We start from the raw sequence: 144,179 nt of genomic DNA, 5'->3' as shown, positions 1-144,179 counted from the left end.
TGGCCCTGAGACTGAATGAAAAAGGAGACATCATGCAGACCACCACTGTTCACTTCTGTTTTCTGACTCTATACAGTGTAGCCAGCTGCCTCAGCCTCCTACCACCATGCCTTCCCCAATACAAAGAAAGGGTAGCTCTGGGCTGTGAGCCAAAAGAAATTCCCCCTCCCTTAAACTGTTTCCGTCAGATATCTAGTCACCGTGATTTAAAAGTAATTAGCTGATGCTGAGATTTGGCATCAGAGGTCAGAGGGGCTCCAGACGGCAGTACAGCTGGAAGATTAAGCTCTGAGAGCCAGGAGCCAGCAGTGGGGATTGTTGGAACCAGCCTACCGCCATGATTCGGTGATCTAAGTGTTGGTGTAGCAGTAACTAAGAGAGATATATGAAATCCCAGCTAGATGGGGACAGATATGAAAAGCCTCAAGTGTAGCTGGGGGTGCTAACAGGCTTCGGTCCGAGACAAAGATCAAAGATCTGATTGTCTTATCAATAGCTGATGTTCTGCTATAGAAGTGGGCTATGAGAGTCTGAGGATCAGCTCAGGAGGAGATCATGGCACCAGCTCTGGGTACAAAGGTGATTGGAATGTCACCGCAGCAACCAGGCTCAGACTGTCCTGCAGAGCCTGTTGACAGCTGAGTAAATACCTCATTCCTTACCACCTCGGAGTTGGAAAGGGGAGACCAGCTGGTCTGACAGCAAGCTCTGCTTGCTGGCTCTCTCCCTCCAGGTTTGAGAGCTCTTTCCAGACCGGTCCCTTTTTATACCGCATTTGCATGCACACACGTTTGGTAATTAGAATCCACATGGCTCTGTGCAGAAGGGTGTGAAGGCTTTGCACAATGAGACTCCTTAGGTATATACCTCATCAAAGGAGGATGAGAAGACTGGTGGGAGTCAGACCCCTGAGCTTCTTCCATGCAAGGAGCTTACAGGAGCATTCATTACTGCAGCCTCCAAGGTTGCTCAATTTGTAACCTGTGATGGTTTATATATGCTTGGCCCAGGGAATGGCATTATTAGAAAGGGTAGCCCTTTGAGTGGGTGTGGCATTGTGGGTGGGGGCTTTAAGGAACTCATTCTAGCTGCCTGGAAGCCAGTATTCTGCTAGCAGCCTCCAGATGAAGGTACATGTCTACCTGGATGCTGCCATGCTCTCACCTTGATGATAATGAACTGAACTTCTGAACCTGTAAGCCAGCCCCAATTAAATATTGTCCTTATAAGAGTTGAATCGGTCATGGTGTCTGTTCACAGCAGAAAGACCCTAAGACACAACCAAAGGCAGGGGACTCATTCCTGGCTTAACCTCCTCCAAGACTCTACGTTCCTGTTACAGATAGGAATCCATTTCTATGTCTATTTCTTATTCTTCATGATCCACAGTCTTTAGAACTCATGCCTCCAGCCTTTGAGACCTGATGCTCTAGAGGTTTATAGGAATTGTTAACACTTAATGCCCCAAATACAGATGCAAGCTCTCAGCTAGCATCCTGTTACTACTAAGTTCAAATTTCTCACTGTTCTATTTGGCACTCCTGTGTGTGGTGACTTGCTTTCCCATGTAAACTGTTAATCCAAAGTTTAAGAAGGTTCTCCTTGTTATTTGCTCTTTATTGTCTGTTTACTTCGTTCTCGGAGAAAGCAAGACAAGAACTCTTGTTAGAGACAGTAAACCCACTGTCTTGTTGATGACCGAGAATTGCGTTCACTGGTGTGACTAAGTCTGACTATGTGGCTCTTGGGCCTTTGGAACTGGTTTATGGGAGGATTTTGGAAGAGTCTGGAGTTGTGACTCTGATGGAAGTTCAGAAGACCAGAAAAGAAGAGCAGACAGTGGAGGCCGTGTCTGCGAGATTTCAACGGGAAATGCCGACTCTCTTGGGAACTGGACTCCTTGATATTCATATCACATCCTGATAAGGATTCTGTCACATTTTGCTCATGTTCCGAGTGAGGGGGAAATCAGAAGCAATAGAATAATCACATTGTAGCACTACATCAGCAGTAAAATCACTAAGTTGGTGGAGGGGATTTCCAGATGACAACATTCTGGGTGCAGTAGGGTTGTTGCTGGCTGCTTCGAGGAAGGCTTACAGTGGGTATCAGGGAAAAGCAGTGTGGAAGGATTCAAACCCCTGCAGTTTTCAGGGACATAAGTGGAGTCAATGGAGATGTACTGATGAGGCAATGAGGGTATTAAAGGGTTAGTGTATTAAAGAAACACTGCCAATTCAAGCTCCCATTTCCACCATCTCAGAGCCAACAGCCATAGTGGCCTTTTATAGTGACCTGTAGCCTGTAAACTACAAACTGAGCTAAATCTTCCTTAAGTTGTTTCTGTGAGGTAAACTGAGGGCAGTAACCAATACTGTAGGAGTTAGGACCAGTTCTTCCTTCCAGCCCCATGCTCCCAGAAATAAGACCCAGACTCAAAATATTTTTCTCTTATTGGATCATAATTTTGATCATCCCATTTATTTTAACCTACATTCTGTCACATGGCTGTGCTCAGGCACCATGTGTCCATCTTGTCACATCTCTCCCAGAGTCCATTCTGTCCCTTTTTTTCTACCCTTTACTATAGGCGATAGGTTTCTAAATTGACGACTGATGCATCCATACAATACAGAAGATATTTTCTCTATATTGCACAGCAAGACTATTTAGGAAGCAAACCCAAACCCAACAAGAATATTGAGGACCTCTAGGAGTTTTTGTTTATTTAGGTTTACATACTAATATTGGCTTTATTCTAGTTTATATCTATCATCTTGAGGAGATTGAGGCAGAAGAATTGCCATGAGTTTGAGGGCAACCTAGGCTGACAGTATTTGTAGGAAGAACTGGACCTTCAGTTGAGACCCTGTCTCAACAATAAAGGAACAACAACAAACCAAAAGGGGCAAAACAGAAAAAGAAATTAAAACACAGAAGTCTTTAAAATGTTTATTAACTCATTAAAATAGGTCATCGCACCAATATAGCATTGTGGTCGTTTGCAACTGAGAATGGCCCCCTCATAGGCTCATATGCTTGGTCCATAGTTGGTGGAACTATTTGGGAAGGATTAAGAGGTGTGGCCTTGCTGGAGGAGGTGTGTCACTGGGAGTGGGATCTGAGGTCTCAAATGCCCACACAGTTCCAGGTCTCTCTCTGCCTCAGGCTTGTGGGTTAGATGTAAGTTATTTTCAGCTGTAGTGAGAATTTTGGTTTCTTCAAAAACCCACTTATGCTATGTGAATATGTTTTTGTTTTAATCCTAGGTGTGGGATACGGAGCTGCTTCAGATTGTCCACAGCTGCTGACTAGGATCGTCTCATGCTTTAGGAGGGATGTGATTTGTGTCAGCTGCAGATAGTTTATAATTGGGGTTCTGGGGAGTCTTTAGAGGGTACAAATTCGAGAGCCCCGAGAGGACCTGGGGCAGCTGCTGCTCCCCCTGCTGCTGCTTTTGCTATTGCTGCATTGCTGGTTTGCTCGTTTGCCGGATTGCTGACTGGAGATATCCTGACAACAGAGCTTGGACTTGCCCCAAGGAACTCTACATCACTAATCAGCAGGAAGTAGTCTCAAGAGGTTCAAGCCCCCTTTCTTCTCTAATCTTCTTTCTGTTCTACCTAGCGTTGGGGGTTGGAAGGTATTGGGGTGGAATAAGGGTTGGAAGGGTGGTAGATAATAGAATCCCTGAAAATAGCCCAAAAAATATGCCAACACTCAGCTGTTGTTCCAGTTCCACGTCTGCTCACCTGCTGCTGTGCCCCCATGATGGTCTTGCATTCACACTCTGGAACTGCAGGCTCGCCCTCAGTTAAGTGCTTTATTTAAAAATTATCCTAGACATATTGTCTCTTCACAGCAGTAGAAAAGTAACTAAGACAAGTTGATGTTATCAACTTCAATAATAAATTAAAAAAATAACTACTTTCCTAAACAACAATAACAACAATAAAAGAGTACAGACAAACATGGCTTTGCTTGACGTGTTTTTTTTTTTTCTGCAAATATCCTCTTTATTGTTTGGCTTCATGGAAAATATCTGCATTCTCATATTTGCATTTTCATTTAATATGTTGTTGTGATGTGTTGTTCTGAAACAAGAATAAAAAGAAATCCAGTCTTGTTGAGATACATAGTCAGAAAGGGACAGACATTTTTACAGTCTTTTCAGATGGTTGCGGACATTCTTCTTTGATACTGTACACAATGCACAAGGAGATATTTTTAGAGGTTAGTTACAATGTAAACAACCGAAGCATAGCATGGTTTTACATTCTGACTCACCACAATCAGTCTGTCTTAGGCTGGATATGGTGCCACATGCCTTTAACTTCAGCACTTGGGAGGCAGAAGCAGATGGATCTCTGTGTGTTTGAGGCCAGACTGGTCTATGTAGTGAGTTACAGGCCTGGAAAGCTCATAGTGAGACCATTAAAAACACCACCACCACCACCACCACCAAACAAAAAACGAAAAAACCAAAGCCGCAAATCAAACACTACCACCTAATAAAAAACAAAAAGAAAAATATCTGCCTTATGGAATAGAAGATTCAGAAATAAACCCTCATGGCTACACTACAGCCACCCAGGTTTTGCCAAATGGATCAAAATCTTACCCTGGAAAATGAGACAGCCTCTTTCATGTGTGGTGCTGGGTAAGTTGAACATCCATCTATCTGCACAAGAATGGCATGGAATCTGTATCTTTTGACCTGTATACAAACCACCTTGAAGGGCCAGGGAGATGGCTCAGTAGTTCAGAACACGTATTGCTCTTGCAGAGGACCCAGTTTGACTCCCAGCATCCACATAGTGGCTCACAGCCACTCAGAGTCCCAGTTCCATGGGAATCCAACAGGCACAGAGATGCTCCACATACACGTAAGCAGGAAAGACATTCATAAACACAAAAAGTAAAATAAATCAATCCAAAAATAATTTTAAAAAGAAGCTTGGAAAGATGGCTCAGCAGTTAAAAGCACTTATCCTTGCAATGGATCTGGGCCCGGAAATCTCATAGTGAGACCATTAAAAACACCACCACCACCACCAGCACCACCACCACCACCACCACCACCACCACCACCAGTTTCCAGCACCCACATGGTGTGGTTCACAGCCTTCCATATTTGAGGGGATCAGATGCCCTCTTCTGATCTTTGTGGGTACCAAACATGCACATGGTGGTCATTCATCCATCCATCCAGGCAAAATGTTCATATAAAAATAAAATGAATAGATCTAATAAAAATTGTAAATAAGTCAACTCAGAATGGATCAGGGACTTTAACACAAAGGCCCAAACACTGAAAGTGCTAGGGGGAAAGCATGCAGAAAACTCTTCAAGATATAGACATAGGAAAATCCTTTTTGCTAATAATTTTAGTAGTGTAGAACATAAACCAAAAAACTGACAAATGGGATTACATGAAACTGAAAGGCTCCTGCGTGCAAAGGAAACACTTGGCAGAGTGAAGAGAGAGAGAGAGCATACAGACTGGGAGGAAATATTTGCTAGCTGTACTTCAGACAAGGGGTTAATGGCTAGCATGTATAACGCAAAACCAAAAACATCCCCAAATCTTCCTATCAATAAACGAGAATAAACTGAACAGGTAATTTTCAAAAAGAAACTAAATGGTCAATAAATATTTAAAATGGTGTGTAATATCACTTGCAGTCAGGGAAACTCAATTTTAAACTACTCTGAGTCCATCTCAAGCCAGTGAGAATGGTAACATCAAAGGAGCAGGTGGCAACAAAGAATGCTGAGGACAGGAACTCTTGTTCATAGCGGGAGGGCATGCATTCTTGTATTCACTATAGAAATCAGAATGGAAGTTTCTCAAACAACAACTAACCAAAGCCTGAAACAACCACCACCACCATCACCAAACACATCTAAAAACAGAACTACTAGTTACTAGTGGTAACTAGTGGGCACAGACCCAAAGACTCTAGTTCTGTTGCTCTCCAATATCCATGGTCATTGCTCTGCAATTCACAAAGTAGGAATTGAGGCTAGCTTGAATATCAACTGATGGACGGGTTTAGAAAATATGGCATATATATGCAATGAAATTGTTAAAAAGCTTTACAAAATTTATTAGCACATGCACAGCACACAGGCAGAGGTCAGAGAACAGCTTTGGGGAGTTGAGTCCCTCCTTTCTCTGTAGGATCTGAGACTGATTTGAATGAGAATGGTCTCCGAAGGCTCACAAATTTGAATGTTTGGAAGACTGTTTAATAAGGATTAGGAGGTGTGGCTTTCCTGCAGTAGGTGTGGCCTTGTTGGAGGTGTGTCACTGGGGCTTTGAGATTTCAAAAGCTCTCACCAGACCCAGTCTCTGTCTCTATTTCTATCACCATCTTGTGGATCAGTTAGAAGCCCTCAGCTCCAGTGCCATGACTACCTGCCACCATGCTTCCTACCATGATGACCATGACCCCATTGGTAGGGGCTGGGGATGATGAGTGACAGAGTACTTCTCTAGCATCCTTGCTGAGCACATACACACCCACTGGTTTGGTTTGCACTCTGAATGGACCTTCACTCACAAATAATTCCTAACAATGTGCATCTTGCACTTAGAAAAAAAAAAAAAAAACTAGTGTGTTAATTTAAGCAGAACTTCCAAATTTTGCTCCATTCCATTACAAAACCTCCATGATTCCACAGCCTCTAAGGCATAGACTCTGGATTGTAATTTGGTACTAGGGAGAAGTTCCTGCATGATAGAGGTATAAACTATAAACTATACAACAAAGGAGCTGGAGCGATAGCTCAGCAGTAGAGAGCATTTGCTGTTCTTGCAGTAGGTCTGAGCTCATTTCCCAGGATCCTCATGGTGGTTTACTCCAGTTCCGGGTTGTCCAACACTGTCTTCTGCCCTCGCAGGCACCAAGCATGTACGTGGTACATGCACATACATGCAACTCAAACACCCAAACACCAAAAATAACATAAATAAATCTAAAAACTGGAAAATATACAAAATATAATTCAGGCCTGTTAGTTCTAACCCTATAGGAGAAGGAGGTGGGAAAATTAGAAGTTTAGAGCTAGTCTGTGTTACACAGAGATTTGTCCCAGAAAGAGGGGGCGAGAGGGGAGGGAGGAAGGGAAAGAAGAAGCAGGGGATTTATTCCTTTTAAAAATCTTTCACACTACCCAGAAAAGTTTCAAGGCACTATGCAACTGTTAAACTCACAACCTAAAGCATCCTAACTGACGAGTTTTAAAAATTTCTAGTGCTCCACTTGAAGTCTTGGATTTTTATCATTGGACACAATACTGTCAGCTGGCATCCTTGAAAGCGGTAGGCTCATTCTGTTCAATTTTTTGAGACACTTGCCTGCCAAAGACCTGCTCTGAAGTCTGTCAGTCACTCTTTAATGACAAATGCTGTTCCAAAAAGAAAAGAAAAGAAAAAAAAGCCATTTGGCTTGCAGCTCCGAGAACTGCACACTTGCTTTTCCTCAAGTTCCAGTTCTCTGTGTGAAACAGACTTGATTTACTAATTCTTCCTGTCTTATCACATATAAGGATAACATGCCCTGCTCTCCAGAGGCAAGGGGATTCTGAAGTGAGGTTGGCTCTGTGTCAGTGTCTGTGCGAAGCATGGCTTTGGAGATGATACCTGGTGACAGCAGGCCTTGAGTCTTGATGTCACCTTTGTTGATACTGGCCCAACTGTCAACTCAATAAAAAAAGAAAATCCCACTTCAGCATCATTCCAGAATTATTTCTTACTCTGAAGATTCCCTGAAAGGGTGTCAGGCACCCCAGTGGTCCACAGACCAAGCTTCTAGTGGATATCAGTCCTGGATACAGCCTAACTTGTGTCCAATAGCCCTTATATTAAAAAAAATCTATCTATCTATCTATTTATTTATTTAATTTATTGTATATGAGTACACTGTAGCTGACTCCAGACACAGCAGAATCTGGCATCAGATCCCATTACAGATGGTTGTGAGCCACCATGTGGTTGCTGGGAATTGAACTCAGGACCTCTGAAAGAGCAGTCAGTGCTCTTAACCTCTGAGCCATCTCTCCAGCCCCCAACCCTTGTTATTAAATCTGAAGTTTGCCATTGTTGCCATTTTGGGCCAAAATGCTTTAGGGACTGTAATATGGGGCAATCTGTACATGAGCCTTAGTTAATTAGGAAGAATGATAGACCTAAAGGTTTCACTTTACTAAAATAGTTTGACATTTATACTTTCTATAATCTTGGTGTTCTTTAAGCCGGTGTCAAATAATCACATCTACAGCTCAAAAATTGTGGCAAAAAGAGAGAATGCCAATATTATTTTTATTTATTTGTATGTTTGTGTGCCTGTTTCTCTGTCTGCATGTACCACCTGTGTGCAGTGCCTAGGGAGGCCATAGGAGGGCGCTGGATCACCTGAAACTAGAGTTAGTTTTGAGCCACCTGATGTGGGTTCTGGGAACTGGACCAAGGTCCTCTGCAGCTTCATTTCTTTAGCCCCCGTTTTACGGATGTTCTCAGTGGCCTTATTATGCTTGCAATTGTTTCCTTCTCTTTAGATATTCAAAACCTGGTATTCCCCAGTTAAACCCTTACTGGCCAAGGTCACTCAACCGTCAACTTCCATCCTGGTTGAGAGGCTTTAAGTTGGGAACACTTTCCCTCTACTCTACAGACTTTTCTCTAACTAACACATTTCAAGGCTGTGACATCTGAAGCTTGGGGAATTATGGACGTCACAGCTGGATCTTTAGGGAATTTTCTGTGTATATTCTGATACAAAAACAAGACTTCTCCATCAATGTAGTTCAGAGCTGGAATACTTTAACCATAGGATTTTTCTTTTCCTTTTTCTGCTTTTGGGTCTGGATCTTACCACACAGTTCTGGCTGTCTGGGAACTCACTATGTAGACCAGGAGGGCATCAGACTCATAGACATCTGTCTGCCTCTGCCTCCTCAGTGCTGGGATTAATGGTGTGCTCTGTCTAGCAGATGATCTTTCTCTCTCATCCCTGTAGCATGCTTGAAAACACTCGATACACAAAGTGCTTGGTGGGCAATGACTTCTGGGAATCTCAATATTGTTCACCCCACCCCCACTGTATATGGCAGACAGCTGTTAGGTGGCCCTGATGCTCCGGCTTCCTGTTATTTACGTCATTGTGACGCCTTCTTTCCTGAATTGTGAACAAAGAGTGGTGGTGTGCATCTAAGGAACAGATTCAGGAGAAGGTGTGGGGATGTCACATCTGTAAGTTTTACAGAACTGTCTTCTATCCTGCTCCCTGAATTTATTGCTAACTGGGCTTGAACACTTTGAAGATGCAAAACGCTCTGTTGGAAATTCTCACCGTTAGAACTTAGGGCAGCTTCTGACAGACAGAGATGGGGAATGGAGGTTCGGGTCTAGCAGTTTGTGAAGAGCTGAATCAGCCAGGGAAAGCCAGTTGAGCTCAGGGACAGATTAGCTCCCATGTGAACCTTTTAAGGAGATCTGGAGGGGGTGTTAGTTTGATCTTAAACTTAACAAGATACCTTAAAACAGGAGAACCCAGATAAGCTGGGTCTGAGATAACATATGGGGATTGTGGTGACCTACCAGGCTTTGGGATAATTTGTTATGGAAGCTTGGTTATGTAACTATAGACAATGAATGCATCGTTATATTTGTCTGTTTCTCTAGCAGGACCAGAAATGAGCTGATCAAAGTCTCTTGGTCCTTGTTCTATATGTTTGGATATTTACTGATCATTGGGGAGTGCCTTCCAGATCATCCAAGGGTCTGTAACTGTTGCTTCAGGAACCCACTCAACACTGTATCAATTCCTGGGCTCCCAAGAGAACGGTCTTTCCCCACCCCAACATTACTTAGTTTATATACCAGAGACAGAACCACAATAAATTACTCCTTGGAGTTTGAAACTTAAGTCTGGACTGGAGAACGAGAGATTACTTCCAAAGGTTCACCAGCTGAAGTGCAAAGCGCTTGCAAACTCTAGGTGGGAAATCTGGGTTCCTGTGAGCTGACTCCCTGCGTGCTAAATCAACAAACCAGGGCAAAAGAATACCTGTTTCCAGAGAGGGCTGCCATACTGAAAGAAATAAATCGCGTGAACAGTTCATCATACTGCCTGCCGGAGCAGAGTGAGCCAAGCAGTTAGGAGTCCTCCATGGGGTCTTAGGTCCTGATCGGGCTGGGCTACCCAGGGGCGGAGCGCAGCGGGGACCCAGCCGAGGTCTGCCCCGCCCACGCGGGGCCGAAGCCCGTCGAATGACTCTGTGCAACGTGTTGGTGGCTGCAGCGGCGGCGCGGGTTCTTCCGGGCTCTGCAGCTTCCTGCCGAGCATCGCGCAGCCGCCTCGGCCGCAGGAGACCCCGGCGCAGGCCTCCCGGGTGCCAGCCTCTGGGGCTCAGGCCTCCTGGGTGCAAGCCTCCGGGGCGCAGACCTCCGCACCGTGCGTGCGCTTAGCGCACCATGAGCGCCCTGCCACCCCCACCGCCGCCACCGCTGCTGCTGCTGCTGCTCGCGCTCCTGGCCGCGCCCGCCGTCCTCGCTCGCAGAGCCGAGTCCGCTTCGGCCTCCCAGCCCGAAGCAGAACACCAGCCTCCGCCCGGTCTTGGTAATGCTACCCAGCTGGGATCCGGCATGGCGGGCGGGGGAAGCTCCAACAGCAGCGTCGACGCGGTGGTGACTCGCATCTCCAGTCTGCTTCGCGACCTGCCTACCCTGAAGGCGACGGTGATCGTGGCGTGCGCCTTCAGTGCGTTGCTCATCGCCTGCCTGCTGCTGCGCGTCTTCAGGTGGGTCGCGTCGCCCAGCTCCTTGCCCTGTTGGCTCCATGGGCGGCGTCACCATGCTGCTGCTGCTGCTGCTGCTGCTGATGCCACCGCGCGCCCGCCCCACCTGCGCGCACAGGTGCTCGCTTTCGGCGCGCTCTGGCCCGGCGCGCGCCTTTCTGCTCTCCCTGCCAGGGTGGGATCCGGAGGGCGGGCGCGTGCATTTGGTTCTTCCAGGCGCACATCTCAGGAACCGTTTCCCCCTTTAAGGCTGTTTGGTGTGTTCCAAGTCCTAGATTCTATTGCTTTCCTCTACTCACGGTTAACACCAACTTTGAGTTCCGACCACCTTCCGTGGAATGTATTTTTATGCCCACTTCACAGACAAGGAAACATTCAAAGAGAGTTGACTTACACAGGTACTCAGCGCTTGAGGGACAATTTGGACTAGGGTTCTCCTATTAAGAACTTTGCCCCTTTCCCCCTTTGGCAGCTCTCCTCTGTTTTACCAGCTCTTCCCCTCTTTCACCTACAGAAAGCAGAAGCAGGGAGCGAGGGATGCCAGAGGAACCTGGGGACACTTGCTTCACACACCTGATGTTGGTTATAGGTTTCAGGAGGTTTGGTGCCCCATGATAGCTTTGGTGACGGCCCTCATTGTTCACTTGGAATCAGCGAACGCCCAGAACGACTCTGAGCTTGGAGGTTTGAAGCATTTAGCTCAAAATAGTCCCAGCCCACACAGCTGTGTACTTTTAAAAGAAGGCATTTGAACTATTTTGCCAGTCTGCTCCTTATTACCCAAGAGTGGGGGAGAAGACAAGGCATCATGTGGCCAGATGTGAGGGGACGAAGTAGGAGATGTGGCACTCAGGCCCGGAAGGGAGAGTCCTTGGCTTGGGTGTGGAAGGAAGGAGACCACTTAATGAGATAAACTGCTTCTGGGTATGATCTGTATCCTCTTCCTGGGAAGGCATGCTTGTTAGTTGAGTTTTTTAGGTAGACAGCTGCCAATCTAGATTCTGATTTAGATAGGATTTGGAGCACTTTCCAGCAGGGATTATCCCCCTAGCGTTCCTTTGTCCATGTTGAACACAAGTTAAGTATTGTTGGATTCTAGAACACCCCACAGTTCTATGTGGCTAAAGATGGGGCGGTGCGCCTTGAATCTGCTGCCTGGTGGTCTGTTTTGTGGCTGTTGTCCCTGGTCATGCCCCCCCCCCCCCCCCCTCCAGCTCCAGCACGTCTGGACTGCTGGCCAGGGGTTCTTTGTACCTGCTTGCTTTCCATCTTAGCTTGTAGGCTCCGAGTCCTAGTCATCCATCACCCAGAAATCCTAATGCCACTCCCTCCCTGCCTTCCTTTCCCTGGTACAGGCTTCCCTCCCAGCACCAGGTGAGATGAGGAAGGTGATGGGCTGCACCGATCTTATAAGGCCTCAGTTTCTCCTGTGCTCTCCAGTCTGCTAGCCATTAACCACATGGAGAACTGCAAACATAACTTTCTGAACTGGGAGGCACTGTAACCATAAACTTCACATGGAATCTATTAAGGGATATTTGACTCCTTTTCTTTTTTCTTTTGGCTAAATCTTTGAAGTAACATTATTTTTTTTCCGAATTTTGATGTATTGGGTTAAATATATTAAAATCAGGACTGCAGATGCCACAATTCCAGTTCCAATCTGAGACTAATAATGATTCAATTCTATTTTGATACAAGTTTGCTACGGATTCCCAATTCAAATCACTGACTGAAAAGGAATAAATAACTATGATCTCTCTCTGTCTCAGTCTCTCTGTCTCTGTCTCTCTGTCTCTCTCTGTGTCTCTCTCTCTCTCTGTCACACACACACACACACACACACACACACACACACACACACCACACACAGGGAAGCATGCAGAAATGCACACGTGCCTGACAGGTTTAACCGTGTCTTCAGGTCTCTGTTTCTTTTGTTGAGCCATCAGGCTGATCTAAAGAGCAAGCAATCCTCCTGTCTCAGCATTCCAAGTGCTGACATTATGGGCATGGGCCACCATGTTTAGCTCTAGGTTTTTATATCTTTATGAAGGCTCTGGTGTTGTGTGAACCACACCACAAACTCAGAAAGGCAGAGGGACTGATACCATGTTGGCTTTTTATGCTGCTGTAACAAAAGCCCCAATAAAAACAGGAACTAAGTGGGAAAGGCTGATCTGAACTCATGGTTTTGTAGGTTTCTGGGCCCTAGTGCTGTGGACCTGTGGCCAGGCAGGACATCATGGCCAGGGGGTTGGGTGGAGCAAAGCTGCTTACTTACTGGTCACTGGGAAGGAGAGATGGTACACACACATGCTGTTCCCCTGTGCCCCTTGCCTGGATTTCCCCAGGACACCAAGTCTACACAAGCAGCTCATTGTTGTCCTCTTTTGTGCTGATACCTTGGAAAGCACCCTGGTCAGCCCCTTCCTCCTCCAGTTCCCAATGCACACTTGAGTCTAGAATTTCCTGTCCCTCTGCATCTCCAGGTTGAGGGCTATGAAGGGCAGGGCTTCTCTGTCTCTCTAGCACCTAGTGTCATTCCAGGAATAGGCTGGCATTTAATAAAGATATTTTTAGCAAAAGAATGTTAAACTCCCGAGTATTTTACATTGTTGATGGCTCTCCAAGTGTCGCCTTTGACTAGATGCGTGGTCATTTCTGGATGCCTGTGGGGTGGGAACTTGGGTGGAACCTGTTCATTGTCTTAGAAATGCAGAAAAACTGGGAAGAGAGTGTGGTATTATTGCTTATACATTAACACTCCTGCCTGTTTGTTTTCCCTGAAGGAATCACCTTTCCAGACAACAGGATAAACAGGGACCTGAGGAAAGAGTTTAGAAAAGGAAAGATCCATATGTGAAAACCAGCGTCTCTTTATCAGTCAGCCACACCGCTAAGGTCCACGTCCCCCCCCCCCCCCCCCGTGATATTCTTTTTCTGATGTTAATGACTGGAAGAGGAGGATGAAATATATGCATGTTGGGATAGTCAGAGAATTCTATTTTCATAGTGAAAAAATTTAAATAACGTACATAGGACTGAGTGGGTGGCGGTGTATACCTGTAATCTCAAGATTGAGGAGGCAGAGGCAGGTGGATCATGAGTCGGAGGCTAGCTGCTACACAGTATGACCTTGGTAAAACAAAACAAAGAACAGATCCAGCCACTGATGCTGTCTAAAGATACGAAGGCCATCTGGCATGGGTTATACTGCTTGTCAGCTTGACAGGATCTAGAATGGTCTTGAGGGCGAGCCTCTAGGCATGTCTGTGAATGTGTTTCTAGATTGGGTTCTTGAGGTGAGAGGGTACACCTTAAATGTGGTCAGCACCGGTGGCAGGGGCTGGGGTCTCAGACAGAGTGCAAAGGGGAGAGTAAGCTGAGGGTTGGTCTTCACATCTCTTGTTTCCTGCCGCTGTGGCATCCCCGCCATGCTGGGTGGTACCTTCAAAATGTGAGCTGAAAGAAACTCTGCCTTCCCTAAGTTACTATTTCAGGTATTTTGTTAGAGCAACAAGAAAAGAAAAATACAGAACGTGGACTCTTTAAGAGCTGTTAAAAGCAATGACACGGGAAGGCAGTGTTGTGAATTAAGAGAGACTCAGACTATGGGAAAAGTAATGCCGGTGACAGTGTCAGCCGTGTATTGTTGAATGCAGCAGACTTCACAGCGGCATGCCATGTGGGCTCATTTCACTCAGCTATAAATATATGCATATATGAGTGTACAATGGAATATATTAGCATGTGCACAAACTTGAAAATGTGGGCCATTCTTCCTGTACGTATTTATATTCATGGCATGATTTGGTGTCATCTGGACTCCTTTATAGCTCTGAGTCATGTATTCATGCATGCACACTGTATCCTGAAGACCAGTGGGAAGACATTTGGGGTGTACCCCTGGCCATGATCCCTATATCCCTCATTCTTGGTTTTCCTGGTTGGGTATCAGGGTATGCTCTGTGCAGCCATGCCTCGGGGTCCTCTGCTTGTACCTGACACTTAGGATTGCTTGGCTTTCTGATGCTTTCCCATGTCCTGGGTATACTGTAGCATCTCCTTCCTCTGTTCTTCATTTCTTTCTTTTTTTTTTTTAATTAGGTATTTTCCTAGTTTACATTTCCAATGCTATCCCAAAAGTCCCCCATACCCACCCCCCCCAATCCCCTACCCACCCACTCCCCCTTTTTGGCCCTGGTGTTCCCCTGTACTGGGGCATATAAAGTTTGCAAGTCCAAAGGGCCTCTCTTTCCAGTGATGGCTGACTAGGCCATCTTTTGATACATATGCAGATAGAGACGAGAGCTCCGGGGTACTGGTTAGTTCATATTGTTGTTCCACCTATAGGGTTGCAGTTCCCTTTAGCCCCTTGGGTCCTTTCTCTGGCTCCTCCATTGGGGGCTGTGTGACCCATCCAATAGCTGACTGTGAGCATCCACTTCTGTGTTTGCTAGGCCCCCGGCATAGTCTCACAAGAGACAGCTATATCTGGGTCCTTACAGCAAAATCTTGCTAGTGTATGCAATGGTGTCAGCGTTTGGACGCTGATTATGGGATGGATCCCTGGATATGGCAATCACTAGATGGTCCATCCTTTCGTCACAGCTCCAAATTTTGTCTCTGTAACTCCTTCCATGGGTGTTTTGTTCCCATTTCTAGGAAGGGGCAAAGTGTCCACACTTTGGTCTTCATTCTTCTTGAGTTTCATGCGTTTAGCAAATTGTATCTTATATCATGTGTATCCTAAGTTTCTGGGCTAATATCCACTTATCAGTGAGTACATATTGTGCGAGTTCCTTTGTGATTGGGTTACCTCACTCAGGATGATGCCCTCCAGGTCCATCCATTTGCCTAGGAATTTCATAAATTCATTCTTTTTAATAGCTGAGTAGTACTCCATTGTGTAAATGTACCACATTTTCTGTATCCATTCCTCTGTTGAGGGGCATCTGGGTTCTTTCCAGCTTCTGGCTATTATAAATAAGGCTGCTATGAACATAGTGGAGCGCGTGTCCTTCTTACCAGTTGGCACATCTTCTGGATATATGCCCAGGAGATACCCGGTAGTGCGGGATCCTCCCGTAGTACTATGTCCAATTTTCTTAGGAACCGCCAGACTGATTTCCAGAGTGGTTTGTTCTTCATTTCTTTAGATTCTGCTTGGCAGCTGTTCACAGCTGTCTCTCTTCACATATGTGTGCTGGCATGTGCATATACATGTATGTGCATGCCAATGTGCACATGCGTGTGGAGGCCCCGGGAGGATTTTGGGTGTCCTCCTCCACTGCTCTGTATTTCCCTGAGACAGGATCTTTCATCGTATTTGGTGTTCACATTTTTTTTTCTGTAATTAGGGATGGCTATCAGCAAACCCCATTGATCCCCCTGTCTCTATCCACCCAGTGCTGGCTTACCGGTATCCCCAGCCACACTCAGGCTTTTAGTGGGTTCTGGGAATCTGAAGCCTGGCTTCCATGCTTGTATAACACATTCTTTTACCCACCGAGCCCCAGGACTCACATTTAATCTGATTTTTCCTATCTGTTTTAGTTGCTTTACTGTTTCTGGGATAAAATGCTGTAACCAAGGCAACTTATAAACGTTTAATTGGGCTTTGGTTTTTGAGGGTTAGAGTCCAGGATGTTTCTATGTGTTAATAAGTATTTTGAATTTTATCTATTTTACTTTTTATCACATTTTTATTCATTTATTTAGTGTGTGTGAGTGTGTTTATGAGAGAGTGTCACACACACAGAGAGATAGATAGATAGATAGATAGATAGATAGATAGACAGATTAGGTTAGAGGACAGATTGTTGGAATCAGTTCTCTCCCTTCACCGTTTGGTCCTAGGGATGGGTGGCAGGAGCCATATTCACTGAGCCACCTTACTTGCCTGATATATTAGTATTTTGCCATCCAGGAAACTGATATAAGAGATCAAATCTGGAGAGCAATGATGCATGTGAGGGTCCTGGAGGTCCAGCAGGATGGGCACTTCTGGGTATGCTTCCTAATGCCATTGTGGAAGAGCAGGAGAGAGAGGGGAGGAGGAGGAAGAGGAGGAGGAAGAAGAGGAAGAGGAGGAGCAGCAGCAGCAGATGTAGAAGTAGAGAAAGGATTTTGCCTACTTGTTTTGACCTTGGGAGATCCTGCTGACCTTGTGTGGATTCAGGGGAGACCCTCAGAACAGAGACTGCTATTGTCAGAACCTTCTATCCCAGGGGTTCCCTTACAGGACCTGTCCCTTTGAGCTTTGGGAATCGGACTTTTCCTCTCTCATGGTGTGGCTGCAGGCCAGGGAAACTTTACACCTTGAAACCACAGCTTCCCACTCTGGCTTGGCTGCTCTCCCAGTTTTACCGAACAGGTGTCGCCTTTTCTCTCCCATCTTTGTTGGCTGTGTGCTCAGCCCCTTCTTATTTCAAAATCTCTGTGAAATCCTCTCATCTGAGAGAATTTGTTTCTGTGCTTCACCAGGGCTTGGAAAGACAGAAGTCTAGGCCATTTAACACTGGCTGATGCGAGGGCAAGCAACCACCTTGTTCTAGGGACGGTGACACACATGTCACATACCCTGTTTGCTTCCCTAGGGTTTAAAAAGGGGTAACAATTCCTACTTACCTTGAATTTCTCAAACTTTCTATTATTATTATTTATAACAAGGAGAAAAGTTAAATATAAACAGTAGCTCCAGGCCTGGGGTGGAATGCTTTGGGCGGAACCATCAAGCTCACTGGCCAACCACCCTGATGGTGGTTGGACTCCAGCCTCAGTTCGAGAACCTGTGCTGAAAACCAAGGTGGAGAGTAACAGGAAGACAACTAGTGCCAACACACACACACACACACACACACACACACACACACCATATATAATCATCACCATCATATGACTGCAAACATCCAGGGGACTGGGGCTAAACAACTCTCAGACTTGGTTTCTGGTCGGCTGGTTGGCATTGTGGGCAGTTTTCTGAACCCTACTAGATATCCATTCCCCATTATTAATTACAGTACATGCTTCTGAGGTCTGGCAGGGTATTTAGAATAACACTGTGCCAAACAGGGCTCTGTTTTCCCTTCAAGCAGCCAAGTGTCCTGTGGCATTGAAAAAATAGGATTCTGAAGACAGAGGTAGTATCTATTCAACCTTTCCTTTTAGTTTCTGCTTGTGAGTGGGCAGCCATGTGGTCAAAATAATCAGGCAGGGGGCATGCACCTCTAAGCATATTTCACACAATATTGGGAGTTATCTCAGCTGAGCCTTTTGATGAGTCAGCTCCCAGCAAAGGAGGTGTCTTATGACTGCCCTTATGAATAGGCCTTTTAGGCCTGGGCACCTGCTACTGGTTCTTTCTAGCAAGTTGAAAAGGGAAGAACAAATCCCTCTTTAATTTAACCCTGAGCCCCTGGCTTACATGGCGTTCCCAGACTCCCAGACACACATATTCTTGCTCAGTGTAGGTTCTCGTGATACCAGACTTGTATAAGGCTAAGGGGGATGAGGCAGGGTGGGGTGGGTGTGTCCCACCAGAAAGGAAACCGTCCTGGATTTGAGCTGAAGCTTCCCGAGTTCTGTGTTTAGTTTCGGGTGCATGCTTGGGTCTAAAGATTTGCAAGGGGGACATTCTAGGAGCAGGCATTTAAAATCATGTTCTGAAGGTGTCACTTAATAAAAGCACCAATAATGTCTCCTAATCGGAGGGCGATCTGTCGGGAATCCAGGCTTCATGTTTATTTTCTGGGGCTGCAGGGAGAAGGAAGCCCATTCTGGGTAGGCAAGGCTTAGACGAGAGCCTTGACACAGAGAACTCTGGTAGGATTCTCCCAGATCTGGGAAGCCTTGGGCTCTGTAACCTCTCAGGTGTGAGCTTTTCTCACATCCAGGGCTCTGTTGACCGTCCTCCCCCTTCTGCGTTGTCTAGATGAAACTGAGGCTAGATGAAACCGTAGCTGGGAGGGATGTAACCCCAGGTGCTTGTATGCTCAGCTGGGCCCTTTTCTGGGCCTCCAGCAATGTGGCAGGCTGTACTTTGGCCTTGTCAAGTGGGTCTCCCAAACACTCAGCCCAGTAGCTAGGAGAGAGTTTGGCTGAAGAGATAGCACATTCTTCCTAGTGTGTTTCAGGGGTGCCTCTGTGAACACAGGTGCTGTGCTGAACAGGGAGCACCCCAGAGGCCCAGGAACATCAATGTAAAAGGGAGGATTACACCCTTCATTGATCATTTGGTGGGAAGGAAGCCACGTATTTCAACAGGGGAGCCATAAACCACAAGTGACTTTGGCTGGAGATAGAGTGGCCTGGGAAGGCATTGTAGAAGTGGAGGATGATTGTGGCTTAGCAGTGGAGGAGGGAAAGGGCTTCTTCCAGGGTTGGAAAGGCAAAGCAAGTATAATAGTTAGTTCTAACTGTCAGCACACTTTTGAATCACCAGGGAAGAGAGTCTCCAGTCATTGTCTAGGTCAGATTGGCCTCAAGGCAGGTCTGTAAGGGATTGTCTTGATTACATTAGCTGATGTGGGAACACCTAGCCTGTGGTGGGTCCTGGGCTATTTAAAGGTTGAAACGGTGAGCTGAGTTGTAGACTTAAGTGTATTCCTTCAGTCTCTGCTCTTGACGATGGGTGTGAGTAGATGCTTCAGGTTCTTGCCATGCCTTTCCCAAGTCAGTGATGGATTGTAATCTGGACTGTAACCTGAACTGAAATAAGCCTTTCTCTCTGAATACCTCATTTTGTACAAAGTTCTGTGCTGAACAGTTTATGTTACCTGTTCCAGTGAGGGACACTTTATTGAGGTTCCCATTTTACAGATGAGCAAACCAAGTCAATAAAGGTAGATGTATCTTGCTCAAAAGCCTATTGTTGAATGGGGAAGGGGAAAAGGAAGAGTCCAACTCATGCCTCTTCTGTTGAAATATATTTGGAAGACACTCAATTGTTCACAGTGGATTTAACATTACTGTAGGAAACTGAGAGAGATTTGAAGGGTTAAAAATTAAAGGGCTGTTTTCAAAAGACTGGTCCAAATGAGGTCTTCTTTGGTGCTGTGGTGGTTTGAATATGCTTGGTCTAGGGAGGGGCACTATTAGGAAGTCTGGCCTTGTTGGAGGAAGTGTGTCATTGTGGGCATGGGCTTTGAGACCTTCCTCCTAACCACGTGGGAGCCAGTCTTCTCTTGTTTGCCTTCGGATGAAGATGTAGAACTCTCAGTTTCTCCAGCACCATGTCTACCTGCCTGGATGCTGCCATGCTTCCTGCCATGATGATAATGGACTGAACCTCTGAACCTGTAAGCCAGCCCCAATTGAATGTTGTTCTTTATAGGAGTTGCTTTGGTCATGGTATCTGTTCACAGCAATAAAACCCTAACTAGGACAGCCACTGAATAAGTAGTTTAATGATTGGTAGCAATGGTTGCTAGGGAGACCCAGAAAAGGTGTTGGAAGAACAGATGGCAGGGTTGGAGATCTGAGTTGTGGTGGTGGTGGTGGTGGTGGTGGTGGTGGTGGTGGTGGTGCTGCTGCTGCTGTAGCTGATGTTGGTGTTAAGTGATAATGATGATAATGATGGTAGTTGATAGTGATGATGATGATGATGATGAAAGGAAGTATCTGAAGTGGGAGACATGGTCAAGAGGGTAGGAGAGAGGTCAGGCAGGGATAGTGCTTGATGAGGATACAGATGAAACATGGAGGTACACAACCAGTAAACCCCTGCCCCTTCCTATGCCATAGTCCACAGATGCTGTGCTACTGACTCCCTCTGTCAGGTGTCCCCATCTGTTAAGAGTTAAGAGGACCCCCCCCCTTCACATAAAGACTCCTAACTTCTAAGTGTTCTCAACTCATTTAGTTTAAAAAAAAAAAAACAGTCTGTAGGTCAGAACTAAAGAGAAAAAAATCATGTCCAACTCCTGGGCCTGTGGTTGGCCAACTCTGACTTGGGATGAAATAGAAGTGAACGCTGTGAATCCTGTGAGCAGCTGGGTGTAGGGCCTAGAACTCAGGGCATTTCTCCCTCTGAGAAGACTTGGGTTCTTGAAATGTTGGAGAGCTAGGACTGACAGGTCTCTTACTATGGCAATGGTGTGTGGATGCTGACAGGGTCAATCACTGTGTATCCTACCTACAGCATGGTGACTCCAGTCTCTCAGCCTCCTGTGGGCCACCAACTGTCACTTGCCAGTGTTCTCCAAACAGTGAACTCTACAGGTTACTTTCTTTTTCTCTCTGCTTGTCTCCCCTGCCCCCAGCCTCCTATACAAACAAAACAGACTCAGCCCTTTGCAAACACACCTGGTAGCCGGCAGAACAGGACCAGGAGCCTTGGTTGTGGCAGTGTTCCACATGTCAGACCCAGGGTGTGCTTTATTTGTCTTGGAGAACAAGAGACATCCTTGAGACTATGCGGGTGACAGGTTATTGGGCAGTTGGACGGATAGCTCCTAGATCTGTAGTCGAGCTCTTAATAGGTTGTCTGGATTGTGTTGTCTCTCCCTGTGCCTTCTGTCCTGGATGCCTGTGTTGGGATTTATCTATAGTTGGCATTATTTTTGCCTATCCCAAGGGAGTGGAGACAAAGGGCAGATTGGTTTGTTGACTATGGCAGAATTGCCATGGAATTGGGAAAAGGAGGGGATCCTGGTTGAAGTAAATATCATTACATCTGTCAGGGTTCATAGGCTTTTAGTAGAATGATTAAATATCACTGTTGGCCATATAAACCACAGCTAAGGAACTGAGACAAACTATGCCAACTGAAGGCCTGGGAATTGGAAATTTAGACCACAGACAGTTTGATCTGGTACTGATTTTGAAAACTGGGGGACTTGGGGACACTTAATATAAAGATTTGGGGGCCCCTCAGGTGAGGATACCTGGTGGTATAGTGTCCATGGGCCTCAGCCTAGGAAGGGACAGGAGCTGGCTGCTGCTGCCCCCTTTAGGCTGAGCACGGCACTGCTCTTATTATTATTTTATACATTTATGTGTTTGTTGTGTGGGTACACAAATGTGTGTACTATTTTTACACTTATTTATTGTGTGTTTGTTTGCACATGTATGTGAGCATGTGCCGAAGTGTTATGTGTTGGAAACTTGTGGGAGTTGTAAATCACCTTACATTATGTGGGTTCCCAGAGGTCAAACTCAAATAAACAGGCACTTGAGCAAGTACCTTTACAACACCTCCAGGTGCCACCGCTCTTCTTGTCTCTGATTTGAAGGCAGTCCATGGTCACCATTTGTTATCATGTTTGTCCCACATTTCCATCACACCATTTCCACCTCACGGTTTCCCTGTGAGGTGAGGGCACTGTAGTGTTTGGGTTGTTGACCTGCTGCTTTGAGTCACTGGGCTGGGTCAGTGCAGCTGCACTGAGGCAGCAACATGAAGAGAGACAGCACAGTGACTGGGTGAAGAGTGGGGTCAGGGAAGACTTGCAACACGGCACTCGGGAGGCTCAGTCAGAGTGTCTGAGGCAGAGCCCAAGCTGCCCGAGGTTGTCCTAAAGCTATTGCCATGGTAATGAGGCACACCCATGTTCCACCTGACTGTGTTTAGTTGACATTGCCCATCTGCAGTGGAGGAAGGTGAGATTCAAATCATACTGACTCATGGAGACACCTGACAGGGTGCTTCAGGATGGAGCTCAGTGGGCTGTGCTCACGGCAGGTTGCTGGGCAACGAGGCATTGGGAACAGGTGACGCTGGCTTTCCTGTCGAGATCCCAGCTAAGGTTGGACTCAGGCACTTCTGTACAGGATATGTCAGAGGCCAGGATTGGAAAGAAGGTTCTGGATTGTGTTCTACCATTCCTTACGTTTAATTGCTTTTCTGGGGAACCCAGTTATCTCTCATGTTGAGCAGAAGGTGCGGAACAGAGCTCAGAGGTCAAAGATCAGACATGTCCTCCGAATCCTGGACACAACCTCCAGGCATCAAGACTCACCCTCAGGGTGCACACCCATCGATGCTCAGCGGCTGCCTGCTTGGTCGCTCCAGTTCCCACATCCTGTTTTCATTTTCTTTGCTGTGTGTTCCTGGTGACAGAGGTGCCACCATACTTATCCTCAAGCGGCAGCAGGGCTGTAAGGGCTTAAGAATGAGATTGCTGAGGTGTGCACAAATGTTGAGTTGTTGATTGTGAGTCCTCAAGTCACCAGGTCAGGGGAACACAGCCACTTGGATGAGGCAGCCCTTGGGTGGCCTCCAGGAGAGGCAGCCTGCTCCATTTCAAATTTAACGATCTGCTTTGAACTTTTAAAATTTACTTAGTTTTCTAGAGCACAGACCTTGGTCTGGGGATGTATGTAGCTCGGTTGGTGGAGTGCTTGCTTACCATTCGAGAATGCCCAGGTTCCTGATATTGGGCAAGGTTGCCCATGCCTGTCATCTCAGCCCTCAGGACATGGAAACAGGAGGCTGAAGTTCAGGGTCATCCTTGGCTATAGAGCAAGTGGGAGACCAGCCCGAGCCTCTGTCTCAAAATGACAGCAAAAACCAAAGTTTATTCATGTGGTTCAACATGCACAAGGACCAGGAGGAGATACTAAACAAAATTCACATGTGTCCTCAGCTGTTTCCTTCAGTAGATGCTGTCGATTTCTTGAGAATATTTTCGGAGAGATAATATAGAGACAAGTTAATGTAATAAGCATACACACTTATCTCCACTGAGGCTTATCTCACATGCTACTCAGTTCACCTCTTTAGAGCATCCAACACCGTCTTTGTAGGTTATTCATAGAGTTATAAATCGTCTTTGTAGGTTATTCATAGAGTTATAAGTCCATCACAAAGATCAATTTTAGAACGTGGTCATCACTGCAGGCTGAAACTCATATCCATGATGGCTCACTCTCCGGATGGCTTTCCCTGGCACTAGGTGACCACTAATTGACTTCTGTATCATGTGGCTGGAATCATACAACATGTTGGCTGTTTTACTTAGCATTTTCTCAGGGTCTGTCTGTTTTGTAGCATGAAACACTGCTTCATTTCTACCCCTCCCACCAAATAGTAGCATCCTGTTTTTGTTAATGTATATCCATATTTTTCCAAGATGGATCTTCGTTCAGAATTTATGGGTATGTGTGGCTGTCTGTGTAGGGATATTTGCATGTGAGTGTCAAGATCAGAGGAGTTGGGTTCCCCTACAGCTGGAGTGACAGTGGGTTTTAAGCTGCTAGGTGTGGGTGTTGGGAACCAAACTTGGGTCTTCTTTGAGAGTCATAGTTGTATTTAACTGTTGAGCCACCTCTCCAGCTTTGCCAATCACCTTTCCTATATCCATATGTGGTGTTTGAATGAGAATGCCCCCATAGGCTCATACATTTGAATGCCTTGTCCCAAGTTGACAGAACTATTTGGGAAGGATTGGGATGTGTGACCTAGTTGGCAGAGATGTGTCATGGCAATGGGCCTTGAGGGTTCAGAAGTCCACATCATCCCCAGTTAACTCTCTCTCTGCTTCCTGCTTGTGTATCAGGATGTAAGCTTTCAAGCTACTGTTGTAGTACCGTGGCTGCCTGCCTCCTGCCATGCTTCCTGCCAAGATGGCCACGGACTCACCTTCTGAAGCTGTCAGCCCCCAATAACCTTTTTCTTCTCTAAGTTGCTTTGGCTGTGGTGCCTTATCACAGCAGTAGAAAAGGAACAGGGAAACTGTCTTCTCAGTTGGTAAAGATTTGAATCATTTCTGCTCTTTGGCTGTTATGATCAGTGCTGCATTGAACATTTGCATGTAAGTGTTTGCGTGGATGTGGGGTTGACTTGGCTTTGGTTCCAGAGCTAAGAGTAGCCTGCATGGCTGTTTGGTAACTTCTGTGCTTAACTTTTTAAAAAGCTGATGACTGCTTAGCAAACCATCATACTATTCTGTGTCTCACTAGACGTATATGAGGGTCCTAGATTCTTCATATCCTTGCCTACTATCTGTCCTAGAGCAGTGGGTCTCAACCTTCCTAAAGTTGTGACCCTTTAATACAGTTCCTCATGTTGTGGTGACACTCAACCATAAAATTATTTCACTTGTACTTCATAACTGTGATTCACTACTGTTATGGATTGTAATATAATATCTACTCATATCTCATATATGACCCCCTTTGGGGGTTGCGACCCACAGGTTGAGAACCAGTGTGACTGTAGGGAGCATAAAGTAGCTCATTGCAGTTCAGTTTGCATTGCACCGATTGGTAATGGTGTGACCTTCCTTGGATGCACTGATTGGTCACTTGCGTGTTAGCTTTAGAGAAATGTTAAGATCTTTTGCCTAGGGACTGGGGCAGATGGCTCAGTGGGTAAGAGCATTTGCTGCTAAAGCGTGAGGACCTGAATTTGAACCCTCAGCACCCATGTAAAGAGCCAAGTGTGGTCAATTGAACATGCAACTCCAGTGCTGTGCACTGTGGGTGAGGGTCGAGGAGAGAAGACAGGAGGATGTTTGGGCTTGTTGGCTGCAAGCCTTGTTTCAGGTTTAGTGAGAGACCCTGTCTTGAGGAATTAGGTGGACAGTGAGAGGCCTCTTCTGCACTCTGCACATGCGCATGGGTGCATTCTGCACTTTGCACACGCACATAGGTGCATTCACTGTAACACACCCATATATCACCCATCCACTCATACATACTGTGCTGGTAGTTTATGTTCAGTTGACATAAGCTAGAGTCACCTGGGGAGAAGGGACCTCAATTGAGGAATTGCCTCCATTAGATTGGCCTATGACCAAGCCTATAGGACATTTTTTAAATTAATGATTGATGTGAGAGGATCCAGCCCCTTCTGGGGGAGGGGTGCTATCCCTGGGAAGGTGGTCCCAAGTTGTAGAAATAAGCAAGCTGTGTTAGTCATAGAGAGAAAGTCAGTAAACAGCATTTCTCTTGGTTCCTGCCTTGGCCCTTGCCTGGGCATGTGCCCTGACCAGCCTCAGCAAGGGACTGTGATCAGGACGGAAAGCCAAGTCAGTCCAGTCCTCTGTAAGTTGCTTTTGATCAGGGTTTTATCAGAACATTAGACACCTAAGTAGAAAACACAGACAATTAAAAAACAATCAAACAAAGACCTTTAGCCTACTTCTAAATGGAATCACCACTTCATTATTGAGATGCAAGAATATTTTTATGTTATAAATGCAATTTCATCCTACACTATGGCTGTCTTTTTACTTCCTGAATGGTGTTCTTTGACACACAACATTTTTTTGTTTTGATGAAATCCAATTTATCTATTTTGTCTGCTTTAGTGTCTGCTGTCCTGCTTAAAGACCATTCATTGCCTAATCCAAGGTCAGGATAACAAAGGCTTATCCTGTGCTTGCTTTTGTGAAATTTATAGCTTTAGCTCTGAGATATGTCTTATAGATTTACATACTTCTTCAGAAAATACTCTGTGAGGTAATTTTTGTGTATGATGGCTTGATGTTTTACATTTTCTATGGGGGCAGTGGCTCCAGAACTTATTTCTTTGCATGTGGGTATCTTCCCTTTCTTTCACACATATACTGTGTGTCTCATCTTGGACTATATAAATGCCAGTCTTGGATATATGAGAGGTCAGCAGCTCCGTAACGATGCGGAGGCATCATACTTCATGGGGGTTGGTCTCTTGCTAATTTAATATGTAAGTTGAAGCATGTGATTATGACAAAATTCCAAAAGGGAAAGTCTTGATGGGGCTTGTACCCTTGTAACCCGACACTGTCCCCTGTGTGGGACAGTGTGTGCATCCAGTCATATAATGAGAGGACCTGTCTCTTGTGGTCTTGTCTTTTGTGTATCGTCAGTCACTTTGATGTTTGTTAAATGTACAGATGGTTAATGGACTCTCTTTAGAGGCTGACTTTGGATTTATCTTACGGTGAGGTTGTAGAATGCAAAGCCATTTGTTTGCTTTTTCCGCTGTCTGTGACCTGCCGGTTTTTATATCCTTTGACAAATTTTTCAATTAGACGATTGGTCTTTTTTATTGATTTGTAGGTACTCCTCACATCCATTAATGAGGTTAGTTTACACCTGTACTGCAAATTGGATGTTTTCCCAAGCGGATCGTTTATCTTGACTTATATTATTATTATTTCCCCCATGCTCCCCACTGACTTACGTGATTTTTCTATGTTTGAATTCACCATTCTTTTCTTTTCATGGCTTTTGGATCTCTTCCATGGTTTCTAGCAATAGTTTTATTTCCTACAATTGAGCCTATCTATCTTATTTGTTGTGATACGAAGTGGGGTCATTATAAACAAAACATTGGATAGGGAAATCTTTTCCAGAGTCATTTAAATGCTACCTTTATTCTATGTCGGGTTTCAGGAGGCAGTGGGGCCTGTGTCTGTGTTCTTTAGTGCTCTTTGTTGATGTGGAAGCATAGCTTAGCATTAGTAGCTCAGCACTGTGACTGTGGCTTTACTGTCTGGAGAAATCAGCTCCCTTCGTCAAGCTTCTGGCTCTGTGCCCACTTCTGTGTTTTGTTTTGTCTTTTTTTTGAGATGGTGTCATCCTATGTAGCTCAGGTTAGCCTTCTTAACTAATTTTGCTTCTATTATGAATCATAATGTAAATATGATAGGATATTTGATATATGACACCCCCCCCCCAAAGCGGCCACAACCCACAGGTTGAGAACCACTGGTATAGAAGATCAGGCTTATAAGTCACAGGTGGTCTTTGTCCCTCAGCGAGGTTACTGACAGGAGTCAGGACAAGAATTGGGTTTCCTTAATGACCTCAGGAAAAAAAATGGGGAAAACTTAAGGTCCCGTGGAGTAGGTTGGCTGCTACTACCACCACCAGAACTCTAGAACTGCCTGGACAGAAACAGAGGCCAATGAGGACGTTTGCAATCAGGATGGGCAGCTGGCTCACAGGCACAAGGATAAAGGCTAAGCTTCAAACCTCCGCTCTGGACTCCTTGGTCTGTCTCTGATGGCAGTACTCCAAACTGAGCCCACCCACTGGGGCTCAGTGTTGCTTTGCTCTGCCTTGTTGGGAGAGTGAGTCTCGAAGGTTTCTTTCCATGTCGCTCTGCCAGTCTTGGAGCTTGCTCCCCCAGCCTCCTTGTTTGTCTAAGTGGGGCCTGCAGGCTCACTGGAAACTTGATTCTGGCCAGCTGTTGAAGAGCCCTCTGGGTCAATAAATCCTCAACCTGGGGATGACATTCCAGAGTGGAAGAATTTAAAACATGTATTTATTTTGTAATACCTCTCTCTTATCTTTTCATTAATTTTTCTTTACTCTTGAGGATTTTGTACATGTATACAATGTGATCAAATATACTCCCCATTTCTGCTCTCCAACTCTCCTCATATTTCCATAATGCCCCCATCATATTCATGTCTTTTTAAAATTAAAAAAAAAAAGCTAGTAACTCCAGCTAGTGCTGCCCCATATGTGCGTGGGTGTGGAGCTACCTACTGGAACACCAGAATCCTATCAATGCCCATAGTCTCAAAAGAGAATGGTGTTCCTCCCAGCAACTCCTTACTGCTAGTAGCTCCCCAGGAAAGGGTGGGACCTGGAAATCACCTACCACATCTAAACTGGCCTGTTGGTTCACTTGATCTTGTGTAGGTGTTGTGCAGGTAGCCACAGTTGCTGTGAGTTCATGGGTGCGATGGTTGCCTGTGGCCAAAACACAGGAATTTACAGCACCTCCCTACATTCTCTAGCTATTACATTCTTTCTGCGTCTTCCAAGGTAGTCTCCGAGCCTTAGTGGGGGTAGGGTAGGGTTGATATAGATGCCCCATTGAGGACTGAGACCTCAGTCTCTTATTCTTAGTACTTTGACTAGTTATGTATCTGTCTGTTGACTACTGCCCACTGTAAAAAGAAGCCTCTCTAACCAAGACTGAGAACAACCCAGGTGTGGATGGATATAAATATATGTATTTAGGAGACACTTTGAATACATGGCCATTTAGCAGAATAACAGTAGAAGGCTCTGCCGAAGGCTCTGTGATTTCCCTAGCCATAGGCTTTCAGTCAGGTTTATAGTATCAGGCATGAAATCTGTCCTGTGGAGCAGACCTTATAACCAACCTGAAAGTGGTGGGTTGTCTCCACAACAGCCATGCCACTATTATGCCATTGGGCATATCTTGCCTGGCAGGCTACTATTAGAGCAAGCAGGGTCCAACTCTGGGTAAGACAATTGGAGACTTTTCTCCAGGAGTTCCTGTAACACCTTGCTGCACTGTGACAGTTAGCCAGCCATATATATATATATATATATATGGCCTTCCTGACCAATAAATAATTTAGCTCAAAAAGAGAGAGGCAAATAGCTAGAAAACACTTGAAAATGTTCTACATCTTCAGCCATCTGTCTTAGGTAGGGTTACTAGTGATGTGAGAAAACACCGTGACCAAGAGCAGTTTGGGGAGGAAAGGGTTTGTTTTGCTTATACTTCTGCTTCGTTGTCAATAATTGAAGGCAGGCAGGGCAGAAACCTGGGGGCAGGAACTGAAGCAAAACCCATGAAAGGGTGCTGCGTACTGCCTTGCTCATAATGGCTTGCTGAGCCTGCTTTCTTACAGCCTGGGGGTGGCACCACCTACAATGGGCTAGGCCCTCCCATATCAATCAGTAACTGAGAAAATGCTGCCGGCTTGCCTACAATGTGATCTTTCAGAGCTATTTTCTCCACTGAGGTTCCCTTCCTCTCAGATGACTCTAGCTTGTGTCAAATTGACGTAAAAACTCTCTGGCTGGCCACCTCACCTCAGTCAGAATGGGCATCATCAGTGGACTAAGTGGTAACAAATATCAAAGAGTCTGTAGCAAAAGGGGAGCTTCTACGTGATGTTGGTGGAAAGGAAAATCAGTTCAACTATTCTGGAAATCAGTCTAGAAGTTTCTAAAAGATCTAGACATGTGACAGCAATACTGTTTCTGGGCACATGCCGAGTGAACTTAATGTCCTACTACAGAGACACCTCCACGCACACTCTCATTGCTGTGATACTCACAATAGCTGTGAAATGGGCTCAAGCAAGGTATCCATCAGTAATAGATGAGCGCATAAGAACAGATGAGTGAGTTTATACACAGTGGAATAATACCACATGGCTATGACCAAGAAGCAAATCATGAGAATTTCAGGTAAATGGATAGACCTGAAAAAACAAACAAACAAACAACAATATACTGTATGATTTAACTCAGGGCACAAAAGGCAAACACCTTCCTCTCTCTCCCATATGTAGATCCCACTTTCAAATGTCTTTATTTGTGTTTAATCTGGAGTACAAGAGGAAGCTGGGAGATGACAATGGTACTTTTTGAGTTAGTGCACATTAAGGGAAGGGGATGATAGGTTATAGGTTAAAGTGAAGGAGAAAGGAGGAATACTGTGGGCACAGGCAAAACCATATGGACTTTCTATGTTGGCCTGTGATGGTTTGCATATACTTGGCCCAGGGAGTGGCACTATTAGGAGCTGTGCCCCTGTTGGAGTAGGTGTGTCACTGTGGGTGTGGGCTTTAAGACCCTCATCCTAGCTGTCTGGAAGTCAGTATTCTGCTAGCAGCCTTCAGACGAAGATGCAGAACTCTTAGCTCCTCCTGCACTGTATCTGCCTGGATGCTGCCATGCTCCCTGCCTTGATGATAATGGACTGAATCTTTGAACCTGTAAGGCAGCCCCAATTAAATGTTATCCTTTATAAGACTTGCCTTGGTCATGGTGTCTGTTCACAGCAGTAAAACCCTATCTAAGACACCACCCCAACTCTAAATAAAGACAAGGAGATGTATTTATTATAATAGCTTTAAGTCTTATCACTTAGGCTTATTCTCAACTAGCTTGTGACTTAATTAACCTGTTTATACTAATCTACGTTCCTCCATGTAGCTCATTAGTTGCCCCTCCTGCAGTCCCAGCCTGCTTCTTCCTCTGAGTCTGGCTCTTTAGTCTCTCAGGCCTGACTCCCCTCCACGCCCCCAGAGGTTCTATCTCTCCCCAGAAGTCCCATCTTCTAACTTCGTGCCCAGAAATTGGCCATTCAGCTCTTTGTTAAACCAATTAGGGGGTGTTTATAAAATATGATGCAGCCATATGAATAACAATACCAAAGTTGGGTCTGCACTCAATTCTCTGCTGGCATAGAAGCCAGCATTTGAATAATACAGATAATCTTTACACAGTGCACAAAAGGATCCCCCCAGCGCACAGGGGCATGGGAGAAGCCAGGTGGCAGAGGGGCAGCTAACTGAAAGGAAGGGTCCATGAAAACTCACAAGGTATCCTATTACCTCCCAATGCAATTGAAAGAAAAAATAATTGGCAGGATAGTAGACTACATGAGAAAGAAGAAGGGGGAGGAATATCAAGGGCTAAATGATTAAGCATGGGTGGGAGAGGCCATGGGGGTGGGGTGGGGTGGGGTGGGGAAGGGAATTACCCTGAATCACTGGACAGTTACTCCCAGTATTCTTGGGTTAGTAAGTAAAAATCTCCATATAAGGGAGAATGGAAGAGCTTTGAATGACTCCGTCTTGTTGGAAATAAATGTTAAAGTGTTCTGGAGATGGCTCAGTGTGTAAAGTGCTTGCTTGCAAACATGTTCAGATCTTCAGCATCTGAATAAAAAGTCTGGTGTGTTGGGCTATAGCTGTAGTCTCCGTTCTGGGATGGGAAGCGGGTGAGTGGAGGCAGATCTAGTCTTGGAGATCACTAACTAGTCAACCTAGCTAATGGGTGAGCTCTGGGCTCAGTGAGAGATGTTGTCTTAAAGAATATAGGGAGAGTGATGGAGAGGACAGATGGTGCTGATCTCTGGTTTCCATGGATGCATACCTGAGCCCACTAGCAGAAGCACAGAAAGTCACATAAAATAGGCAGTGAGTTTGGGTTTGAAGGAAAGAGTGACATCTCTTCTTCACCTCACATTTTCTTAAGGGATGCGCTCTGCTTTCCTCTCAAGCCACGGAGCTGGCTAACAGCCCTGTGTGGCTTTGTGCTTACTACCTTCTGGAAAACCCACTCTCGGGTCTGCCTGAGCAGAAAGCCTCAAGCTCCTGCCACTAAGTGGCTCTTTAGGGCTTTAAAAAGGGTTATAGCAAATGGGAAAATTGCACTGATCGTGGAAGCCTTACTGATAAAATGTTAAATAACCTGAAGGTGGCATTTATTATAATATTGGTTTTCGTTCTCTCTGTGTCTTCCTTTTGAGGCCCCCTGGCATTGGTACTCTAGGTCAAGTGGGACCAAAAACCCAGGCAGAACCAGCTCTGTGGAGAGAGCAGGGCTGTAGGGTTCAAAGCAGAGTTAAGACTTAGCTTGTTCCCTCTGATCTTGCTAACCTCTCTCTCCTCAGCCTCTCTTCTGTCAAGTGGTAAGACAGCTTATACTACCTGGGTCTCAGGGACTAGTGAGCAGGACACTTAGTGGTCGGCTCTGATTGGTTGTGATTGCTGTGTACTGACTAGCTTTCACCTACTCCCGTGTGTCCACTCTTGGAGCTGGAGGATAGAGCCAGATGTGGAGGTCAGTGGTGGGTGCTGGCCTTCCACAAAGCAGTGCATGTCCTAGGAGAGTCTCACTGCAACAAAAGTTTGTTAGGGGTTTGTCTGGATCTTTGTGAGGTAGGAATGTGTGAGTTGTGTTCGATGATACCTTTCCAGAAAATGAGAGGGGAACAAAGAGGGATTGAAGTCAAGGGGAGGTGATATTCTCTCTCTCTCTCTCTCTCTCTCTCTCTCTCTCTCTCTCTCTCTCTCTCTTTTCTCTCTCTCTCTCTCTCTCTCTCTCTCTCTGTGTGTGTGTGTGTGTGTAATGCAGCTCTTTGGTGGGAGTGTAAATCACTGGTGTGTGGAATGGTGGTTCAGTAATCAAGGCAGCTTTTGGCTCTCTGAGACCTACCTTCCTGAGCTGATCCATATTTTTTTCTTCTTTGTGGCATGTTTCAAATCCTGAGTAGCATCTGGGGAGGAGGCAGCTGTGCAGTTCTGAGGTCTTTGGTTCCTTGAACTTCAAATACAACCCTACTTCTTATTAGCTATATGACTGTGGGCAAAATGATCTCTCTGGACCTCAGTTTCCTCACCCGGAAGACAGAACTGTAAGCGACATTGCTTTATAGATTATTTAGACGTTGTACCTATGGGAGCTGGGGAGATGGTTTGGTCAATAAAGCACCTGCCACTGAAGCATGAGAACTTGTATTTGGATCCACAGCAGCCACATGGAAAGTTAGGTGTGGGGCTAGAGAGATGGCTCAAGAGTTAAGAATACTAGATGCTCTTCCAGAGGACTGGGATTCAATTGCCAGCGTCCACATAGCACATCAAAGCTATCTCTACTTCTAGGGGATGCAAAACCCTATTCTGGCCTCCACTGGCATCAGGTGCATGGTGCATAGACATACATGTAGGCAAATCACCCATATACAAGAAATAATATAATAGTAACAAAAAAAAGCTAGCTGGCCAGTGCAGAGATGATTGGATCCCTGGCCAACCAATCTAGCCAATCAGTGAGCTCCAGGCTGTGTGGCGGGAGATAGAAAAAGATAAAACACTAATGGTACACAACACTGTCTACTCACCCACATATACGCGAGCACATACCATACACTCACACAGATGCAAGGAAAGGAAGTTGTACGTGTGAACACACTTGAGAGTTGCTTAGCATCATTGGATGCAACTGCAGCTTCTAGGCCTACTGTTTCCAGATTTCTCACATTCCCTCTCTCTGATGCGGGATGTCCAGGTTCTCTGTACCCAGGTCAACTAAGACTCCAGAGTCTGAAGGTCTGAGAAGCACTCATCCATCCTGTTTCTAATATTTCCTGCTTCTGCCTTGTGCACAGCTGGTAAAGGTCCTCTTCAGAAGAAGTGTGAGACTTCTACTCTCTGCCCACTCTGTACACTGCAGTGTCCTTCCTATTGCATGATGTGATGTGCGCTCTGCCCAGAATCTCCCCAAGTGTATCAACTTTTCACGGGTCTCAGCTCTGTCTGATTAACATGCCTGACAACGAAAGAACAAGGCTTGTGCTTTCCTGGCAAAGGGTATTCCGTGTCAGAGGGTTGAGTGTCTGAAATGCAGTTTCTCTGGCTCACAGTGTCAGAGCTGGTGTCTGAAGTACACATGAGCACCCTTACTGATGGCCTGATGTATTTGTGAGAGCTCTCCACAGAAACAGCAGCTAGTGCTTGGTCTCTCTCTCTCTCTCTCTCTCTCTCTCTCTCTCTCTCTCTCTCTCTCTCTCTCTCTCTCTCTCTCTCTCCCTCCCTCCCTCCCTTCCCCCCTCCCTCCCTCCCCCCCTCCCTCCCTCCCCCCCTCTTGTTTGTGTGTGTTTGAAAGAGGAAGGGTAAGAGAGGTGGGTCATATACTTATAGGAAGTTGCTCATGAAGATCCGACAACCCAGGTTCTGTTTTTTTTAAACTTTGTATTGATTCTTTGTGAATTTCACATCATGCACCCCAATCCCACCCGTCTCCATGTGCCTTCCATATTCACCCTCCAGCCTCACAACCTCCCTCTCTCACAAAACGAAACATAAACATCTTACCATGGAAGCTGGAGTGTGTGACACTGTGTTACACAGTACACCCTTTTGTCCACACATCTTTACTTGCAAATGTTCACTGCCATGAGTCACTGATCTGGTTCAAGGCCTCTGGCTTCTGCTACACACTACCAATATTGGATCCTCACCAGGACTTCTCTCAGATATCCTGTTGTTTCCCTGTGTCATGGAGATCCTGCAACTTTGGCTCTGTAGGACCAGCCCCTTCAACAACCTCCAGCAGCTCATAGATGTTGGGTGGGTCAATCAACTCAAATCCTCGATCTGGTCCTGGGTGGTAGCTGAGTTAGTCAGCCCACCAGCCCTCCCACACCCAAGCCACTGGGGCCAGCTATCCTGCTTTGTTTGCCCAGGCAAGGTTCAGGGCTAACTCTCCTGAATGCCAAGGCCAGTGAGGGGTGGGGCCAGCTCAGCTCAGACCTTGGGTATCAACATGGCCCCCAATCAGCCCAGATGACCAAACGTCTGCATGGCCTTTGGTGGTAACATGGGCCACAGATAGCGACACAGACTCCTGCAGCACGGGCCCAGATATTACCATGACCTCAGATGCCAGGACAGGCTTTGGATACCGGGAGCCATAAAGCTCTAGTTCTGTGGGGGGTGGGGGAGCGGTAGAGCAACAAGCTAGTGGGTTTTCAAGCCCAGCCTACAAGCTTCTGGTACTCAGGGTGTTATTTGTGGCAAGGTAGCTATGTGTGTCCCTTTGGTTACGTGTCTTGCTACCAAGACACCTGTGCGTGTGAGCCTACCTGTGAGGAGAGGTGGGGGAGAAATTACTCTGTAGCAAGGCTTCAGATTTTATTGCTGGGTTCTTATTTGCCATGCTCTTCTCTCTGTGCCGTTGCAAGGCTTCTTGTGAGGAGACATGGAAAAATAGCCATCCGTTCATCCCAGATAGGGCCTCAGTGACAGACCAAAGCTATGATTTCATGCAAGTCTACCTTGGTAAGTTATGTATAGGGACATGGGTGACTTAAGCTTATCTTAGTTAAGGTTCCTATTGCTGTGAAGAGAGAACATGACCACTGCTACTCTTATACAGGAAACCATTTAATTGGGGTTGGCTCACAGTTTCAGAGGTTTAGTCCATTATCATTATGATGGGAAGCCTGGGAGTGTGCAGGCAGACATGGTGCTAAAGAAGGAGCTGAGAGCTCTACATTTAGATGCAAAGGCAGGAAGGAGAGACTATGCCATGCTGGGTGGAAGTTGAGCATAAGAGACCTCAAAGTCCAGCCCCACAATGACACTCTTTCTTCAACAAGGCTACAAACTCCAACAAGACCACATCTTCAAACACATCATCTATGGGGGCCAAATCTATCCAAATCACCACACAGCTGCACCACAGAAGGGACCATTCCACTCTGCACAACTAGTGTTCCCTATAGCTTGTAAGCATTAACACTACAGGAGACTGAGGTCTCCCCTACCTCCAGCAATTGGTCAACGCTTGTGTAATTTTGGGGAGGGAGCCTCTGGAATCTTTTAACCCTCTGGCTGCTTGCGGGTTTTCTGAGCCATCCTCCTTTCCTCCTTAAGGAATGTTTCAATCTAGAGGAAACAGCTTCATATCTGAAAGGCCTGGAAGAGCAGGCGCTGTAGATAGTACAGGTTGATTTATGCTAGAGACAGGGTGCTGACATTTGCTATGTAAATGACATGACGGTTTGGTAAATCCCGTTTTTGGTAGCTTGTGGTACGCAAGCCAGGAGCATGTTGCTGTTTGTAAGACATTTTGGAGGACCTAAAAGTGAGGCTGTGTGGATGCTTCATGAGAACTTGAGACAGTTTCTCTTGGTAAGAGGTACAAAGACCTACCGGTCGGTGTCTTTGACAAGTGGTTTCAGGAACAGCTTGCCGTCTGCAGGAAGGCTCTTCAGGGCCCCACTTAGGATGTTTTGGATTGGTTGCTTTTTCACAGAGAGCATCCAGTTTTCTTCCGAGGAGCCTGGCAGAGAATTCAAAGCAATTGAGACCAGATCTAGCGTCACAGAGGGACAGGCTCAGAGAATTTCAGTGGTCATCAGAAGAAGCCTTTCCTTGGGTGGCCTTGTGTGTTTTGCAGACACCCCCTGAGAAGTATGGCAGTTCTCATGCAGGGAGTCATATGACAGGGGCTCGTGTCAGCTCATTTCCTGTGGCTCACAGCGTCCCTCTGCATAGTGTTCTAATCTGCACCCTGGAAACAATACCGATCTTTTTTCACAAGTCCTGATCTTAGCGGGGGAGAGAGGCTAGAGCATGTCTGATTTTGCTGTTGTCATCTTCAACTCAAGATGACTTTCTGCCAAGAGCCTCCTCTTGTCTCTAGGCTTGTCAAAGGTTTCCGCCACCTCGGCAGTCATCCCTCATCTTCAAGGAAGACTGCTCCTGTCCCACTTTATTTATGAGGAGACTAAGGGAACCTCATTTAAGTAGAACTTGGCTGGGCTTTGACCCGGATCCCATTAGTCAGCACTTGCCCCTCCAGCCTGGCTGTCCTTATCTTGTTCACCAGACATTGTTTTGCAAGCTTTTTTTTTTTTTTTTTTTTTTTTTTTTTTTTTTTATCTTACTGCATTTGTGTATTATCTCTCTCAGTTATTGAGCTGTTGGCGCTCACCAGGCTCTGCTTCCGGAAGATGGGGATGATTAGGAAGTTGATAACTCACTCAGTTCTGTGGCCTCTGGGTCTCCCATCAGTATGTATGTATGTATGTATGTATTTATGTATGTATGTATGTATTCATGTATGTATGTATGTATGTATTCATGTATGTATGTATGTATGTATGTATGTATATGTGGCATATGTGTGTGCACATGTGTGCATGCATGTGTGTGTGTGTATGTGCACATGTGCCTGCATATGTGTATTGTGCATGTGTGCTTGCATGAATATCTGTTGTGGCTTCTTCCTTGATTGCTTTCTAGTTTATGAAGCAGAGTTTATTGCTGATCTGGAAGCTTGCCTATTGTGCTAGTCTAGCTATTCCCTCTCTGTTTCCCGAGTGTGATAATTACAGAAGGGCCATTTTACCCATCTAGCATTGGATCTTTCTCTTGGGACAGAGGATAAGTGCTGGAGATTCAAACGTCCAGTCTTGGTGCTTGCACAATAAGTGCTTTACCCTGAGTTATCTCTCTAGCCCTCAGCTTCTGGGTACCAAGTCTTCTGGGTACAGCTGCAGCATCCTGGCTGGAGGTGGCAGCCAACTGACTCCAGATGTCAGGAAGTGACCTTGAACTTGCCACCAGCTGCTCCATCTCTCTGGAGGCTTGGCCTTGTCAGCATCTCGCCCAGGCATGGTCTCATGTGTGTGCTTCTCCTCCTCTAGGTTGGGAAAAAGGTTGAAGAAGACTCGCAAGTATGACATCATCACCACCCCTGCGGAACGTGTGGAAATGGCCCCACTGAATGAGGAGGACGATGAGGATGAAGACTCTACAGTATTTGACATCAAATATAGGTGTGTTGGGGACAGAGGCTTCCTCCTGGGCTGAGTGGTAGATGCTTTGGCCACAGCATCCTTGTGCTCTTGTTCCTATCATGGTGGGACCTGTTCCTATCACTACCTTGGTGGCAGCACTCAGGAATCCAGAAGAGCAGGGCTGATGGGTAAAGGCTTATTTGTGGGTGGGGGGAAAGAAAAAGAAAAAAAAAACCTCGCACGGTTTTGGTTGCTTTCTGTCACATTAGCTTTAGAAAAGAGTTTGTTAAGGCTTGACATTTAAATTTTATTTACTCTGTGTGTGTGTGTATGTGTGTGTGTGTGTGTGTGTGTGTGTGTGTGTGTGTGTGAGAGAGAGAGAGAGAGAGAGAGAGAGAGAGAGAGAGAGAGAGAGAGGTAGGGGGGTGTTTCTCTGTAATCCTGGCTGTCCTGGAGCTTGCTTTGTAGACCAGGATGGCCTTGAACTCAGAGATCCTCCTGCCTCTGCCTCCCAGGTGCTGGGATTTAAGGTGTATGTCACCATACCTGGCACACTTGATTTTATAAAGAACAGCTAGACACTGGATATAGCAATATCAAGTAGCAATATTCAGTTATATCACAAAGTTATATCACATAGCATTATTAGTGATTATATTGGTTTTATCACTAAGCCACTTTGTTTCACATTCGGTATATAGACACAGAATATAGCATGAGAAAATTATGTCATTTCAAAAGGTATTCCCATTTCTATTTCAAAATGTGTGTGTGTGTGCGCGCACGCACGTGCATACATGTGTCAATAGTACATGAGCCTGGAGGTCAGAGGACAGTCTTGTAGAGTTTCTTTTCTCCATATATCTTACATGCGTTTTATGGGTCAAGCTCAGGTCACCAGACTTGCATAGCAAGCTCCTTTACCAGGCTGTCTTGCAGTCCTCACAATTATTTATTTATTATTTGCTTGTTTGTTTGAGGCAGGGTCTCATAACCTGGACTGGCCAGGACTTTCCTGTGTACAAACTCATGGCACCTCCCTTGCCTCTGTCTCTGGAGTGTTGGAACTATACATGTGCACCACCATACTGTGCCTTCGTTATTATTCACAGTAAAAAGAATCTGTGTCCTCCTGCAGGCCTGTGGCATATTATGCAACGCAGAGCCTTATGGAGTGGATCAGTTGTATTACTGATGTGTGTGTGTGTGTATGTGTGTGTGTGTGTATGTGTGTGTGTGTGTATGTATACCATGTATTCCCTCCTTCCACCATGTGGATCCTGAGAATCAAACTCAGTTTGTCAGGGTTGGCAGCCAGTACCTGTACGCACTGAGCCATCATGCCAGCTCCTGTACTCTCTTGATTCAGGGCCACTACAAGAATCTTGTTCATACTAGGTGTGGTTGTTACTATTGATCGTTACCTGGACAGGATCTAGAATCAATCTAGGACACTAATCTCCTATCCAGTCTGTGAGTGAGTTTCTAGGTTGAATTCCAAGAGAAGACCTGTAAGTGTGCTCAGCGTCATCTCGTGGGCAAGGGGTACTGGACTGGAGACAAAGGAGACAGGGAGCTGAGTGACAGCCTTCGCCTCTCTTTGCCTCCTGACTGGGACCGGCTGCCTTATGGGTCCTACTGCTATGCCCAAACTGTGAACCAAAGCAACTCTTTCTTTCTTAGGTCACAGCGACAGTGACCTAACAACCAGGAGGAGGAAAGGTTTCCTTCATTTCACAACACATGGTTCATTATTTAGGGAAGCCAGGGCAGGAACTAAAGCAGAAACCATGGAGGGATGTTGCTTAATGGCTTGCTCCCTATGGTTTGCTTAGCCTGCTTTCTTTTTTTTTTTTTTTTAATTTTTAATATTTTTATTACATATTTTCCTCAATTACATTTCCAATGCTATCCCAAAAGTCCCCCATAGCGCCCCCCACTTCCCTACCCACCCATTCCCATTCTTTTGGCCCTGGCATTCCCCTATATTGGGGCATATAAAGTTTGCAAGTCCAATGGGCCTCTCTTTCCATTGATGGCCGACTAGGTCATCTTTCGATACATATGCAGCTAGAGACAAGAGCTCCGGGGTTCTGGTTAGTACATCATGTTGTTCCAACAATAGGGTTGCAGATCCCTTTAGCTCCTTGGGTACTTTCTCTAGCTTCTCCATTGGGAGCCCTGTGATACATCCAATAGCTGACTGTGAACATCCACTCCTGTGTTTGCTAGGCCCCGGCATCGTCTCACAAGAGACAGCTATATTTGGGTCCTTTCAGCAAAATCTTGCTAGTGTATGCAATGGTGTCAGCGTTTAGAAGCTGATTATGGGATGGATCCCTGGATACAGCAGTCTCTAAATGGTCCATCCTTTCATCACAGCTACGAACTTTGTCTCTGTAACTCCTTCCCTGGGTGTTTTGTTCCCAATTCCAAGAAGGTGCACAGTGTCCACACTTTGGTCTTCATTCTTCTTGATAGCCTGCTTTCTTATAGTACTCAAGACCACCAGCCCAGAGGTGACACTTTCTGCAGTGATCTGGGCCTTACCGTATCGATCATCAATGACCGTTCAGGAAGATGTGCTGCAGGCAAAGGCCAGTTTGGTGTGGGCATCTCCTCAACGGAGAGTCCCCTCTTCCCAGATGACTCTAGCTTGTGTCAAGGTGATGGAGCACTAGCCAGCACAGTTGCTTTTGCTAAGTGTTTTCTTATTATCACATTTGAAAGTTGCTAGTAAATACACTGGGTGACCAAACTGATTCTGTGAGAGACGTGATAGGATGGTCTGTTTTTTATTCTATTTTATTTGTGATTAAATAAGAAAATTCCCTAATTCCCTAAGTGGAAGGTCAGGCTTCTTGTTCCAATACTGAAGAGGCTGAAGCAGGTGGTTGGGTCTTTTTTTTTTTTTTTTTTTTTTGGTCTAGAACATAAGATGGGAAGGGGGTGTGTTCTCTGACGGTCTGAACGCCAGCGCAATGTAGCCTGAAAGACTTCCACACTCGTCTCAGTCCTTCAAACTGGAACACGTTTCCTTTTTGGGCTGATTGTCAGTCCTGGATTGGCACGGCTGCTAGCTCTGAAACTTCCCAAGCACTGAAAGCGGTGGATGAAGTGAGCCACTTGGGAGCTGTTCAAGTGCTAGAAATACTTCTGGTCTCTGAAAGGCCAAGTTCCCTCCATGGCCTTGACGCAAGAGTGAGAACCAAGGGTGAGAGAAACCAGGAACCCATGCAGTAGCATTTCACAGGCATCCCCCCGCCCCCATGTGTGGCGCAGCTACGGCATGGGGCCCCTCAGTATTGGTATAGGATCTGGGTTTGCTTCCTCTAGTTCCTTGGTGTCCTCCATTTCTTCTAGTCTAGGGAGAAACTCAGGACCCAGCAAATTCACTTGTATTAAGCCTGTACTCTGAGCTATCGGCAATACTGAGCCTGAGTGACTGCTCTTCAGGAGCCTGGCTCTTCTCTGTTTTCACTTTGGGGACAACTTCAAAACCAGGTTTTCCTATATATATAGTATGGTAGCCTTATTCCATTTAAACATTATTTGTGTAGGTGTGTGCACATGTATGTGTGTATATGAGCATATATGCATACATACTGTGGCATGTATATGGAGGTGGTTTGGCAACTTGCAGGAGTCAGGTCTCTAATTCTATTATGTGAATCTGTTTGGTTTGAATGAGCATGGCCCCCATACATTCATATATGTGAATACTTGGTCTCCAGTTGGTGGAACTGTTTGCGAAGATTGAGGAGGTGTGGCCTTGCTGGAGGAGGTGTGTCACTGGGGGTCGGCTTTGAGATCACCAGGCCCAGTCAGCTTTCTTCCTGCCTCTGTTTATGGATCACAAGGGATGGTAGCAGCCTCAACTTCTGGTCAATATCTGACCACTGAGTGGAGTTGGCTGCTGGGTTTTGGTGTATGGAGTTTCCCCTCGGTCTCTGAGTGTTCGTTACCTTTGACTTTTCTTTCTTTCCCTAGCTCTGTTAGGCAGGACATGCCTTCTCCTTTAACCTATGAAGGTGGGAAATCTGTATTTATTAAATTTCTAATATTTCTCCAGTTCAGGATTCTGGAGAGGGCGACAGCTTGCTCACGTGTTATCTTTCTGTGTGAACTGTCTTATACAAGGCTTTCCTTCTCTCTAGGGAGTGGTGACTGGCTCTTTGGTTTTTTTTCTGTCTCGTAATTAGTCTGTCAGGCTTTGTTAAAAGTTATGGTGGCCTCATAAAACGAGTAGGGCAGGCTTCCTTATTTTCCTTCTCTGGACTAGTTTGGATCAGACTGGAATCATTTGTTTTCTAAGTGTTTAGTAGAGCATGTCAAAAAACTGGCTGGACCTGAGCAGTCTGTGTGGGGATTTTAGGGTCAGTGACATTCATTTCCTTGAATAGTTTTTAGAATACTCAGTCTTTACTTCTTCCTGGGTCATTTTTGATCAGAAGCAGTTTTAGGGCATTTTTGTCTATTCCCTTTAAAGTCTACAAACCTGTTGTTGTTGTGTAGTTGTTCCCAACATCATTCTTTAATCTTGTAAACATTTGTAATGTGAGTAGCTATGGTCTTTTTTTTCCTCTCTGAAAGAGAGGGTCTTTGTGTAGGCCTGGCTGGCCTGGAACTTATGTAGACTAGGCTGGCCTTGAACTTGCAGAGATGCACTTGTCTCTTCCTCCCAAATGGTGGTGTGTGCTTAATCCTTTGGTGTATGCCACTATGTCTCCCTCTCTTGTATTTTAAAAAAAATATTTATTTTATGTATATGAGTATACCATAGCTGTCTTCAGACACACCAGAAGAGGGCACCAGTTCCTATTACAGGTGGTTGTGAGCCATCATGTGGTTGCTGGGAATTGAACTCAGTACCTCTGGAAGAGCAGTCAGTGCTCTTAACTGTTGAGCCATCTCTTCAGCCCCCCTCTCTTGTATTTTTAATACTATTTTCCCCCTTTCTGCCTTGCTCACTCTTGCGGGAAGTTTCACTTCGCCACCTGCGCACGGGATTCAGCCTCTCTGATAGCCTCGGTGATGATCGGTTTTCAGTTGGTGTCTGTATCTGGTCCCCCGGCTTTCTTTGAGCACATTCCATTCCTGCCACTTCTTCCTCTGAGTGCATAGCCCCTTCTGTCGTCGTCAGCGTCCCCAGCTGGAATCAGCATTTGTTCTATGGTAGCCTGTGTCAGAGCCTCCCGCAGACATTCAGGCCGACTGCCAGACCCTGCTTGCCCTGCCTCCCCCTAGTGTCCCGGAAGAACTGAACTTCGCGGAGCTCCCCACGGGAAGCTCCTGCTGCGTGTGGTTGAAATGAGGATGTGAATGAACTTGGAGCGAGTCAGTCAGACGCAAGGCCAGGCCGGTCCAGAGAAGACTGACTGCTGCGAGGCTCAGAAGCGTTCGTTCCCTAATGTACAGGTGTATAGAAACTAGAGATGAGAAAGCAGGGGTAAGGGTGGGGTGGGGGATGAGATCGCTGGCGTCTCTGTCATCTCACTACTTAGCAGTAGCCACTAGAGAGAGTGCGAGTACACATCTGTGGGCGTTGCTTTCTCTGTTGAAATAGGCCCAAGTTACAAAGGCCGATTTATGGCACTTTCTCCCCTGAATGTCATATTGTGAACAGCTTTTTTTTTTTTTTTTTTTAAATGTCAATAAGTATGAAAGAATGAAGGTTTTAAGGTCACCTTTTATTTCCACATAAGTGTTTTTTCTTTTTTTTTTTTTTTTTTTATTGAGGACTCGTCTGCGCACTGATAACTTATTCACATTGTCTAGGTTTTCCTGTCCACCAAATGCTTCTGGCTTCCCCCAGGAAGCACACAAATTGAACTCGGATGTGAATGATTCCTGGGTTTGGGTTATTTTATGACGGAGTGGAAAGAGGAACATCGAGCTTGGCCCCAGGGTGGTGAGGTGGGCCCCGATATTGGTCTTTTATTGGACGTGTAACTTTCTGATCACACCTCGTGAGTTGGAACCCGTGCGGGTTGGCCAGACTTGTTTCCAGTCAGATAGAGGAGACATCATAGGCTAGAAAGGCTTCTGTGTACAGCACCCAGACCACGATACTGGGTATCAAACCTAGGACCTCAAGCATGCTGGCCACGCCCTCTGCTGCTGAGCTCCGCCCCCTAGCTCAACAGCCTTCACCTCTGTTTCTTACAGCTGGGATGCTTTGGTTTGGGAAAAAAAACGACTGCACGGAGCTCAGAGAGTCCTGGAGTTTTGGAATGGTTCCAGATTTTGGGAGGCATTTGGATTTCACTTGTGTTTTGAGCTTGGTTGGCTCGGCGCACAGTTGCAGTCAGCGTTTTGGGTCTCTGCAAACCCCTAGTTTATCACGGGAGACTTTTGTTCCCTTGAGGCATCTCTGGAGGACAAGCACACATGAGCTTTTCTGCTTGTATGGCAGGCAGCCTGGCAGCTGTGTTGAGTGCAGCCCAAGGTACCCAGCTGCTGGGAAAAGAAACCAAGACACCCAGCTGCTGCTGTCCCTGCCAGCCCCACATCCTGCTGAGATGTGTGTGCAAACAGTGTGGCCCCTCCAGGGTGTGGACTGGCTTTCTCAGCAGGCTTGTTTGCCCCTCTTTTGTGGCTAGAGCTTCCTGTAGGAATATTAGACACCAATGGCATCAACATGGCATAGGAGACTGTGCCTACTTTAATCTCTTGAACAGTCAGGCCGATGTAGAGTCAGTTTGAAGTGGAAGCTGAGCTGACCCCCTCATCTGAGGTTGAGGTCTGGACTCTGAGTGCTTCTTAATTGAGGGTTAAATAGCTTTCCGGTGGCAATAGCTTATGGCTGCTTTTCCTTGCTAAGGAGCTTGGGGTGGGTAGGTTCAGGGGGCTCCTCTGCCCGCCTCATGTTCCCCAGGGTTTAGCTTTGCTGTTAAAGCAGATGGGGCTCTCGGGTTCCCCCCTGCTCAGCAGCACTCCTGTGTATACCTGTGGCTGTCTATTCCTATAGCTATGGGGGTTGGGTGTAATCATGGGGTGAAAGTATAGGCCTTCCAGAGGTTCCCTGTGCTTCTGTGACACTTGTGAGATGAGGGGTCACCTGGGCAACTGCACTTAAAACACCCAGGCAGGCGACGGTGCCACACGTTGGTTGTTCAGAGTGTATCCCTGTGCTGTGATGGTGTTCATCCATCAGCTCTTCCTGGGGTCCACAGGCCATTGTCACTGGCTGTCATTTGTGGGCATTTTGTTTTGGTGTAGCTGTGGAGATCGGCTCCTCCCATTGTTTGCTCTCTGACACCATCAGCACTCCTTAGATATGTTTTGGGTTTTCAAGTATGATTATGTAAAGTCCACAATCCAATACTAATGGAGGAGGTAACTTTGACAGGTCTATCTATTCCCCTGCCCCCTCCTAAGCTTCTACGATGCAGCTGTAACCTTTTTCCCATGGTAAAAATCTCTCTTGTACCCCTGGTGTTGTCAGCCCTGTGTTAGAGCTGGAGTTCTAGATGAGCAGGCTCACACATGGATCCTGCCTGTGCAGCCAGTCTTAGCAGGAGACAGACAGCGGTCATATGCTTACATAGACCCAACTCATCTAAGTGTGGCCGGTGCACTCACCAGGTCAAAATTACTATAACAAAACACCCAAGACATCTTCAAGATTTATTTTGGCTCACAGGATTGGAGGTTTCGGTCCCTGGTTGGTTTGCCCTGCTATGGTAAGGCAACCCATCTCAGCAAGTGTGGTAGAACAAAGCCTCTGAGCCAGGGAACCAAAGGCAGGGGGAGATTGGAGTCCTAGAATTCCCACTCATGACCTGGAGGCCTTCCACCAGGCCTCACCTCTGAATGATTCTGTTACCTCATAACAGCGCCTATCCTGCTAATTCAGTGGGCAGAAGGGGAGACACTATGGCTCCCAGACTGTAAAAGTAGCTTGAGAGCCGAGTGTGAGTCCTACCTTTGGTTTATGTGCGCCCCAGTCTCACCTGCTCAGCCCAGGCTTCACTCACACTCGGTCTTCTTGCCTTCCCCTCCCAACTGCTGGGATTGTAGGTCTGTGCCAGCACGCCTAACCCTGATTTCTGCATTTTAATGTTTGAAAAGAGAACCAAAAGGATATTTCAGGATGCATAAAAGTTGATGGCAGTTCAGATTTCAGTGCCCATACATAAAGTTTGAACACAACCATCCTCAGACGTTCTGTGCTGTGTCTGGCTTTTTTTTTTTTTTTTTTTTTTGTCATGACAACAGGGTTCATAGTTGACACAGAGACTGCAGGCTCTACAAGGTTTTAAAATAGTTACCTTTGGATGCTTTGGCCTGAAAACTTGTAGGAGGACTAGGAAAGAGGGACTTGAGGGAAAAAGAGAGGCGGGGTCTGTGTGTGGGAGGGAGGGATCCCGGAAGCCTTGTGTGTGAGCCAAAGGACAGTTATACGAAGAGTGGAATGTGCCTTGCAGACAAGACAGCACGGTTTTCAAAAGCTCCATGATTGAAGAAAGTCCCTTCTTCAGGACTATAGAGACCACGATGATGATGAACAAGACTGCTTACACAGCAGGACTGGGAAAGGGGACAGAGTGTGACAGTGTGGCCGGCCTATGGGGTGGCTTCAGTGCTCTGGCAGAAGTGATGATTCTCCTCCTTCCTTCTCTTTCAGGTAAAACTTCGCTGGCTTGTCAGCGTCCTGTGGGGAAGCTGGTCAGCCGCAGCCTGGGCTGTCAAGGTCTGGGCACTGTCTCTCACCTGAGGTGATGAAACCCAAACCAACGTTATTTATGGAACTCTGGCTTCACCCTCCATGTCCAGCGTCTGCCTGGAATGTCACCATCATGCTCGTTCTCAGCTGCCAGAAAAAGAGTCACCTTAGCCGGCCCTCGGATGCCCCTTTGAAATTCTCTTTCCACCCTTGTCTTGAGGGTTTTTCTGCCTTCCTAAGAGATGAAGATGGGAACATTGATTTCAAAGAATTTTCTAAAACAACTGTAGATAATAGTAAAGCTACAATTGGGAGATCAAGAGTTTTAAAAAGCTGGGCTGGGGAGATAGCTTATGGGGTGACAACCTGATCACCTCACAAGCAGGGGGCATGAGTTTGGTCCCTAGTGCTCACATTAAAGCAAAACTAGTCTGGTAGCCCACAACTGGAATCTTAGCACGAGAGGTGGGTAGATCCCTGGGGTTGACTGTTCAGCCAGTCTAGCCTAATGAACGAGTTCCAATGAAAACACCTGATCACAGAAAAGTGGGTTGGCTCCAGAGGTATAATAGCCAAGCTTCATTTCTGGCCTCTATATACGTGTATGTTTGCCAACACACACACACACACACCCCTCAGGACCTTCAGATGTACCTGGGAGAATCCTGACATTTTTGTTCTCCCAAATCATTTCAGCTTCTTCAGGTCTGGCTTTATTTAGGGAAAAATTGTATATTTCAGGATGGATGTATAAGTTTCCTACCCGATCTACCCTAAGAGGTTCCCCACAATAGGTCCCAGAAGAATTTAAAATTATCAGGGATCAGACCACATGGGGTGAGTGCGTGGATGGGTGTGTACACCTATCAGATAATTTCTCTTCTCTTGGGAAGGGAAAGTGCCAGGTGGCTCTCAGTGACTTTCTTGTGTGCTGTAAAAACATTTGTCCTGCCTCAGTGCTGTGATGTCTGTCTTAGGCATGTAATGCTAAGAAATCACTGTGGCAAATGAATGGAGGAAGAGGAAGAGGAAGAGGAAGAGGACTCTGTTAGGGACTCTGTTGGAAGTTAGTCCAGGCTAGGTTGGACTGAACTGGACTGGAAACTCTCCAGGGCCCACCGTGGTTTATAAGGAGTTCAGGTGGGCACCTACCCTGGGAGCTGGGTACCCAAGGAAGCCCTGAGGAAACAGGCCCTGGACTAACTGCTCAGGTTAATGGAGGCCTCCCACTTGGCCTTCTCCCATATTGCTGTAGAAGGACTGCTTCTGTGCAAATCTAATAGCAGTGCCTTTGGGACTCTGGGAGTGCATCACGTCTGGGAAGGTGACCCTTGTTATCTCAGTTCCTTTTCATCTTTGTCCTAGGGTTTGTGTATTTGCCTGTCTAATGCCCTGCTCCATTGCTTTGGATGAAAACGCGTACCTTGGCCAGCTCCACCATTGTCAGGTTCTCCAGTTCTGATTGGGGTTGTGGTGATGGCGGTAGGTGGGAAGATCCACCCTGGCTCAGGAGCCTGACTTGACACTGGTTCTTTCAGCCCTAAGCAAGCATCTGAGGTGTGCTGCGCTCCTGGGATCCCTTAATTTCACCATTTTGGCTGGCTTCTCTCATCCTTCTGCCATTAGCCAGAGGGGTGGGTTGCGAAACGGGGCGGGTGACTGTCCTCTCGCCATGGACTGAAGCACAGTGGTGACTCTAGGAAGCTGGCCACCTCGAAGCTGTACATCCTCTCAGCCTTGGAGCCAGGACTCGAGGGTCCCAGAACTGCAGCTGAACCATCTGGAAAAGCTGGATTCTCTATTCTCCTGCCTTATGTATGAACACCACGGATCCGGCTGCCAGCCACTCATCACTGACTGGCAGGAGTGGTGGCACAGTGACCTTCCAAATCCTTGATGAAACTTCAACACCGTAGGCACTTAAATAAAGATCCTTAAAGCAAACAAAAAAATAACCTTTAGGTTGAGTCACGCGTGTGCTGGGTTTGGGTATTTTTTGATGGAGCAAGTGAGCTGACTCACTGGTTAAGAACATGAACACGTTTACCTTAGGAACAGCTTCCGGGGGTGAGCAGGGGTTTCTGGGGAGGGGGTTGTCTGTGCCCTTGTGGTTTAGAAAGAGGCATATGAATGGAATGGGGCCGGGGAAACAGGCCCAGCCCTGCCCCCCTCCCCCGGTTCACCCTCCCTCCCATGCTGCATTTGTTCTTGTTTTAGAAACTGTTTCGGGTTGGGAAGCATTGAGCCCCCATTTGTTTGGAGACTCTTGAAGTGTCCAGAGCCCATCATGTCAGGGCTGCTTATCCTTGCCTCATACCTGTTTCAGTGTAAGATTTCAGTGACAGCCAGGTGTGATGGCACACACCTGTCATCCCAGTGCTAGAGAGGCCAGCCCCAGATATAGAGCAAGACTTTGTTTCAACAAACAGAAAAACACCCCCCAAAAGTGAGTTAAACATGTTCAGGCTGGATTAATCCCTGAGTGGATAAAAGCCAAAGAGAGAGAGAGAGAGAGAGAGAGAGAGAGGAGAGAGAGAGAGAGAGAGAGAGAGAGAGAGTGTGTGGGGGGCAGGCTTACTTACATTCACGTGAACATGCAGCGTTTGATGTCACCAAGAGCTTGGTTGATGGGTGTGGTCTGCTCAACTCTCCCAGTGGTTCACTGATCTTCTTGTAGTCAAGCACTTAACTGCCAGTCTTGTTCCTCCCGACACCCAGGGATGAGCCAGCCGGAGGAGGAAAGAGGTACTCTGAATCCAGCGGTGCCCCTTTCGGTGGAGGGCTGGCTATGAGTGTAGCTTGTTTTTTTTTTTTTGGTTTTAGGGGTTTATTTGTGGCTGGTCCATCTAAATCCTGGTCTCCTCTTCACAAAGAAAGCCTTTCTTCCCCCATGTGTTCCATAAGAGCTACCGGAGTCTAGTAGGAAGAGATATGTGGTCCATGGCTCCCCAAACCTGTCTCCTCGCCTACATTTCCTACCAAAAGTGCTGACACAGCAGGCAAGAGGGGAAATCTCTCAAAACAGTACTTTCTAAGGTTGTGGGAGCCCCTATGGAAGTCTTAAGACTATAATGTGTGCCTTTCCCCATCCTTTTCAGCAAAATGCTGGCTTTAGGGACTTTTCAAATGGAGTTGGGAAAGAACCAGAAGAGACATTTCTACAGGGTGGGTAAACACGTGCCCTATGTTGCTGATGAGGCTTTTACTACCAAAGTAACTTCAGGAGATTTGATTGGCTCCTTAGCACTGTTAGCTCTGGGAGAGGGGATGGACTAGCCTAGGAACAACAGCAAAGAGCTTTACGGAGCCTCGATGAAGATGATGGAGACCGTGGGAAGAGTCAGATGACGACTCCATCTGCTTTGCAGAATCACAGATCTGCTCCTGTAAAGCCTGCCAGTGTCTCCCCCATCACAGGTGGGAGCCAGTGCCTGTTTCAAGCCCACCTATGGTAGAACTCTTGTGAGACTTCAGGAAACTTTCTTGGGGACTCCGTATAAAGTACACAGCAAACAGCTTGGTGAGATCACTGTATTTCCTGTTCTTGTTGCAAATAACATAAGCGTTTCAGGCAGTTGTTGGAACCATTGCCTGCACTGTGGCCTGAGTATACATGTTGCGGCCCGCCCGCGGTCCACAACACGAACGGTTCACTGAGAATGGCAGTTCCCTGCAAAGAGAGGTAACTAGACGGGGCGGAAGAAACAATGGAGTCAAGACAAACAGATTCTGATCAAGACTCAATTTAATATTTCCAGACACTCAGTTTATAAAGGAAGGAGGAGGGAACCCAATTTCCCGCCAAGTAACTCAGGGTCCAGTAGCAGGACGAACACGTGTGTGCCTCCAGGCAGCAGAGTCAGGTTCCAGCAGTGGGCGTGGCAGGACGAATGAGCCGGTAGCTCCACCCTAGAGCAGGCAGGTTCCAGGCTGGGGGAAGGGAGACCACATTTCCCCCCATTAGATAACAAAAATAAAAATAAAAAAAGGGGTGGCCTGTGGCAGAAAGATTATCTATGTTCAATAGTTCTGCCTAAGTTCCTAGGGCTAAAGAAAAAACCTATTTCTGTGGGATTTCTTAACTATTTTAATGGTAAACTGTATCTGGCTAAGGCTGTAGGCTCTGACTTTATAATGTTAATTAGTGCTGAATAGGTAGCTACCTGTTTGCCTTTTAAGTAGGGCGTTGGAACCCTGGCTGAGTTTAGCTAAACAATTTTAGAATAACACTGAACTGATAATTAACCACAATTTTGGGTGACAGGCAGGGGAAACAGTGAGAAGCGATTAAGACTGGCTGGCTCCTAGTACAAGGCCAATTGGCTTTTTTATTTTTTTGGGTGGGAGGCAGTGAAGGGCCTGCTCTTACGACAGCAAGGTCTCCAATCTCTCTCCCCCCTGTTAATTAAGTTTAAATAGGCAATGCTTAACAGAGGTGATCAAAAGATTTTCTCATCCGTAGATGAGTGGGCCTTAACCTTGACTTGGGTGGACATTAACCTGATCCTCCCGTGAGTATTGTAACAACTCACATCTGTGGCTCTTGGTATCTTTTGGGGAGGGGAGGCAGAGCCGTAAGTATTTTTAGTTTTTATCTGGAGTCAGATACCAACCTCTTTTTAAATCAGGTGTGTCGCACAGGGAACTCAGAAACGGTCAAATTGGACCTTTTCTCCGTAGTGATCTCCTGCGCCAAGCGGTACCCATACCGTATTCATATGATTATGAATTAGTATCGCAATTCTGAGTTATTGCGAGGCCTCTATGTGAGACTTGTCAACCTCAGATTTAGCAAGGCCTAGACAAGAATTATGTCACTATTAACACCATTAATTTTGGTTAAAATAGGAGCTAAAAGTCTTTTCTCTTTATCTCTGTTATTCCCAGTAGCCTGAGGAACTAAGGACACCTTGCAGTAACAGCAAGGGTGAAAAGTCAGAGGCCAGCTAAGGGACTAAGCCTATATCTATCAAAATAAGAACTAATCTTTGTAAATATATATGAAATTTTTACTTCCCTAGCTCTCCTGGTAAATCTAAATCCTATCTAGACTGAAAGGCCACATGCTGAGATTAGCAGAACCACCTGTTTGCTCTTAGGGGCGGGGCGGAGAACCGGAGAATGTAGATTGACCTGCTTGAGAGAAGGAAGAATACTAAACAGTTAGAGTGTAGTAATGTAAATTTTCTGTTTGGAGAAGTCAAGGTACTTTATTTAGATGCAAATTGTAAAGCTAAAGTTTATCTCCGGCCTTTTGTAGGGGAATTGGCTCAGAGGAAACAGTGTTTTTTGAGAGCTTCCACTCCCAGCTCAAGAGGAAGTTTTAGTCCTCAAGGTGAATACTTACGAGGAGAGACAGAATCTGTGTTTACCTGACGAATTAATTTCTCTGGTAGCCACCGTGCTTCATCTTCATCTCGTGAAAAAACACAAACCGACCCTCTTCCCCAAATTAGGACTGGATCTGGACCCTTCCATTTATTAGTCAAGGGGTCCTTCCATTTTGCCAATGCATAAGAATTAGAAGTAACTGGGTGCCAGCGGCGTTCCGCTGCAGACTGACCTTTAATGTCAGTTAGCAAAAAGTTTAGGACAAATAAGGTAAAGGCGAGATGAGCCTTTGGTGACCTTGGGGAATATGCTTTGAATTAACTTTGCTAGGTAATTTAGAATATAGGAATCTCTAATAATTGAACTAAATATTAGACCAGTTTAAGATTGAGTTAGAATGGCTGGTCACACTGAAGAAGAGTGAAAAATCATTATGACTCTATTAAATGACTAATTTTACTAAGTCTGAATATACAGTCTATGATGTACTATTGCCATAAAGTTAAAAGGCTAGAAGCTAGTCCAAACTGGAAAAATGACAAGCAAGGATGGATCTAAAACATGAATTTAATCTTTTAGTCCTTTTAATTAGGACACTGAGTTAACTTACCTGTCAGCTCAGCACACGAATTACCAATATGCTTCTGTAGAGTTCTGTGGAGAGAACCTGTTTTTCCCTTTTCCTAATAAGGTAGCTGTTTTAGGATCAATCTATAAGCCAATAAGTAGATCCTTTTAAGATACTGAAAAGCATTTATTAAATTTGACATTTTAATCTCAAATTTTGAAAATAAAGGTATGTTTTAAATAGTGTGCATGGAAATGCACTAAATAGTATATATGGGAATACAATTTCTCTCTTTTGTCTTTTAAGAGGTTAAAGTTTAAAATTTTACAATATCTAACCTTTTGAATTAATAACTTTTTGGACAAAACATTTTAAATATTTGGCTGTAAAGGGGCAGTGACTGATTGCACTTTCAATCATTTTTCTTAAGGAACGGTTGTAACTAGAAGGCTAGAAAAGTTATTAAGAGTCACACGTGCATAATTTATTTATTTATTAACTAGAAATATGTATAGGCAATTGTAAATTTGAGAATTAATAGTATCTGAGGGACGAACAATTTTAAGTAATTATGAGCTCAGAGATATAGCATTGACTATCAATATAAATTAAGGTTTGATTGTTCAGCATTTTAAAACACCATCTACAGCACACAACCAGATTATTTGTGCTGGAATAGGGGCAACTGTGTCTTAAGACTCCGCTCCACAGCAGCTAGTTGGGCCCACGTGGGCTAACGATTGGCTGGGAGAATGAGAAAAATGACTTTACAATAATGTTTTTTCTGGCCAAAGAATTGTCTTGGGCACAACTAATTTTTAATTACCAATTAACAACAATTATAAAAGCTTTCTTTATTTTTTGTAAAACCTTTTGCAGCAAACCAAAACACCAAATAACAAAAGGATACTGTTTCTGAATCTTTTGGGTGAGAGCAAGGATTTAAGGTAAACTTCCCTTGAGAAGCATTAGTTAATAAAATACTTTCCACGTAGGAAACAATATATACTGAAAGATTAAAACTTTTGGCTTCTCGTAAAGAAGCAGAAACAATGAACATTTTTCTTACATAATGTAAAGCTATATTAGTCATACATAGAGGCAAAATTTTCTAGTGATTACCAGTTTACTAGAAGCAAAAATCTTTGAATTTAAGCATTATTTTAAACATTTGAATAGATCTGTAACACTGTTAAAAAGAAATTTTCTTGAACACAGGGAAAAACTTTTTTAGGCATTGTTTGTAAAACAAAAGAAAGTTCACAAGCCGCTCTGGGACTGCCCAGAGCCCTGTATTGACTCAAAGGTAAAATACTTTGTAATCTGAGCATTAATCTTAAATTTGCAATCAAACTGCAAGCTGCAGTCAATGGAACAATGGCAGTTTTAACCATAATTTTTAAGTTTTTGTGCAAGGTTAGGATAATATCTACAACTTTGGGAAAGCAAAACCTATGTTTAAAACAATTTATTACTGTTAAAATCAATATTAGAAGCATTACTATCATATTACGAAGTTTGGATATCAATTAATACCTATGAATACCTATTAAAGCAAGCTTTAACGCTTTAATAAAGAGGCATTGCTTTATATCTTATCTTAAATTTTACTATTTAGGATAGGAACCACATTAATTATTATCTAAACTAGAAATATCTTAAGAGACTCAGCCTCTAGGGCTGCCTTAGGCCACGTGTCGGAAGGACTCTAAACTTGAGTTATCAAATTTAACATTAACCATCTGTAGCAATGTAACAATTATTAATTTTAACCAACAACTTATGAGCTGAATGCGGAAACATGCAGAACACATTTTCAATAAAGAACCAAATGAAGCAGTTAATTTTAGACCAATCAGAGAATATTAATCTTTGTAGCTACAATCATAGAATAAAAAAGCACTTTACCATTGTCAAACACATTAATCATGAACCATTTATCAGATTTGAAACTAAGAGGCTGTGTACTCGCTGCTTTTTCTTAAAACGAACATTTTTTCCAATCAGGGGCCCTCCTGCCACGTGTCTGGTTTTTGGCTGAAACACGTGGCAGCTCTCGGCCTTGCAGATAAAGATTTTTATACCATTTTTATTATCCAACATAAAACATAGAACATTCATTCATACAGACTGGACACGAACATACATGAATTGAACACGAGAACAGATTGGTGCACCAGACATAAACAAGACACAAAATGGGGCAGAGTACTCCTGCTATTTGGGACAATTTCCTCCCTCATGATGCAGTTTTTATAACTGGGGCAATCCGCCTGTATTAATTTCCTTTTAATAAACCCTTTCCTTTTTTACACCTAACAATGTAGCTTTTTTCTAGCCACGGCCTACCGCCTGTGCCTAGCTCCTCTTAAGCTTCACTGCTGAACCTAAGTGAACCAGCGCTCGGGCTAAACGCTGTCTCAGCTTAGCCCATACCTTCTCCGGTATGAATTTCCTTTATCCTTAAGCAACTCCTGAAAACTAAACACAACGGCCTAATCATGATTTTGAACCCTTCTTTCCTCCACCTAAGCAGTTTTTTCTAAAAAAAACTGCGGCACACCGCCTGTCTCCGTATTTAGTTCCGATTTACGAACTGCTGAACCCAAGCAGAACCAGTGTTGGGTTAGCACTGCTTCAAACTTGCTTCGTATCCTACTGCATCCCCGCAACACTTTCAAAACTGAAATTTTTTTGGGCTAGCGCTAGCATGTGTACCTGTCCGTTGCTCTGATGCTCCTCCTCCGATACGAAGATTCTTTCCTTTCTTGTGGAGCTCCACACAGCAATCGTTTCTCTTAGCATCTCTCTGCCACTCTTCAGGTCCCTGTTCGGGCGCCAACTGTTGCGGCCCGCCCGCGGTCCACAACACGAACGGTTCACTGAGAATGGCAGTTCCCTGCAAAGAGAGGTAACTAGACGGGGCGGAAGAAACAATGGAGTCAAGACAAACAGATTCTGATCAAGACTCAATTTAATATTTCCAGACACTCAGTTTATAAAGGAAGGAGGAGGGAACCCAATTTCCCGCCAAGTAACTCAGGGTCCAGTAGCAGGACGAACACGTGTGTGCCTCCAGGCAGCAGAGTCAGGTTCCAGCAGTGGGCGTGGCAGGACGAATGAGCCGGTAGCTCCACCCTAGAGCAGGCAGGTTCCAGGCTGGGGGAAGGGAGACCACATATACATACGGGTATGGTCTGCAGAGTGGTTTTCCCCCTTGGTCACTGCCTCAGAGTTTTTTGCTGTCTTTAGGCTCTGTGGGCTATAGATGTATCTGTCAGTATGCTCCACCTTCCTGGAGATGGGCTGTTTTCGATGCTTTGTGTAAATACAAAGAATTTACATGTACCTGTTAGCAAAGCCTCTAATTTAAATGTTTGACTGGTCTATCTGACACCTGAGATGTGAGTAGGTAAGGCCATTATGAGCTGTTAAGTTTGCAATAAGCCAGCTGGGTGGCAGGGAAGAAGCAAAAGACAGAGAAGCCTGTGTGATTCAGAAACAGGACAAACTTTCGCCACTAGCCCTTGTGATCATTTAAAGATTAGATCTAGTTTAGTGTTGCTCAGTGACAAGTATCTCTCTGACAGGCACCAAGCCACAAAACCTTGTAGCTTCCACCCTGAAAGTCTTTTTCAGCTACTGGAGTCAAAACCAGCCCAGGCTCCTCCCTCACCGACAGAAGCTTCAGATGTTAGAGAGCTCTTACAGTTTCCACAGCCCCACATACCTCACCAAACACAAAGTCATCATGAAGGGCAGTGAGACTCCACACAATGGGGGGGGGGTGAAGGGGGGGGCTGTGTTGCCAAAGTGCAACCCAGGCAGGGACAAAAAAAAAAAAAGAATTGGGGTATGAGCTATAGGTGTCTGGAAATGGTCACCATTATTATTAACTTTTGGGGTCCTTCATGTGCCTGGAGCCTTGGCATATATAATTTCTTATTCAGTTCTCAACCGGTCTTTTAGGTGGGTATTATCTGTGGAATATGCTCTGGGGTTGTGTGATCATTTCCATAGACCAGGGTCTGTTTCCTCTCAGCTATATCCTCCTCCATTGCTCTCCCTCAGAAAAATCAACTTACTGCGTGCCTGATATTTGAACATTCTCTGAGTCCCAGCACCAGGTAATGGAGTTGGCAATTCTTTGTCTTCATGGGAACTGACCTAGGAAAGTCAGTTATCACTCTGGCGTACAGGTTTGTAAGGGGTAGGTCTTAGACCACAAGCCTCTTAGCCTCTCCAACGTGTTTACTTGGAGTGGAGAGATGGGAGACACCTTTTTAGGACCGTAAGAGATTTTTATGGACCATTTGGGGTGGCGGAGGATGCCCGAGCTCTGGGCTGATGGGAATTAAGGTCACATATCCCAAGAGGTACCCTACTTAGGTGGTAGCTCCCCCAATGAGTAAAAGAGTCTGTTTGCTAGACAAGGAGTCTGTATGCCCAGGAACTCTTGGCCTTGCCTTTATGAGTACTCCCAGGGTGCCTAGGTCTTTGGAATGCCCGGTCTGGTTGCACCAAGCTGGGCTTAGGGGTATGCTGGGATTATCCTTCTTAAGAGCACTTGCGTGTCTAAACTGTTGGGGAACTTTTGTGAGCATACTGTGGCTGTCACTATGTGACTCAGAACAGCCCTAACTACCCACAGGAGATCTGCATAAGACAGCCTGTTGGCAGTCCTTTGTGGAAGGTGGCAGTATTGGCAAAGTCATTAGATCCTCACCTTAGATTCTAGTCACTTCCTTCTGCCCAAGCTGTGTGCAGCGGTGTCATTTCTATGTAAGTTTACCCCAGCTATATGTGGTCTAGAGTATATAGGAGGTAGAAGGTTAATTGAGTGGTATACTCCATCTATAGCGTGGTATTGGGCCAGGCCTTGTACACAGCAATAATTAGGAATAGCTGGGTGGACAGCGTCCTGACTTGGACTGTGCTCTGGACAAACAGTTCCCTGTGCCTTGCCTTTCTAAATTCTCCCAGGGCACCCGGGGCTTTGCAGTACCATTTCCAGTTGCCCCAAGCTGGGTTCAGGGGTATCCTGGAGCTGTTCCCCATAGGAGCTCTTGCAAAAGTTCCCTTTTATTTCTGATCTCATCATGGTGTTAATGACTAAGCAAGCCAAGCACCGTTGGGGCTGGTTCCTAGTTAATACCTTCAAAGGCATCATTTCTTTCTAACCTGTGGGGCTGACCCAAATCCACAGTCAAACAGGAACACCAACAGTTTGCATGAGAACACCCCCCCTCCTGCTTTGGAGTTTTTGGCCAGGGCTCCCTAAGAGACTTCCAAAACATTGCTGGGTGTCACTAGGGGTAGAAAGTAAAGCCCCTATTGCTAAAGATACTGTGAACTTCAGACACAGGACCCAGAGGGCCTGCACTGGGGATCTGACCTGAAAGGACCAAGCATAAACTTTTCCAAGGAAGGGAAGCAGTCAATGGTCCTACCTAGCTATTGTTGCTTATAAACTACAACAATGACTAGTGTGGTGTCATAACCTTAAAGATGTAACAGTGGCATGAATGCCTTGATGGTAAGCATATGTTCTCTACTTGGTCTTAGCAAGAGGGAAATCATGACTGGTATGGGTAACTTAGCCAACTTACATGGGCTTAGATAACTTACATGGACCTTGGAGGAAAAACTATAACCGTCACCAAGCCAGCATAACCCCTAGCTACGTTCTAAATGTTTACACTTGCCCTCACAGATAAGCATATTTCTTGATCCTTATCAAGGAAATGTCTCTTTGCAACAGACCATTACAGAAAATCACAGCTGGTCAGAATGCAGAGAAGAGATGGTGCAGAGTCCCAGCTCCAACTGGTAGACCCATGACAAACTCCTGCACGCATCTAAAGCCCACTGAGCCTCATGGAATAGGACATGGGAAGACTGTGAGAGCCACAGAGTCAGGGAGTTACCATGAGACTGTGCCTCCTCGAATCATTAGAGAAGCTACTCTCATGAAGTTTCATCAGCCTGCGTGCCTAAACACCACCTGCACGAGGATGCCAACAATAGAATGCTGACATCTTATGAGGCCCTGTACTGGCTATTTTTGTGTCAACTTGACACAGCTGGAGTTATCATAGAGAAAGGAGCTTCAGTTGAGGAAATGCCTCCATGAGATCCAACTGTAAGGCATTCTCTCAATTAGTGATCAAGGGGGAAAGGCCCCTTGTGGGTGGGACCATCCCTGGGCTGGTAGTCTTGGGTTCTATAAGAGAGTAGGCTGAGCAAGCCAGGAGAGGCAAGCTAGTAAAGAACATCCCTCCATGGCCTCTGCATCAGCTCCTGCTTCCTGACCTGCTTGAGTTCCAGTCCTGACTTCCTTTGGTGATGAACAGCAGTATGGAAGTGTAAGCCGAATAAACCCTTTCCTCCCCAACTTGCTTCTTGGTCATGATGTTTGTGCAGGAATAGAAACCCTGACTAAGACAGGCCCCAACCCTAGATGAAGAATTGCAGGCAACTAAGGTATGCCATGGTTAGGAAGAACTTCCCCAGTTGTTCATTCAATTCAGCACTGAAATCATATACATACAGGTAACATTATATGAACTGAGAAGGTATATTTAGGTATGTATACACACATATATACACACAATTAAAGAGAGGCCAAGAGTTTTGAGGAGGAAAATACATAAAAGGGGTTGGATGAAGGAAACAGAAGTGGGAAATGTAATTTCAAAAGGTAAGATCAAAACAAAGTGCTTTGAAACTGTTGTAGGACATCCGCCAGAGAAGACTCTTTTTGGACACAGGTTTTAAGCAGTAGAAAGTCCTCATTAGCTGGCCTGCAGGATCCCAGTGTAGCCCTCTGCCTTTCTCAGGGTAAAGTTTTCAAAAACAAAACCATATCCTCACTTAGCAAGAACAGCTAGCCAGAAGTGGAACTACAGAAGGCAAGGTTAGTACATTTAGAGACTTTCCCAGAACTATGGCCTTTGATAAAATGGGGTTTTGTCCTTGTCTTGTCATGTGCTACTGCTGCCTGTGTGCTGGGTTCCATGACCTGAAGGAAGGGTACTCCCATCACGGTGTCACTTGTGTGAAGGTCTGAGATCTACTGAAAAAACAAAACAAAACAAGACTTTATGGTGCAAACTGAGCATGCCCAGAGACATCCCTGTTTATCATTTTAATTTTTTACATATCTACCAGAAGTACTCCATGACTTTGAGCTAAGCATGCCTCCAAATGTTTGTCTGCTCTTTTTGAGATTTTGACTTTTAAACTGAGCACACTCATGAATGGGCTGATCCTTTCTGATCATGAATGGGCTGATCCTACCTGATACTTTGCTGAGATATTGAAATTCTCAGCTCTCACAAGGCAGGGAGGAGTGAGCGGCCCATGTTGTGAGGGTGTGAGGCAGGTAATATATATATATTGCCCCTCCACAATAAAATCCTATGCTTCCTCTGTTTGGGAAAGGTCTGACTTTTAGAATCATGTCTTCACATGACTCAATACTGGCAATGTATTTTTCTCTGCTCTTTCACGTCTCGGCTGTGCTTATTTTGGCTTTGCACTCACCAAGATGTAAACCTATTGTGTTGACTTTAAAATAATAAGGCCACATGGTGCTTGTGACATGACCTTTTGCTTTTTGCCTGGAGGAGTCTGGTTTGTGAGACTTGTCGGTGTCTTCTTTTCCCCCTATTGAGGGTGTGTGGATGAGTGTTGGGATTGCTGTGCCTTCAAAACTGGGTGCTTTCCTCGTCGATGCTCATTTCTCCCAGTTACAAGAGCGCGAGGGTGTTACTGATTCTGCCTGCCTTGACATCTATGCCATTATCTGAAGTTGTTCTCCCTCCTCATCCCCTCAAGGCCCCGGTAGAGCACCAAAGTCCTCTTCTCGCCTTACTTTAACCGGAATCACTGTGCATGGGACATAATTACTGGAAATGTTTTGGAAACGAAAGTGAAGAACAGTATAAGCACTGCATAAAGCAGCTAATGAAACGGAATAATCTCCTTTTCATTTGGAAGCTGAGCCAGGGGCATGGAATATTGCTAAGGATTAAGGCTCCCTCTGGACTGTCCATCTACCTGATACTTTGCTGAGATATTGAAATTCTCAGCTCTCACAAGGCAGGGAGGAGTGAGCGGCCCATGTTGTGAGGGTGTGAGGCAGGTAATAATTGAGGTGTGCTCTGTTCCGTGTTCTGCAGGTGTTCACTGGCCTCTGGGCACAGTGTGGGGGCCTGCTGGGCTATCCAGATGGACAGTGCATTCACTAGATTTAAGGCTACTGGAGTTGGAAGGAAATGAGCCTCTATTCAAGAGCCCCGTCATGACGGGTGTCCGTTTCACTCAGGCACCTGCATCCTGGCATATGCTAGCTTCTATTTATTGAGCTTCTACTGTGTTTCAGGCAATGCAGGAAGAACTTTACATGGGTTAGAGAGAAACTCATTTTGCACAGTAAGCTGAGCCAGGGACTGTGAAGCCAGACTCCCTGGGTAAGACTCCACAGACTCTACAGCTTTCCACCTTGTGTGACCTTAGATGCATCTCTTGACCTCTGTGAGAGTTTTTCTTGCCTGGGTAGTGTAAACTGGATGTGTTAATGACTTTTAAGGTACTTCTTGACACTGCCAGGCATGCAGTAGTGTTACTGTGTATGGCAGCCAGGATAAAGTAGCGCCTGTGTTATCATGTCTACTTTCAAGTGAGGAAATCTAGGCTTTGGTAATGAGTGTGCCCAGATCACCTACTAGCAGAGTTAGGTACCTGCCTTTGAAGGCCTGGGTGCTATGCACAGTTTTGTGTCCCTACTAAGCACTAGATTCTGTCCAAGACCAGGATCCCGACATGCGGAGGGGTGGCTGGTGATCTCAACCAGGTCTGTAGAATGGCCCCAGAGGTGCAGAGAGCATTGGCTAAGTAAGGGGCAGGAGTGTGTCGTCCTGAGGCAGTGCTCTTTCTGCGAAGCACAAGTTTGAAGTTGATAGTGAATATTGCTTGGGAGAGTGGGGGCCCTGGATAAAGGGAAAGTAGGGAACGGGAGGTAGAGAGGACTCTGCAGTTCACGCCCTGCTTCTGGAAAGAGCAGAGTGGGCTCAGGCCTGAACAGCAAAGCTGGGTTAGAAGGAACATTGCACAGGCCAAGCAACTTGTTTCTGCACAGATCTCTATTTTCCTTATTGCAGGAACTCTCAGAAGACTGCCTTTGTGGGGGAAAGCAGCCCATGACACCAGCTCTGCCATCTTCTTCCCACAGGAGGTAGGAAGGCAGTGTGTCCCAGTGTTGTGCTGGAAGTTGTGTAGTGACCACTATTGCAGACACCATCGAGTCCTGGTGCTCTCTGGATTCGTGACACAGATGTCAGGAGAAAACATTTGAGGCTACTTTACATAGTAGATTTTTTGGTCAAAAGGTTCTGAAATTAAAAGAAATATTTTGTAATATTTCATAAATCCATTTTTTAGTGGCTGAGTAGTACTCCATTGTGTAAATGTACCACATTTTCTGTATCCATTCTTATGTTGAGGGACATCTGGTTTCTTTCCAGCTTCTGGCTAATATAAATAAGGCTGCTATGAACATAGTGGAGCATGTGTCCTTCTTACCGGTTGGAGCATCTTCTGGGTATATGCCCAGGAGAGGTATTGCTGGATATCATCCTGAGTGAGGTAACCCAATCACAAAAGAAATCACTAGATATGCACTCCCTGATAAGTGGATATTAGCCCAGAAACATAGAACACCCAAGATATAATTTGCAAAACACAAGAAAATCAAGAAGAGGGAAGACCAATTGTTGGATACTTCATTCCTCCTTAGAATAGGGAACAAAACACCCATGGAAGGAGTTACAGAGACAAAGTTTGGAGCTAAGAGGAAAGGTTGGACTATCCAGAGATTACCTCACCCGGGGATCATCCTATTATCAGCCACCAAACCCAGACACTATTGAATATGCCAGCAAGATTTTGCTGAAAGGACCCTGATATAGCTGTCTCGTATGAGGCTATGCCAGTGCCTGGCAAATACAGAAGTGGATGCTCACAGTCATCTATAAGATGGAACACAGGGCCCCCAATGGAGAAGCTAGAGAAAGCACCCAAGGAGCTGAAGGGGTCTGCAACCCTATAGGTGGAACAACAATATGAACTAACCAATACCTCCAGAGCTTGTATCTCTAGCTGCATTTGTAGCAGAAGATGGCCTAGTTGGCCATCACAGGGAAGAGAGGGCCCTTGGTATTGCAAACTTTATATGCCCCAGTACAGGGGAATGCCACGGCCAAGAAGCGGGAGTGGGTGGGTAGGGGAGTAGGACGGAGGAGGGAGGGTACAGGGAACTTTCAGGATAGCATTTGAGATTTATATAAAGAAAATATCTAATAAAAAGTAATCTTTTGGACCAAATTTTGGGTAATGAATAGTATATAAAGAAGGTAAAACAGTTATTCTCAGTGGTGTCTGGGTGTCTTTTTTTCCTCCCATGCCTTTGTCCTCCTCTCACCCGACATTTAAAAACACTTATGGAATGCTCATTTGTGTCAGGTGGTGCCATTCCAATGGGCAGGCTCGAGGAACTGACTTGGCCTGGGGTGATGGTGATGGTGGTGGTGGTGGTAGTGGTGGGCAGGGGAGGTGGAGAAGAGACACCAAAAATTTCACTGCCAGAGACAACAGAGGATGAAGTGCTAGAAGGGAGACATGAGGCGTCAGGGCCTGAGCAGTGAGTGACCAGCTTCCCCTCAACAAATGACCCCTGGGGCTTTTTGTAATTTTTCCTTGGCATCTTTTTTCCTCTTGAGTATTGGACCATATAACTTTTTTCCTCCTCCTCCTCCCTCCTCACCTCACATAGCATGCATTCTTCCATGTCCATAAATATTAAAACAGGAGCCTTCTAACTGTACTTTGAGGGCCAGGTCTATCCTATGTCACCAAAAGCTAAGTCTGAGAGAGGCCTCCTGTAGGAGTAAGAGGGGTGAGAACCTGGGTTATGGCTCCCAAGAAGAGCGCATGCCAAATAGCCTTCTTTCTTCCTCTTCACTCCCCTTTACATTTCCAGTCTGAAAAATGATGGAGGTAAGATATATGTAGGATGATCATCCACCTTAATGTTTGTTGCACAACTGGGAACATGGGCACATATCCCCGCAAGCCGAACTCTGAACCTACTCTCCTGTCTCCCCTGGCAGAGAGCAGCTCAGTGAATATACTTCGACACTGGGCGAGGCCAATGAGAGGCAGCTGCTGCCCATGCAGAAACTGTCAGATGAGGCCTCCAAGAGGAGATGGGGGTGGGGAGCATTTTGCTCATGACCCACCTATCAACCCCACTGCCTGTCTTTCTCTCAGCCATCACCACCCCTGGTGACCCTGATGCTCCTTACCCTGTCTCGAAAACAGCTGTCGTGTGAGCTTTGGATCCAGTTTGGTTTGTGCCCAGGTGTCTATCCAATATTCCCGGTCAGAGGCTACATTCTATCAGGACTGTGTCTCAGGCTTCTGGATCTCTTCTCTAACATGTTAGTAGTTTTCCTTGGGAGGAGGTCCTTGAATGCAGAAAGGTCTACCTTGTAGTGTCTGCCTGAGGACTGCACCCCGCTGGAAAGCTATGGCATCCTGGGAATCTGTAGTGTAGGTGTTTGAGATATAGGCACTCCAGAGACTGCAGAGTTCTGTGTACTCATTCTGCCCCAGGGGACACTGGGGCTCAGAGAGTTTATGTGAATTCCAACTGTTCCCACCCCAGGAAAGAAAACTTTCTCTGCATCTGGGCCAACTGGACTGGGGGTCTGAGCAAGACTCACCCTGGGAGCCCGTGCTCCTCTTCATGCTCCCTGGGGTACCTGGGTCTTAGGACTCCCCTTCTGATACAGAGAGGAGGATACGAGGTGGGCCAGCAGACACTCATCTGTGCACTGACTGAAGGAGTGTGTGGTTAGCTTCATGCATCAGGGAGGAATATGGTTTTGGGTTCATAGGTATAGAAATCTTTTTAGGTTCAAAACATAGTGAACTTTTAAATGAATGAGTCTATCTTTGGCCTAACGACCAAGAGTCCCAGGAGTCTGAAAGCCTTAAGGGGCCAGGGAGCACTGTTTGTGCTGGAGTAATTGACACCAACTAGATGGTCAGGCCAACCAACTGCAACTTCTGCTGGAGTTAAGGGTGGGGGGGCATGTGTGTCGTGTTTCCCAGTCTGGGGAGCCTAGAAAAGCAGGCACTCTGGAGCTGGGAGAAGAGGCTGCTGCATCATCTACCCAACGAGTGGAAATGAGAGGCTATTGGGAGAGGAGCTAGGTCCATGGACACCAACATTCAAGCTTAGTGGGGCTTCCAGGAGAATGCAACCCTCCCACCTCCACAATGACAAGGTTGCAACATCATAGGAAGAGTCCTCAGCTCTCTCCACAGGAGCCTTCCCTGTCCTGCGGTATGCTCTTTCAGGGTGTGTGCAGTCCCAAAGACAGTATTTTATCAAACTTCCAGGAGGCCCTGGTGGTTGGTTGTGGAGGCCCTGGTGGCTGTGGAGGCCCTGGTGGTTGTGATCTGAGGACCCCATCTTGCCTTTCCTCCAACACTGTGTTTCAACACTGCTTCTTGCCTTTCTGCGCTCTATTCTTGCAAGCATGGGCCACAGCCCTGCTCTCACCAATGACCCCCCCCCAGCCCCACCCCCCCAACCTGAGTCCCTGGCACTCTCAGATACCATGACACTTCCTGAAATCAAAATCATGGGGACAAGACAAGATGTCACGATTCGAGAGTCACACATGTAACTCCAAATACCATCCCAGGGACCTGAGGCCAGAAGGCCTGTTGGGGTATATCATCCACCTTGGAAAGCAGCAGGCACTTGAGTGGAGAACAGACCCCACCATCTCCAGAGACCCACTCTGTCTTGAGGGACTAGATTTTCAGAATCTAGTCATGCTATCTGAGGAAGGATCACCTAACCTGGTAAGATGATCGCTAACCCTTTCCCTGCCATGCAGATGTTTGGCTGGGTTTCTCTGATGAGTAGAAAAGACTTCAAAAAGTACTACAGATTTTCCTTTCCTTCACCCCAACCTACAGGCAGGGCCCAAAGTGAGAGGAGAGGCATCTCTAGACCTTGGAGGAGGCCCCGTACGCCTGCAGGGCCCAATTGCCTTGGCAGGTGGTTTTTGTGAGAAGGAGTCTTGCCTTAGAGTCCTTCCCGCTATGTGTGACACAGGCCTGGAGCAAGCCACAAGGAAAACAGCTTCACCAATGGGTTCCCCATACATTGGTTCAGTCCGAACAGACCAGGACTTGGCAGGGAAGGTGGAAAGGTTAGTTCATAAGGGCGGGTTCGGAAGCTCTAGGTCTGAGGCCATGAGCGGAGGGAGGGTTCAGTCTGGGTTAGAGAAAGTGGGGCCACTGTCACTCACTGTCTACAGAAAACGAATACAGCAAAGCATTTGGAAATTAGCCAAGCCGTGACCCAGAACTGGCCCCAGGAAGAAATAGATGCAGAGGAGAGAAAGAGAAGCATTCAACTGCAATATCAAAACCTAACAAGTTCCAACTTTTCAAGTTGAGGTGAAGAATTATGAGGCTAGTCCAAAAGGATGGGAACAGACTGTGTGTCTGTGTGTGTGTGTGCGCGCGTGCATGTGTGTGTGTTGGGGAAATTCAAGTGTACAGGAACTTTAGATGTTTGCTCGTGGGCTAGTCATTAAACAGTCAAAGGGCTTCTTTCCGGTGTGGGAGACTAATTGGTACAGAGGAAAATGGTGGTTAGGAAGCTGGTGGAATCCTAACAGAACCAGGACAGCAGGAGGGTGAGCCTGGAAGAGCCTGCCAAGGGCAGGCCACTAGTGAGAGTGACTAGGCAGAGGTTACCTCATACAGGGCTGTTAAAATCAGGCCTCCTGATATAGGTGCCACACTTCTATGTCCAAACCAGACAAGATTCTTCCGTTAGCTCAAACCCGGAAGGAGGAAGCTAGCATTTCAGAAGAGCATTGCGAAGGTCAAGAAAACCACCTCTGATGCCTGATGCATCAGGAGAGGGGCCCAGTATCTGTGCCACTTGGAGAGCCACCAAGCCTGCCACTCTGCGCCTGCTCAGAGTCCATGTGCTTGCTGGCTTCCAGACAGGTAGCCGGCCGCCTATTGAGGCAAGGACAGACTAGGCATACTCCAACATCTGGATGACACAGGTCTGAAGCAGTTACAGTGGCCACCAAGGGCCCGAGAGAGCTGGAGTCTTTTAAAAGAGTTTATACCACTGCTGATGATGTTCCTTTGGAGCTATGAGAACACCTGCCCAAATACAACTGAGCCTGGTCCCCTCTGAGTGTACCAAACAACGTATACCTAAAATCAAAACATGTGGCTCATATGTTCAACAAACCTGTATAACGGATTGGCAGAAGAGCTAGGATCCCTTTGCCTCATCGGAGAACACTCCTTGGCAGGTCAACAAGTACCTGCTGATGGAGAGGACCGGGTTCCTAGTGCTGCTCAGCATGAGGGCTTATCATGCTCACTCTGATGGCTAGGAGACACAAAACCAGCACTATGGAAGCTTAACAAAAGAAACTCTGAAGGACAGCGCCTCCAAGTTTTTCCATAATGGATCCGGCTTAAGAAAAGATGCAATTGCCTCCGGGATTCCAAAGATTGAGAAGATTCTCCAGTGGTTTGCAAATCAGAAGCACCCTAACATTGAGGTTAAGTTTATTAGTGTTTATGAAAGTCCATTTCAGCCAACTACTAAAAAGTCAAGTGATGTGCTGGGTGGTGGTGGCTGGACGACAGCTTGGGCTGTGGAGGGAGGTTCCAGGACAGCCAAGGCTTCACAGAAAAACCCTTTCTCGACCCCCCCGCCCCCAAGTCAATCAAGCGATAGCACTTGGGCCAGGAAGTCTCTCTCTCAAGGCACCTGTCTGAAGTGGAGGACCTGGAGCCCAGTAACAACTTTCCCCTGTCCAGCAGCCCGGCAAGCCTGCTGGGTGGTCAGTAGGTAAGGCTTATCAATGAGTTCAGGGGGCTCAGAGACTTATCCTCAAATAAGCTCCACATTTAAGACTTCATTCAAAGTTGAAACTCTGGAGCAAGAAAACATGTGGAAAAACACATTCCAGGAACATTTAAATGGAAATATGCATTCAGATGGAAAAAAAGTTATCGTTCCACCTTCCTGCCAGTGGCCAGGAGATCATAGTAAATATAAATAGTACAAGTTAGGGTGATAGGCTTGGCTCAGGGTTCCCTAGCCACTTAGGAGATTGGGGATATATGTAGGGTCTGAAGCATTTAACTCTAATTTTTAGAACTGCAGATCCTGCTCCACTATGATTGGGGAGGCCTGCAGGCATTGGTGGTGTGCCTGTAATGCTTTGTAAAACATTTGAGTCAGTCAATGGTTTTTCCTTGTAATTTTGGTAGAAGGCTACATTTTAATATTCTTACTCAGGAATACAGATCGGGTCATTAGAGAACTATTAAAAGAACCCAGAAAAACAAAAACAAAGAAAGCCACAGGGCGTGTCCAATGGGGAAAGTGTGGGGTTCGGGAGTAAAACAGCCGCAATGCTTTGCCAAGTGCAAACCACCGCTCAGTTATTCCCCGTTCAGTTAGCACTTTCTACTGTCAGTTGCCACGGAATCTCTGTCCACCTAACCTTGCCAGTGAGCAGTATCTAAACTGTGATATCATCAGACCACCTTACGATCTGGGAAGCACAGGCTGACCTCCGCAGTGCTGGGACTAGGAGCTCTCTAAGACTGGGGAAGTTCTACACAGAAAGCAGGCTGTGCAGGGTCTATATTAAGAGTTGAGACCAGTGTACAGGGAAAAAAATAGTGGGTTAGATGGCTGTGTTCCATGAGTGAATCTCCTCCATTTCCTTCTCTGTATACTCATACCGAGCTTCATGGCAAGGGTGGACGAGGCAGAGAGCCCATAGCAGCAACACAGCACTGAGATTACAGGTGTGGGATTTTTTCTCTCTCCAAGGTTGAGGAGAAAAAGAGAGCACTTCTCCCTCCCTCCCAGGAATTTCAGCTATGGAAAAGTCTTCATTTACTAAGCTGTGAAAAGTGTCATAAACTGACATTCTTGATTCTCAAACTGATACTTTCGGTTTAAGCTTTTGAGAGCCCTTTTCATTGAAAACTCCCGTTTCTTCACGTGCCCCCTTTACACTTAAGCCTTTGCATGAACGTGTTTCTTAGAATTTGTTTAAGCGCTTCACCTGCTGTGTGCAGGGTTTGGTTTAGACTGGAATCCTGCGTTGGCTTCACTTTCATGACATCTGGCAGAGAAATTAGAATTTAATTTCATTCAAAACTGGACAGTGCCACTTGTCCTGGAAAAAAAATAGATGTTGGGTCACCTTTGCATTACAAAGCACTGTAAGAAAATGGAAGATGAACTTGCAAATACAGTTTGCTGCAATTACTTTCACTTAAGACTCACTACTGTGTGTAGATGAATCAGCTTGCCATATTTCTGCAAAATATTTCCTATTATCTTATGGACTTACTTTTTGACCCCCCCTCTATAAATACAAATTAAAAAAATAAATCCAAGTGCCATTTTCTGCAATGTGGAGGGAATTTTTAATAGCCCAGGACTCCTCAATGGGTAGTTTGCAAAAGTCTGCGCCCTAATTTAAACGTGAAGCAAATGGGCCAGTACGCCTAAGCGACATGCACATTTTGCAACCTTCCCCTCTGGAGGCAGTAAGTGTTCTCCGAAGCGGCTTTCCCTTTCCTGCCTAAGCGAGTTCTGGCTACAGAAAGGTTTGTTTCTTCCACTTTGTGGGAATGGATTTCAAGCGATAATTATTAGAATGGTTTCAGTTTTAGCCTTTCTTCTTACAATATTGACTCTTGTCATTACCTGGGTGCAGTTCAGTACTTAAGCTCATCTGGTGACTGCTTTGAATCGTAAGAGGCACTTGAGGACGGTATCAGCTGCACAGTGATGAATCGAACTCAAGTATACACAGCCTCTCAGCACATTTCAGCTCAGTAAAAAGCCTGACCGACCCAGATTCCCTTCATTTACAGCTGTTTCAAGCACAGTTTGCAAAACCAGTGTCCTGTCTGTCTGTCTGTCTGACAGACCAGGTTTTGTTTTTTACTAAGATAGGAAGTAATTCTCATCTCTGCATTTTAGGAAGGGATTAAATAATTGGATTCTCTTTGTAACACTGTTGCCGGCTTGTGTTACTCTTTGATTGTGTTTTAGCGTGATCAGCCCATTCACGTGATCAGGGTGAGTCCACCTGTCCTGTCTTTTTAAGGTGAGGCTGAGATTTGCACTTTGGGCATCAGGTGCCCATCACTAGCTAGGCATATGTGAACACATAAGCTTCAAGAAAGAAATACACGAGGAGACATGAAAGGCACACTAGCCTCCCCCCAACATTGTTGTTGTGTTCTTTCTTGTGAAATGCATTCATGGAAGGAACTCTTTAAAAAAGAATTATGGTTGTGAATATATTTCTGAAATAAAACTTTAAATTGTAAAGTAGTTTTATAATAACTCTTTCTTTCTTTCTTTCTTTCTTTCTTTCTAGAAAACCCACTGTCCTCATCTGAGCTCACCCGAGGTTTTTACTCCCGGTGGATGTACCCGAGTTCCCTTGCTTCTTTTGGGGATCCCTGAGGTCATGCTTCTGCCACATTTTCTACATCATCTTCAACTCAGCCCCTGTCTTGTCCTCTGAGGGCCAGACACCTGCTCCCTGACTCCTGCCGCATTTCCAGCCATTGTCTCCGAGCTTCTTAACCACCCCATCCCTGACGCGTTCTTCTGTGCACAAACTGCTCGTGCAGAGTCTGCTAACTGGGTCCTCAGCTCTGGAGACCCTTAGGCACCATCACAGAGATCCCATGGCTCCCCACTACCAACAGATTAAAAGGCTACACTATTTACTGTAGCTCAGGAGACTTTAAGCCTGCTTCTGGCTCCACCCGCCTCATCCCCAGCCATTTCATTTCTGCACAACTAGCCTTACTTGTTCCTGAACATTCCACATGCCCTCCGCATGGGTTTCTCCAAGGTCAGCTCAGGGCAAGTGCCACTTTGAAGTGATGATGTTTTCCACTTCAGGTTAGGTTTCCTTGGGATTTATGGTTTGGGGGACTCTGATGCAATTCTACTTTGCAAGGTTTCCGTGGAGGCCAGAGGGCTTAGAATCCAGGGGTCCTTCGATCCTACCAGTATCAGCTCTGTTTCAGATATCATTCTGGGATTAAGAGGCAATGTTTGTGGATTAGTAATTTGATTTTGAGGAAGGGTTTGGCAGGGTATTCTGGGGAGAGGCAGCCTGTGTATGGTAGATACACCCGTGTTCACAAGTTTGTCTTAGAGTTTGTCTTTTGATATTGTAAACATTCCAAGCTCTGGTCAAATTCCCGGTGCCTGCCCTAAGCAAATAGCATTGTTTCTCTGAGAGGAGGCTGTATATTCAGTTAGCTTTTAGATACTTGGTTACATACCTGCAGTGGCCACTCAGTCAATGCAGGTTTGGAATGAACAAAGAAGTTTCCATCTCCCCACTCTCACCCCCACCCCAACCCCTGGCCTGGATTCTGCACTTGAGCAGCAAACCAAGGTTCACTTATTATGGTGACAGCGGCAACTGTAGCGAGACTCGGATTTGCCTCCATGGGACTTTGAATATTTTCAGTCTAGTTATCTATTGCTTTGCTGTAAGAAGGCTAATCTTGTACAAAAGGAGGAGACAAAAGAAGAGGAAAATGAAGTGAGGAGAGGGGGCCCCAGTATCCTAGAAGAAACAGCCAAGCACAGAGGAAAAGCACGGGAGGGGATGTGACCGCATCCATTCCCTAGAAGTGGACTCTGAGTCCTGCTCCGTGCTAGGCACTGTTCTAGAAACTGAGAACACCTGCGAGCACAAAGCAAGTCTCAGTTTCTCCTTTTGTAGGAGTCCCTAAATAAAACAGAGAAATTAATATACTAAAATGCAATAAATGAAACCCTCAAAATCTGTGGTCGTGCTGAGAGTTCCAGGAGAGATGATGGGGTGGTCACCTCCTGTCCTGTCTAGGAAAAGGCTCAAGAAGTGAAGCTAACTACAGGAGGCAGAAAGTAACAACTGCCAGACTAAGGGAGACGCCAGAGCATGGCTCAGAAAAATGACTACGAAGTAGGATGTGATCTGAGTACCTCACAGGGAAAACCATCCTAACAAAAGAGTCTGGAGCAACTTCTCCAGCATCCAATTCTCTCCCCGGGGAAAGGATTCCTCAGAGGCTAAGACTGCATTATAGCTCCTTACAATGAAAAGTGTGTGTGTGTGTGGTGGGGGGTTGTTTGAATGGGCCTAACTATAATATTTATTTACTTCACTCAGCAAGAAGTAGCCTCTAGGGCAGACATAACTGATTCCAGAGAGTCTTCCTCTGCATCCAGGTTCATTCCAGAAAAGAGGAGAGTGAGTGAAGGTCAGCGAGAGCTTGGAGAGTTTTACCCTGTGGTCCAGACAGCACCAACATCCCTGTGGAACAGCTTTTGTGGTTGATTTATTTACTTTATAAAAATCATTTCGTAACCAAGGGAAATGCACTAGGAGTTTTTGGTGAGGAAGGGCTTATAGGGTGGTTGATTCTCTAGGAATTATCCAAGGCTTTGGATGATGCTGTCTTCTCTCAGACAAGGTATTTCTCTGTTCTGACAAATAGCTGTAGGATGGCACTAACACACCCTGGCCCTCACACTTCAACCTCACCACTTGATGTTTTCAGAGGCACTGGGGAGGTGAGCTATAAGCCCATCAATGCTCGTTGGTTTGATTAATTCTGGTCTGCCCTTATTTATTCTGAGAGTGAGGCTTGGGGTGGCTGGATCCCGGGCTGTGACTCTTATCAGCGAGTCAATCGAAAGTTAAGTTCAGTTTCTAAGCTGATCCTCCTGGATCTTACCAGTGCCCCCGAGACAAAAAGCAGCATTAAGTCTGGGCTTATTCTCCGTGACTAACTTTGCCCAGAGCTAGTTACCTCTTTGAAGTCTTTGAGATGACTGGTTTTGTTTATTGTTTGTTTTAAGGTCTAACCCTCTTTCCTTAATGGTTTCACCTGCCTCTCAGGCCATTTCTAGAAGTGGCAGTCTTAGCACCTTCTCCTGGTCCAGCTTAGCTTGGGGGTTTTCTCACCAGCTTCCAAGATCCACAGGCTGGGCAAGCAGAGCAGGGCTCAGGTAAGATAGTAGGTGTTCTGGGCTCTGAGCTGAGAGTAGAGGAAGTCAACCGTTATCATCCAAAAGAGCTCCTAGAGCCGCCATGCAGACAGAGTAGCACAGCACAGAAGAGTTCCTGGCATAGAGATCTTTTTTTTTTTTCTTTCTTTCTTCTTCTTCTTCTTCTTCTTCTTCTTCTTCTTCTTCTTCTTCTTCTTCTTCTTCTTCTTCTTCTTCTTCTTCTTCTTCTCCTTCTCCTTCTCCTTCTCCTTCTCCTTCTCCTTCTCCTTCTCCTTCTCCTTCTCCTTCTCCTTCTCCTTCTCCTTCTCCTTCTCCTTCTCCTTCTCCTCCTTCTCCTCCTCCTCCTCCTCCTCCTTCTCCTCCTCTCTCTCCCTCTTCCCTCTCTCTCCTTCCCTCCCTACCTCTCTTTTCTCTCTCTCCTTCCCTCCCTCCCTCCCTCTTTCTTTCTTTTCTCTCTCCTTCCTTCCTTCCCTCCCTCCCTCCCTCTCTCTTTCATTCGTCCTTTCTGTCTGTCTGTCTAAAGATTTCCTTGGCCTTGGCCTTTTATCAGTTTTTCATGTAGAGAAAAAAAAATCCAGGCTTCTGCCATTGGGAATGTGGGATGGAGACCTCATGCCTTCTCTGGTCCTCTCAGTGCTCCCAGGAAAAGTATATCCTTTGGAAAGGAGACAGCTGGCTTTCTGGGGAACCGACCTGGGTAGCTCTGCTAGCATGGATGCTCCTCATCGCTGTAGCTCCACAGATCAACTTTCAGTTTTAAAGAAGCTTATCTATCCACTCATTTACTCATTCATTTTACAAATATTGGGCACCGACTATGTGCTAGCTCCAGTGTCAGACACCAGAGACAGACTAATCCCCCTCCCCCAAACAGACAAATATAAAAAGCCCTGCTCATGTGGATTTCACATTCCAGGGTTTCTTTTTACTTGTGTGAGGATGACCCTGGGAGTCCTTTGTTCTCCATGTTATCAGGAGTCAAGTTTTGTTCTCTTTGTGTTACAAATCCCAACACTTTCCCCCAATACTTTACTTGTTCTTAGGCAAGAATGGTTCTCTTCAGTATCTGCTAACAGACCAGGATGGCTGGAGTTCCTTTGGCTTTTATCATTAGCCTTTGGAGCTGAGGGTAGCTCCTTCTACCTAGTTTATACCTGCAGGATAGAGCAGGTTGCATGGGAGTTAGCACCATTATTTTTTTTAAAAAATAAAGGATGCTGGATAGAGTTGAGGAAATAGGGTGCCAGCCAGCCAGGCAGAGGCAGCCTGGATTATTGTCTAGGAAGGCTAGGCACATTAGAAGTTCACTTAATTATACTATTAGAAGCTGAGAGACCAATTAACAACTTGGAGGGCTCAGAAGTCTGCTGTCACCAGAGTACAGACATTGAGGAAGGCTTCGTTTAGCCACGGTGTCTTCCGGACAGTGGTTGGAAACCAAATATATATGAGAAACACAGCCCTACATCTCCCCAGATACCACAGCCACATAAAACCTTGGGTTCTATGCTTGACTCTCTCTCTGTTTCAACTGTGTGTGTGTGTGTGTGTGTGTGTGTGTAGGCCCATGTGACAACATGTCATCTGTGTTCCTCTTATGAATACTACCAGTGCCTTTATCTCTTCTCTGCCTTCCTAGGAGTCTCTCCTTTATTAAGAAGAACAATACGGCCTCTGTCTTAATCTTGCACCCCTGAACTGCTACTGATGCTCAACCTAGCCAGGGCACTTACATTCACCAAATCCACTCTCCTAAGAAAATAATCAGAGTTAAGATTTGAACATGGGTGCCAGAAAGGGAGAAGGAAGCTGCCATGGTCACCTTTTTCTACCCACTAGATTTTGTATATCTTTTTAATGATGTTTCATAGCCACACCTAGTCACCTGCTAAACCTGGCTATAGGATCCAAGAGTAGCAGCTCCCTCAGTTAGAGACAACCTTGGTGAGGATGAGGCTAAGACCATCATCCTGTTGTCACTGAAGACAATTTCCAGGAAAAGTGGAAAGCCCCCTCAGGTCTGGCAAAGCTCCTGTGTCACAGAGTTGGGGATAGTTTGGAGGGAGACCGGAACAGTCTCTTGCTTTTATTAGGCAAGATGAGGAGGTCACCTCATGTGCCTCACAGGGCCATGCCTTTCCTGGCCAACACAAGTAAAGCAGTTAGTAAAAATGATTGGAAAGAGGAAATTCTGAGGGGAATTTGATTGGGAACTGGGGAGATACCACACATCAGGTACCACATGTGGGACATGTAAACATGCACTCTACAAGTGTGTTTCAGTGGAATTGTTGAGGGCATCCTTAGAGATTCATGAGAGTGTCTTTGTAGCTGGCTGAGGGTCTGTCTTCCCCAGTCTAGGTGCTTCCTAGCATTTTATCCTCAGAGATTTCTACCATTCCCCTACTTCCAGCCATGTCAGTTATCACTAAACAGTGCAGTAGTAGTTGGTGTATTTGGGAGATTCTCAGAAGGTTCTCGAAGGGAGTTTGACTCTACAGGATTTTAGGGGTAAAAGAAAGCAGTGTTGCTCCTTCTTGAATCGTTTGAATTCTGCTCTCTCACACAACACAACCCAATAGTATTACATCAGCATTTTCCAAGCAGCTTGGTGGGCCACAACCCACTTAGTCACCGAATTCAATTTGCCCTACCTCCTGCTTTGTAAAAAGCCCAGGACAGAGTACTATGTTCTTTGAGGTTCTTCTCAGAGTCCAGCGTCAAGTGCTGCTCAAGGCTGAGCACCTGGAAATCTTGTCCCAAGGTCAGCAAGTTTCTGATAGCAGCTTCAGTCAGAATTAAACCAGGTTCTGGAGAGCTCAGACACAACCGAGCCACTCAGGACCAAAGAACAGTGTTCTGTAGCACGCCATTCTCTAGCTCTCTGTTGAGCATGCTCCCTGCTCCAGGACAAGGAGAGGGTTCATCTTCTATTTTGAACCCAGTTCTGTTTTTAGTGGTTGGTCTTTCTGGGAGATTCTCAGGTTGCCCTTGAAGGGCAAACTTCAGTTAGAGCCCTCCACAGAGTGCATATTTTCACATCAGCCTTTAATTTCAAATGGAGAACTAGCTTAGCAGAGGATGACACTTCCAAACATTTGTGTCTATGTAACCCTTCATTTAAATATCCACCTACTTCACAAGTTTCATAGGTTAGAACTGTAAACAGTTGGGTAGCTAGTCGTGCAGTCTAATGTTTTAAAGGAAGAGCCTGGTCTTTGAAGTCATGTTAGGATAGGCCAAGCTGAGGTAGCCAATAGATTAAAAAAAAAACAAAAAACAAAAAACAACCATTTGTACAGAATAGATGCTTATTTCTTTCTTAAAGCACAGTCCAGGAAGCTGTTCTAATTTATCGGTGTGCGGGCAGGGGGAAAAAAATACCATGCCATATTGGCAGACAGCGCCTGGACTGATTCGGCTCTGCCACATTCTACAACTTTCAAGGTTGGCTTTCAAGGTTGCTGCGATTACCGTCATTTCATCACCCATTACTATCACTCCAGCGCATAGGGCAGGCAGGGAAGCACGTGGTTTTACGGCCATCTAGACATGGCCTGCACCTCTTCTATTCGCCTCATTAATGCTATGAAAATGGTTAGTAGCCAGTCAAACAAACACCTAGAAACGGTAGAAGTAGACGATAGACCTGGGTCAGAAGAGGGAGACTTGCAGATCTTGGACTTGGATGGGAGCTCAGGTATCGCCTCAGGCCCAACACAGTATAGGTGCCAAGTTTCCTATCTCGTGTACTCCTTTCCCCTTGGTATCTCAGCTGCCACTTTGATTTGGGAAAGGAATAAACATCAGGCTCTCCTCTTCTAAAGATATTCTGTACCTTGTGACAAAAGGTGAGAGACTCAGGTAGAAGGAAGCACAGGGGCAGGTGCGGACTGTATAGTCTCCGGCTGTAGGAGGCAAAAGTGTTGTCCTCATCAACCTTTGTTGTTCTCAGCCTTTACAAAGCTGTGGCTCGTCACCAACAATGTCATAGGATCTCTTGAATTTGCTGCCACCCCTCAAATTGTGATTGCTGCTTCTAAATGTGTTTGTATTTTTTGCAGAATTGTGTGTGTGTGTGTGTGTAGAGGTGAAGGGGGAGAGGAAGGGAGAGGGAGGGAGAGAGAGGGAGAGAGAGAAGGAGAGAGAGGGAGAGAGAGACAGAGACAGAGAGAGCGATAGATATTTTGGAGAAAAGCCAACATTAATCCATAGATATTTTAGAAGGCCACCATGAATCATAATTTTGCATATTTTATGAACTGTCTTTTCTCCTAGTTTGGCTGAACCAACTTCACCACATCTCCCTCTTTCTTGTTCAAGTCCTTCTGTCCTGACTTTCTGGTATCTTAGGTCATCTTCAACTTGTACACCCCTACCATGGCCATTAACCTACCCACTGACCTGTCCTTCTGTCTGTCTGAGTGGATCATTCCATCATCCCACCCTGTGTTACCCCTTTGAAGACACTTATACATTGCTTGGATTGTTATACATATTTTCCCCAATACCCATCATGTCTCCCCAGTGAGATACTGGAGGGCATTTGTATGTGATGGAAATGTCCAGTGCCTTTTTAAAAAAATCATATTTGATTTTCTTTATTTTCCCTAGCCTGACCTGAATATATCTGTAGATGATGGTGGCCATATGAGAGAGCTCAGGAGACTGTGGTGGTCCTGAGCTTGAGATATGTGTGTATCACTTGATTTGTAAGGACTGAGAAAATCCATCTCCTGGATGTGTCACAGGCAGCTTAGAAACAAAAAGGGGTGGGGCGGGCAGAATCAGTCAGGAGGAGAGAACAAGAAAATGACTCTCAACCTCTCTGTAACATGTTAGCTACAATGGACCAGTAGTGCCTGGTCCAATCAGAGAGTCTGGCAATTCCAGGGTGTGAGGAGCTGTGGAACACAGCTCAGTTGGTAGAACAACAAGATTCTCAAGACAAGATGAGGCCACTTCCCCTAACTTGAGCAATCACCATGCCTTCAGAAATGCCCAGATAAGACTTCTTGTCTTGGGAAAGGTGGAAAAAGGTGGGCCAGGTAGGAGAGTCCTTCAGTTCTTGAGTGTCAAAGGGGCTCAGATTTACCCTCTGCAAGCTGGAACTGAAATGACTCCCAGCTGCTCTCAATTCCAGAAGTGCCCAGTGAGCCCTCTGTTTGAAATGCAGTGACCTGTGGAATTCCAGGACTCCCTGAGCAACTGTCCTATGTGGGGTAAAGTGTGTTTGTCACCAAGAAGAGAAAGGAGTGGTGCATGAGAGAGGTTTAAAGAGTAAAGTTCCTACTGGAAAATTTGGCTTTTGACCTAGAGAAGAGCCAGGGATGAGAAAAGTGTCTGCTTTCCCCACAACTGTACACCCCGGAAACTCCCCCTCTCTAAATGTCTTTCTCAGGGGCATCACCGCTCATGCTTTTTATCCAGAGACCTTAACATTTGGCCTTTCCACCTAAAAAGTGACAGAAAGTATGCAGAGGTGAGTGGTAGGGAGACAAGGGTGAGATTCTGGAGACTCCATAAGGGTGCTGCTCTCCTGAGGCCTCTCAGTCCAGGCTTGACTTATTGTCTATATGTAGGTTGTCCAAACTTCGGCTCCTTTTTTGAGATGGGGCCTCTGCTAGAGTTCTGGGTGTTTGTTATGATCCATCACAAAGAACAAGCTGGATGGAAGTCCTTCATGAGCATGTGCCACCTCAGGTGATTTCTAACCCCCAAGAAGAGGCTGCCAGGGTGCCGGGTCACCCAAGGGCCACTACTTAAGCCCTTCCATAGGTGAGCTCCAAACAGGAGTTGTCCAATAATGTAGTGGGTCTTAGACAATGCTAAGATGAGAGTGCACAGAGTCGGCCAAGCAATGCCTCATGAAACTTATCTCCAGGCACGCCAAGGGTACAGGATGAATTCACACGAGATGTTTTCGTTTATTTATTCAAATGATTCTCAATTTAAAAAGGATTCTACCAGAGCATCTAGCAGAGATCTAGCAGTAATTCTGGAGTTAGGTTGGCTGAGGTGGGAATAAGGGTCTTAAAGAAAGGCTTGAACCCTTTTGTCTCTGCCTCCACTGGATGTAGACAGCCTCCACAACCAACCTTAAATTCTGAGCTTCTTTGACCCAGATTTTGCGTTCCAGAGCTGACCTATGTGCTCCTACTTTTTTTTTTTTTTTTTTTTTTTTTTTTGCAGTAGGTCCTTTTCAAAGGTACCTGAAAAGACCATCCTTTGGGCAGTTAAATATAAAAGTGTGAATAACATGCACAGGATTGCTTTCAGCCCAGTAACTCTGAGGATTCCTGGGATGTACAGATGGGAGGAAGCCATGCCTGTTGTATATATGCAGAAGGAAGATGAATGAGAACCTGGGTTCTTATCATGTCTCCAACTCTTTGCCTACCCAGGCTGCTCTCCCCTTCAGCAGATCAACATGTGAGGGTGTTTGGTTTGGGCAGCTTTTGGACAGGACAAAGTGAAGGTGAGGGAACACCCAGTATCTCGGATGCTTTTCTGAGAAGGTCAGCTCCTCACTGGCTGGAAGACTTCATGAAGAGAACTCCCCACGGGGGGCTGATGTTTCTTGAAGGAGTAGAGGCATCCTTTGGAACAGCAGCTCAAGTCACATGTTTTCTTGTGATTTGTATCCAAGAATGGCAGGTGTGATTTGCTTTAAGATACAGAAGTAAAAAGCAAAGGTGCGTGGATATATTCAGGTTTTCAAGGAGATGGGCTTTGCTAGAATATCTAAGAGTCAAAAAGCAACTCAGGGGAGACTTGGCAACATGGAGGGCTCCTAGCACCTGACTTCCAGAGTGTTATTCTCCCAATGGCAACATCTTTAGAAAGTCATCATTTTCCAAAGCCACAAGGTAAACATGCCTAGCATAATGTCCAAAAGTGCCTTCTTCCAGCTTTTCAAGGGCAGGGAAGGAAATCTGTTTATCCTTGAGTCAGCAGAGGCCTCTGTAGTTCACAGCAAGGACAAGGGACATGGAGGGAAGTTGGAGGATCTGCGAGTGACGTGTACTTTTACCAGACTGAATTCCCTGAAGGGTCACATCTGTGTAGGCTATCACAGTTGTCACCGCCATTCCCCCTGTCCCCGGATATTTCTTATGGCGCCTATGTTCCAGAATGTAATGTAATGTGGACACTTGAGCATTGCTAAGTATTATATATATATATATATATATATATATATATATATACATATATATATATATATGATATATATTGATATATCACTTTCTTGTAACAAGTAACCTGTGCATAATCCAGGGAAATGGGACCTTTTCCAAACATCTCTCTTTAAAATGGTAAAATAGATAAGTGGGAAAAAAAAGACCCACAAATTTGTAGGGACACCCAGTTTTTCTGGATCAGAAGGGTTGGGGGAATGGTGTTGCTGACTATAGTTGTGCTTGCTGGATCAGATGTGTGTATAGGAAGGGCAATGTTACATATCCATTAAGATCCAAAGTACTGGCTGGCAAGGGGTGGAAAGACTTCTCTGGGTGAACACTGAGTTCAGGAATCAGAGAGGCTGTAGAGAAGGCGATCACAGTCCAACTTTGCTGTATCTCAAGGGACTGTGGTTTGACCCCTGAGGCTCTTCTGATGTCAATATTTGCTGTGACTTGTCTCATGGCCCTTCTTCCTGCTGTCTCTTCAGCTTCTGCCCTGTGCAAACCCCCACAGGTCTGCTGATAGCTAACCATCTTTTTTCCCACCAACCCAGCTGAGGACAGCTTTGTCCTCTCCCAGTTCATTGATATCATCTCTGTCCACACTAGGCTTTCCCTGGATTGCTGCTTTCTCTTGTGGTTTGAACTTTTCCCCCTTCTAACATTTAAGGAGGAAGCAATGCATATTTTTTTCTTTTGCATAGAACATATAAAATAAGAGAAAATATCCTTTTGGAGAGAGCCAGCCATCCTATATATCTTGACAGAACATCTGCATTGTTTTCTATATGTGTATCTAATGTATTTGATAGTTTACAAAAATTGATACCATGCTGTTGATATGTTTTTGTCTTTCATTATCTACTTAAGATTGTAATACATGTGTTTTCTTAGCTGAGGCTCTTCCCAGACCACATAAATGTTCTACTGGATGATGGAGTATCATAAGTCTATTATTTATAGCTTCCCAAAAGGTTTGCTCTTTATATCCCCTCTGGCACCCTTTGACCATGGCTGTATCCCACCATCTCAGGAGATGGATGGAGGGGACATGCTAGTGAGAGACCCCGATGAGAGAGTAGAGGAATGGATGTGGTGGAGACACTCTCCACAGCTGAGAGATTAAGTGTCAAACATGGTATGGTGAGTCTCCAGAGACGACACTTTCACAAGAGGAATTCTTAGATGGTGCTGAAACTTGGCTGGAGCTGTCAGACAAGTCTGCTTCTCTGGGCCAAGATCTCTAGAAGGATAACCTTCTAGAAGGGATGCTTTCCTTCTCCCCATCCCCCTTTACCTGGTCAACAGTGAATATATAATTATTAGCTATAAAGTGTTCTCATTTCTGAAACTCTGAAACTGTTAGAGGAAAAGGCAGAGATAAACACTTCAAGATTGGGACACCTGCTGTGGGTTTTCAGTTCGACAGTATCTAGAAATCATCTAGGAGTGAAAATTCAGATTAGGTTAGCCTGTGGGCAGGCCTGAGGAAGATTGTTTTGATTAAGTGGTAAAACCTCCCCAAAAGGAGGGCAACTTCATTCTCTTGGCTTGGGTCCTAGCAGCTGAGCCCCAGCTTCCATTGCTCTCTGCTCCCTGACTGGCTGGCAAGGACTTTCTACTGTGGTGGACTTTACCCCCAAACTCTGAGTCAAAAGAAACCTGTTCTCCTGTGTCTTTTGTTAGGCTATTTTATCACAGCAACAGAAACAAACAAAACTAGCGCCTAGTCCCAACTCATCAGACTGCAACACAGCTCTACACCCAACAATTGGGCAACCTCATGGAAAAGGGGACAGACAGAAAGACTGTAAGGGCTAGAAGATCATGGAGTTTGCTGTGAGGTTGTGTCTCCTAGAAATGTTAAAGAAGCAACACTCACCAACATAGCTGCCTAAACAAGACCAAAGCAAGGATATAGCAACAGATATAATGGCCTCAACCCTAGACTAAGAGCTACAGGCAACTAACGAATGACGAGATTGGGAGAAATAATATTCCCAGAGGGAAGGGACCCCAGTTGGTATCCAACAATACCAAGTGGTCAGGCCTGAAATCATATACATACAATAACATTATGCAGACTGAGAAGGTTGAATTTATATTATAGGAATGCATATACATATATATATATAATTAAAATATTGAATCTGGAGATTTTGATATGTTGACTTTGTATCTGACCATATTCTTATTCCTAATTCTTTCTCCCACTTCTCCACTTCTCTCCCTCATCATCCTACCTCTTTTTTCTTCTTTTATTTTCCCTTCCTTCCTTCCTTCCTTCCTTCCTTCCTTCCTTCCTTCCTTCCTTCCTTCCTTCTTCTTGAGACAGAGTCTTTATAGCCTAGGCTGCCTCCTGCCTCTGCCATCGGAGTTCTGTGATTACAGATGTGAGCCTCCATGCTCAGTTTATAATCCCTTATTAATCCTGCTTGCCAGGCAACTTGTAGCATCTCAGTGCATAGACATAGTCTACAGATATCTAAGACTTCTTTTTTCTCTCATAGAACTTCAAGTCAAGTTATATGGTCCTGTTTGGTTGTTGGGTTAAATATGGAAATTCCACACTTTAGAGGAATATCTATATTTAAGTTAAGATTGAGTTTAAGACGTTTGCACAGTGCCACTTTGCGGTGTTGGGTGGCTAGGAGAACCTGCATTTCAGGAACATTTCCCTACTTTTCTGAGCTCACTGAGCATATGGTAGCTGAGTACAGTCAGTCCATAGTGCTTACTGCATGGTGCTTGAGCAGAAGGCTCAATTGGAATCACATGAAGAGAGTTGTTGTAAGAGTTGGGGGCAGAGAAAAGCACACGTAGGTAGGGCCTGTACTTCTGGAACCTTGATAGGGAACCACTAGAAATGAACCCTTGTGCAATTTTTCCAAGTCCTTGCCACAGGGCCTTTCATCTAGCAGGTATTTTCCTCCCTCCTGCAGGCATAAACTCGAGACATTTAAAGGGATGAAAAAAAAACCCCATGGGGGATGGTTTTGTGCAAACATCTCAAGTAGTCAAAAGCAATTACCTTTAAAGCAAAGTATGGGGATCCTGTGAATCGACTTGCTCAGTCAGGGGTACTCTGAGCATCTTCAGGACCCAGTGTCAGCTGCCACAGTTCCTCCTCATTATTTTGGCCTTCCTTGCTTTTGTTCTATAACAGACTGGCTTGCTGAAAATAGGAAGCCAAGGCAGCCTTTAGGTTGGACCACTGATGCACAACAGAGGCAGAAAACAGGACCATGAGCTGACTTCCTCCCCTTGAGATCCCCATTTGAGAAATCTGAAGAACTTTCTAGTCACTGTTCAGTCCATTAGGCTGGATGTCTCAGCTGGTCTTTAGTAGAGGCCAGAATGCCAAAGAAGTAGGCTCTAATGCTAGTCTAATGGCAGCGAATGGATTTATCAGTGAGAGCGAGAGCAAATAGGAAAAGACAAAAGCTTCCCTGTCCTTTAGATAGGCTACCTCCAGAATCTAGTGGCCTAGATTAAAGGTGGATCTTCACATCTCAAAAGGTCTGGATTAAAAGTGGGTCTTCACACTTCGATTTAAGAAAAAAAAAAAAACCCTCTCACAGGTGTACCCAGTCACTTGGGTTTTAGTTAATTCCAGATGTAGTCAAGTTGACAACCAAAAATAGCCATCACTCCCCTTCCCCCCAAATCAAGTATTCCTGTCTGCTGCTCTTGTGGAGGAACTGAGTTTAGCCCTCTATTGAATGTAGGATTGGTGAAGATCTTTTCCCAGTCTGTTGGTTGCTGTTTTGTCCTATTGACAGTGTCTTTTGCCTTATAGAAGCTTTGCAATTTTATGAGAAAAGAACTCAAGAAGTTACTCCAGAGAATCATATAACCCTATTAAAAATGGAATACAGAGCTAAACAAAGAATGTTCAACTGAGGAATATCAAATGGCAGGGAATCATCTAAAGAAATGTTCAACATCTTTAGTCATCAAGGAAATGCAAATCAAAACAACCTTGAGATTCCACCACACATCAGTCAAAATGGCTAAGATCAAAAACTTAGGTGACAGCAGATGCTGGCGAGGATGTGGAGAAAGAACACTCCTCCATTGCTGGTGGGATTGCAAGCTTGTACAACCACTCTGGAAATCAATCTGGCGGTTTCTCCAAAAATTGGACATAGTTATTACCTGAGGACCCAGCTATACCATTCCTAGGCATATACCCAAAAGATTCTTCAACATATAGCAAGGACACATGCTTCACCATGTTCATAGCAGCCTTATTTATAATAACCAGAAGCTGGAAAGAACCCACATGTCCTTCAACAGAGGAATGGATACAGAGAATGTGATATATTTACCCAATGGAATACTACTCGGCTATTAAAAATGATGAATTCATTAAATTCTTAGGCAAATGGATGGAGCTAGAAAATACCATCCTGAGTGAGGTAACCCAATCACAAAAGAACACACATGGTATGCACTCACTGATAAGTGGATATTAGCCCCAAAGCTCTGAATATCCAAGATACAAGTCACAGACCACATGAAGCTCAAGATGAAGGAAGACCAAAGTGTGGGTGCTTCGGTGCTTCTTAGAAAGGGGAACAAAATACTCACAGGAGCAAATATGGAGATAAAATATAGAGCAGAGACTGAAGGAAAGGCCATCCAGAGACCGTCCCACCTGGGGATTCATCCTGTGTACAGTCGCCAAAAAAAACGATACTACTGTGGATGCCAAGAAATGTTTGCCGAAAGGATCCTGATATGGATGTCTCCTGAGAGACTCTGCCAGAGCCTGACAAATATGGAGGGGGATGCTTGCAGCCAATCATTGGACTGAGTATTGGGGGGTCCCCAGTGGAGGAGTTAGAAAAAGGACTGAAGGAGCTGAAGGGATTTGCAACTCCATAGAAAAAACAACAATATCAACCAACCAGACTCCCCCATAGCTCCCAGGGACTAAGCCACTAACTATGAAGTACACATGGCTCCAAGCTTCATATGTAGCAGAGGATGGCCTTGTCAGGCATCAATGGAAGGAGAGGTCCTTGGTCCTATGAAAGCTCAATGCCCCAGTGTAGGGAAAATGAAGGTGGGGAGGTGGGAGTGAGTAGGTGGGTGGAGGAACATCCTCATAGAAGCAGGGGGAGGGGGGATGGGAGGGGGGTTTCTGCGAGTTGGGATAACATTTGAAATGTAAATAAAGAAAATATCCAATAATAATAATAATAGTAATAGAGGTTTCTGGTGCCTCAAGAACTGTGTTCAGAGGGCAAATGAACAAGTATTTCAGCAAAGTCAGGATTAAAAACTTTCTTTGAGCAGCATGTTGTAAATGAGATGGTGAAATAATCCATTATTTGGAAATATGACACAGAAATATGAAAATATACCTTTTGGGGGAGTGTTAAGTTTCGACAATTAAAAATATACCATGAAAGCAGTTATTTCTTTTTGTTTTTGAAGACAGGGTCTTGCTGTGCAGCCTCAGCTGGTCTGGAACTTCCCTGAGGACTGACCAGCAGGCCAGGGACATGCTGTGACACTCTATTCTATGGGAGCATTTGCTCCCATACCTGGTCTGATCAAAGTTTGAAGTGGATGCAATTTAGTTTCAATCAACAATATCCACCATGTGCCTCATGAGTACTAAGAATCTACATTAAAAAAAAATTTTTTTTTATCAAAACCCTCCAAACCTAGTATAAGAGCTCAAAAAGGACTATGCTCCTTCTGCTAGCCTGAATCATTCTGAGAACAGCCGCAACCAGATGTTCCCCTAGCTTACATATCTTTAAAAAACAAAACAAAAACAGCAAAAACAAAAAAAAAAAACCTCTGAAAAGTAGTTTCCTGTGTCCTTCAGAAAATACAGATTTCCAAAATGTCACCCCAGTAAACAACCACTGACATGCGATATGGGTGTAGCAGTCAAGTTATGTGACAGCTTGCTACAAGTCCGGTTGTTTGCCCCTTCAAGTGTTTCTAACTGGCAACAGTGAAGTCATGCCATTCTGGTTCCCCTTTTTTAAGATTTGACTTTCCCTGTGCTCCAGTTCATTGACATCAATAGGCAATCCTAAAATACGAAATGAAGAGTTTATGAGCAAATTTATTATGTGCAGTTCTGAGTAGTCTAATGAAATTTTGTGTTGCCCTCCATGTCTTCTAGGCTGTCACTCACCACTTTGACCCTCCTACTAGTAGTCCCTTAGAGCTGTGTCCTGTCCTTCAGGCCCATAGTCATTATAATAAGCTATTGTGGCGGCTTATTGCTTGAGTTCAGGTAACTATCATGTAAATGATAACCTGGAGGTCTCAGACCAACGATATTGACATTGTTACAATCATTGTTAATCTCTTATTGTGCCTAATTCCAAGCTAGAGTTTATTGTATGTATAAGAAATACACAGTTAACCTTAGGTGTGATGTGTTTCCATTTTCAGGCATCACTGGGAATCTTGGAACATGTTTGAGCAGATACGGGGAGCCTATCCCACCAGCACACAAGGGACTCACGTCTCTGTGTCAGAAGTCAGAAGCATATATGAATGGCTATCAAACTCACATTTACCCTCGGTAGACATTCTTCTGTGATAACAGACAGGGGCTGTGTACCTTGTTGGTAAAGTGGAGATTTCCCACTACATTGGTAGAGGGCTCGGAATTGGTTGCATTTAGCACATTTCAAAGCATGTCTAACTATTGACACTCAATATAAGCAACCTGACTTGATGGTATTTCCAAAAGACTCTTCTTGGGCTATGATGCCAAATCCTGGTTTCCAGTGTATAACATCTGCCAAGATGGCCCTGATTAAATTTAACCAAGAAATGGCATTTATCAAAACTTTAAAAATTCAAGATTACAAAAGTGTGAAACAAAACTATGTCAAAAGTATATGATTTAAACCACAAAGGCTTCGGACTGGACGGCACCTCTCCTTTATTCTCTCCCCAAATTACTTTCTATCCAGGTCTAATATAAAAAGCTTTAGTTCATCAACAAAGATTAATTTTTATGGCCATGAGAAATTTATAATTTGATAAGTGACCTTCAACAGATTATTTTTTTTTCTTTTGGCTGAAGGCTGGTACTCAACAGTGCTTCTAGAAGCCAGGCATAAGAGGTATGGTGAGAAGGACATCTAGAAAAGAAGTCTGGAGGTTGTGGTTGGGGTCTGCCACAAGGGAACACATGTCAGTATGGCTTGGTGTATTTAGGCTTCTAACCATCCCAGCTGCATCCTACAAACATTTAAGGAAGTGATGAACAGGGCCAATTGAGATAATTTGCATGATCCCAGCCCCAAGGGCGGGAATAAGGTTAGTGTTTTCTAGATGCATCCTATGTATCACTTAACAAGTGCTACTTATGAGTTAGAGGTTGACGAATATTTCTGTTTCTAGAATAGTCGTCCAGCGGAAAGTATCCTTTCCAACTCTAAAAATAGAGTGCTCCATGAGGTACGGTATAAAAACTCATACAAGTTTGGTTAGATTTGGTATGATAAGCCCTTAGTGAAAATATCAGGGCTAACCTGAAGATCACCATATGGTGACCATATTCTCCAAGCAGGTATCATGGCCCCAAACACATACAGAAGGAATAAATACAGTTGGCTCCACATTTGGAATATTGTGAGAAGCTAATTTCTTCTCTTCCCTTAATCAAGCCTCTCCTCTTAGTTACGCAGCAGCGTACTGTGGAAGTACTGTGGAGAATATTCCAGAACCTTGTCTGACCTGCCTTCAAGTCACCTGAAAGCCAAACCAGTTCCATGAATGCTAGGTGAGCCTACTAGCCCAGGATTAGGGATTTAACGGGAAAAGATCTGACTTCTAGCTGCCAGTGATACACCTTGGCTTTTTGGCGTGGGTGGATCAAATTAAGACACAGAGCAACACGTGAAGATGTGCTCTGTGAAAGGAACTCCAGAGTGAACTGGGGTGTGAGAATGGGTGATACTCTGTACAGGGTGTGGTGCAGGGAGAAAGCAGCTCCTGGCCCAGCCATACAGGGGTGCATCTTGGATCTGCTCTGGCAGTGGTTGTGGAGTACTCCCTGGTTTTGTCCCTCAGGGAGTGCCAACCTATCTTTTTAATGAAAGGAGACCAGGGCCTGACCAGTGCTAAACAGTGCCACCATGTGGCAGAGATAAAGGCCCAACACGGGGAGATGATGAGGGTCCAACTCTCTACTGGACATTTATAACTCAGTCCTCACCAAGAGGAGCCCAACCAAAGCGAGGCTTGTTTGAATCAAGCTCCTGGCAGTCAAACTTTGTGGTCAAATGAGGGACTTCTTAAGGACTCTCCCTGGAGAAGGTGTGTTCAGCACAAAGCCAGAGCTGTGCCCAAGATGCATCTTTGTGCATCCTGAAAAGTGGGTGCTTGCTTGTAGGGCCAGAATTGACCTGGGGCCAAAGTCCATTTAGAGTTAGCCTACAAGTAAGCTTGACTGTTTTCAGTTGAAAGCACAAGGAAGGGGTAAGTTTGCCAACTGGACACAACATGGGATGCGACTCTTTGGAAGGGCTTAACTCACCTCCTACTTTGGGCTCACACCCAGTGGAAAGGGTCTCCGAGAAGACCTCAAGCCAGAAGTAAAATGTGTGTGTGTAGCATTACCACTTCTGGAAGTTTCTACCCACCCTGGGCCAAGACACACATTCCTGGCTGGATTCACACTGTTTCCATGTCTTCTTTGTCCTCCTTTCTCCTCCTTTGATGGGGAGGACGTGTTCAGGTGGATGGGGAGGAAGGGAGAAGAGGCCTCCCTGAGCCTTGGGTGTGTTAGGTTAAGCAAGAGAACGGTTGCCATGGCTTATGAAGGTCTCCCAATGATATGGGTCTGTATCTGGGATGGGAGTTGGGTGAGAAGGGCAAAGAGAAAAAGCTTAGGAGATTGACACCCTCCAGGGGACCCTGGGTGAGGGCCAGCACCAACAAATGGACACCTCTGACACCTCCCCTCACATCTTCCCCTGGTTCTCACAGGGTGGCATGTCTTACCACTTACATTGTTGGGAAGTGTTGCTTACATGAAGTTGGAGCCAACATCCATCATAAAGCAACATGTGCTGTCAATTCCCTGAATATAGTTCCCAAGTACTTCAAATCCATTGAACAAGTGATTGATAGAGGTATATGTGAAGAAATCAGTGCAAGCCAGAAGGGTGTGATGTGTTAGGGTTTGGATCTAAAGTGTCCCTTCAAAGCCATGTGTAGGCAATGGTGACCGACTGATGGGCTTTGGGTTCTGGTTCAGTGGGTTACTCCACTGAGAGGCTCATAAGATGGTGGGCTGATGAGAGGTGAAGGGAACTTGGATGGCAGTGTGAGTAGAAAGGCCCTGGAGTGCACGCCCTGGGATACTATCTACCGAGTAACTCTGCTCTACCACACACATTGTGTGCCATAATGTTCTGCCTCAACACAAGCCCACAGTGATGGGGCCAAGTGACTATGAATCAAAGCCTTGGAAACCATGAGACAATTAAACCTCTTTTCCTTTAAGTGATTTTTCTCAGGCATTTTGTCACAGCAGTGGAAAGCTAACATAGGGCAGGGCCGAGTTGAGTCAGGAGATTATTTTACTCTCCCTGTTGAATTTGGGAATAGATGCAAGTGGCTATCAGTTTATGCTGATGAGGGAAGAGAGGCACGGGCTTGGACCTGGTTTTACACCAGGAGGGAATATACCCCATACTTTAGGCTGTTGCCTTTGTACTTGTCTTTTCCGACTGCACTGTGCATTGCTGGTACCATATATTCATTAGAAGCACCAAGCCAATGCTTAGGAGATAGAAAGGACCAAGTATGTGCCCTCGGCCCCATTCAGGATGTTGGAGCTGGACTGCACTGGAACTTGGCACTGAAGACATGGGACAAATGGTACAAGAAGAAAAAGCTGACGGGGTTTCAGATGGTGGCTCGCTCACTAGAGCTGTCATCTGCAGCCCACCCTGTCCAAAGATCACAATTTTTAGATCCTAGGAAACTGCGACCTGCAGGGGTCTGAGCCTTTCAGAGACCAGGTCCAGGCAACATCTATGACCCCAGCATCCATCAATTATCCAGCCTATGGTGGCTTCCAGACCCTTAGTGGAACAAAGTGAAATTTCAGCAGAGAAATTCCAAGCTGAAGGGAGTTGAGTCATGGTCTGTGACTTGAGGATGGCTGTCAAGACTAAGCCACCTCTACTTACTTGGGATTTAGTACCAGGAGAGGAGAAGGAAATGCTCGGACTCGGGAAGCCAATTCTCTGATGCCTAAAGAGAAGGGAGGGACGTTGAGTGTGGATGGTGTGCAGACAGTAGATAAGCGAATCAATCCATCCTTGGCTAGGGCTTCAGCTACATGGTGAAGAGTCATACAGAGAACCTTTCTGGGTCCTATTTTCAAAGACTGGCAAGCCCCTCATTGCAATGTGGTATTCACCTCTCCCATCCCGGAAGACCTGGATGTCACCTTTGACCCTAACACCACTGCTATTCAACCAATTATAGCAAGCCCTTCTCTTCGGCCTGGCAATTTTTAAGTCAACATCTGACCTCAGCCTCCAGGTTCAACCCTTCCAGGCCTTTCCATGGGCCTGACACTCCATTCTTCCCTGGAACCACTTAGTACCTATTAACTCCTTCCTCATAAAGTCTCCAAATAGCTTCCCATTGCCCACAGATTAAAGTCCAAACTCTGTAACTTGGTGTGAGGGCTGCATCTCTTTTCTCATGCTCTGGGCCTCCTATCTTTCTCCACAGCCACCTTCCATTCCCTGTCTGGAAGTGTCTGCAGTTGTTTCTGAGCCCTTCCCGTGCATTCTTATCTCCAGTGACTCCCTTCCTAACCTCACAAGCCCGGTCTGTTTCCTCCCTTGCAAGCTTGCCTGCCTCTGTAACCCTTCTCTCCAAAGACACTGTAAATTCCCTGTGGGCATGGATTGTGTTTTATGGGCCTAGAGCCTGCAGCTTGCCGGAGTTTGTAGGTTTCTGAGAGTCTCCTGTGACCTTCAAGCATAGACCTTGGGGTGGTGGTGATCCTAACAATCAAGGCACACTCCACACAAAGGTCACCTCTGGACTGGGAAAGACCTGGCTGACAGGACGCTTGCATAGACATGCAAAGATAGGGAAGAAGATAGTGGAGGAGTGGCCTGGCCTTTGAGTTCTGGATGGAGCATGGGAACTTCTGTACCCAAAGATCAAGGAATACCAGAGTGAGTATCCCAGCCCCAGAGTGGCCTGAGTCACAGTCACTATATCAACTTCAGTTTTAAGGATATCCTGAATGGCCAGAGCTGAGAAGAGGGCAGGTTTATACATGACAAGTACATTTAAGCAGAGTGACTGTCACAGCTAATACAGGAACATCCATTCTCCAGGGCAGGACAGAGAGGGAAGAAAGCAGATGTATGCATAGGCACTTGGACAGCTTAGGGAAACTGGAGGCAGAGGCACCCTGTCCTCTCCTGTTCTCCTCACTGCTGCAGATGGCAGCAGGTGCCTGGGCAGACCAGAACACGTACAGGCTTCACTGTGTAAAGTGATGGCTAGTGGCTGTAATTAACTCCCATCTCTTGCTGGATCCTCAAGGCCAAGGGTGGTCCCTCTTGCCCAAAAGAGTTTTCTGGGTGGAAAAGAATGTCATCTATGATCCGAAAGGTGGGTCGGTCCTCTGCATGTCTGAGAACGAAGAGCAAAGGCTATACCAGTATCTGCTTGGGCTGTGGTGCTAGTCAGCCCTCGTCAGAGAAAAGCGCTAGCTCTAAACAGGAACAGAGGGGGTGACTTTCCCTTTGTCCTCCACACACTGACTTTCCCCTGCCTATCCACTCTCTTCCCACCAGAACTGCTGTGAGTACCCTGTGCTCAGACCCCAGTCTCCTTATAATTTCTGTCAATGGGAAGAGATGGATGGGGAGGATAGGGACCAAGAAGGAAAGAAGACAGCCATGGTGAGAGAGGATGCAGCCCGTGGCTTCTGTGAGGCTTTGTTGGGGGACCAAGAATCCCCTGCAAGCCAGAGCATCCATTCCACAGGCCTTGAAGTAGACAGGCCTCTTGGGTCATTTCTGGTTTGGAACTTTCTCCATTTCCCTTGGAGAATTAAAAGGCTGCCTGGAGTGCAGGGCTCAACAAAGCACATCGCCTGTCTCATACAGCAGTGTTGTTTATACTGTAGGGCATGAACCATTAGTGGGTTGTGAAATCAATTTAGTGGTTTACAGCCAGCACTGGTGAAGGAGGACAAAGACTTCGGTATGACAAAGAGCTTTAAGAATGCCTCCCCAACTTCCCGACAAGCCGATTACCTATCTGTGTGTGCCCTTATATAGGTGCATATATTGGACCAAGAGCCTTCGTGTAAGTCCACATGTTTTTTGTTTTAAAAGACTAACTTGAAGTCACTCCTCTTTCAGAAGCCGACACTAGTGGCTCTGGGCACGTCTTTCATCTTGAGCGCCCATTTTTCTTTCTCCTATGCTTAGAACCTGTATTCATTTTTTCCCCCTTAAGTTGACTTTGCTTTAAAATGGAAAAAAAAAAATTCAGCCAGAGTAAGATGTTGTCCTCTGAACCCAGCTGGTTTGGGAGGAGGGAACAGGAACAAGTGCCACGGGTGAAGTCAGGAGTGAGTGACAGGGTCTGTTTTAGTCTCATAGACCCAAATAGATGGTGGGTCCTTCCTAGAATCAGGTGACCACCTTCAATCTGGCCTGTGTGATTCAGGGAGTCGCCTCAGAGTACTCTGTCTACATTCTGTGGCTCTGCTTTGCTTTGAGGGTGGGGTGGGGTGGGGTGCTGAGTGGTATCTGCTAGCATTGGAGATGTATAGGCTGGAAAAAAAGGGAGCCCAGGGGAATCAGAGAATGGTGAAGCCAATAGTTAGCAAATGCCTGCGGCCTCCTGGGACATACTGGTTGCCGAACTGGGGGCTGGGCTCTAGACAGCAGGTGAACTGGAAAGATTGAACAGCCCCTAGGAAATCACCTGGAGAAGCCAGAGGTTTGAGGCCTCCCAGCAGGATAAAGTTAAAGTGCCCAAGAAAAAGGCCATTACAGACAACCCAAGGGACTGGGGGTGGGGGTGGGGAACCTCCTCCACCCCCCGGAACTATTCTGTGATCAAAGCTGCGGCCTCTAAGCTACGAGCCGTTTCTGAGAAAGAGAAAACAGGGCAGGAACAAGTGCCACGGGTGAAGTCAGGAGTGAGTGACAGGGTCTGTTTTAGTCTCATAGACCCAAATAGATGGTGGGTCCTTCCTAGAATCAGGTGACCACCTTCAATCTGGCCTGTGTGATTCAGGGAGCCACCTCAGAGTACTCTGTCTACATTCTGTGGCTCTGCTTTGCTTTGAGGGTGGGGTGGGGTGGGGTGGGGTGCTGAGTATCATCTGCTAGCATGACCATGCGATTTGTTGCAGGGACGTACTACAAATCCTAAGGCTAGCGTGAAGCAGGTCAGTGAGAGCCAATGTAGTTGTGTTGTGGACTGTTGTGCACTGGGGAGCCCTGTGGTGAAAGCAATTGCCTGTGGGTAGGATAGCTCACAGGCACTTCTGAGTCAGGTAGAGATATAACACAAAGAGGGGACAAGCTCCACTAAGGTTACTGAGTACCTTAAACACTGATTTGAATATTGCCTGTCTGTCATATGTTCACTTTAGCCAGAAGCCTGACTTTAGCAAAGGTACAGAATTGTGTTTATAAGTTATGGGGGACACTCGGGGGCGAGGGGACTTTTTCAAAGATGCATCTGGGCTTAGGGCAGCGTTTGATTACAACTGAATTTGTTTGGACTCTTCAGCAGAAGCTCCAAGTACAGAAATGCATATCAGAGTTCCCTGTTCTTCACTTCTTTCACAAGAAAGGCCCTTTCTCCAATTCCCTCTACCCGTGTCTCCCCCAGGACCTTCTGCTACCTGCTCCGGGACTACAGTCTCCCTGGCATTCAATACACAAAAAGGGCAGAAAAATGAACCAGACAAAGAGAAGGTACACATGCTTGGGTTTTTTGTTCCCATGGCTAAGTTGACAGTCTTGGATACTTCCAAGACTTGGGCTTTATTTAGTTCTGTCCCACTTGGGAGATACGAAGTGATCCCGAGGAAGGGGCTTCGTCGCTCGGCTCACGCTGCAGCAAGAACAGCTTCGGCATTCTCATTACTCAGGTCTCTTCCCCATGAACATGGGGGGAGCACCCGTCTCCACTGGTCAGCATTGTACCCCAAGTTGGGAAATACGAGACTGGTGGACACCTGAGCTCTTGGCCTCTAGCATGTTCTGTGTTGTCAGGAGAAGACAAACACAGAATGGAAGAGAGAATGATAATGGCTAGGGTGAGGTCACACAGAAACACCTGCAAGTTTTGCATTTCTTGTTTTTGCTTTTAGAGTGGGGAGAACTTTTGCAACTTAAACTTCTGGCTGCGTGGGGAGAAATGTAGAGGCCTTTGGAGAAATTACACCCCACCACCCCATGCTTCTATGTTCACTGTGGCCTTTAGTTGACTAAGCTACTTCATATGCCCCCCCGCCCCCCGCCCACGAGAGGGCAGGGATTATTGAGCTGGAGAAATGAAGTAACTGACTCAGAATCCATACCATCAACATAGTTGCTTTGTATAAAAACACAGATGTTTGAGAAAAACCCAAAGGTTTGAGACGACACTGTTGTCATTCTGACAGAACATCCTGAATGACAACCTGTCCCCCATGAATCCCAGTCAATGGTTTGGCATCCTTAAATTCTGTGATGAGGTGCCCTAACCACAGAATAATAGTATTTCAAATGGACCACAGTAACATCTGTTAGCTCCTACATTATCCAGTCATGTGGACCTGTTGCAGGAACTGCCAGATGTTTACTTTAGCCTGGAGGCAAAGCGAACCTCCTGGGATACTGTAGCTTGAACGAAGACTGTTCCACAAACTCTTGCATCTAGTATACCATCAGCATATACATAGTGGAACAGGCATTTGGCCATGGAAGTCTCTTCACATCCAGTCTTGTTTTTGCCCAGCTCCTTTGAACCCAACATTGCTATTTTTTTTCTGATAAAAAAAATACAGGCTTGGCATGAACATCTTGATTTATAGTATTCACTTATAATTCAGCTCCAGAGATAGCTATTATCCCTGTCTGTTGGCTTATAAAAGAGTTGGTTTGTGTAATGGATGGCAAACCAGATTTGCCTCTGAGTCCAGTAGATAGCAGTGGGTTCATCTCTTTCTGTTTTTTGACCCCTTCTTCCTTGCAGGCCCCGGGGACCAGGTGAATAGTTGTCTGTGTCTTCCCTCCGTCACTTCCTCTCAAATGCACACCTGCCCTTTGCCTAGGACTGTGGATTCTGCCGTCTTGGAGCTTTGCTGTGTGACAGTTTTTCAACTGCCATTGGAATGTTGTGAAAATTCTCAGCAGTTGGCACCCCGGTTCTATAGCTGGGTGGAATCTCAGATCCCAAGGGTTGTAGTCCAGATCATAGTGGGGTCCCAGCAGTTGGATCACTGGAAAGGCTCAGTCCACTTAATGACAATTCCCATTACAGATTTCAGGGTGGTCACTGCCTTATCAAAAGTCTTGCTAAAAAACCCTCTGATACGGGAATCCTAGTGTGTTGGGTAGTGGAGGTCTGTGGTATTGGGACTTTGGCCTTGACACAGCCCTTCCCCCGCCCCTTCTCCTGTTTGCTAAGGTTTGCTATGGCTCACATACTTCCAGGCAGACAGCTGCAGAGAAGGGGCTGGGCTGGGGGGGGGGGGCGGTGTTTCAGTGTCAGGTTTAATAGACGTGTTGTCTTTTGCCCAGCAACGACATGTGCCCCACCTCTAGGGAGCTGGTCAATGACAGATCTTGGCAGCCTGGCAGGGTGGGCTGCTGGCTTCTTAGTCTTAGTGCTTTGCTCCTGTGCACTGGGGTGGGGAGCATCCTAGGGAGGGCTGGAGAAGAGGCTGCCACGCACGCACGGCCTTAAACACCCTTAGGAGCCTCTGCAGTTCCATCTACCCTGTATCAAGGCCTGCAGAGGTCATCTGAGAGACAGAGGCCTTTCTTTTTAAATAGCACACATAAAAAGACAGTGGCTTCGTAAGGCCTCATTTGGAGATTGAATTTTTGAAAAAGCCTTTGGCTCAAGGCACTCTGGGAATGAGGTTCAGGACTCAGGGCTCACCTGTGCTAGCCACCCCCTCGCATGTCAGTCCTGGGCACTTTTGGAGGGGGTCTCCTGCCAGAGACTCGCCTCCTTTCTCCCCTGGTAGATCAAGGCCTTACAGATTCTTTGGCAAGTTTTGTGGAATAGCTAGATGTCTTTGCTGCCTTGGGCTGAACTGAATGCAAAGGAGAACACAGGGGTAGCTGCCTTCAAAGTACCCCTATCTTCACAATTACAACAGGAGCAAAGACACTTCGACAAAAACTTTCCACTCAGGCCTGCAGATGTGCTCAGACCTAAAAAGAGTTGCAGCTGTAGGGCTATAGCTTAGCATAGGCTTCCTATTCTGGTGATAACTGCTACTGGTACATGGCCTAGGCCAAGCCTCAGTCTAAGAGTGTAGGCTACCATGACTGTCTGCTTAGAACGGCTGTGTCCCTTCCCCTAGCCCAGAGAGTTGATTTGGAAGAAAAGCCCAGGTTCAGTTTCACTTCAGTTGAAATGATCACTCTACCCTGGCTATGACAGAATGACAGAGGGCTATCTATGCTGGGCCTGTGCCCATCCTTAGCCAGATCCTGGAGAAGAAAGGACACAGCCGGGCCAGGGGCTGGGGAGAAAGGACTCATCGGCTACGCTGGAGAGCCTGGCTCTCAGGCTTAGGCACAGAGATGGGAGTGAGCAGATGCGGCAGAACCTAGGAAACAAGGGAAGGGATGTTCACAGAGGAAACTAGGACGGGAGGGAATGGGGTTGCTTCGCTCTGGATTTTATCCCGTAGACTCTGGTGAGCAGCTGGGCAGATGGAAGGGTCATGCCAGATGCAACAGATGCAATTCATTGGCCCTAGTCTATAGGAGACAGATCTCAGTGAGGTCAGGATTGGGGACAAAAGAAGGAAGGCTTTGACAGTGGAGTAGGGCAAGAAGAAAAGCCTCAAGAAGTGCACATGCAGAGGGAGGTGAGGAGAGATAAGATGGCCATTATCTAAAAAAATTTTTTTTTTTAAATTAAAATTAAAAATGGAGTTGGCAGGTGAGTTTTGGTGGAACTCTACATCCAGGGGCCTCTTTAACAAGAGGGCAAGGGCAAGGGCAGATTCCAGGGACATGAGTGTGGAGGAGGCAATTGAGGCACAAGACCAGAAGCAGAAGGAAGTGGGGAGGTGGGTAGCTTCTTGGGAATCCAGAAGAGCATGGTCCTACGTAAGAGAACTAATTCTTCACATGCCTCAGAAGGGCGAAGTACCCTCTCTCTCCTGCCAGAGGCTTAATGAGCTCTTTGTCTCCCAATATACGTAGCAGTGTGTGTCTCACACACCGTGGTTGCTAAATTAATGTCTGAACACAGATGTAAGGGAGAGCACGTGGTAAGAGGGTGGCCCGAGAGAACCCTAGTGGATTTGGCAATGTTGGAATGGGATAGATGGGATGTTGGATGGGTTTTGGGGAAAAGAACTGCTGGTGGGAGGGAGAGAGGGAGGAAGAGGGCAGGACTTGGGGCGGAGCCCCAGTGTCTGTCGTGGGGGCAGAAGGGAGGCAGTCTTCCTCTGCTTCTCATGGAAGTTTACCCAAGACAGGAAGGGAAAACACACAGCCAAAACCTTGAGGTCGGAGCACATTTAAGGGATGAAAATTGATGCTTATTATTGACTGTCTCATCTCTGTTCAAATTTTGCATGTTCCTGTAGGGAAGTGTTTATGAGAGATTGCCTGTAATTTCAGCCATGGTGCTGGCCGGCTGCATCGCTCATATCCTGGGATGCATGTAGCCCTTGGGTGGCATGTTGGACACACATCTTGTACTGTTAAGCTTTAATTTCTTTCCAGGCCTTTGTTCCTTTCCTCAACATAAAACATTGGTGTCATCGGAAGGAATGGCATCACTAAGAACTGTAATCTACAACAGTATCTTTCTCGCTTAATAATTTCTTGAAAACGTTTCTGTATTCAACATCCCTTAAATATTACCCCATCTCCTTTAAACCTAAGATCCAATCAAGTGGTTCAAAATGCAATAGCTTCCAGAGACCACTCTGGGGAAGGCGCCCTTTCTGCCCCTGCTTCTGAATCACTAGGCTTCCTTTCCAGGCTGTAACTTTTTAGAAGAGAAAGTTCTAGTGTGTTAAGTAATCAAGAAATGACTAAAAAAACCGACCTGCCATGTTGCCTATGTAGAGACACTAGGGCCTCATTTTCTATTGTCTGTGAGACTTCCACAGTTCTCCTTGTGGCCAAATCGTGCATGCCCACCTTGTTTTCTCCAAAGACGTTTCTAGGTAGAAACGTCTTTCTAGGGTAGAAGGACAAAGCACGTTCCTGGAAGCGGTGTTCCTGGAAATGAAAACTTCCAAGGTCATATTTTCTTTCTGAGGAAGTTTATCAAACAGATGGTGCGCTCTGAGCGACGAAGATGGTGCGCTCCGAGCGACGAGCACAGCGGCTCATACCCTGATTCTGCCCTCCGCCTGTCAAAAGTCACTCCCTCTAATGGTGCCCACCTTAGTTGGAGGGGACGGGGAAGGGAGATGCCAGCAAGCATCTCTAATCCTCACCAGTGAGCTGTCTTTTAGATGATGTGAGTGGCATTTTTGGTGGTGGTGAGGGAGGCGGGGGGGATGGGAAATTGTAAGTGCTGACTCCCCTGGCACTGCTCCCCTGGGAGCTCGTGGACGATGACAGTGCCATGGCTAGAGGTGGCTATGCCACCAGGAAACACAAAACTAGGGGACAAGGCTTTTTTTTTCCCTCATTAATTTATTCACTTTACTTTCCAAACATAGCCCCCCCTCACATAACTCCGGCCCTACTCCCTACTCTCCTCTTTCTCCTCTGAGAAGGGGGAAACACCACCCCCGTCCCCGCAACCCCCATGCAACCAGTTATCAACCTACCCTGGCACACCAGTCACTGTAGGACTAGGCTCATCCTCTCCCATGGATGCCAGACAAGGCAGCCCAGTGTGAGGAACGGGATCCACAGGCAGCAGAGTCAGGGACAGCCCCTGCGCCGGATGTTGGGGGAACCCACATGAAGACCAAGCTGTACTTTTGCTACATATGTGCAGGGTGGCAGCAGAGGTGGGAGGGCTAGCCCCAGCCCATGTTCGTCTTTGGTTGGTGGTTCAGTCTCTGGGAGCCCCCGAGGGTCCAGGTTAGTTGACTCGGTTGGTCTTCTTGTGGGGTACAAAGGGAAGGATCGCTGCCTTGCAGACTGGATTATTGTTTGTGGGCTTTTCCCTCTTGAAGAGACAATGGCAGACTTCTTTTTCTGGCAGCTGTTCAGGGTGCTGTTGAGAGTTCTCCTGAAGTTTTGCAGGGGGTTGGTGGAGGTGGGGGGAGGGGAAGGGGAAGGGGGAGGGAAGGGGGGTCACTGCTCTAGGTAGGTGACTCCAGCTGCTTTATAGACTTTGTCCACTGCTCAGTCTCTGGGGTGGGAGCATGTGCCCGGCTGCCGTCTGACTAGGACTGCTTCATGACTCCTGATGGCAGAAGAGAAGCCAAGGGCGGCTTCCTCTTGCCCCTCTGAGGGGGCAAAGGTGGGAGTCATAGGAAGATGCCACTCTTATTTCCAGGTGAGCTAGAGCATCAACCGGGATAGATTCTTTTTCCCCTTTGTGTTCACTCCCTCTTTGGGTTACTCTTAAAAATTCCTGCTGCTAGCTGGCTGGTGGTGGGGAAACTTCCTTCTGATTCCCCTGCTCTATGTGCTATTCAAGAGGAAGAGGCTTTTTCCTAAGGAATATGTGACAGCATAAGAGATGCGTTACAGCCAAGATATCTTGGCTTCTATTATGCAATTTCTTCTCTGGGTTAACATTGCCAGGGATGTCTGTGATGCTTGTAGATCTAAGTCTGGGAGGTGAAACTCCTTCATGCCCCATCAGCATCCCCAGTGGCTATAGTGCCTTTAAGGCTCACTGCTTAGCTGGATTCAGAGGGTGATGAGCATTTGTGAGTTGTAACTTGCTTGGAAACCTGACTTGACTCTTCAATTATTGTCAGTTTTCAAACCTTGCTGTTCCTGGGACTTAAAACAGAGATTTGTCTCAGGTATCATCAGGCCCTGAACCTCAGCTTGGCTCTTCATTTGTTTCTGTATTAGTGTCCTAGGTTTGCTGTCAGAAGGGTTCTACAAAGTGGACCGCTCCAGACAGAGTACTTCTTCTCTCCTGGTTCTGGAGACCAGAAGTCCAAAATCAAGGTACTGGCAGGGTTGGCGCCTTCTGGGATCTTTGAAGGAAAGTCCATTTCAAATCTCTTTCCTAGCTTCTAGTGGCTGCTGGCAGCCCCTTGGCGCCCCTCTTTTGTGGGTACATTGCTTTAATCTGCCCCCGAAGCACACAGTGCTCTCCTCTCTCTGTATCTGTCTTTGTGTGCTTCTCACAAGGACATCAGCAATTGGATTTGCAGCCCGATCTGATTTAGAGAGCTTTTTGAGGGGTTGCTATTCAGACCTCTCTGCCCTCAGACCACTTCTCTCTCAGATTCTGTTGTTGTTTTTCTCAGGCCTCTCTTAGAAGAAATGCTTCATTTTTGCTCCCAAGGTCTCCAGTGACTTCCCCACGGCCGACAGAACAAAATCCTGTCTCTCTAGTTCCACTTTAGGAGGCCCACCATAGTCTGGTCCCAGCGATGTTTTTGACTGTGTGTGTCTATGCCTCTACACATACCCTCCAGGTCCATGGGAAAGGTCTCCTGCATTGTGGAATTTGTTGTCTGTGTCACGGACTTGCTACCACCACTCTGTCTGCTTCTTAGATGCTTTCCTTTAATGCTGCCTGGGTCGTGTCTTTCTGAAGAGACCATTTGTAAACTGCTCTGAATTGTAGACTTGACTGTTTATATTCTCTGCCCAGTTCCTCATTTGGAGTGATCCTCCAAATGGGGTCTGCATGTCACCCAGAGCTGTGCTTTCTTAGGCTTTTGGATCTGGCCAGTCTTGAATCGTATGAAACTGGAAGCCAAGAGACACTGGATATAGTAGGGAAGTATCTGTGTCGGGGAACCACTGTCCATCCCCGTATTGGCCTTAGCAACATTAGTAGACAAACCAAAGAGATGAGAGAGGAGGAATAAGAGACTGCAGGGCATCAACACGTTTCAATAGCAGCTCTGATAGAGACCCTGGAAACCTGAAAACTTTAAAATAACAAAGAGGGTTTTTTCCTTGCAGTGTTGGGGTCAAGCCCCGGGCCGTGGCTCATGCTGAGCAAGAGTGGCATTGCTGGCTGGGTGGTGGTTTAGGCGCATGCCTTTAATTCCAGCACTTGGGGGAGGCAGAGGCAGGCGGATTTCTGAGTTCAAGGCCAGCTTGGTCTACAGAGTGAGTTCCAGGACAGCCAGGGCTATACAGAGAAACCCTGTCTCAAAAAAAAAAAAAAAAAAAAAAAAAAAAAAAAAAAAAAAAAGGAGTGGCACTGCTAAGCTACAACCCCAGCCCAACGAGACTTTTTTTTTTTTTTTTCCTGTAATTGCTCTCAGTGTCTTTTGCTAGCTCTCAGTAAGTACAATGACCAGAGCCCTTCCTTGCCAGGTCTTGGCAATGGTTTTAGGAATTGGATGTAGAAACCCAGGCTAAGGCAAACACCCAGGTAAAGCTGCTGCTTGCCTCCCCCAGATAGCTTATGGATAACCTTATGTGATCGATCATATTGAGCTTGTGGACTCCATAGAACTTTACATGTCTGCTTTCACCTTGCTAGGTTACATTAGAAACAGGTAGCCCTGAATGCCATTTAAATGAGATTTTTTTTCTTGTTTTTTGGAGGTTGTATCTAAACCCCACAACAGTTGCCTACTGATCTTGATCTCTTGCCAGTTGGGCATTTTAACGGTCAGCGTTCTACGCAGGAGGAGGCGTGTAGGTGGATTTTCCTGTCAGCAAGGCTTCCCTGTTAGATAGTGATGGATTCACCTCCTAGGCCTAGTGGCAACCTTGTTCAAGTTAAACAACAAAAACAGAGGGAACAACTTGAGGACAAGCCTGTCCTAGTCATCTGCATAAGGAATGTACAGGAATTTGAAATGTTTTGAGACTCAGGAAGGAAAGAGGAGACCGCCTGAGACCAAGGGTCAAGTTGGCGACTCTGTCCTTAAGCACTCCTACCCTGCCCCCACTGCCTCCTACCGCCAGAACCTTCCTTTTAACAAAAGTACAAAAACTATGGAACACCAAACAGAATATGAGAAGATCTTTCAATGACCGTGTTCACGCTGTGACTAGGAAATGCTCGCTAGGGCAAAAACTTTTATGCGGGTGAGCTAACAACCTGTTATCATTGCTCCAAAGGTACAGAGTTGAAGTGGGTGTCAGTAACACAGGCAGGCTGGGTTACTTCAACTCCAGCCTCACTTCGGGAGACAAGAATTCTGGTATTTCTGTGTTTCCTTTCCCAACTAGACAGTGAATTCCTTACAGGAAAGGATGAGGTCCATTTGGCTTTGTATCTCTGAGTAGCCACTTAGTGGTGGGCATGTAAGAATACTGGAAACACTTTTGTTTAGAATTACAGGACTCTCCAAACAGCCAGCTCCCTGTAAACAGAGGACATCAGGCATCCATATTTCTTGACTGCTTACAAATATTTGAGACAAGGGTTCTGTCTCCATTAATGGGTTGGTAACGAGAGCTCCATGTCTCAAGAGTCAGGGGCTACGGAGTAATGGGTGAGAAGTATTAATGCTGATGAGAGGTTACAGAATAGATGGAGGGATGGAGGGTGTAATGTTTCCCTAGGCAGATGTAAGCGTACGTCTGCATGCCACTGATAAAACATAAAAATTACAATGATTCTACCCAAGTCTAGCTTGGTGAACCAATGAGTTTATTGGGGTTACTTAGAGGAGTACTCAAAGACAGCTGCCTCACCAGAAAGTCCACCCTAGCATGGATGGTGAGCTAGGAAAGCTACCTGGGTGACTTACAGGTACCTCTGATGGGGAAAGTCTTCATTCTGCCGCAGTACCTAAGCTGCCTTTATAACCTCGAAGGGCACTGTGGATCTCATAACTTGTGATCTTCTAAGTTTTATGAATTTCCTGAGCCTTCTTTACCTTCCTGGTCATTGAAGCTTCTCTCTTCCTTCCAGGAGGGAATTCTTTGAAGGAGGTGGGAAAAAAATCCCCATCGAAGATGGTGAGTTCGTTTATGTCCACTGGGACAAATTACCATGGGCCAAAACAGTAGAAATCCACTATCTTCTAGTTCCAGAGTTCAGAGGCATGATAAGCATCTCCCTGGGATGTCATGCAACTCTGAGCCATGTTGTGTTACTTCAGGAGGCTCCAAGGGAGAAGCTTGCTGTCTTGTGCTACCCTCCCTCCCACCCCCTTTAGAGGCTACCTGCATCTTTTGGTTCCTAGCTCTTTCATTCCTCTTCAAAGCACTTCCGATTTGGCATTTCAGATTTGGCCTTGACTTCTGACAGGCCTTGGCAACCTCCCTCCCTTTCTGAGGGCTTTTGTAATCACAATGGGCTTATCCTGACCCATCCAGATGATCTCCTGTTCGAAAGGTTAACAGGCAGGCAATGGAAATTCTACCTACAACTTCAATATCCACCCCCCCGTCCCCCATGAATAACATACAAGTCCTGGAAGAAGGGCTGATGTACAACTTTGGGTGGGAAGCATTCCTTTACTATGAGGGAAGCTCCCAATGGTCACTGGAGTATCCGCATCTTCACTCCATATCAATACTGAAGGAAACGTGACCTCAGACAGTTTATGTGAATTTCAACTGTTGGCTCCACAGGGGAGGAAATTCCCTGGAGCCCTGGGCTGTTTGGCATTGAAGTGTAGAGCCTTTACTCTTCCAGTTTGCTTTGCTGTACCTGGGCCTCACTTGGTGTCTAGTCTCAAGAGACAGTTCCACTCCATGGATTCAGAATGGACTTGATCTGTCCGTAAGAGTTTGTTTGAACGAGAGCATGATCTTTTAGAACTACCTTCCAAATGTCCACTTGGGGACACTGAACTTTAGCTCAAGGGTTCCAAAAGTCTAAAATCCTGAAAGTCCCCCTTAGGCATTCTGTGAAGAGGGGCCTAAAGAGTGCCTTCCCAAAGCAAGCTTTCTCCCTTAGCAGCTGCAGTAAATGTATGTCACCATATGGTGACTCTGTTGGAGGAGGCTGGCACCTAGAAGAAAAAGAGGACTTTAGCCACTGGGTATTCACAGTGATGGAGCTGGTGACTCTGGAATAGAGTCCAACTCCTAAGACAGAGGGTGGTCCAGTGGGCAAATGCAAGAAGTCTTCAGTCAAGGTCACTGCAAGAGGGGAAGACTCAGGAAGACTTACTGCATGATTTTTTCACTTGGAAAGAGCAAACCATGATCTGGGGTAACAGATTCCCAAAGGAGGTATCCAGAGCTTATTTAGAAAGTTACCACCCTCCAAGTCAGCTTTACTATCTCGGCTGCCCAGCGGTTCACATAAAGATGGAACCTGGCCAATGACAGGGCACAAGACCTTTTTGCTAAGAGAGTAAATTCTTCAGAACTCTGAAATGAATCCAGTCTTTGAAGAGAGACGAGGCATTGAGGAGCGACCTTGGGGGCCATGGAGAAAGGCAGCCCTGGTTCCTGGATGAGCATCAGGAAGGGACCACAGTATGTCGTTGAGTCATGGAAAAGTCACGTCAGCATAGTACTACAGAGTTTCCTTTCATCCCTAGCAACTGATGGGTGACAAAGGGAATCTTGAACCTCTGCCCCACAAAGACGAACAAAGCTGACTCAAGGCACCTGTGTTCAGGTGAGAATCATTATCCAGGGGTGATGTCTAGGGGAATTAGGGGTCACCAGGCATGGACTCCTTTTGAATAAGTGCGGCAAGTCTTTCACACAGTGTCCTCTGAGATAGGTGAAGCTTAGGATTGGAAAGGGCAGAGGGACCTCTTGGAGGAAGATGGGTGTGGATAAACTTTGGGAGAAGATGCTAAGCAATGGAAACTGAGCGTTCTAGACTCTTGTAGTGCATGTAGGGGATGAGAGAGAAAGGATGATGATGATGATGGTGATGGGTGAGTGAACAGAGAGGTTTCATGGGAAAGAGGTAGAAAACTTGGCTGCCATGTTCCTAAGGAGAGACCCACTATAGATAAAGAATAAGGCTTGGAGGTTAACCAGCCTAAGGGGTGTTGTCTTTGAAATGACTCCTACATGGGTAGTAATGACCAATAGTGGTGCTACTCCACAAAGGTGAGACCTTTTCCCCCTGAGCCCAGAGTTGTAGCCAGTCTCAAAGCTGCCCCACCACTGAGGCTCCTTGTTCCTCCCTTCCATAGTTGTCTCCAAGGAGGCTCCACAGGTGAGTGGGCTCACAGGTAATGCAAAAGTGAAACCGGGAATGGAGGGAAGGGAGGGAGGGGAGGGAGGGCTGCTAGCTGCCATGTACTGAGACAGGATGTGTGTGACCCTGCAAGCCATCTGGGCTCCAATGCTCTCTGCATCTTTCTCAGCTGCTGGGCAGCAACTGTCAGGTATATTCCTGGGTGCTGGGTTCTCACCCCACGAGGTCCTGGACTGATAAGGCTGAATGTGATTTTCTTTTAGGAATCTGACTAAGCTAGAAAGGGCAAAGTGACCCATGATGGGTCTTTCTTCTTCCCTTGTGGCCACTGGCAGCTTCTGAGATATACAGACCAGATGATTAAGAAAACTTGCCAAAAATGGAGACAGAAGCAGGAGTTAAAAGGAAAGGTGGGTTTTGTTTGTTTGTTTGTTTTGAGGGGCAGGGCAGTCTCTAAGCTCCCTGTCCTGGTGGATGACATTGGAGGTGTCTTGGAGAAACCATCCAAGAGTCTAAATGTCTGAGGACCTGGGGAAGGAGGAGTTCCCACAGGACTGAGAAGCCCATCTCCGCCAGACTCAGTCTGCATGTTGCAGAGAGACCAGAGTGACCAATGTATCTGGCCATAGGAGGAGGAAAATTGGAACTTTAAGGCTGATGTCACATGTCTTTCTTAGTTTCTCTAAGTTTCACATGTCTTCTCGTAGTTTGTCTTATCTGAGACAGGGTCTCTTACTGACCTAGAGCTTAACTGACTGGCCAGACTGTGGGGCCACTGAACATCTGGGATCTTCTCCATCTCCCAGTGCTGGGATTACAGGCACATGCCATTCCATCTGGCTCTTTAAATTTTATTTTTTCATTAATTGAACCTGAGTGCTGCAGCTCTAAACTCAGGTCCTCATGCTTGTACTGAAAGCACTTTACCTACTGAATAGGCTCTCCAACTCAAGGATTTGGAAGTCCTGCAGACTCTAGGAGGTAGAATAAACACACACACACACACACACACACACACACACACACACACACACACACACACACACACACACACACCATACTTAGAGCCAGGGGTTTCTGCAAGTGGGAGAATCTTGGCTGAAAAACATCAATGCTCAGCACTGCCCATTATTAAGTTACTGGAAGCCAAGGATGTAGGGAGAATTGAATCCATCTGTCTTAGTCAGTTCAAGCTGCTGTTAATGAATACTATTGACTGAGCCACTTATAAACAATGAGACATTATAGCTCTGGAGGGTGGAAGACTGAGATCAGGTACCAGCATGCTCTCCTGTAAGGGCTCTGCCCACATGACCTAATTACCTCTCAGAAGACCCCCACCTCCCAAAGCTGTCACATTAGGCCTAAAGATACAACACAGGGATTGAGGGCAACACATTTAGCCCTTATCACTATTTCTAGAATGAGCTTGACCACACTAGTTAGATTTCTATTTTCTGTTTGTCTTTATCTTTATCTTTATGAGTGTTTTGCCTTTCTATATGTATATCACGTGTCTGTGTGGTGTCCTCAGAGGTTAGAAGAGAGTTGGGTACTCTGAAATTGGAATTAAAGGTGGTTGTGAGGTACTAAATGGGCACTGGGAATCCAACCTGCGTCCTCTGCAAGAACAAGTACTCTCAGCTGCTGAGCCATCTTTCTAGGCCCAGGCTTCTGTTTTTGTTGTTGTTGTTTGTATGATTTATTTTTTATGTGTATGAACATGACTTCTTCATGTGTATCCCACATGTGCGTTGGTATCCATGGATGCCAGAAGAGGGAGTTTGATCAATGCCTTGGAGCTGGTGTTAAAGGCAGTTCTGAAGACACATGATGTGGGTGCTTGGAACCGAACCTGGGTCCTCCCTCCATAAAGCAGTGAGTAAGTCCTCTTCACCAACTCCAGATGTCTCTGGAGCCCCAGGTTTTTGTGGGCTTTTTTTACTCTTAAAAATGTTTGAGATTATAATTACAACATTTCTCCCCCCACTTTCCTCCCTCCAAACTGATCCACATCCCTCCCCACTCTACTTCAAATTCATGGCTTCATCTTTGTTTTTGCATGTGTATGTGTATGTATATGCATGTATATTCCTTAATAGAACCTGCTCAGTCCTATAGTTTCTTGTATCTATGTATTCAGGTGTTGTTTTTAAACAGTGTAGAAGTTTGATGACAGTCAAGTGAGTATTTGAAAATGTGATATGACAAGGTGATTTAAAAAGGATCCCAATGTGTCTACTTGACTAGTCTTCTAGATCAGAGGTTCTCAACCCATGGGTCTCGACCCCCTTCACAGGGGTTGCCTAAGACTATCAGGTAAAAAACAACAATAACAAAAAAACCCCAAACAAACCACAAACCCCCATTTCTGGTGGTCTTAGGAACTGAGGCACTGCTTCTCTGTCTCCAGGTGGGTGTTCCCACATGCAGATATACCCACATACTCATACCTGGCATGATGACATCATAGAGCCAATCTCATCTTATACACCTGGAACAAATTCAGGTGTATGTGATGGGCTTGGCGCCATAATGTGCTTATGTGAGCCAGTCACAGGTGTAGAGGGCAGCTACGGTGTTGAAAGCATAAGTACTGGAGGTAAAAGGACACTGTGTGAGGTAAAACCACACTGCAAAAAAAATACCTCACGTTCTTAACGTTCTTCTCTATTATAAATGTAATAAATGGGTAAATGTAAAATCATGTACTATAAAATCAACTTCTGCAAAAAAAATATCTGTATCATGAGAACTTAATCTGGAAGCTGATAGGTATTGTGTTTGAGATGAGGTTTCTCTGTGTAGCTTTGGCTGTCCTGGAACTCACTCTGTAGACCAGGCTGGCCTCGAACTCAGAAATCCACCTGCCTCTGCCTCCCAAGTGCTGAGATTAAAGGTGTTCACCAACACTGCCTGGCTTTATTCTGTGGTTGATATGAGTACTGCCTCCGTGTGATACTAAGAGATATGTAAAAAAAAAAGCCATTGAGAATGGTAAATCATAGGAAACTTTGATAAACTAGATTGATTGAACTATGCATGTACTATCAACATATATGTGAACATATGTATACAAATATAAACTATGTATCTTTTGTATTTTTAAAACTATTATATATTACTTTCTCACAACAATATAGCATAGAGAAGAACGTTAAGAAGGGGAAACACAATGAAGATTTTTTTTTTTTTTTTTTGCAGTGTGGTTTTACCTCAAGAATTGCAGCAGAAATTTTGAGAAACTGAAATGTGTTATTTGTTGGGAATTTTTAAAAAAAATTTTAAAAATTTTATTTATTGATTTATTTACTTATTTACTTTAGATCCTGCTCACTGGCTCCTCTTGGTCACTCCCTCCCCAAATCCTTCCCCTCCCCTCCCCTCTTCCCTTCTGATCAGGTAGGTCCCCCTGGGTAGCTCTTCACCCTGGCACTACAAGTCTTTGGGAGTCTAGGCACTTCCTCTCCCACTGAGGCCAGACATGGCAGCCCTGCTAGAAGAACATAGTTCATGGACAGGTAACAGCTTTTGGGATAGTCCTCCAGTTTTTTCAGCCAAATCTATGAAGCCAATCAAACCAAAATGTCCTTTTGATAGCAAGCATTGGGCTTTGCCAGTAAGGATGCCAACAACTTTAGAAGTGAAGCTGATGGCCTCAAGAACACCGGCCTTGAGACTGGCAGCCAGTGCCACTGAAGAAACATGACGGTCATTGACACTTCTTATTTGGTGACACTCAGAATCACCAGAGCTATGAAACCTCATGCCACTGCTGATGGGTTACTGTTACCAGCAGCCAAAGACATCGTTAGATTTGTTTCCTTATTTAATGACTGTCCAAAGAAGAAAAGATGGCATATGTGCTGATGTTCCTGACCAGGCAATCCAGGAAATTAAATCTGCCCCACCTCCAGGGTTCAGTATCTAGCTTGATGAGTCTACAGACGCTGCATACTGTTCAGTTAATGGTTTATGTGATGGCAACTTTAAAGATAGTTCCCTTTTGCAAACCTCTGGAGAAGGCAACCTACTGCATGCGATTTATTTGACACAGCTGGTTCCCTTTTGGAAGAGCATTAACTTCTCTTGGGAAAACACGTTTGTGGTGTTTGTACAGTGCTCCAGCTATGTTAGCATGGTGATCTGGATTTCAAGGTCCGGGACTGGATGATTCACCGAACGTCATCGGAACTCACCATGTGATTCATCAGCAAATGTCAGCAATGGGACCACTGCCACAAGAGTTAGGAGAAGTAGTGACAAGTGGCGTGAGTGCTGTCAGTGTTATGAAGGGGCGCACAGCTGGCTGTCTTCACAACTGAGCAATGAGTAGGGCACAGCAAGCAAAGCCCTGCTGTTTCACGCTGGAGTGAGGCAGTTGTTGAGAGGAAGTTTTATTTTATTTTTTTAATTTTTTTTTCCTTTTTTTAATTTAATTTTTATTAGATATTTTCTTCATTTACATTTCAAATGCCATCCCAAAAGTCCCCTATACCCTTCCCTTGTCTCCTCCCCTACCTACTCACTCCCACTTCTTGGCCCTGGCTTTCCCCTGTACTGGGGCATATAAAGTTTGCTAGACCAAGGAGCCTCTCTTCCCAATGATGGCCAACTAGGCCATCTTCTGCTACATATGCAGCTAGAGACACGAGCTCTGGGGCTACTGATTAGTTCATATTGTTGTTCCACCTATAGGGTTGCAGACCCCTTTAGCTCCTTGGGTACTTTCTTTAACTCCTCCATTGGGGGCCCTGTGATCCATCCAATAGCTGACTGTGAGCATCCACTTCTGTATTTGCCAGGCACTGGCAAAGCCTCACAGGAGACAGCTATATCAGGGTCCTTTCAGCAAAATCTTGCTGCCGTATTCAATAGTGTCTGGGTTTGGTGGCTGATTATGGGATGGACCCCCCCCCCTCCCGGGTGGGACAGTCTCTGGATGGTCCATCCTTTCGTCTTAGCTCCAAACTTTGTCTCTGCAACTCCTTCCATGGATATTTTATTCCCTATTCTAGGAGGAATGAGGTATCCACGAGTTGGTCTTCCTTCTTGATTTTCTTGTATTTTGGAAGTTGTATCTTGGGTATTCTAGGTTTCTGGGCTAATATCCACTTATCAGTGAGTCCATATCAAGAGACTTCTTTGTGATTGAGTTACCTCACTCAGGATGATATCCTCCAGATCCATCCATTTGCTTAAGAATTTCATAAATTCATTGTTTTTAATAGCTGAGTAGTACTCCATTGTGTAAATGTACCACATTTTCTGTATCCATTCCTCTGTTGAGGGACATCTGGGTTCTTTCCAGCTTCTGGCTATTATAAATAGGGCTGCTATGAACATAGTAGAGCATGTGTCCTTATTACCGGTTGGAACATCTTCTGGGTATATACCAAGGAGAGCTATTGCAGGATCTTCCAGTAGTACTATGTCCAATTTTCTGAGGAACCACCAGACTGATTTCCAGAGTGGTTGTACAAGCTTGCAATCCCACCAGCAATGGAGGAGTGTTGAGAGGAAGTTTTAAAACTCAGTGTTTTAAAGCAGAAAGCAAGATTGAAATTCAAAGCCCCTTTTGGTAAATTGTGAATTGCACAACTTCGATAAATTGTGAATTAAAAACGAATTGCAGACAATAGCTTACTGGGTTGACACCTTTCCCATCTTGAATGAGTTAGATGCATTACTGCAAGGACCAAAAACAGCACACCTCTGAAAAGATCTGATTATTCCAAAGGGAGCTTCAGCTTTGGAAAAAAAATGGGTCAAAAATAAAATTTACATGTTGCCTACTTTATCTGCTTTCTTTAAGGAACTTGACATTGAACCTGACAAAAGGATTACGATGATAAGAACACTTGTGCATGACTGCAGACAAAAATTTCACTGAATTTTCCAAATCTACCTGACACCCCATTGGCACTCAACAGAAGCCCCGTTCACAGGCAAAGCTGGAGATGATGCCCCTGAGACAGCACAAGAGTAGTTCAGTAACAGAGATGCAGCTGAGATGTCTCTCCAGTGCCAGCTACACAATTCTGCATCAAGCATTGGCAGTCGTGGACTATTGACTGTGCTGCACAACCATCTCCCATTTCCAACAACAGATCTTTGTGAAATAAGGTTTTCCAACTTTTTGGTTTTCAAGTCTAAATGCAGAAGTAGACTTGTTGTGGAAGATGCTCTTGCTATGACTGCCCTGAGAATGTCTGATGTGAGAAAGAAGCAATCGCCACCTTCATACTAATGTTGGCTTTTTATGCATACTAGAATGTAGCAATGTAGCTTACTGTTGTTAAATTTGTTAACCATGCTACCCAATACTTCAAGACAAAATTCTGTTTATTTGTAATTAGAAATAGTTTATAATATATAATTGCATATTGTTTGGGGATTAATCATGATGCTTTAATTATGTTCAATTCATAATAATAATAATTGTGCACATCAGATATTTACATTATCTGATGTAACTGTAGCAAAATTACAGTTATGAAGTAGCAAGGAAAATAATTTTATGGTTGGGGGTCACCACAACATGAGGGACTGACTGTACTAAAGAGTCACTGCATTAGGATGGTTGAGAACCAGTCCTAGGTCAGTTTCCACATCACTTGCAAAACTCAGTCATATGACCATCAGTATTAGATCTACGAACTGGCTTTTAAAGAGTGGTTTTAGAGCCTAGGTTTTTGAGTGATGGGTCAAATGGGTAGTGTTGTACACAGAGTGTGGAGTCAGGTCCACTACTGGAGTTTGAGAATTTCATGTTTAAATGTGAACGTAGGCTGGATCTTTGGCCTTGGTTTCCTCATTTATAGACAATTTTAACTTTTAATTTGCAAACAAAACTATTAAAAACAACATAATGTAGAATGATGAAGACCGAGTTAACAGATAAACTATGTAGAACAGTATCTGGCGTGCACTGGGTACTCATGTGCTGGTCAGGATTCTAATTTCTGTCCTTTTAAGCATGGTGTCATCAGCAGAGGGTCTTACGGTCATGTTCTGGGAGGGGGAGGGGTATCACCAAGAGGAGTGGAAGTACTCTGTTTTTTAGTGGGAGTTTTCTCTATGGGATTCTTCTGGCCAACAGCTGGAAAAGATGTACTCTGTATCTGGTGCCCAGCTTTTTATTGGATAGCCTATGGTGTCTGAAAGAGGTATTGTCCGCTTCCCAACTTATAAGGTAACTTCATTTCAACTGTATGTATGTATGTATGATATATGTATGTATATATACATATATATTTATTTTTAGACAGATTCTATGTCTTTCTCAAAGGTCTTTAGTGTTAGTTCTCCTTTCCCATGCTGCCCCATCCTCTTTTCTGCTTTCCCATCCTTCACCACCAACACAATCCTGCTCCATTCCTCCTTGACGCTGCCTGCTTTCTATGCCCTTCTCCCTAGGGGCTCTCCTATCCCATGGCTCCCAATTTACTTCAAAATGTAGTTAAATCAATACAGGCTTTGTCATATATGTCTATTTAAAATTCAGTTTTTCTGTCCTGAAAGCACACCCAGGAACATTATGGTCTGTGTTGAGGATGGATGGTTCTGGTGTGTCTGAAGACAGCTAGAGTGTACTCATATACACAAAATAAATCTTTAAAAAAAAGAGAGAGCATGAGGGAATGGAGCTCTCCAGGTTCTTTGACCTGTGCCTGGCACCGATCCCTGGTCTCTTCCCTTTCCAATGGTATGGGCTTAGCAAATGTTTGATATGTTAGAACATTTGCCAAGTTAGCAGTAGTTATTTCTCTGTCCAGAGCCTGTGAAACATGACTGGAAAGGACCCATAGAGAGTCCACAGTATCTTTTTCCCTGATACTCTAATTTTTTTCCCAAGCTGGGAAAGTGACATTAAAAAGCAGAAATTAGAACAAAGTATACCACAGGGAAACCCATTACTTTGTATTACTTTGTATTTCCAAACTAAGAAAAATATAGTAATGGAATCAAATAATGCACGCTGAAATGAATTTGTTTTCTGCTTTTAAAGTCCTCTTTGCATCCCCTCCTCCTCTCCTGGGATCCCTGCAGAATGGTGAGAATCCAGAGAAGGCCTCCATTGCAGCCTGTGGGCTTGGGCTTCCTAGCCAGCCATGACATTAGTTTCAGCCCAAACACCTAATGCCTGTGTAAGTGGGAATAAGGAAGGTTGGAGCTGTCTCTGTGGTTATTTTCTCCAATCAGGGGGATAGCATATGTAGAAATGTTTTGAAAAGAAAGCGTGAAGGGTGGCAATTGGCCTCCATGATAAATAGGACTGTAAGTGTCCAGTTTCCACGGACAAAGCCTGGTTACATTTACACATCTTAAAAGTTTTACCAGGGCAACAATGACATTCTTCAGGGGTTGCTATAACAAAGAGTCTTTAATTTGTTTATAAAGATTTTTTTTTCAGGCTGGCCATACATAGCCCAAGATGGCCTCAAATTCTTGATCTGCTTGTTTTGGCTTCCCAAGTGGTTGGGCTACAGACCTGCTCATCATTCTTAGCTAGTACTTTCAATGTTTCTACAGGTAGAAATGCCCTGCATCTCTGAGGTAGGCAGTGTAGGGAAGTGAGTGGTTTTCCAATCTCACTTCATAACAGGTCTCAGCCTACTATGAACCCCAATCTCTGTGCTCCCACAATGATTCTCCAATCTTCCTTCCAGGTCTCAGCCTGCTACGAACCCCATCCTCTGCTCCTCAACAATGATCCTCCAGTCCCCACATCCCAGTATCAGCCTACACCGAACCCTGTTCTCTGCTTACCCACAACTCTAAGCTGATCCTTTGGGTAGGATAGAGGTTCAACTCTGGAGCCTTTGGTGGCTAAAGGGCAGGATGATCCTAAGTACAGTCTATCATAGGGTCTCTCCCCAGGGTCAGGGCATTATAAGACGTGCTGGCAGTGTCTAAAATGGAGATGGCCTGGCAACTGGGATGGCATAATGTTTCTAGCAACCTCCAGACCCTCGGTTGCTATGGACAGAGACAAAGATGAAAGGACCTGGATTGTGCTTTGCATACCCTGTCTTCCCATGAGCAAGGGGCCAACAGAGGGAGTATGGAAGTAGAGAGAGAAAGCCTGGCTTGTTTTAAAGAAGACAGGAAGAAAGGGAAATAAAATGGTTATCAGAGGCTGATGGAGGGCAGGAGCTGGGTGGGAAAGGGGATGGAAAGAAAATAGGGGAGGGATCAGATGTGGGGAGAGATGGCCAGATGCTATGAGAAAGAATGGAAATCTGCAGCTGGCAGGGGGTGGAGCTGAGGAATAGGAAACATCTTCAGGACACGTTAGAGACCTGGGATAGGGGAGGCTCCAGGGCTGACCTTAGCTAGACATCAGTGGGTATATGAAACCTGAAGAGGCCACCTCCTGTCGACAGGTGGGAACTCCAGTGGAACGGGGTCACTAACCCACCCACAAAACTTTCAACCCCAAATTTATCCTGCCTACAAGAAATGCAGGGTTGGGGATGAAGCATAGACTGAGGGAATGGTCCACTAATAAGGGGCCCAACTAGTAGACACCCATCCCCTGGGCAAGTGACAGTCCCTGACACTACTGATATACTATGCTCACAGACAGGAGCCTAGCATGGCTGTCCTTTGAGAGTTTCCACCTAGCAGTTGACTCAGATGCAGAAATCCACAGCCAAAGATTGGATGGAGCTTGGAACTCTTTATGGAAGAGTTGGAGGAAGGATTGAGGGCCCAGAAGGGGATAGGAACTCCACAAGAAGACCAACAGAGTCAACTAACCTGGACCCTTGGGAGCTCTCAGAGACTGGACCACCAACAAAAGAGCATACAGCGGCTGGATCTAACTGCCCCCTTTTGCCTGTACAATGGACAGCTCTCAACCCACCCCTACCTGCCCTTGGGGGGTTGTGGGTGAGTTGGTGCAGAGTCAAGGACAAGGACAGACCCCTGGTAACAGGTGAGAAATGCTGCAGCAAGCTCATCTGAGCACTGCTGCAAGCTCTTTTAATACCCTCCACTCACGGCCCCATTGGTCCCAAGAAAGCATTCTAAACAGCAGTTAATGATTGGCTGGTATTATTTGCACCAGCAATTCTTGCTCTCTCAGGCAGTCCTCAGTTAGGTCCTCCTGCAGGAATGCTGGTGTCATAGACAGTCCTCAATTAGGTCCTCCTGCGGGAGATGCTTCTGCAGCTGCACAGCCCCCAGCATTTACACAGGGGCAATTCTGCAGTTCCTGCTACAGCCTCTGTTCCTCGCACGCACATACGTAGCAGATGTGCAGCTAGGTCTTCATTTGGGACCGGAACAACTGGAGCTGGACTATCCCTAAAGCTGTTGCCTGTTTGTGGAATCTGCTTCCCTAACTTGGCTGTCTTGTCTGGCCTCAGTAGGAGAAGAAGTGCCTAGCCCAGCAAGGCTTGCTGTATCAGGGTTGGGGGATACCCAGAGAAGGCATTAGTTATTCTTCTCGGTGGTGTGACAAAAAAACCTGGTGGAAAATAAGAAGAAAGGATCTTTTTCATTCACAGTCTGCGGTTGTAGGGCAAGACCACGTAGCAGCTGCTCACATTTTGTCCAGTCAGGAAACAGATGGACGCTCAATGTTTCAGTTACTATGTTACTAAACAGAAACAGCTTAAGAGAGAAAGGGGTCACTTCCACTTGAATTTCAAGGATACAGGTAATTACGGTAGGGAAGTCCTGGGGGCAGGAACGCCTTGGGTGGGAGCAGGAACTCGAGGCAGTCAGCTAGCTACCTCTTCTTCCAAGACCATGGAATAGTGAGTGCTACTCTCTTTAATTTAGAGTTAGGCTTCTCACCGAAGTAAACCCATTAAGATAATCTCCCATAGCAAGCACAGAGGTTGGTCTCCTAGGCGTTTGAGAATCTGTCCAGTTTACAATAGTGTAAACTTAGCTTGATTCCTCCCTTTCACCCAGTCTTAGACCCCAGCTCAGGGAATGGTGCTGTCTGCTTTTAGGGTGTGTCCCCTCACATCTATTGCCTTTATTTAATCCCTCCCAGACATACCCAGAGACTCATCTCTCTGATGACCTTAGACCATATCAAGTTGATATTAATCACTACAGGAAGCAGTCCTACCTCTTTTTAAAAAAATTTAAAAAAATTTTTATTATGTTATGTGCATTGGTAGTTTTGCCTCTTCATATGTCTATGAGGGTGTCAATGCCCTGGAACTGGAGTTGCAGACAGTTGTGAGTTGCTACGTGGGAGCTTGGAATTAAACTCTAGTCCTCCGGAAGAACAGCTAGTATTCTTTTCTTTTCCCAACAGAATAGTTTTATTGCTTATTTGGGAATTTTATGTAATGTGCCCTGATCATACTCACTTCCCAGGCTTTCCAGGTCCACCTCACCCTTGTAAGCTCCCCACTCCCCCCAAATCCACAAGTTCAATTTATGTTGCTCATATACTCACTGGAGCATGGTCAAACTCCAAGTGGCCAACCCCTAAAAGAAATCTGAGTTCTTTCCCATCCTCACTCTTGCCAGAAGCCATCAGTTGTGGAGAGCCACACTTCAGTTTCCTGAGCACACTTTTAAGAGTTCTCTTCAATGCAGCCAGTAGTGTAACCACTGAGCCATCTCTTCAGCACCCCCATTTTACATTATGTCATTCCTCCATCTCTCACTTCAAACCCACCCGTATATTCTCCCTTGCTCTCTTTCAGTTTCATGACCTTTTTATTTCATTTTACTTTTCATTGTTATATATGTATATGTATGTATATGTAATATACACACCTTCTCTAAAATAGACCACATTTGAAGTCACAAATAAAGATGTACTGAATACAAAATAACTGAATCGCTTGTATCTTCTCAGCTCATCCTGCAACAGAACCAGGAATCGATATCAAGAACAAGAATAGAAACTACATAACACATGAAGACTTAACAGTACATAAAAAAAAAAAAGATTTATGTATGTATTGCTCTCTTCACACACACCAGAACAGGGCATTAGATCCCATTACAGATGGTTGTGAGCCACCATGTGGTTAATGGGAATTGAACTCAGGACCTCTGGAAGAGCAGTTAGTGTTCTTTTTAAAAAATTTTTAATATTTTTTATTAAGTATTTTCCTCAATTACATTTCCAATGCTATCCCCAAAGTCCCCCATACCCTCCCCCCCAACTCCCCTACCCACCCACTCCCACCCCTTGGCCCTGGCATTCCCCTGTACTGGGGCATATAAAGTTGGCAAGTCCAATGGGCCTCTCTTTCCAGTGATGGCCGACTAGGCCATCTTTTGATACATATGCAGCTAGAGTCAAGAGCTCCGGGGTGCAGTTAGTGTTCTTAATCACTGAGCCATCTTTCCAGCCTTTAAGAGTACATTTTTAGTGATCACTCACTAAGACAATCAGAAATTAAAAATTTCTAGAGTCAAATGAAAAGGAACACAACTTTCCCCAGCCCTTGGGATACAGCTAAGGCAGACCTAAAAGAGTTTATAGCTGTGAGTGGTATGACAACATCAGTGCAATTACACAACATCATAATCAGATGATTATGACATAAGTAGATATGATATACTTAGAAGACTATGACATCAATGTAAATGTATGAGATCACAATTGGAAGGGTATTACATAATGGAATGATATGACATCATAATTTGATGACTTGGATATCAAAATTGGTAGGGTATGAAATCATTGAGTAGAAATGACGTCATCATATAGCTGTCTCTTGTGAGACTATGCCAGTGCCTGGCATACACAGAAGTGGATGCTCACAGTAAATACCTAATAAAAAATTGTTAAAAAAGAAAGAAATGGCATCATCAGTGTAACTAAATGAGATCAGAATTGGAAGTCTATGACTCCATCAATGAAATTACAAAATGCCACAATCAGATGACTATGACACTACAATTGGAAGGTTATCACATCACAATTGGAACGATATATCATTAATATAAATATTTCAAATCATAATTGGAAGGATACAAGAACATCAATGGAATAACATGACATCATAGTCATCTAACTATTGTCTTAGGGTTTTATTGCTGTAAAGAGACACTATGACCCAGGCAACTCTTACAAAGGGAAACATTTAATTGGGGTTGGCTTACAGTTTCAGAGTTTTAGTCCATTATTCTGGGAGATATGGCAGCTTGCAGGCAGAGATAGTGCTGGAGAAGGAGCAAAGAGTTCGACATCTTGATCTGTAGGCAGCAGAAGTGGGGGACTATGTGCTCCACTGGAACCTCTAAGTTCACATACACAATGACACACTCCAACAAGGCCATGCCTCCTAATAGTGCCACTTCCTATGGGCAAACACTCATGCCTATGAGTCTATGGGGGCCATACCTATTCAAACCACCACATTCCACTCCCTAGACCCCACACAATGCAAAATGCATTCAGTCCAACTTCAAAAGTCTCCACAGTCTATAACAGTCTCAAATTTGCTTAAAAATCTATAGTTCAAAGTCTTCGTCTGAGACCGATGCAGTCTCTTAACTGTATTACCCTGTAAAATCAAAATGAACACATATACCTTAGTGTTCCAAAAGGGAGCATAGTGAGGAAATAATGGACCAAAGCAAGAGCAAAAATCATCTGGGAAAACTCAAAACTCTGCATCTCCATGCCTGGTGCCCAAATGCTCTACAGATCTCCAAGCCCTTTCAGCTTTGTTAAGCACAACACACGTCTTTCTCTTGGGCTGGTTCCACTCCCTGCTATCAGCTTTCCTTGGCAGGTATTCCATGGCTCTGGGCCTCATGTAGGGATATCCCTGGTACATGCCTAGCGTCAGCAGCTTTCTTTAGTTGCAGAGGGTAGACTCCATAACCGCTTTCTTCTATCCTTGACTCGTAAGTCAGAACCACATGGATGAAGTTGCCAAGTTCTTGCTGCAGCTGGAACATGGCCTCTCATTCAATAACAGTTTCATCAGGTTTTCTGTTTTCGATGGTTTCCTTCACTGCCTAAGGTTGGCTGTCCTGAAATTGCTCTGTAGATCAGGCTGACCTTGAACTTAGAGATCCACGTGCCTCCATCTCCTGTGTGCTGGGATTAAAGGCATATACCACCATGGCTGGACCTGAACCATTCGTTGATTCCCCCACCCCCACCCCCCATTGGATGGAAGCTTAGATAGGTGGGATCTTGCCCTGAGGTCACCACTTCCTTATCTCTGATATCTTTAATTGGTTTATCTCCTTGAACAGAGGATTTAGCTCCACTCTACTTCCTGATATCCCTTTAGTTCTTGAACCATATACTTTGTACTTTTTCTTGCTCAACTTGCTCCTTCCCATCAAAACACTCTTTGTACGAGTGAACATTAGTTACCACATGACAGAGTCTATACTAGGCTATTTTGGGTTTTCCTTTGCCAGTGCAATTAGTCCAAAACTAGCCCCAGGCAAACTCTTCAGATAAGGGCAAAAAGCAGCCAAATTATTTGCCAAAATATCATAAGAACAGTCTTTAGGCCACATACTAACATTCTTCTCTTCTGAAACCTCTTGAGCCAGATCCCCACAGTTCAAATCACCCTCAGCACCACTGTCTTCCATGTTTCTACTAGTATGGCCCATTAAGCCTCACTTAAAGCATTCCACTGCTTTCCTAATTGAAACTTCCCAAATCCACATTCTTCCAAGGGAAGGCACGATCAGGCCTATTACAGCAAAATGTCAGTTCCTGGAACCAACTTCTATCTTAGCTAGGGTTTTATTGCTGTGAAGAGACAACATGGCCAAGGCAATTCTTAAAGGAGCAGATTTAATTGAGGCTGGCTTATAGTTTCAAAGGTTCAGTCCATTATCATCATGGCAGGAAGCATGGAAGTGTCCAGGAAGACATGTGCTGCAGAAGGAGCTGAGAGTTCTATGTCTTGATCTGCAGAGAGCAGAAGGGGACTGTGTCGTACACTGAGCATAGCCTGGGTAGGAAATACAAAGGGAAATGGAATATATGCATTAAAAATACAGGAGTTGGGACTACCTGGGTGGGTTGGGGGGAAGGGAACCAGATAGAGATGGGGAGGGTCATAGAGGGGGAATACGAAAGGGGAATAATGAGAACAAAGTACAACAGCACATTTCTATAAAGATGCTATAATGAAACCCAATACTTGTCAAAAAGGAAAAGGTAAAAGGAAAATCCACAAATTTAAACATTAAAAAAGAAAAATACCTCAATAAATCTCCCCACTCTCACAGCAATATCTAAGATACCATCTGATGAATATATAGGCACCATGGAGAGTTAAATGAGAATGCCCATGGAGGTGTAGGCTCAGATATTTGCATACTGGGTACCCAGGTGTTTAAGTTTAGGAGGTGGCCTTCCTGAAGGAAGTACGCCACTGGGGGTGGGCTTTGGTGGTTCAAAACCTAGCACTACTCCAGATGGGCTCTCATGCTTCTGGCTTGTGATTTGAGATGTGAGCCCTCAGCTGTTCCTGCCGCCATGCCTGCCTGATGCCACACCTCCCTATCGTGATGCTGATAGTGTGGTAGCCTCTTACTCTCTGGATCCATAAACCCCTCAAAACCCCTCAACAACTTGCCTTGGTCATGGTGTTACCACAGCAATAGGAAAGTAATCAATACAGGCATGATGGCCATTTGTCATTTAAAATTAATCAAATTCACTCCCTGTTGACTTGGAGCCCCTGTGCATCTCATTAGGTCACCATCTCCAAATAAACACAAGAATAATGTCACCTTTCTGCCTCCCTGTCCTGGTCACACTATCAGAAAAGAATGCAGAGTATTTGGTTGGTGTTTCCTCTTTGATGTTATATAACTTAACTGCTGTGGCATAAAGTCAGAGATTTTATCATGCATGACAAGGGGCCGAGTGAAGAAAACAAACATTTTGTATACCATACATGTAAACGTTGAGTAGCAATAGGAAATACTCATGACAGGTAAGGTCTTTACTCTGTAACGAAGCACATGAGATCTGTAATATATTCCTCATTTTCTTTGCCTTCAGCAAGCACATCAGTTACTTGTGGTTATTATTACCTAGTGGAGTGACCTGAACATTCATTTCTTGGGGAACCAGGGCATTAACAGCTATGTATAAGTTGGGTTATTGTGGTTTTCTGTTGACCAAAATCAGAAGGCATGGTAATAATCATGCCATTACATACATACTCTGTCTCTCATCTGTATGGCACAGAAGCCAAACTTTTCCTTGATAGTCAGGCTTAGCCACCTACAACAGTCATTTCCCTCTTTGCCTGTTGATTCAGTGGTGCAAGGATCCCCAAAGTGGCTAGCTAAACTTGTAGATTTCCAGTTGAATGGAATAACTACATTTTCTGGTGGAAGCATTTCTCCTCTGGCACTTAGACCTGCAGTCCAGGAATGCATAAGGTAGGGGGAAATAGGAAGAAAACGTTTCTTCTAGCACATCCATGAAATAAGGGCAAGTAAACCTCTTGACACCTGGACCTGTGAGTCTGAGCTGTGGAAGGTACAGCATCATACACGGGCTGACTCAACAGCATGCACAGCAGCCTCCTGAAGAAACTAGCCCCAACCAAAGTAAATCAAGCCAATCACAAAGACGGTCATCAACTAACCTTCAAGGCAACTGTGTTGAGGGAGGAACTACTTTTCTCAAGCATGAAGGGTCAGGATGCTCAACTGTCACAGGGTTCTCTAAGGAAGTTTTCTGCCTATGCTCTTCTCCATTCAGACACACTGAGGCCACTGTACATTCAGGGGACCCTGGCTATCGCTTTAGCTGGTGGCAGACCTTGGCATCTTCTACCTGATGCTGACTTTCTAAACATGCTCATGCAAGAGTTATGCTGTCCACTCGGACTTCAAAGGAAGTCCTGGGAAGCCGGGCAATTCCAGCCAGGATCAGAATACCCATGAGCAGTTACAGAGATGGTGAGGCAGAAGCTGCAAGGGTGAAGCCATGTCTAAAACGGAGTCTCCCTCCCAGACACCCCCACCTGGGCCTGAAGTTGCAGATAACTAGAATGTGAGATGCTGAGGAAGGCTCCTGGCAGTGAGCAGAGAGAGCCGGAGAGGAGGTTCATGTGGCCTGAAGGCCACAGGGTTTCTTTCTTTTTTTTTTTTTTCTTTTTCTTCTAAGAAGGGGCAGAGTGTCCACACTTTGGTCTTCATTCTTCTTGAGTTTCATGCGTTTAGCAAATTGTATCTTATATCTTGGGTATCCTAAGTTTTGGGCTAATATCCACTTATCAGTGAGTACATATTGTGCGAGTTCCTTTGTGATTGTGTTACCTCACTCAGGATGAAGCCCTCCAGATCCATCCATTTGCCTAGGAATTTCATAAATTCATTCTTTTTAATAGCTGAGTAGTACTCCATTGTGTAAATGTACCACATTTTCTGTATCTATTCCTCTGTTGAGGGGCATCTGGGTTCTTTCCAGCTTCTGCCTATTATAAATAAGGCTGCTATGGGAGTTCCTTTGTGATTGTGTTATCTCACTCAGGATGAAGCCCTCCAGATCCATCCATTTGCCTAGGAATTTCATAAATTCATTCTTTTTAATAGCTGAGTAGTACTCCATTGTGTAAATGTACCACATTTTCTGTATCCATTCCTCTGTTGAGAGGCATCTGGGTTCTTTCCAGCTTCTGCCTATTATAAATAAGGCTGCTATGAACATAGTGGAGCATGTGTCCTTCTTACCAGTTGGGACATCTTCTGGATATATGCCCAGGAGAGGTATTGCTGGATCCTCCGGTAGTACTATGTCCAATTTTCTGAGGAACCGCCAGACTGATTTCCAGAGTGGTTGTACAAGCTTGCAATCCCACCAACAATGGAGGTGTGTTCTTCTTTCTCCACATCCTCGACAGCATCTGCTGTCACCTGAATTTTTGATCTTAGCCATTCTGACTGGTGTGAGGTGGAATCTCAGGGTTGTTTTGATTTGCATTTCCCTGATGATTAAGGATGTTGAGCATTTTTTCAGGTGCTTCTCTGCTATTCGGTATTCCTCAGGTGAGAATTCTTTGTTCAGTTCTGAGCCCCATTTTTAATGGGGTTATTTGATTTTTTGGAGTCCACCTTCTTGAGTTCTTTATATATATTGGATATTAGTCCCCTATCTGATTTAGGATAGGTAAAGATCCTTTCCCAATCTGTTGATGGTCTTTTTGTCTTATTGACGGTGTCTTTTGCCTTGCAGAAGCTTTGCAGTTTCATGAGGTCCCATTTGTCAATCCTCGATCTTACAGCACAAGCCATTGCTGTTCTATTCAGGAATTTTTCCCCTGGGCCACAGGGTTTCTAAGTCTACCGATGCTAACATCACAACACTACATTTCCAGACACTAGATCTGGAGCTATAGTATTTAGTATCTGCTGGGCTGTGTTTTGTGCCATGCTTTCTCGATGTTTTCCTATTTCACCTTTTTAGAATGTATATGTATTCATATACATTATACATATATTCAAATTCATTGCTGTATGTGAAAGTATATAATTTTCTTCTTGATTTTTTTTTTTTTTTTACTCTGGCCCATAGCTTAAGACTTTGGCCTGAGTTTTAGAGGTGGCTTTAATTTGGACTTTTGAGAAATGTTGCAACAGTTAAGACTATGGAGACTCTTGGGGAGGGACTGGATGCATTTTGCGTTATAAGATGGACACGAGTCGTTTGGGGGATGGGGCAGAGTATAAAGCATGTCCTTAGAAGGCTCATGTGTAATAGGCTTGGCTCCTAGCTGAGAAACAAGGTGATTGGTTCACAAGAGTGCAAACTTCATTACCGGATTCATTATGTTTAGTGAGATACAAGCAGGCAGGCTCTGTTGGAAAAAGTAGGTCACTCCGAACATGCTGTCAAGGAGTATGTCCTGTCTGACCCCATTCTGATCTGCTCTGCTTCCTGGCTGCCACTGAGTGAGCAGTTTTCCTTTGTCATGCCCATCTGCCTCACCACTGGATCATGGACTGATGCTTCTGTGAAGCCACGAACGACAGTAATATTGTAAAACTTTAGGTTGATTTCCTCAAGTGTCTGTCACAATAACAAACGTGCAAGTTCTAGTTAACATGTCACACTTATAAACAGCTAGTTGAATCAATACCCATATACCTTTGGTATACCCATTATAAGAGTACAGAACTTAGCTCTTGTACTTCTTCTCATTATTGATGTTATTATCATCACACAATTCCTCTTTTAAAAAAGGATTTGTTTACTTTATGTGAATGCATGTGTCTTAGTTAGGATTATTATTGCTGTGATGAAACACCATGACCCAAAGCAAGTTGGGGAGGAAAGAGTTTATTGGACTTCCACTGAAGGAAAGCAGGACAGAAATTCAAGCAAGGCAGGAACCTAGAGGCAGGGGCTGATACAGGAATCATGGAGGGATGCTGCTTACTGGCTTGCTCTTCATGGCTTGCTTAGGCTGCTTTCTTACAGAACCAGCCACCAGCCCAGGGATTGCACCATCCACAAAAGGCTGGGACCTCCCGCATCTATCACTACTTAAGAAAATTGCCCTACAGGCTTGAGTACTGCCAAAGAGTCATTTTAAAAAGTAAAATGGCATGTATTTAGCTTTTAGGAAATTAAATAAAAAACTCAGAATAATGCAAAATCAAAACTATAACATGTCAGATGACTGAATGTAGGAAGCCAACTCTAAGATGGTGCTGGTTTCCAGTGTGCCGTTGTCATAAACAACACCACTGAGCAGGCGTAAGCCCGAGTCTGGCACCAACCCCTCCCGAGTGGGTACACGCTAATTAGGTGACAGCGGTTCAACCTATCCCAGGAGGAGACGAAGCCTTTCCCTGTGCTGGGGTGCATATAAGCGGACCTCCCTGGGTTCCCGGGTTCCCCGTAGCAGCATCGAGGCGTTCCTGCAATAAAGGCTGTTGGGAAGAATCCGACCGTGTTGTGTCTTCCTTGCAGGCCGAGGAACACTTACTAATAAACATAAAAATAAAATTTACCATGATAGTTACTCTTTCCCAACTTGTACTGCATGGTTGTTTTTGAGAAGCCTACGCTAGCCCACCCCCTAAGATGTTACCGAGATTACAGTCCCATAGGGGAACGAGTTTCTATTCTTGCAGGTCCCATACAACCAGTTCCTCAGAACTTCTAAACTGGCACTTTCATGAAGAGAACAGGCACAAGCCATCCTGGCTCTGGCATTGTAGGTGTTCTAAGCCCTGCCCATGACAAAAGTTCTAACCCATCAGCATTCCTGGCAGCCTGGTCTATAGCCCCTGCCACCGTCCTCAGTAGCAGCCTCTCGCACTGCGCCTAAACTGCAATGACAGAGCTGTAGGTCAAACTTAGACCTGTGCTCCTGAGAGCACAGCCTGATCTTACGGAGCGATTTTTCCAATCCAGTGTCGCTCCCTTGAGACGACTATCGATTGTTTCAAGCTGACCCAGCAAGTTTTGAACGAGATACACACACATGTACACACACACACACTGGTACAACATACATGTCTCATGCCTATGGAGGTTAAACAAAGGCATTAGGTCCCTCTGGAACTAGACCTCCACATGGGTGCTGGAAACCGAACTTGGGTCCTCAGTAAGAGCAAACGCCCAGCTGCTGAGTTCTCTTTCCAGAGCACACAAGTCATCTTTTTACACTGTGTACTATATGTAAACCTCTATTACTATTTTCACATTTGCCTTTGAATTAATATTATAAAAAAGAGGACTTTTTTTTTTTTTAATCTCAGCATCACACCAACTCTGATTTACCTGTGTAGAATAGTTACCTTTCTTGGTGTTGATTATGTCTGTGACTTTGAGCAACCACCTAGTGTTCTTTCAAGTTCAGACAGAACAACTCTGTACTAGAAGCAGACTCCTTCAGATCCTGTTTAATCTGTAAACACTTAATTTCTGTTCCATCGTTGTTTGTGGCTTAGAAGTAAGGCATCTCCCTTAGACTCATGTGTCTGAATGCTTGCTCCCTAGCTGGTGATGCTGCTTCTGGAGACTGTGCAGATGTTAGGAGGTGGAGTCTTACTGAAAGAAGTGGATTGCTGGAGTCAGGTCCTATGGCGTATAGCCTGGCCCCGCTTCCCCCCTGAGTGCTGGAAAGTGAGTCTCTGCTTTCTGGTCCACTGAGCTACAAGACATCTCAGTCTCTTCTCTCGCTACCGTGAATTAACCATGCATTTCCTGCATACTAGACTTTATCCTCTCACGGGATGAGCCCAAATCAATCCTTATTCCTAGAGTTGCTTCTGTTAAGTACTGTGTCACAAGGATGAAAAATGCAGCTGACATAGCAAGCAAGGCTGAAGCATCTGGATATAGAGTTCTCCCATGATGGCATTTTTCCTTTCTTTCAGCATTTTGAATATTATAACACCCTCCTGCTTTCTGATGAGTGAGAGGCTGTAAATCTTATCAATGGTCCCTTGCATGACAAATCTCTTTGATAACACGTGGTGGGATTTGTTATTGTGCAAATAGTAGAAATTCTCATTTCCAAGTCATATCTTACAGACAGTACAGGCAAAGCTCTTTTCTTGGTACTTCAGCTGGCAAGCTGAAAGGGGAGTGGCAAGCACCTGCTCACTTGACAAAGGGGCTGCAGGTTTTTACTGACGTTCTGGGCTTGGTCAGTGTAGCTTTGATTGGTCATAGGCAAGGGTTCATATTCACTGTGCAAAGCCTTGGATCTCACCTGAATTTGGACCATATTTATGTTCCTCTACTGTCTCTTGTCTCGTCTCCCCTGTAGTCTTCCCTTTACTCTTCCTCAACAGCTTCCCCACTATTTTCATGTCATATGTGCATGCACACATATGTAAATATGAGTACAATCTAGGTTCTACCTATGAGAGAAAACAAGTGATTATTTTTTTCCCTTTCTGGACCTGGCTTTTTTTGCTTAATACGATGATTTCTGAATCCTTCGGTTTCTTGGCAAGGACACAGTGCTGTTCTTGTTTACGGCAGAACAAGACTCCAGTGTGAGCGTGTGATATTTCCTTTATCAGGTATTTGTGGCTGGATATATAGGAGGCTGATTCCATAGTTGGGTTACTGTGCGTGGTGCCATAGACAAGGTGGATGAGCATGCAGCCCTATGCTATGTTGACTTACTGTCCATTGGTTGTATTCAAGCAGTGGGATAGCTGAATCATATATTAGTTTTACGCTGAGGTTTTTGAGGAATCTCCACACTTGATTTCCATAGTGACTGCATTAGTTTGCATTATTCCCACCAGCCATGTATAAAGATTCCTCATTTTCACATTGTCCTCGGAATTTGGTCTTGGTTGTTTGAAATTGTAACCCTTCTGATGATGAGTGACAGAGGATCTCAATATAGCCCTCCACCCCATTATTTATACATTAATTTCCAAGTCAGCATATAGAGTAAGAGATGTTGTTATGGCTTCTTCATACATATCTGTGATCAAATTTTAATTTAGCTAATTTCCTTTCCCTCCTGCCTTCCTCCTCATTCCTCTTCCTTCCTTGGTGAGCCCCTTCCTGCCCACAGTTACTCTTCTTCTCTGCCTTCACCACACAACATATTCCATTACTGTCTGGGATGGTTTGTATATGCTTGGCCCAGGGTGTGGCACTGCTAGAAGACATGGCCCTGTTGGAGCAGGTGTGGCCCTGTTGGAGTAGGTGTGGCCCTGTTGGAGTAGGTGTGGCCCTGTTGGAGTAGGTGTGACTCTGTTGGAGTAAGTGTGGCCCTGTTGAAGTAGGTGTGGCCCTGTTGGAGTAGATGTGGCCCTGTTGGAGTAGGTGTGGCACTGTGGGCATGGGCTTTAAGACCCTCATCCTAGCTGCCTTCTGAACAAGAGGTGTAACTCTCAGCTTCTCCTGCACCAATGTCTGCTTGGATACTGCCATGTTTCTGCCTTGATGATAATGGACTGAACCTCTGAACCTGTAAGCCAGTCCCAATTAAATGTTGTCCTTATAAGAGTTGATTTGGTCATGTTGTCTGTTCACAGGAGTAAAACCCTAATTAATATACCATTCTTATTACACCTTCTCCCTTTTTTGGTAAAAGCATCTTTTTTTGAAACCTATTTTTTTAAATTGGATATTGTCTTTATTTACATTTCAAATGTTATCCCCTTTCCCGGTTTCCCCACCTCCTCGAAGCCCCCTATCTGATCTTCCCTCCTCCTGCTTCTATGAGGGTGTTCCTCCACTCACCCACCTACTCCCACCTCCCTGACCTCGATTTCCCTACACTGGGGCAGGACCTCTGTTCTCATTGATGCCTGACAAGGCCATTCTCTGCTACATATGCATCTGGAGCCATGTGAACTCCTTTGTTGATGGCTTTGTCCTTGGGAGCTATGGGGAGTCTGGTTGGTCGATATTGTTGTTCTTCCTGTGGGGTTGCAAACCCCTTCAGCTCCTCAGTTCTTTCTCTAACTCCTTCATTGGGGACCACTGCCCCCCCCCCCCTTCAGTCCAATGGTTGGCTGCGAGCATCCACTTCTGTATTTGTAAGGCTCTGGCAGGGCCTCTAAGGAGACAGCCATGTCAGATGCACTGTCAGCATGCACTTCTTGGCATCCACAATAGTGTCTGGGTTTGGTAACTGTATATGAGATGGATCCCCAGGTGGGGCAGTCTCTGGATGGCCTTTCCTTCAGTCTCTGCTCTACATGTAAAAGCATCTTTTACTCACTTGATTCAATCGCTATCTCTGAGGCTTACTGCTTCTGTCTGTTAACCTAGGCCTAGTCCTGGAAGTTTCTAGCCTCTGTACAATCTTGTCTAAACTTAAAATGTTTTCAGCCTCTGAGACTTACTGCTGAATAAGCTTACCCTTTCTAGCTTTTTATGAACTCTAGATGGCTGGTTCAACTCAGCTCCCCTGGCTCAAACGTCTCTCCAAGCTGACTGATTCAATGTGGCTTCTCTCAGCTTCTCACTGAATTGCTCTTTATGGCCTCAAGCTAACTCAAGCCATCTCTGGCTCCTTCTCTTTCTCTGGCTCCTTCTGTCTTCACCGGTATCTTGCTTGTTCTCTCTTCATCCTGTCTCTGTACAACTGTTCTCTCTGTACAACTGTTCTCTCTGTACAACTGTCCTGATAAAACTCCTTCCTCTCTTCTCTGTGCTGTTCTCTCTTTTTTCTTTTTCTTTTTTCTTTTTTAATTAGATTTGTTCTTTATTTACATTTCAAATGTTACCCCCTTTCCTCATTTCCCTCTGAAAACCCCCTATTTCATCCCCCTTCCCCTTGCTCACCAACCCACCCACTCCCACTTCCTGACCCTGGCATTCCCCTACACTGGGGCATAGAACCTTCACAGGACCAAGGGCCTCTCCTCCCATTGATGTCCAAATAGGCCATCCTCTGCTACATATACGGCTGGAGCTGTGGCTCCCTCCACGTGTACTCTTTGGTTGATGATTTAGTCCTGGTTGGTTCATCTTGTTGTTCCTCCTATGGGGCTGCAAACCCCTTCAGCTCCTTGGGTACTTTCTTTAGCTCCTTCATTGGGGACCCTGTGCTCAGTCCATTGGTTGGCTGTGAGCATCTACTTCTGTGTTTGTCAGGCACTGACAGAGCCTCTCAGGAGACAGCTATATTGGGCTTCTGTCAGCAAGCATTTGTTGGCATCTGCAATAGTGTCTGGATTTGGTATCTGTATATGGGATGGATGGGGCAGTCAGTCTAAAATACCCATGGGAGGAGATACAGAAACAAAGTGTAGAGCAGAGACTGAAGCAAAGCTCATTTAGAGTGCTGCTCTCTCTTAAGTAGCCTTTCTTTCCTCTCTGTTCTTGTGAGTTGAGCATATCCTAATCTGTTAAATCTTTCTCTGATTCATCATGTTGTCTGCCACTATATTACACATCACTTTCAAACACGGGTACTTCCTTCTACAAACTTACTTTATCTTCATTGTTTGGGATTAAAGGTGTGTACTAAGTAAAGGTGTATTCCAGCCAGAGGGATTAAAGGTGTGTGCTAAGGCTGAGCCACACCACAACTAGAAACAGGTTTGTCCCATATGCAACATAATCTCAGGGTTCGAAGTGTGAGCAAATATTTTGTAACATTTTTAAATCTCTTCCTTCATTCTTATAGTTCTCTTTCTGTTTTCATGTCACACATCACATCACACACCACACACACACCATACACACACACACACACACACACACACAGAGGGAGAGAGAGAGAGAGAGAGAGACAGAGAGAGAGAGAGAGAGAGAGAGAGAGAGAGAGAGAGAGAGAGAGATTGACAGGGAGAGAGACAGAGAGAGAGAAAAACACAAGAAATGTTTGTCTGAGTTTGGCTTATTTCATGTAACCCAGTGTGACCTCTAGCTCCATTTCTTTCCAGCAAACATTACACTTCCATTCTTCTTTTATGGTTGACTTGGATTTTTTTGCTAAATAAAGACACTGAACATTTTTTTTTGTATATTTATTGTCTATACATACTCTATGTTCTGAGAAGTATTTTTTCATTTAATTCATCCAGTTTCTTTAATTGAATTACCTGCTCTTTGAAAATGTTCAATTTGAGTTATTTCTACCTATGACAAAACACAAAGGCAGAAGCAGCAGCCTGTCATTCCATTTTAGGCATTGCCAAATCTGTGGGCTCCAATGAGGAGCAGGTGTATTATAACAGGTTTCTCTAAGTAGTCTAGGCCTTCTAATTCTTCTGCAAAGTAACCTAGGCAACCACTGTCATAACCCGTACATCTGAGGTTCTATCTCCAAAAAACTAGTGGGAAGGTAATAACACAGCACTCAGTCTTGTGACGTTCAAAATGAGTGATTTTTGGTTTAAATAAGAGCAAATGCTATGTATGGTTTTCTTCTGAAAGATTTCCTAACTTTTGAGTTGACTCTGGGAGTTTACCAAGGACTTTATGGATGATGCTTTCTCTCACCAACAATCCCATTTGTCTTCATTTATCATTTGTGTGGCCCTTGCGAGTCCTACTGGTTTTAGCTTGGTATATACAGCCATCAAACTCCTATCCCATGAAAAGTTCAGCCTTGAGCCTAGTCTGGCGCTTCAAAACAAAGCGGCTGAAAATGTGCTTCTAATAGGCAACAGGTTCAGGTCCTAGGGTTTGTTTGCCCTTTGTCCTCGTGTGGCGGTCCTATTCCTTTCTCTTACTGCTTTCAAGACTCCCCGGTAGTCCTTTTACAGTTTGACCCGTCCAGCAGGTCCAGTTATTCGAGGGTCTCGAGGGGACCTTCTCCTAAGAACCAAATGGGGGGATAGAGAGAGACGAGAACCTTGTGCGAATAACAACATGGAAACATTCTGAGTGGCATCAAGGTTCCACTGTATTATCCAGGCCCAAGGTTTAAATGCACAAGCAAAAGGGGAAGTGCCTTTCAGCAGGAAGGATGGGGCAGTAGAATTGCACAAGCAAAAGGGGAAGTACAGGTACTTATCAGTGGAAGGGGTGGGGCAATAGAATTGTACATTCTTTAGGCAGTTACACGGGGAAGCAGGAACTTGGTGGTATCAGGGTGTGGTCAGAACATCTGGTTCTGACTTAGGGCTGGAACATCCTGTGGTTGTTCTCGGAATGGTGTGTCGTGGCCCGCTTTTGACCCCCTTTTCTTCTCGGGGGGGAGAGGCCCAATTCAGAGATCAGGACAATAGTGTTGTCTTAATGGCTCCCAACAACAGTTGATTTATAACATGCCTTGGTGTGCATCTCTGCGTTTACCCTATTTGGAGTTTGTTGAGCCTTCTGTATGTGTGTGTAGATTTGTATCTTTCATTACATCTGGCACCTTTTTAGCCATTGTGCCTCAGAACACTCTCTGCATCTTCTGCTTTTCTCTGCCTCTGGATTCCAGAAAAGCATGTTACTCCCTGGGACATTGACACTCTAGCATGTTGATTAATTGTTTCCCCCTTTTCCTCTTCCGATGGAACAGGTTGAATTGACCTATCTCCTTGTTTGCTGACCTTTTATCTCCTGCATGCTTAAGTATGCTCTTGAATCACTTAGAAAAATTTTCATGTAAGCTACTGTAATTTTCTTTTCTTTTTTTGTTATCGAGACATAGTATTTGTATGTATTTGTAGGGCACAGTTACGATAACTCAGTACACTTAATTGATATGTCATGACCAATTCAGGATAATATCACGTCCATATTTTGAAAATTTTCCTTTGCAGCAGTGTTGTGGATTGACTTTTTCTGTCGACCTGTAATGTATATTATATTGGTAAATTGGCATGTGCTGTTTAGGCTTGTTGGATGCTGTCTGGCTTTTCTGTTGCTGTTATAAAATACCCTGATAAGAGCAACATAAGGAAGAAAGCGTTTATTTTGGCTTCTTGGGGGGTGTGTGTGTGTTGTGGGGGCGGGGGGGGGGGGAGAGTAGGGCTGCAGTTCACCACAATGGGAAAAGCAGAGCCGTGAAAGTGTGCAGCCTGCTGGTCACCCTGGGCCAACAACAAGGAAACAGAACAGGAAGTGGGACCAGGCTGTAAAACTTAACATCCGGCTCCCAGGGATGTGCACTTTCCAGCCTGGACCCACCAAAAGTTCCATGGTCTTTCCCAACAGCACTGATGTTGGATGAGCAAATGGCTAAAGACACACGAACCTGTGGGGGCAGAATTTCATTCAAATAACTGCCGCAGTGGATTCTGGGAGTGAGTTAGGAGGGCTTTTCGGTCCTTGACCCAGCATATTTGTTTCCAGTGTCCTTCAAGACGATAGATGATTTTCGCCTCCTGGCTCTGTAAGAGGGCCCAAGAAACATTGTGTCCTTGAGAACAGTTATAGGGTGAACTATTTCCAACAAAGGATGCTGTTGTTTATCCTATAATATAAAATGCCTAGGTTGGGAACGAGAAGGCTGAAGCTCACCAGGGAAGTGAACGTCCTGCTTTGCTAGGAATTCACACTTGGGATCTCCAGTGCGACGGCTGCAGCAGGGCTTCCCAGCGGTGTCGGCTGGATGGTGGTAAGCACTTAGCTTCATGACCATATATTTCTGCTGTTATCTTTTCCCTTTTGCTTGGACACTTCGAGGGAGCTCTCCTTTACCTGGGACTGTTGATCAGGAATTCTGACTGGCTGCCTCAGCAGGGCTTCTCCAGCTGAGTTCTGCTGGATGTTTGTACATTCGGGTTTGGCGATGTTAGCTTCTACTTGCTCTCGCAGAGGAGCTACTCCAAGGGCCTCTGCTGGATGTTGTGTGTCAGTTTTGTTGGTGTTTTTCTACATGACTGCCACTCACGATTGTTTCACATTTGCTTTATGCTTAATAAACGTTAACAGAAAGCTCAGCTGTCATTTTCTAGACCATACAGAAAAATCCTTTCTCCTTGGTCCTTCTCAAACTCGAAGGATCACTGTTCCTCTCTGTTCTTCTGTGATGTTGCCATTTTAGCTTCTATAAATGAGCAAGAGAAAGTAATATTTGCCTTTCTCCATGTGTCTTATTTCACTTAACATAATGTGCCGCAGACCCTCTGGGTCCCTTTGTCTGCATGGAACAGGTTTCTGGGGCAGGTGGACATGACGTCGGCGGGTGACAGCGAGATTGTGTAGAATCTGAATGTATTGTGTTAGGTCGAGCATCAAACTTTTTATACCAAAGAAATAACAAGAAACCAGGCAAAATACAATCCACCTAGTTACAGTGACGCAATACAAAAGGAAAGTATACATCAAAAGAAGGTGGGGGACCAGGCTGCTGCCACAAAAGAAGGGAGCCAGGTGTAAACTGTTCTATTGTTAAACCCACCACCAGGGGTTCTGCACTAGCAGACTTTTCATGAATACTGCAATACCCCAGCACCCTATTTCCTGGGTCTACAGAAGAATTTACCAACTTGCTTCTAATGTGAAGCTTGCTATACCTAGCTGTAGAGAAGATCTCTGTCTCAGTGGGATTCCCTAGCTCTATTACTCCCTTGTTTGGGTGAGAATTGCTACTGTCCTTGGTAAATATTTTGCAGATCAGCTCTGAGCTACAGGCTCTGTCTTTTGTAATGCTTAATTAGTAACTGAATAGGTAACTTCCTTTCTGCATTCCTGCCAGATTTCAAGCTAGCAGGCTTCTGGGACATTGGAACAATTGGGAGACTTAACTATAACAGAATTTAATCTTAAAAGGCATTTATAATAAAATATTAAAAGAGACCTCGTAGAAACATACGCCAGACTAATGTGGGAATAGAGTATGAGTATGAGAATGCCAAAGCTCCAGGAGGTGAGCTTCCTTGAAACTCTTTTCCTCGTTGAGTGCTTACAGACTTTTTCAGCCTATCAAGCACACTTGACCGGAGGGCGTGGCAATAATGACTTCCAGTTCTACTCATGTTGGCACTAATGACAGGACCATTACTTTGTCATGGCTGAGTAGTATTTCACTGTATGTACCACACTTTCTTTATCTGCATGTCCATTTTCTGGCTTGGGTATAGAATATTTCCTAAAGCTTCATTTATTGAACACAGTGAACCAAAGGCACTGTAGGTTGACATTTCTGAAATCTGAGCCAGAGTCAATTTTTCTTCTTTCTGAGTTCTTCATTTCAGGTGTCCACAGTGGTAGATGCTAACACATCTTGCTGCAGGCTTTTGTTGGCTTCGCATCTTGGCTGCTGTGAACAGGGCTGTAGTCCTCTTTTCTTTGGCTATATACAAGGGATTGTCAGATCATCTGCTAAGTCTATTTCTAGTTCCTTTCAAACAATCTCCATATTCCAAACAGGATAAACAGGCTGATTAATTTACATTTTTACCCACAATGTGTTAGAGTCCCTCTTCGTTTTCTTGCCAACATTCTCCCCTGACTTGAGATAGCCTCACTGTGTAGCCCAGGCTGGCCTCAAATCTCCCACCTCAGCTCTTCAAGTGATGATTACGGGCATGTGCTGCCCTGCCAAGTCTTTTAAATGTTTTTGGTACACAGTTTCCTCAAGCTGTTTCCATCATTTTAGAGATTAATGTCTTTGTCTAGCAAATCTGATATTTGGCATTTCTTGGGGATAGTTTCCCTGATTTTTCTTTTGTGTTTGTATAGTCATAATTCACTTTTATCTGTTTGCACACTTCTTTTTGTTTGGTTGCTAAAAAAAAAACCCATACACACACAACAGAAACAAACTATGTGTTATAAATATTTTAATGTGGTAAATATGGAAATAAGCTTCATTAACATCTCTGGGATTTGTGGTTGTTAATTATTGAGGGATATAACTGTTTGTTGAGTGATTTCTCTACATTATGTTTGTAAGTATGATTTTGTTTGTATGTATTCTTCTTGTTTGTTCTTTCGCCTCCTTTTCTCACAAGAGCATCAGTCATACAGATTAGGACCTGACCTCTGGCACACCTTCCCTTCACTCACCTTAACTTCCTCACTGGAGGATTTCTGTTCAAACACAATTGAATTCTGAGGTACAAGGTATCAGGACTTTGGCATATGAACGCTTTGGTAACACAAGGTATTTTATAAGGACCACTCCAGTCGGGGTGGAGGACACCCAGGTCCCCATGTCCTTCCTCAACACTGCAGGGAGGTCAAGGACTGTGCAACACTTTTGGCTCCTAGCCTGCCTTCTCTAACATCTCCTTGGTTTGAGATGACGGTTGCCATGGCTCATTCAGCACAGGCTTCCAAAGGTGGGTGCCACTGCCTCTCGGGTGCCCTCTGCTGGCACCAGTGGGAAGGACCACACTTTTTTTTCCCTATAGTATTTGGCTGGAGTAGATGAGTTCCATGCAATGTTTTCCATCTTGCTTTCCTTTTCCTGGCTTTTTAGAGAGCTATGAGCTCTCCTTATGTATATCAGAGGCAGGAGACAGTGAACTTTAGGATGGCTTTCATCTGCCAAGTGCCGCTACTCAGCTGAGGCAGCCTTCTCCTTCAGCCCAAGCAATAGTTCTTTCTAGGTCATGATAATCATCTTACCCTGTCACATCTGTGGTTGTAACAATTCCTCACTTTCATGAACTCTGCTGTGTGTCACCAGAATTTTTATCTCCCCGAATGGAACCGATCCTCTGAGAATGGCCCCTCCACTACACTCTCTTGGGTGTCCCTTGTTCCTGCTGCAATGCTTGCTCACTGTCTTGCAAGTGAACTCTTGTTTCAGTCTTATTTCTGTTCCTCTGAGAAAATATTCTGACCAAAAGCAACGTTAGGGACAAAGGGGCTTTTATTCCTTACATTTCCAAGTTCTAGGCTGTCGTTCTAGGCAAGTTAAGGCAGAAACTAATTGAATCGTGTCCACAGTCAAGAGCAGAGACAGAATACACATGTTTACTTGACAGACTTGCTGCCAATGCTTGGCTATCTTTCTTCCCTTTTATACAGTCCAGGGCTGAGCCCATATGCTGGCTCCACCACCCACATTCAATTAATATTAATATCAGATTTCTCTGCAGACATGCTCACAATACCACATGGTCTAGATACTTCTTCAGCTGAGACTCTTCTTCAATTGAGAATCTTCTCAGGTGGGTTTGGGTTCTGTCAAGTTGACAGTTAAAACTGATCAGCACGCTGCCACAGTCTCCCACAAACGGTCCTTCAGCATCTCTCTCTCCTTTGCTTTCCCGTCCTTCTCCGCACTTGCAGTATGGCGCCACTTGTCCATTCAGCATGTTGAGGTCCTTCTCCTCGTTGTGTGCTACGAGTGGGCAGGAGCCAATTTTCTTGGAGGGTTTTGTGGAGAAAGGGCTGTATGTGATAGTCAGTGAGTTACTTAATCTTGCCTTGTTGGATTTTAATTTCCTTATCTGTGGAGTGGGTCTTAATATCCGCTCCTGCATAGACTTGCTATGAAGATAAAGTGAGATAATATATGTACAAGTGTTTAGCAAATGCATGCAAACGAAAGAGGTCCAATAAATACTGGCAATTTTGCATTTAATGAAAACTCCAAACTTTTATCCCCCTGCAGAGAAGATGTACAGCTTGTATTTACATTCACCCAGGGAAAAATAACACCTTAGATTTGCGGCCCATGAAGCACTCTGACGTTCATTATCATATTTAATCCATGCAACAGCACCATGAGGAAGGAGGGGGATCTGCGGGCTCCTTCCTTTATCTTGGGTTTTAATTGGAAAAGAAGAGTTACAGAGTAGGAAGCAACTTGTTAACTAATGAGCAGAGAAACGAGCCTAGAATTCTGTTATCGGACTTCCATAAGAAAGAGATAGGAAATCACATCCTTTATTGAGGCGTGTGTGTGATTTTTGTTGAGGTGACTGGGAAAGAAAATGCCTTGGAGCAGCCAGAGTGTTGTGACTTGAGGTATGAAGGAAGGTACAAAATCCTTACAATGTGAGCCAAGAGAAGCCTGTTTTTCAGAACAGAGAGAAGCTGGTACCCAAGGGAGAAGCCTAGAGGTTCAGAATGCAAGAACAACAAACAGATGAAAGCCTTGCCTTCCAATCTTGCCCTGTTATGTCTATTATTTAATTTTGGGTGGAGGCACTTAGGAGTTAGAGGAGTTATGTTGTGTTTGAGGTGGCAGCTGCTTCAGCATCTTAGGATAGCCCTTTCTCACTCCAGAAGCTGCACAAACATGGGAAGTTGTGGCAGTGAAGAGCCTGGGGCTGTGGTTGTTTAAGGAAGGGAGGTCTTGATGCTGACGGCAGGCTGGTGACATGGACTGGAGAACCAGCCTCTGTTCTCATGCAGCTGAGGTGAATGAAGCCACTAATCCAGAAATACCCACCTGGGTTGGGATCAGCAAGTCCAGACTGCAAGTTATGTTCCCACAATACACTTCCTCTCCTCCTTATAGTGATGAAAGGATGCCATCTCAATCCACCCCTCAGGTTCTGTGCTCAGCCCTGTTTGGCCCCTTCTTTAGGCTCCATATCCCCTGCTGCTAGGAATCTCAGCTATTGTCATCACCCCCATATTCTCTCCCCAAAGCATCCCCCATCCCAGGTCCCAGAGATGCTCTCGCTCTGCCCATTCCCCTCCTCTCTCTCAGCCCTCTTACCACCCCCAGGCTCTCCCTACAGCTGATCCCCACACCCTTTCCCACCCAGTTCTCTCTCTCCAACCACTTCTGATGTCTATTTTATTTCCACTTCTGTATGAGATTCAAGCATCCTCCCTTGAGCCCTCCTTGTTACTTAGCTTCTTTGGGTTTGTGGATTATGGCATGATTATCCAGTACTTTATGGCTGATATCCACTTACCAGTGACTAGACCATGCATGCCCTTCTGGGTCTAAGTTACCCCATTCAAGATATTTCCTAGTTCCATCCATTTGCCTGCAGATTTCATGATGTCCTTGTCTTTAATAGCTGAGTAATATTCTATTGTGTAGATGAACCACATTCTCTTTATCCATTCTTGGGTTGAGGGACGTCTGGGTTGTTTCTAGTTTCTGGTTATTATGAGTAGAGCTGCTATGAACATAATTGAACAGGTGCCCCTGTACTACAGTGGAGCATCTTTTGTATATATGCCCAGGAGTGGGTCTTGAGGTAGAACAATTCCCAGTTTTCTGAGAAACCATCAAATTGATTTCCAAAGTGGGTGTGCCAGTCTGTACTCCCACCAGCATTGGAGGAGTGTGTCACAGCGTCACGTCCTTGCCAGCATGTGCTTTCCCTTGAGTTTTTGATCTTAGCCATTCTGAAGGGTGCAAGATGGAATCTCATAGCCATTTTGATTTGCATTTCCCTAAGGATGAGTAAGGATGTTGGACATTTTGTTAAGTGCTTTTTTGGCCATTAGAGACCCCTCTGTTGAGAATTCTGTTTAGCTTTGTACTACATTTTAAAACTGGGTTATTTGGTTTGTTGGTGTTTAATTTCTTGGGTTCTGTATAAATTTTGTACATTAGCCCTGTGTCAGATGTAGGGTTGGTGAAGATTTTTTCTCATTCTGTAGGGTGCTTGTTTTGTCTTTTGCCGTACAGAAGATTTTCAGTTTTGTGAGGTCCTATTTATTAATTATTGATCCTAGTGCCTGAGCTGTTGGTGTTCTGTTCAGGAAGTTGTCTCCTAAACCAGTGTGTTCAAAGCTATTATTCATTTTCTTTTCTCTTCTGTTAGATTTAGTGTATTCAGTTTTATATTGGGGTCTTTGATCCACTTGGATTTGAATTTTGGGCAGGGTGGTAAATATGGATGTATTTGCATTCTTCTACATGCAGACATCCAGTTAAATTAGCATCACTTGTTGAAAATGCTTGCCTTTTCTTTTGGCTTCTTTGTGAAAATCAAGTGTCCATAGGTGTGTGGGTTTATTTCCGGTCTTTGAGTCTATTCCATTGATCAACCTGTCTGTTTTAATGCCAATACCATTCAGTTTTTTATATCACCGTTGCTCTCTAGTACAGCATAGAGTCAGAGATGAGGATACCTCCAGGAGTTCTTTTATTGTACAGGGTTATTTTTGCTATCCTAGGATTTTTGTTTTTCCATATGAAGTTGAAAATTGCTCTTACAAGGTCTATAAAGACCTTGAATTTTTGGAATTTCAATTTTGTGGTTTCTCAGACAATTGGGAATAGTTTTACCTCAAGATCCAGCTACATCACTCCTGGGCATATACCTAAGAGATGTTTCACCATACCACAAGGACACTTTGGAAATTGTTGGAATTTTGATGGGGATTGCATTGAATCTGTAGATTGCTTTTAGTAAGATGCCCATTTTTACTATGTTCATCCTACTAATCCATGAGCATGGGAGATCTTCCCATCTTCTGATAGCTTCTTCAATTTCTTTCTTCAGAGACTTGAAGTTCTTGTCAAACAGGTCTTTCACTTGTTTGGTTAGAGTTACACCAAGATAATTTATATTATTTGTGGCTATTTATATTATTTGTGTGAAGGGTATTGTTTCTCTAACTTCCTTCTCAGCCCATTTATTATTTGTGTAAAGAAAGGCTACTAATTTCTGTGAGTTAATTTTATATCTAGCCACTTTGCTGAAGTAGTTTATCAGTTATAGGAATTCTCTGGTAGAATTTGTTTTTTGGGGGGAGTCTTTTATGTGTACTATCATATCATACAAGAGCAGTGATACTTTGACTTCTGCCTTTTCAATTTGTATCTCCTTGATTTCCTTTGGTTGTCTTATTGCTCTAGCTAGGATTTCAAGTGCTATGTTGAATAGATAAGGAGAAAGTGGGCAGCATTGTTCTGTCCCTGATTTTAGTTGGATTGTTTCAAGTTTCCATTTAGCTTGATATTGGCTATTAGTTTGCTATATATTGCTTTCAGTATGTTTTATTATGTTGAATTCCTGATCTCCCCTGGACTTTTAACATGAAGGGATGTTGGGTTTTGCTAAAGGCTTTTTCAGAATCTAATGAGGTGATTTTGAATTTTTCCTTTGAATTTGTTCATATACTGGATTACATTGATGGGTCCATATATTGGACCATAGCTGCATCCCTGGGATGAAGCCTACTTGATTGTGATGAATGATGGTTTTGATGTGTTCTTGGATTTAGTTTGTGAGTATTTTATTGAGTTTTTTTTTTTTTTTTTGTCAGTGTCCATAAGTGAAATTGGTCTGAAGCTCTCTTTCTTTGTTGGGTCTTTGTGTGGTTTTGGTATCAGAATAACTATGGCATCATAGAATGAGTTAGGTAGTGTTTCTTTTGTTTCTATTTTCTGCAATAGCTTGAGGAGTATTGGTATTAGCTCTTCTTTGAAGGTGTGATATAATTCTGGACTAAAACCAACTGACTTTGTGCTTTTTTTGGTTGCGAGTTTTTTTTTTTTTTTTTTTTTTTTTTAATGACTGCTTCTGTTTCCTTAGGGATTGTGGGACTATTTAGATAGTTTACCTGATCTTGATTTAACTTTGGCATCTGTCTAGAAAACTATTCATTTCGTCTAGATTTTCCAGTTTTGTTGAGTATAGGTTTTTGTAAAATCTATTTTTGTACAATCTGATGATATTTTGAATTTCCACAGTTTCTTTTATGTCTTCCTTTTCATTTCTGATTTTGTTAATTTAGATACTGTCTCTGTGCCTTTTAGTTAGTTTGTCTAAGGGTTTATCTATCTTGTTGATTTTCATAAAGAATCAGCTCTTGGTATTGTTGATTCTTTGTATAGTTCTCTTTGTTTCTGCTTGGTTGAGTTCAGCCCCGAGTTTGGTTACTTCCTGCTGTCTACTCCTCCTTGGCTGTGTTTGCTTCTGTTTGTTCTAGAGCTTTCAGCTGTACTGTTAGGTATGTTGGGCCTTCATTTTCATTGAGTTCTAGAAACTCTTTAACTTCTTTATTTATTTCTTCCCTGACCAAGTTATCATTGAGTAGATTACCATTTGGAGGTGGTGAGAAGAAGGTATATTATTTTGTTGTGGGGTGAAATGTACTGTAGATTTCTGTTAAATCCATTTGGTTCATAACTCCTGTTAGTTTCATTGTGTCTTTGTTTAGTTTCTGTTTTGATGACGTGACCATTGGTGAGAGTGGGGTGTTGAAGTTTCTCCCTATTATTGTACGGGGTTCAATGTGTGTTTTGAGCTTTAGTAGTTTCTTTTATGAATGTGGATGCCCTTGCATTTGGGGTATGGTGGATTTTTCCTTTGATGAGTATGAAGTGTCCTTCCCTATCTCTTTTGTATTTTATTGGATATTAGAATGGCAACTCCAGCTTGTTTCCTTGGACTGTTTGCTTAGAAAACTTTTTTCCAGCCCTATAGTATGAGGTAATGTCTATATTTGTTGCTGAGGTGTGCTTCTTGTATGTAGCAGAATGATGAATCCTTCTTGCATATCTAATCTGTTAACCTGTGTCTTTTTACTGGTGAATTGAGCCCATTGATGTTGAGAGATATTAATGGCCAATGATTGTTAGTTCCTGTTATTTTGTTGTTGGAGGTGGTATTATGTGTATGTGAGGCTCTTCTTTGGAGTTGTGAGATGATTAATTTCTTGTGTTTTATTGGGTGTTACCCTCCTTGTGTTGGAGTTTTCCTTCTCATATCCTCTGCATGGCTGTATTAGTAGAGAGATATTCTTTAAATTTTGTCATGGAATATCTTGATTTCTCTATCTGTGGTGATTGAGAGTCTTGATGGGTATAGTAGTCTGGGCTGCATTTGTGTTCTCAAGGGTCTATAAGACATCAGTGCAGGATCTTCTGGCTTTTAGAGTCTCTGTTAAGAAGTCAGGTGCAATTATGATAGGTCTGCTTTTATATGTTAGTTGGCCTTTCCCCTTACAGCTTTTAATATCCTTCTTTGTTTTGTACACTTAGTGCTTTGGTTCTTGTGGCAAGAGGATTTTTTTTTCTGATACAATCTATTTGGTGTTCTATAGACTTCTTGCACATTTATGGCCAACTCCTTCTTTAGGTCAGGGAAGTTTTCTTCTGTGATTTTGTTGAAGATGTTTTCTGGCCCTTTAAGCTGGGAATCTACTCTCCCATATTCTTATTATTTTTAGGTTTGGTCTTTTCATTGTGTCCCAAATTTCCTCTGTGTTTTGAGTTAAGGACTTTTTACACTTGTCATTTTCTTTGACTGAAGTACCAATATCTTCTGTGGCATGTTCTACACCCACAATTCTCTCTTCTATCTCTTGTATTCTGTTGTTGGTGATGCTTGTGCCTGTAGTTCCTGTTCTCTTTCCTAGGTTTTCCATCTCCAGGGTTGCCTCCATTTGTGATTTCTTTATTGTTTCTATTTCTATTTTTGGGTCTTGGTCTATTTTGTTAAATTCCTTCACCTGTTTGATTGTATTTTCCTGTATTTCTATAAGGGATTTATTTGTTTCCTCTTTAAGGGCTTCTACCTGTTTGCCTGTGTTTTCTCGAATTTCTTCTTTGGAATTATTTATATCCTTCTTATAGGCCTCTATCATCAGATGAGACAGAATTCAAGTTCAGAATCTTGCTCTTCATGTGTGTTAGGGTATCCAGGGCTTGCTGTGATAGGAGAATTGGGTTCTCATGATGCCAAGTGGCATTGGCTTCTGTTGCTTATGTTCTTGAGCTTGCCTTTTACCATCTGGTTGTCTCTTGTTTTAACTGGCCCGAGTGTCTTGGATGGGAGTGGGTCTCCTGGGAAGCAGGCAGTCCTGTCTCTGGTTAGAGCAGGCCTCTTATGTCCCTGGTTAGAGCAGTCCTCTTGTGAGACAGACAGGGCTATGGGGTGGGTGAGTGGGCACACTGATCTGCCGCATGTACAGGTGGAAGTGTAGACTGGAAGGGCAATGGGTGTAAATTGTTTTCTTTTCTTTTTTTTTTTTTTTAAGATTTATTTATTGATTATATGTAAGTACACTGTAGCTGTCTTCAGACACTCCAGAAGAGGGAGTCAGATCTCTTTACGGATGGTTGTGAGCCACCATGTGGTTGCTGGGATTTGAACTCCAGTCCTTCGGAAGAGCAGTCGGGTGCTCTTACCCACTGAGCCATCTCATCAGCCCGTAAATTGTTTTCTAATAGCACCAAAATTTACCTTTTGAAATTGAAGCTCTTGCTCTATCCTGAATGTGTGTGTGCACATGCATGCCATGACATTCGTGTGTAGGAAGAAGATAGTTGGGGAGTTGTTTCTCCTTCTACCTCTATGTGGATTCAGGCTTGTGGGGAAATACTTTTACCATTGAGCCAACCTGCTGGCCTCCGAACTGATGCTCACATAGGTTGGGAGGTAGGCTTCAGACTCACTGATTTTGATACCAAGTGTATTTTCTCCAGTTTTTTTTTTTCATAGTGTGACCTCTAGCCACACTGATCTGCCATGCCTGCTCTGCCCTACACTAAAAGTTATTCATAAGACTAGCAGGATTCTGATCTCTGCTTATTCCAGTGGTAATTTCCTTCCTTTAGCTAGTTCCACATAATAGTTATTACAAAGGGTAACGTGGAGACATGTTTCAGTGGTTAAGAGCACTGGTTGCTATTTTAGGTGGACCTAGGCTCAATTCCTGCCTGGTAACTTACAACCATCAGTAACTCGAGTTTCAGGGGATCAGACGCCCTCTTCTGGTCTTTGCAGGTAATGCATAATGTAGCATGCAGACATACACATAGATAAAACATGCACACATGTGAAAAAGTTATAAAAGAAGGTCTTAATTATTGCCATGGCTTTTAAAAATGAATCCATATTCTTTGGATCTCATT

The 144,179-nt window shown here is 45.1% G+C and overlaps 1 protein-coding gene, 1 long non-coding RNA gene and 1 pseudogene across 5 annotated transcripts; all 3 read left to right on the top strand.

Moving 5' to 3' along the window:
* The first annotated feature begins 9,690 nt into the window (after window positions 1-9,690).
* On the top strand, window positions 9,691-48,394 carry Fam174b (family with sequence similarity 174 member B). Of its 3 annotated transcripts, XM_085841633.1 has the most exons (4): window positions 10,370-10,806; window positions 37,679-37,810; window positions 47,805-47,886; window positions 47,978-48,394. In XM_085841633.1, the coding sequence occupies exons 1-4, from the start codon at window positions 10,481-10,483 to the stop codon at window positions 47,981-47,983; spliced, it is 546 nt and encodes a 181-aa protein (XP_085697759.1). In that variant the 5' UTR covers window positions 10,370-10,480; the 3' UTR covers window positions 47,984-48,394. The 3 variants fall into 3 exon arrangements, with proteins under 3 accessions (XP_085697761.1, XP_085697759.1, XP_021023466.1); XM_085841635.1 differs by having other exon boundaries at window positions 9,691-10,806; window positions 47,805-48,394; XM_021167807.3 differs by having other exon boundaries at window positions 10,466-10,806; window positions 46,401-48,394.
* Window positions 48,395-65,520: 17,126 nt separating this feature from the next.
* Window positions 65,521-94,453, top strand: LOC110297964 (inositol polyphosphate multikinase-like; annotated as a pseudogene).
* Window positions 94,454-103,619: 9,166 nt separating this feature from the next.
* On the top strand, window positions 103,620-112,687 carry LOC110298530 (uncharacterized). Of its 2 annotated transcripts, XR_002378381.2 has the most exons (4): window positions 103,620-104,592; window positions 105,393-105,539; window positions 106,904-107,011; window positions 110,945-112,687. It is a non-coding gene; the product is annotated as an uncharacterized LOC110298530 (long non-coding RNA). The 2 variants fall into 2 exon arrangements; XR_002378382.2 differs by lacking the exon at window positions 106,904-107,011.
* Window positions 112,688-144,179: the final 31,492 nt, after the last annotated feature.

The sequence above is a fragment of the Mus caroli genome, unplaced genomic scaffold (genome assembly GCF_978045245.1).
Source record: "Mus caroli unplaced genomic scaffold, Mus_caroli_1 scaffold_8, whole genome shotgun sequence".
NCBI classification, from domain to species: domain Eukaryota; kingdom Metazoa; phylum Chordata; class Mammalia; order Rodentia; family Muridae; genus Mus; species Mus caroli.
This window is presented reverse-complemented; position numbering and strand designations above follow the sequence as displayed.

Coding starts and splice junctions, on each gene's coding strand:
- Fam174b (XM_085841635.1), top strand. CDS start 10,481: ATGAGCGCCCTGCCACCCCCACCGCCGCCACCGCTGCTGCTGCTGCTG. Junction 10,807..37,678: donor CTGCTGCTGCGCGTCTTCAG/GTGGGTCGCGTC, acceptor CTCCTCCTCTAG/GTTGGGAAAAAGGTTGAAGA. Junction 37,811..47,804: donor GTATTTGACATCAAATATAG/GTGTGTTGGGGA, acceptor TCTTTGTCCTAG/GGTTTGTGTATTTGCCTGTC.